This window comes from Jaculus jaculus, chromosome 5, assembly GCF_020740685.1.
Source record: "Jaculus jaculus isolate mJacJac1 chromosome 5, mJacJac1.mat.Y.cur, whole genome shotgun sequence".
Lineage (NCBI taxonomy): Eukaryota > Metazoa > Chordata > Mammalia > Rodentia > Dipodidae > Jaculus > Jaculus jaculus.
This window is the reverse complement of record NC_059106.1, coordinates 155,786,912-155,930,368: the sequence shown is the minus strand read 5'-3', so window position 1 is coordinate 155,930,368 and position 143,457 is coordinate 155,786,912. Positions and strand designations below refer to the sequence as shown.

Below are 143,457 nucleotides of genomic sequence, written 5' to 3'. Positions count from 1 at the left end.
TATGAATGACCTTGAATTTAAAATACATTATTTAAAACTGAGCGTGATGGTGCATGCCATTAATCCCAGCACTCAGGAGGCAGAGGTAGGAGGATCACTGAAAGTTCGAGGCCACCCTGAGACTACATAGTGAATTCCAGGTCAGTCTGTGCTAGGGTGAGATCCTATTTCAAAAAACAAAAATATATTAGTTAGTTAGTTAAGAGAAATAATGGGCACATCAGAGCCTTTAGCCACTGCAAACAAACTCCAGACACATGTGCAACCTTGTTCTTCCAGCTTACGTGGGTGCTGGGGAATTGAACCTGGGTCCTTTGGCTTTGGCAGCAAGTACCTTAACCGCTAAGCCATCCCTCCAGCCCAGCCTTGAACTTCTTATCTTTCTACTTCCACCTCCCTCCAAATTCTGGGATTGCAGGCATGTGCCACTACCCCCAGTTGATGTCATGCTGGGAATCTGGCTCAGAGCCTCAGGCACATGAGGTAGGCGCTTGGCCAAGTGAACCACATCCCCAGCCCCCACCTTGACCTTCTCTATGCGAAAGCTGCGCGCACCCAAGATGAACCAAACAGATTCTCTGTTCCCAAGACACAGACGAGGCTAAAAATGTTTGTTCCAAAGGTGTTACCCTGGAAACAGCAGCTTCCTGGCACCTGATATGCCTTGCTTTTTGTTCTGCCTGAGACCACATGGCTCAGCTTGCGTTTTATTTTATAATAAACCATCATTTCCATCCAATACATTTCATTCGTGTATTTTGTGCTTAAGTGTCCCAAATTTCATTTCTATTGCAGATCCCATTTCAGAAAATAAGATATTAAAGCAAGTTTTCTTGCTTTGTCTTTTGAAGTATGATCTTGCTCCAGCCCAGGCTGACCTGGAATTCACTATGTAGTCTCAGGCTGGCCTCGAACTCACAGGACTCTGCCCACCTCTGCTTCCCTGTGCTGTGATTAAGGCATGTGACACCACGCTTGACATTAAAGCAAGTCCCCCCCCCCCATATAATGGGAATCTGTTTTCCTGTCATTTCATTATAAACTTGTAGAAATTTTCCTGTGAGAGGGGGAAAAAGCGTTCAATAAGGTAAATTAGAAATGGAATTTTTAAAATATTTTTTGTTTATTTATTTATTTGAGAGCGACAGATAGAGAAAGAGGCAGATAGAGAGAGGGAGAGAACAACAGATAGAGAAAGAGGCAGATAGAGAGAGGGAGAGAGAGAATGGGTGTGCCAAGGTCTCCAGCCACTGCAAACGAACTCCAGACACATGCGTCCCCTTGTGCATCTGGCTAACGTGGGTCCTGAGGAATCAAGCCTTGAACTGGGATCCTTAGGCTTCATAGGCAAGCATTTAACTACTAAGCCATCTCTCCAGCCCAAAAAATGGGATTTTTTTTTTTTAATGAAAGAAAGGCAGTGTTGTTGTGGGGAGGGGGAACCTCATTTTGTGTATTGGTATAAGGAAAGTGTGGTGATTTGATTCAGGTGTCCCCTATAAATTTAGGTGATCTGAATGCTAGGTTCCCAGCTGATGGCAATTGGAAATTAAAGCCTCCTGGAGGTGGTGTATTGTTGGGGGTGGGCTTATGGGTGTTATAGCCAGCTTCCCCTTGCCAGTGGTTCGCACCTTATGTTGGCCAGGGGGTGATGTCCACCCTCTGCTCATGCCATTGTTTTCCCCTGTCATCATGGAGCTTCCCCCTCGAGTCTGTAAGCCAAAATAAACCTCTTTTCCCCTACAAGCTGCTCTTGGTTGGGTGATTTCTACCAGCAATGTGAACCTGACTGCAACAGAAGGGTTTGAATCAGGCATAGCAGAGAGGCTAAACGTTTGTGTTGCTAGCCACACCGAATGTTTTGTGTTCATTGATTTTTTATTTTATTTTATATTTTGGTTTTTCAAGGTAGGGTCTCACTCTAGCCCAAGTTGACCTGGAATTCACTATGTAGTCTCAGGGTGGCCTCGAACTCACAGCGATCCTCCTACCTCTGCCTCCTGAGTGCTGGAATTAAAGGTGTGTGCCACCACACCCGGCTTGTGTTCATTTATTTAATGTAGCTTCCTCCTTCGAGTCCCCGTAGATTATGTGGTTGAGAACATGTTGTTTTATGAGACTAGATATCATGTATCCCAAGTTGGCCTCAAACTTACTATGTAGTCAAGGCTGGCCTTGAACCCCACCTCCTGGTCCTACTGTACGGCCATGTCCAACTAGAATGTGCTTTTTTGTTTTTGTTTTTTTTTTTTTTTTTGGTTTCTCGAGGTAGGGTCTCACTCTGGTCCAGGCTGACCTGGAATTAACTCTGTCATCTCAGGGTGACCTTGAACTCATGGCAATCCTCCTACCTCTGCCTCCCAAGTGCTGGGATTAAAGGCGTGCGCCACCACGCCCGGCTCTTGTTTTGTTTTTTTGAGGTAGGGTCTCACTGGTCCAGGCTGGCCTGGAATTAACTATGTAGTCTCAGTGGTGTGGCCTCAAACTCGCGGAGATTCTCCTTCCTCTGCCTCCAGAATGCTGGAATTAAAGGCGTGTGTCATCATGCCCAGATCTGATTTTTTTATTTGTTTTGAGGTAGGGTTAGGGTTAGGCTGGCCGGAGGGTCTCATTAAAATGCAGTCTGCAGCCAGGTGTGGTGGAGCCTGCCTTTAATCCCAGCACTTGGGAGTACTTGCAAGCAGAGGTAGGAGGATCACTGTGAGTTTGAGGCCAGCCTGAGACTACAGAGTGAATTCCAGGTCAGCCTGGGCCAGAGTGAGACCTTACCTCTGGAAAAAAAAAAAAAAAGAAAAGAAAAAAAATCAGCCTGAACCTGTATTTTCAGCAAGATCCCAGTCATACACCAGCTTCTGGGCCCAAGGATCACAGTTGGAGTAGTAAAACCCCAGGTCAGGATTTCTTTCCAGCCTCAGTTGTTACTGCCGCTGTTGTCATCATTATTATCACCATCATCATTTATTAATTTGTGTGAGACCGCACAGGTGCCGCAGTGCGCTTGTGCAGGTCAGAGGACAACTTCAGTGCGTCTGTCCTCACCTTCCACCTTTGTAGGCACCTTGGGACCACAGACATACAAACCGCTTTACACACAGCTTTGTGTGGAGAGGATGGGACTTGAACTTGCCTTGTCAGGTTTGCAAGCAAGTGCTGAGCTATTTTCCTCCTTTCTCCTAGAGAGGGCTTCCAGACTGCATGTCACATCCCTGCCATACCACGTCAGGCCAGCAGGTGGCACTAGTGCACTCTGGCAGTCCCCAGCAGGGCCGGTTCTTCACAGAGGGAGGCTTCTAATGGCTTCATCTACAGCAGGTACAACTCATGGTACCCGGCTGTGGTTTGACCTCCCCAGGCACAGTGACTACCAAGGGCAGGGGGCGGAAGTTCTCATGAAGAATTTTCTTTTTTTGTTTGTTTGTTTGTTTTTCGAGGTAGGGTCTCACTCTAGCTCAGGCTGACCTGGAATTCACTATGGAGTCTCAGGGCGGCCTTGAACTCACAGCGATCCTCCTACGTCTGCCTCCCGAGTGCTGGGATTAAAGGCCTGCGCCACCACGCCCGGCATGAAGTATTTTCTTAACTTTGTGTTCCTTCCGATTTTGAAATCATCTGTCTAAGTCTCCCCGTGGAAAATTGACTCTTTACATATGCTTTTGTTTGGTTATTTGTTTTGAGTTTTTTGTTTTGTTTTGTTTTGTTTTTTGTTGGTTGGTTTGATTTGGTTTTGGCTTTTTTCTTCATAGAGCCCAGGCTGGCTTCAAACCTGCTATGTAGCTAAAAATGACTTTGGATTCCCCAGTCCTTCTGCCTCTACCTTCCAACTGCTGAGATCACAGGTATGAGCCACCATGCCTGCTCGGCCCGTCACACTTTCTGCTCGGTAAGAGGTCAGCTAGCCATGGATCAGTGTTCAGGCAACTTTCATATATATTTTACTGCTGGAGAAATATATATATATATATACACATACATACATATATATACATACAAATTTATGTACATATATATAATTTTTAAAACTATTTTTAACATTAATTTTTATTTATTATTAGAGAGGGAAAGAGAGAGATAGAGAGTGAGAATGGGTGCGCCAAGGCCTCTAGCCACTGAAAGCAAACTCCAGATGCAGGAGCCACCATGTGGGACCTGGAGAATTGAACCTGGGTCCTTGGGCTTCACAAGCATGTGCCTTAACCTCTTAGCCATCTCTCTAGCTATATATGTATGTGTGTGTGTGTATGTGTGTGTGTGTGTATATATACAAAACATATATTATTATATATTTTATATGTGCTTTATATACCTATGTGAGGGTTTTTTTGAGGCAAGGTGTTACTCTAGCCCAGGCTGGCCTCAAATTCATGATGTTCCTCCAACCTCAGCCTCTCAGGTGCTGGGATTAAAGGCATGTGCTCCCACACCGGAATGCTTTACTTGTATTATTACTGTCATTTACAGATGAGAACACAAAGCCGTAGAGAAGGGACACAGTGATCAGTTCAAAAAGACAGTAAGAGATGGACAGGAGACTCACCTCTGGGAATTTGAGCAGAATCCCTCACTCTTACTCTGCTACTTATATTTAGTGTGCTTTTCTAGCTTACAGGAAACTCGGGCTTGGTCCCCAGCCCCTCATAAACTGTATTGGGGCACACCTTTGCAGTTCCAGCACTCAGGAGGTGAAGGCAAAAGGATCCCAAGTTCAAGGCCATCCTCAGCTACATAGTGAGCTCAAGGCCAGCCTGAGTTATGTAAGACCCTATCAAAGAAAGAAAACAAGGAAAGAAGGGAAGAAAGAAAGGAAAGGAGGGGGGAGGAAGGGAGGGAGGGAAGAAGGAAGGAAGGAAGGAAGGAAGGAAGGAAGGAAGGAAGGAAGGAAGGAAGGAAGGAAGGAAGGAAGCAAGCAAGCTTGGTTGAGGAAATGGCTCAGCCAGTAAGAGCACCACTAAGAGCCGTACAAGCATGAGGGCCCTGAGAGGGACTGAGTTCAACCCCAACACCCACAAAAAAGGTCACACAGGGGCTGGAGGGATGGCTTAGCAGTTAAGTTGCTTGCCTGCAAAGCCAAAGGACCCAGGTTCGATTCCCCAGGGTGCATGCATCTGGAACTTGTTTGCATTGGCTGAAAACCCCGGAGCACCCATTCTTTTCCTCTCTCTCAAGTAAATAAAATAAATTTTTAAAAAACTTTAAAATTTTTTTGAGAAAATATTAAAAAAAAAAAAAAAGAAAGGAGAGAAAAGGAAGAAAGTTACTGCTTCCAATTGTCTCTTGCATGGAACCAGGTTACATATGAACTAAGATCCTGTTAGGGACTCCTGGCTCCTCCTCAAGCTGCAGTGGTTGCTGTGACTGTGATGCGGGAATGAAGTGTGTGTGTGCTAGATACAGTTGCCGAGCTGTGAGATGTGTTTACTTGCCGTCACCAAAGAGTCCTTGTCAAAGCCCCCTTTCAGCATTGTCTGGACAGGTTAGAGGTGGAAACATTTTGAGTGTATTTAGGTAGGACAGAGACGTGTCTATGTCCAGATGAGTGCATCACTTTGCCCATCTGGCTTTGAATTGAACCCTGGGTCACTAGGCATGTGCCTTAACCACTGAGCCATCTCTCCTGTGGGGAGATGTCCAGAGGACCTAAGTATCATATCTTTAAGAGTCTCCCAAGGCCGGGCATGGTGGCGCACGCCTTTAATCCCAGCACTGGGGAGGCAGAGGGAGGAGGATCGCTGTGAGTTTGAGGCCACCCTGAGACTGACTACACAGTGAATTCCAGGTCAGCCTGAGCTAGAGTGAGACCCTACCTCAAAAACCCAAAAAAACCAAAAAAAAAAAAAAGAAAAAAAGAAAAAGAAAAAGAATCGCCCAAATTGTGCGGTCACAGCAATCTCCACAGTCTCCAGCCACTCCTGGCTCCCTAACAATCCCCTCCCCCAGCCCCTGTCGACTCTGGCACAAAGAGGTCACTGTCACCATCAAGGCCAAGCAGAGCATCGGGTTCAGGGCCTGCATGGGGGACTGCTAGAGGTGATGGCTAACTCCTCTTCCTATGCTCAAAACTTGAAAACTTTCTGCTTGAAGTATTTGTGCACAGTGGGTTCTGTGGGATGTTGATATGGGGAATTAGATAAAACAAAAAAAAAGTTGCTGTGGCCAAATAAATTTGAGAAACACTGGTTTCAATGAAGTGACACACATTTCTTTCTTTTCAGTGAGGCTCCCTGGAGCTGCCCATGAGTCTTCAAGGACGGGTCCGGGAACATGTTCTGCCTCCCAGTTCTAAGATTCAGGAACCTTCCATTCCTGGAACAGCTGATGCTTCCAGAGCCTCCTTGGAAAGTCCTGATTCAGCACATCTTCCCGTGTAGACAGGGCCAGCCTCATGTGACCTGAGCAGTTGCACAGGGTCCCACAGCCCCACAACTTGGTTTAATACGTTACTGTCGCCACCTTGAATTTTTGTGGGTATCATTTTAATTCAGAAACATGGTCTCACTATGGTTGCAGGTGGGGCAGGTTTCAGGGGTCCATGTGATGTCACCCGAACCCCATTCCCTGCCTCTTCTTCTTCTTCATTTATTATTATTTTATTTTATGTTTTTGGTTTTTCAAGGTAGGGTCTCACTTTAGCTCAGGCTGACCTGGAATTCACTATGTAACCCACACTAGCCTGATTCTCCTGCCTTAGCCTCCCTAGCGCTGGGGTCACAGGTGTGTACCACCATACTAGGGACTGATATATTGAAATTTCTGATAAAGTTTGAACAATGGGGGGCCTATCCCACATTTTGATTTTGTACTGGGCTGTGCAAATTTCTCAACTGTCCCTGCTCGTAGATGCTACACAGGAAGAAATGGAGGCCCAGAGAGTGGAAAAGCCCAGGTCTATGCATTTCTGTGCTTGTCTGCCCTGTTCTTTTTATCTTTATGCTCCTCCCTTTAACTCCACTTACGTTTTTCTCCCACTGATTCCCTTCTTGTATAATTTCTCTTTCTACTGTGCCTGGACATACTAATCCCAGGAAGGATTTACCTGTCTGAATAAGGCAAATGTCCCTGCCTGGCCACAGTGTCCTTAGAGGCCACCCATCCCGTCTCTCTTCCACCTTTGTCCTGTAACTTCTGTCTTTGTTAGGGTTCCTCTTGTTAGGACTGACATACAGTCATGTCAAGCCACCATAGGGGAAAAGAGGAGAAAGGTTAGCTCTTCCTAACTGGGCAGCGTAAGGAGCGGGTGACAATGGTTGCAGGTGGGGCAGGTTTCAGGGGTCCGTGTGATGTCACCTGAACCCCATTCCCTGCCTCTTCTTCTTTATTTATTATTATTACTTTATTTTATTTTTTTTGGTTTTTCGAGATAGGGTCTCACTCTAGCCCAGGCTGACCTGGAATTCACTATGTAGTCTCAGGATGGCCTCGAACTCACGGTGACCCTCCTACCTCTGCCTCCCGAGTGTTGGGATTAAAGGCGTGCACCACCATGCCTGGTTTATTTATTTATTTTTATTTATTTATTTGAGAGAGAGAGAGCGCCAGATGAAGCAGAAAGAGAAAGAGAGAGAGAGAGAGAGGCAGATAGAGAGAGAATGGGTGCTCCAGGGCCTACAGTCGCTGCAAATGAACTCTAGACGCGTGCACCCCTTTGTGCGTCTGGCTTTCTGTAGGTCCTGGGGAATGGATCCTGGGTCCTTTAGCTTTGCAGGCAAATGCCTTAACCATTAAGCCATCCCTCTAGCCCGCAACTCTTTTTTCTTTTTTCTTTTTTTTTTGGTTTTTCGAGGTAGGGTCTTACTCTAGCTCGGGCTGACCTGGACTTTACTATGTAGTCTCAGGGAGGCCTTGAACTCATAGCAATCCTCCTACCTCTTCTGCCTTCTGAGTGCTGGGATTAAAGGTATGCACAACCATGCCCGGCTATGGCTTTTTTTTAAAAAGTGTTTTATTTTATTTATTTGACAGAGAGAAAGAGGGAGAGAGAGAGAAAGAGAGAATGAGTACACCAGGGCCTCTAGCCACTGCAAATGAACTCCAGGCTCATGTGCCACCTTGTGCATCTGGCTTATGATGTGGGTCCTGGAGAATCGAACCTGGGTCCTTTGGCTTTGCAGGCAAATGCCTTAACTGCCAGCCCAAGGCCAACTCTGCTGACTCTGCCTTATCTATTGTGCTCTTAGGAGCCTGCCCACTCCCACATCCTGCTTACATTAGTTACCTCTGGGCTTTTGTATACCCCTCATTACCCTCCTTCTTCCCCTTCCTTGAGTCTAACCAGGCTTTCATGGCTGAACCCTGAACCCACTGTGAGCTCATGAAGGACTTCATGGAACCTCTGGGGGCTGCTGAGTACTGAAGAGGTTTTTATGAGGAAGGCAGACCGTTTGATGAAGAGAGTTAGCTGCTGGTTTACACTGTTCTTAGTTGAGGCTCTGTTAGTCAAGGCTTTCTAGTTGAAAGAACCAGATAGGGCTGGAGAGATGGCTTAGTGGTTAAGCCGTGTTGCAGTCAGGTTCGCATTGCTGGTAGAAGTCACCCAACCAAGAGCAGCTTGTGGGCAAAAGAGGTTTATTTTGGCTTACAGGCTCTAAGGGAAGCTTCATGATGGCAGGGAAAGTGATGGCATGAGCAGAGGGTGGACATCACCCCCTGGCTAACATCAGATGGACAATAGCAACAGAAGAGTGTGCCAAACACTGGCAAGGGGAAACTGGCTATAACACCCATAAGCCCACCCCAAACAATACACCGCCTCCTGGAGGTGTTAATTTCCAATTGCTATCAGCTGGGGAACCTAGCAACCAGAACACTTAAGTTTATGGGGGACACCTTCATCAAACCACCACAAGGTGCTTGCCTGAAAAGCGTAAGAACCCACATTCGATTCTCCAGGCCCCACATAAGCCAGATGCACATGGTGGTGCATGAGTCTAGAGTTTGTTTGCAGTGGCTAGAGGCCCTAGCATGCCCATTCTCTCTCTCTCTCTTTCCCTTTCTCTCCATCCCTCTGTCTCTAATAAATAAATAAATATGTCTTTAAAGAATAAAAAAAGAACCAGACAAAGATATAGACTGAAAGGATTCAAGGTTGTCTCATAGGGCCAAGGAACAGGTGAGTCTCAGGGGATCTGGAAGCAGTCAGGGATCTAGAAGAGATGTGGATCCTGAATGGTCTCCTGTCCTTGCCCATGTCTGTCTGACTGTTTTCCCTGCTTTCTCACAGTCTGTAGTCTGATGATTCATTGTTGTGGTCTATGGGAAGCTGGCTGTCTTGCTTGGTAACATTACCTCTTATTTTGTTGATTTTTATTTTTATTTTTTGAGGCATAGTCTTACTCTAGCTCAGGCTGATCTGGAACCCACTCGTAGCATAGGTTGGCCTTGAATTTATAGCAATCCTTGTACATCACCCTCACTCTCAAACACTGGAATTCATGAACCACACCCAGCTTTTTTCTTTTATTCCCCTTAGTTCCTGGGCTCATCTTCAGAAGACACACTCTTGGGTCTCTTTGTCCAGGTTTTTATGAAATAATCCCCAAGGTCACTGACCAGTCAAGATATTAGCTCTCCAAGGGCATTCCTCATTAAGCAAACAGGCTCTCGGTCGGGATCCCACAGCACACCTATGCTTGCCTGGGCCACGCGAGGGGCGTTCTTTGAGGAAGACGTGCATGCTGGCACAGGCGCGCCTGCTGTGGATTCACGCCGTAGCTGTTTCCCGGCTTGCATCCGTCCCTTTCTCATGGCTGGTACAAAAGACCTGACCAGAAAGAAGCAGGTTAGGGTTTACAGTTTCGAGGGAAAGTCTGTCCATTATGTCAGGGAAAGCATGGCAGGCCTGAACTGGAAGGCTGCTTTGCATTTTCGCATGAGCAGGAAGGAGGTAGAGAGAGCAAGCAGGAATGGGATGTACCACCTCACGGTCCACCCTCAATGACACACTCTTCCAGCGCCTTCTAAAGGTTCCACTGCCTTCCTGAACAGTGCCACTGACTGGGGATTAAGTGTTCAAATATAAGTCTTCAAGGACAGGGGTGGCATTTCACGTTCAGACCATGACGCAGGTTAATAAAGCAATACTCAGAGACACTCAGTGACTCACACAAGGCCTCCCCTCCCGGCTTGTGTTTAGAATCACTTAGGGAACACACCTCTGGATATGCCCAGTATGTTTCTAGAGGTGTTGAACTCTGGAAGGAAGTTTTCTGAAGGTGGGAAGGCCTGTCCTTATCCCATGGGTTGGAGTCCAGACCTAAATAAAAAGGAGAAAATGTATGTACTGAATACCAGTAGCCATCTATCTCTCCCTGCTTCTTGACTGCAGACACAACGTGGAAGAGAGGAAGGGAGTGGTCCGTACACCGCAGATACAATGTGCAACTTGCACCCCCACCACCATGTCTTCCCCACTGTGGTGGCCTCTGCCCCCTCAAACTGTGAGCCACAATCAACGCTGCCTCCCTTTTTGCTTTTGGTCAGGTATTTTCATCGCAGTCACAAGAAGAGTAACTAATACAAGTCATATGTCAACACAAATCACCAGGGAATGCATTAATACTCCTGTTGTGACTTGCCTTCAGTAGTTTGCAGATACAGTTCTCTCTAGCAAAAAGAGTAATTATTTTAAAATGACATTTCTTTCCACTGGTTCACATTAAAGACCTCCCTCCATAGCCAAACATGCAATTACTTTGTAACATGTCATAAGGATCACTGAGGTTCGTTTCTTTATGAATGAAGGAGTTACTCATAGCCCAGCACCAATTACACAGTGGTTGTGCTGGACGAGGCATGCCGTGGTGGATTTGATTTCCTCTCTCATTTTCAAGTTCCTGTTTACTATAAAATATGTGTGATTGAGAGATTAGCTAATTTGGGGTTGAATAAAAGTCTACCTGATTTGTTGACACTAAAAACAAAGGAGACAACTTAGAAGCCAGGTTCACAGAACTGAATGTTGTTAAAATAAAACAAACATGGGGCAGGGGGCTGGAGGGATGCCTCAGTGGTTAAGGCGCTTGCCTGCAAAACCTAACGACCTGAGTTCGATTCCCCAGTACCCATGTAAAACCAGATGCACAAAAGGAGGCAAATGCATCTGGAGCTTGTTTGCAGTGGCTAGAGAACCTGCTATGCCCATTATCATTCATTCTCTCTCTCTCTCTCTCTCTCTCTCTCTCTCTCTGTGTGTGTGTGTGTGTGTGTCTGAATCTCACTACTTGCAGTAAGTAAACTAAACAAACATGGGAGATGGCTCAGTGGGGAAGAGGCAAACATGAGGACCTGGTTCACCCTGAGTGTGATGCCCCAGCATCCATATAAGCAGCCGAGCATGGCCCCACGTACCTGTAAACCCAGCTCTGCGGGGAGCAAAGACCACAGGAGAACTGCTCGGGTCTGCTGATGAGCCCGTCTGACCTAAAGAAACAAACAAGCGAAGGAACTCTGGGTTCCGTGAGAGACTCCATCACAAGGAAATATGTGGCTGGGTGGGAGGGGACACCCAACCTTTCACTTTAGCTTTTGCATGTCGGCTCCTTGGTGCATGCAACTGTGCATGTATGTGCGCACATACAACACACCAAGCACCGCACCACACGAAAGCTACACATTAAAAAAAAAAAAAAAAAAGTGCCATGTTGGGCTTGTGCTGTGTCTGATGGCCATGACTTTGAAGGGACTTAGGCTGAGTGTGGCTGTTTGACATTTTTTTTTTTACCCTCACCCACTGCCCGCCCATGCCCAGATTGACATTTTAAAAATTAATGTAATCATTTAAGAGAGAGAGAGACAGAGACAGAGAGTTGGGTGTGGTGGCACATGCCTTCAATCCCAGCACCTGGGAAGCATAGGTAGTAGGAGGATATCCGAGAGTTCAAGGCCACCCTGAGACTACATGGTGAATTCCAGGTCAGCCTGGGCTAGAGTGAGACCCTACCTCACAAGACCAAAAAAAAAAAAAAAAAAAAAGAGAGAGAGAGAGAGAGAGAGAGAGACAGGGAGAGAATGGGTGCACCAGGACCTCCAACCACTGCAAATCAACTCAAGACGCATGTGCCACCTTGCACATCTGGCTTACATGGTTACTGGGGAAATGAACCTTGAGTCCTTGGGCTTCCCAGGCAAGTGCCAGATTGACATTTTTCAAGAGAAACCAGAAATCTGGACTTTCATGGGAAGTACCCAAGCTTCTCCAGTATTGGTAACAAAGTGTCCACATTCTAAACCCCTGAGCGCCTGATTCAGGCAGGCAGCGTCCACTGTTCAAGCTCCACAGCAGCCCCTGGGCTGAGACGGTGAGATGAGGGGGGGCCAGAGGCCGGTCAGAAGCAGGAATGGTTACTGGGGGGAGGGGGGCCTCCATGGCGGTTGTGGCCTGTGGACCTGGGAAGGTTGTTTGCTGACAACTTTCAGCCCCTCCTCCAGTAAGTGCCTCACCAACAGGGCACCTCACCCAAAGACACAGCCTTTGGTCAGAAGCATGAAACCCCAGAGGACCCCTCTTCTGAAGGAGGAAGCCCCGCTGTAAAGCTCCCCTTAGGCCTTTGCTGAGACTGTGTTGCGCTGCGACTTCTCCCCGTGCCCTTTGTCCCCACACCTCGCTTCTGTCTGGGACGTCATTGTGACCATGTCCTCCAGAGGTTCCTGTGCGGGAAGCTTGCTCCCACAGTGGCGACATTGAGGGGTCGAGGGGTGGTGGGAGCTTTAAGAGGTGGGGTCCAGTTGGGGAGGGGCCAGGTCACTGGGAGTACTGACCCTATCAAGGACTAATAGAGTTCTCATGGAAACAAGTTGAGCTCTCACAGTATCGGGTTGTTGAAAGCAATGCTAACCTTTTGAACTTGGTCCCTTCTGCACACAGCTGCCCTTTCTGTCTCTTTGCAGAGTCGTGATGTGTCCAGAGTGCCATCGCTGGAAGCTGAGTAGGTGGGACCCCTTGATCTTAGAAATTCAGCCTCAAAACAGGGAGCTAAAGGCAGGAGTGGTGGCTCACACCTTCAAGTCCAGCACTCAGGAGACTTAGGTAGAAGGCTTGTCATGAGTTCTAGGTCAGCCTGGACTACAAAACAAAACACCCCAGTAAGCTAAATAAACCTCTTTCTTTTTAAATATTATTTATTTATTTATTTGAGAAAGAGGCAGTGAGCGAGAGAGTGAGCGAGCGAGCAAATGGGTGCGCCAGGGCCTCTAGCCATTGCAAATGAACTCCAGACACATGCACTACCTTGGGCATCCAGCTTTACATGGGTACTGGGGAATAGAGCCTGAGTCCTTTGGTTTTACTGACAAGCATCTTAACTGCTAAGCCATCTCTCTCTCGAGCCCTAAACCTTTTTCCTTTATGATCTGCCCAGTCTCAGGTATCTTATAACTATAGAAAATGGAGTAAATCTATTTGTATACCCTGCCTGCTAATCGTTTTTTTAAAAAAAATTTTATTTTTATTTATTTGAGTGAGAGAAAGAGAGAGAGAATATGTACATCAGGGCATCCAGCCACTGCAAACAAACTCCAGATGGATGTGCCATCTTGTGCATCCAGCTTCTTACATGGGTCCTGGGGAATTGAACCTGGGTCTTTTGGCTTTGCAGGCAAGTGCCTTAATTGCTAAGCCATCTCTGCAGCCCCCTGCATACTAATCTTTACCTGGGCTTCTGCCTCCCTTGGAATTTGGTGTATGACACTTGGTTTCTCTCTCTGCCTTCTTCCTATGGCTCCCTTAAGAGTGTCTTAATGAGCAAGGCTGAGCTCATATAAGTACTTGACAGGGACATTTTCCTCTTCATGTCAAAGAAGATTGTCACCAAGAGATATTACCTGGGGCCGGGGATGTACCTCAGTTGGTAGAGTGCTCACCTAACATTCACGAAGCCTTGGGTTTGATTCTCAGCACCACATAAACCTAGCACAGTAGTACATGCCCGTAATCCCAGCACTCAGCAGGAAGATCAGAAGTTCAAGGTTAACCTGGGCTCCCTACAGAATGGTTTGAAACCATTCTGGCCTACATGAGACCCTGTCTCTAAATAAATAAATAAATACATACATAAATAAATGGCATTATTTAAAAAAAAAACTATTAAAAATTTACACATGAAGAGATCACAGAAGCAGGCAGAAGCGGAGCCAACAGCAGTGGCATCAGGTCCCCGCGGCTGCGGCCACAAGGCTCGGCCTGAGCCACAGGAAAAGCCAGGTGAGGGGATTTTCCACTCACACCAGAGCGTCTTGCAAACTCAAGAAAGGTTAAAGGGAGGACAACAGGGACCAACAGAGAGGTTCCTGAGGAGGAGGACCACGAGGACCAGCAAGAGAACTTCAGCCACCATCCACAGCCTCCCCTCCCCCCACCGCCAGGGCAAGTGCCAGTGAGCAGAAGGGAACTCACCTATATAGCACCCAACACAGGCGATCAGAGCAGTGACCCACCACGGCCATGTAGCAGGGTACAAAATAAACACACAGAAATCAGTAGCCTTCCTATATGCTAACAACAAACACACAGAGGATGAAATCTGAGAATCACTCCCGTCCATAATTCCATACACAAAATTAAGTATCTTGGAATAAACCTAACCAGGGAAGTGATGGATTTCTACAATGAAAACTTTAAACCACTCAAGCGAGAAATTGCAGAAGACTAGGAAATGGAAAGGCATCCCTGGTTCTTGGATTGGAAGAATCAATGTTGTGAAAATGCACTCCTACCAAATGCAATCCCCATCAAAATTTCAATGGCATTCTTCATGGAAATAGAGAAAACAATCAAAAAATTCATTTGGAAGCACAAAAACCCTCGAATATCTAAAACAATTTCGGGCAACAAAAATAAGGCTGGTGGTATCACCATACCTGATTTTAACCTATATTACAAAGCCATAGTAACAAAAACAGCATGGTACTGGCACCAAAACAGACATGTAGATCAATGGAACAGAATAGAGGATCCAGATGTAAGTCCAGGTAGCTAGAGCCACCTGATCTTTGACAAAAATGCCAAAAATATTCATTCTAGCAAATGGTGCTGGGAAAACTGGATATGTATTTGTAGAAGGATGAAAATAGATCCTTATCTCTCTCCATGCACAAGAATTAAGACCTTAATATCAAACCTATAACACTGAAACTGCTAGAGGAGTAGGGGAAACCCTTCAACATATTTATCTTGGCAAAGACTTTCTGAATATAACCCCAGTTGCTCAGGATATAAAACTACAGATCAAGCACTGGGAACTCATGAAATTACAAAGCTTTTGTACAGCAAAGGACACTGTGAATAGAGCAAAGAGGCAACCTACAGAATGGGAGAAAATCTTTGCCAGCTATACGTCTGACAGAGGATTAATATCTTGGATATACAAAGAACTCAAAAAACTAAATAATAAGAAATCAAACAACCCAGTTAAAAAATGGGCTATGGAACTAAATAGAGAGTCCCCAAAAGAAAAAAATATGGATGGCATATAAACATCTGACAAAATGTTCTACATCCCTAGTCATCAGGGAAATGCAGATTAAAACTACATTGAGATTCCATCTCACTCCTTTCAAGATTGGCCACCATCATGAAAACAAATGATCATAAATGCTGGCAAGGATGTGGAAAAAGAGGAACCCTTCTACACTGTTGGTGGAAATGCAATCTGGTCCAGCCATTATGGAAATCAGTGTAGTGGTTCCTAAAACAGCTAAAGATGGATCTACCATATGACCCAGCTATAGCACTCCTAGGCATATTCCCTTTATTTTAGGGAATAAAGGACTCATCTCACTACCTTAGAGATACTTGCTCAACCATGTTTATTGATGCTTTATTCACAATAGCTAGGAAATGGAACCAGCCCAGATGTCCTTCAACTGATGAATGGATAATGAAGATATGGCACATTTACACAATGGAGTTCTTCTACACAGTGGAAAAGAAAAACAAAGTTATGAAATTTGCAGGAAAATGGATGGATCTGGAAAGGATCATACTTAGTGAGGTAACCCAGGCCCAGAAAGCCAAATATCATATGTTCTCTGTCATATGTGGATCCTAGCTACAAATGGTTGGACTCAATAGCAGAGGCCAGTAAGCTAGAAAGGGGATGTAAAGGGAATAGGAAGTGGTGGTGGGGGCTTAATAGGATGGTATTGTATATATGTAAGTAGAAGAACAGGTTAATGGGGGTGAAAGGCCTAAGTGAAGCCAGGGGAAGAGCTTGAGTAAAGGAAAGGTGGAGGGAGGGCTAATCAAAATCTAAGAGGATATAAATAAATGATATGGAATCCTACTTTTTTGGACAATGGAACACTCAGGAGCTGAAGATTGTTGATAGAAAATTTTCCGTGCCAGGGATGGGATACCTTCCAGTGAGTTGCTGGCCAGGGAGGTTCCCGATGCCCCTAAAACATTACAGGTCATTGCCGAGGCCCTTGGTTTCCCACCAGGAATAGATGGTAAGACCCTATTGCTGAAGACTCCACATACTTGGGCTGCAAGGCCACTGAGAAATCCATCTGGAACTGAGCTGATAACCTCCTCCACGTAGACCAGCTGACAGAAAGCTGGAAGAAGCCATTCTGCATGCAGTTCAATGGGAGAAATAGAAATCACCAGTGAAGATACTCAACAGTGGACACTGCAAGCCTTATATTTGGCCTGCCAGGCCAAATGAGCCAATGGGTGCAATAGTGGCATGTCTGTTATGGGGAAACCAACTGCCTTCTAATTGGACTGGAGGCCCGCTCCATGGGAGGGAATGCATCCCTGATACTGAAAACTTAAAACAGGGGTAGTCCATGAACCCTAGGGGTGTAACATCTGCTGTTGTCTGGCTAAATGTATATACTATGCTTATCAAACTGCCCAGAAAGCACTTCTCTTAATGTTCATACCCTTATATTAATGATACTATAACTTTTGGTAGAGAATCTTCTCTTTTCAGATGGCAGTGACCTTAGGACGACTCAGAAGGTATTATGGTGATGGAAAGAAATGACCACAGAGTTCAGTACTGCAATATCCGTATCACACCTTCCAAGGCTCAAGGCCTAATGCGGAAGAGGTGGCGGAAAGAATGTAAGAGCCAAAGGAAGGGGAGGACTCCATACAACATGCTCCCTCCAGACACAAAATGGCCTGGATATCCACGACCTCATAGTGCCTAACACTACCTGCACAAGACCATCATAAGAGGAGGAAAAGATCATGACATCAAAATTAAAAGAGAGACTGATTGAGATGGGGAGGGGGTATGATGGACAATGGAGTTTCAAAGGGGAAAGTGGGGGGAGAGAGGGTATTACCATGGGGTATTTTTTATAATCATGGAAGTTGTTAATAAAAATTTGGAAGAAAAAAATCTAACAAGATATAAATAAGTCATATGGAAACCTACTTTTTTGGACAATGGAACACTCAGAAGCCATGGATTGTTACTAGAATATTTTCAGTGCCAGGGGTGGGATACCTTCCAGTGAGCTGTTGGCCAGGGAGGTCCCTGATGCCCCCAAAACATTACAGGCCATTGCCAAGGCTCTGGCTTCCCACCAGGAATAGTTGGTAAGACCCTATTGCTGAAGACTCCACATACTTGGGCTGCAAGGCCACTGAGAAATACTGCTGGAACTGAGCTGAAAACCTCCTCCCTGTAGACCAGCTGATAGAAAGCTGGAAAAAGCTATACTGCAGGCAGTTCATTGAGAGAGAGAGAAGTCACCAGTGGAGATAAACAAGAGTGGTCACTGCAAGCCTTAAATTTGGCTAGTCAGGCCAAATGAGCCAATGGGTGTGATAGTGGCATGTCTGTTATGGGAGAAGTCAACTGCTCTCTTATTGGATTGGAGGCCTGCTTCTTGGGAAGGAATATGTTCCTAATACTGAAAACCTACAACAGGGGCAGTCATTAGCCCTAGGGGTGTAACGTCTGCTGCTGTCTGGTTAATGTATATGCTGTGCTCACCAAACTGCCCAGTAAGCACTTCTCTTAATGTTCATACCCTTATATTAATGCTACTCTCACTTTTAGTTAGAGAAGCTTCTCTTTTCAGGTGGCAGTGACCCTGGGATGACTCAGAAAGCACCATGACGCTGAAAAGAAGTGACAGAGGAGTGCTCAGCACTGAAATATCTGTATCACACCTTCCAAGGCTCAGGCTACATTGCAGAGGAGGTGGCAGAAAGAATGTAAGAGCCAAAGGAAGGGTAGGACTCCTTACAATGTGTTCCTCCAGACACAAAGTGGCCTGGATATCCATGACCTCACAGTGCCTGACACTACCTACACAAGACCCTTTTTAACAGGAGGAAAAGATCATGACATCAAAATAAAAGAGAGACTGATTTAGATGGGAGGGGATATGATGGAGAGTGGAGTTTCAAAGGGGAAAGTGGGGGGAGGGAGGGAATTACCATGTGTTATTGTCTACAATTATGGAAGTTGGCAATCAAAAAAAAAGGCTGGAGAGATGGCTTAGTGGTTAAGGCATTTGCCTGCAAAGCTAAAGGACTTTGGTTCAATTCTCCAGTACCCATGTAAGCCAGGTGCACAAGGTGGCACATACATCTGGAGTGTGTTTGCAGTGGCTGGAGGCCCTGGCGTGCCCATTCTCTCTCTCTCTCTCTGTCTGCCTCTCTCTGTCTCACACTCTCTCAAATAAATAAACAAAATTAAAAATTTTAAAAACTTAAAAAAATAATAAATTTAAAAAAATTTACACATGATGGCCAGGCGTGGTGACATATGCCTTTAATTCCAGAGAGGGAGGCAGAAGTAGGAGGATTACTGTGAGTTTGAGGCTACCCTGAGACTATATAGTGAATTTCAGGTCAGCCTGAGCTAGAATGAAACCCTACTTTGAAAAACAAAAAACAAGAAATAAAAAAACAAACAAACAAAATTTACACATGATGGGTGGGGCAATGACTCAGTGGTTAAAGGTGCTTGCTTGCAAAGCCCAGGTTGAATGCCCCAGTACCCACGTAAACCCAAATGTAGAAAGTGGTATATGCATCTGGAGTTCATTTATAATGGCAAAAGGCCCTGTTGTACCCATTTTCTCTCCACCCCTCCTTTATCTCCTCTCTATTTCTCCTCACGCAAATAAATAAATAAATAAATAAATAAATAAATAAATAAAAACATTTTTTAAAGTGCTGGGGCTACAACTCAGTGTAGAATATTTTCCTATCTAATCTGGGGTTCCAGCAGTTCAAGAAAATAAATAAATATATAAATAAATAAATAAAAGCACCTGTTAGTCCTGTTTTCAATTTTTTTGTTTTAACATATTTTCTTTTCTTTTAAAAACTTAGTTTTGTACTCAGTGTATACAGTTGTTAGCCTCCTTCCTGTCCTCCCCCCTCCGCAGGGACCCTCCTTGTTGGGGAATATGGATCGCATATTGTGCAGTAATATATTTTCTTTTAGGATTAGCACCAGTGTTTATTACATTAAATGGATTTTTCCCAATGGAATGATTATTTTGTCCCTATTATTTATGAGCTAGTGATTAAAAATGAATTATAATGACGTCCAACCACTTTATCTCTAGTCTGGAATTATCTCGAAGTGGTGAATGAGGAGGGAAAAAAACCAGTGGCTAACGTTTTAGATTTCTACCAGCTGGTCAGGGAACTTACACTGGAGAGACAAGCGGAGGAGGACACACCGGGGCAGCTGTGCTTGACTACGATTTTTAGTCCCCAGATTTCATGTTTCAAAATTGGAGTCTATGAAAGTATGGAGGGGGCCAGTCGGAGGGGCTGAGAGAGGTTAGTAGGGGGTGAATTTGACCAAAATATGCCATATGCATGTATGAAGTTGTCAAACATAAAAGAAAAAAGAATTTAAAAGAAGAAAAAGAATTTTTTAAAATTTATTTATTTATTTATTTGAGAGTGACAGACACAGAGAGAAAGACAAATAGAGGGAGAGAGAGAGAATGGGCGCGCCAGGGCTTCCAGCCTCTGCAAACGAACTCCAGACGCGTGCGCCCCCTTGTGCATCTGGCTAACGTGGGACCTGGGGAACTGAGCCTCGAACCGGGTTCCTTAGGCTTCACAGGCAAGCGCTTAACCGCTAAGCCATCTCTCCAGCCCAGAAAAAGAATTTTTAAAAATCATCAAACTATTGAGGGGCTGGAAGGATGGCTCAGTAGTTAAGTCACTTGCCTGAAAAGCCTAATGACTTGGGTTTGATTCCCCAGTATTCACATATAGCCAGATGCCTGAAGAGTTACATGCACCTGGAGTTCATTTGCAGTGACTGGAGGCCCTGGCACACTCATTCTCATTCTCTCTCTCTTTCTGTTTTCAAATAAATAAATGAATAAAATATTGAAAAAAATGGGGCTGGAGAGATGGTTTCGTGGTTAAGGCGCTTGCCTGCAAAGCCTAAGGGACCCAGGTTTGACTCCCCAGAACCCACAGAAGCCAGATGCACAAGATGGCGCACATATCTGGAGTTCAGTGACGGTGGCTAAAGGCCCTGGTGTGCCAATTCTTGCTCTCCCTATCTCTCTCATAAATAAATAAAAAGATTAAAAATAAATAAATAAGATAAATAAAAACATAAAGAAGATGAAAACTGGAGTGTGGTTTATCAGGGGAAATCCACGAGCACTGTAAGACCTGGAATGTGCTTCTATGAAATTTGTAGAGGAAAAAAGCAATTGCTTTAGTGAGAGGAGAAAACAATAACTTAAACTACGAAATGAATGAATAATGCAGTTCGTGAAAGGCACCTCTAGAAGGGAGCTGAGTCCTGGGCTCAGAGTCACGTGAAGCGCGCGGAGGACAGGGAGAAAGGGCCGCTTTCCCGCGCTCAGAGGTGCTGACCTTGAGGCTGTGGGCAAGCGCTCCCGTGTCCTCCCCCAGCTGGCCTGCTGCCTCTCTCCAAGGAGAACAGCATCCAGATTTATTCACATGCACATGTGCGTCAAAGTCATATACAAAATATGAAACTTCACCTTTTTTTTTTGGTTTTTCGAGGTAGGGTTTCACTCCTGCCCAGGCTAACCTTGAATTCACAGGGTGGTCTCGAACTCATAGCGATCCTCCTACCTCTGCTTCCTGAGTGCTAGGATTAAAGGCGTGTGTCACAATGTCTGGGGAAGCTTCACTTTTTAGTGTATTTATAGATTTTTTTTTTTTTTTTTTGTACCTGGGATGGGGCCTTTCTCACCACTGAGTTATATCCCCAGCCCTCTTTTCACTTTTTTTTTTAAGTTTTTTTTTTTTTTTTTTTTTTTGGTTTTCTAAGGTAGGGTCTCGCTCTAGCTCAGGCTGACCTGGAATTCACTAAGTAGTCTCAGGGTGGCCTCGAACTCACGGCAATCCTCCTACCTCTGCCTCCTGAGTGCTGGGATTAAAGGCATGCGCCACCACGCCCGGCTCCCCGGCTCACTTTTTATTTTGAGACAGTCTCACTACATTGCCAGATTGGCCTTCAACACACTCAGTAGTCCAGGTAGCCTTTGAACTAGCGATTCTCCTGACTCAGCTACCCATGTAGCTGGGGATGCAGGCCTATACCACCAGGCCCATTTTACTCAAAGGCTTTTAAAAAGGAAACACTTACACATTGCAAGGATTCATTCTTTCCCCATCTCTTCAAAAGGACGAGAAAATGTGCTTCTGAGGAGATGTGCTAATGACCAAAGAATTAATTGAGCTCAGCAAACAGTTACCTAAGAAAACGGACACAGACACACCAGGGAAAAGATGCCTGCACTGTTTCAGCACTCAGTCATTGTGTTCTTTTTTGTTGTTGTTTTAAAAGAATATTATTTTATTTTTATTTATTTATTTGAGAGAGAAAGAGATAGAGAAAGAGAAAGAGAGAATGGGTGCACCAGAGCCTCTAGCCACTGCAAAGGAACTCCAGACACATGCACCACGTTGTGCATCTGGCTTATGTGGGTACTGGGGAATCAAACCTGAGTCCTTAGGCTTTGCAGGGAAGTGCCTTAACCATTAAGCCATCTCTCCAGCCCTCACTGTGCTCTTTACACAGGGTAGGCCGCATGATGAAGTGCTGGGTATTTGTTATTGGGTGACCTCAAAATTCCGATGTTGAAACCGTAATGCCCAGTACCTTAGAATCTGGCCGTCTTCAGCGATTGAGGTGGCTAGGTTAAGGCGGGCTCAAGCACGTCCTGACCTGTATCCTTCCAAGGAGAGGAAGCTGGATGCTTAGAGATGGTGGATGGTGTGAAGGACTGGACAGCCAGAGGAGGAGAGCTGACTCAGGAGAAATCCAGTCTGCTGACTCCCTGGTCTTCCAGCCTCTGAGGCTCTGAAGAGAAAAGAAGTTTCCAGTGCTTATGCTGCCCAGTCTGTGACATTGTGCCCTGGCAAAAAATAATGCAGTACTTAGAAGGTCAAACTGCTTTCTGGGCGTGGTAGCAGCTGCCTGTAATCCCAGCACTGGGGAGGTGGAAGCGAGAGGACCAGGAGCTCAAAGTGTTCCATAGTAAGTGAGGGGCTAACCTGGGGGTGGGAGTTTGAATGGATGTTCCCCAACAGACGAAGGGATTTTATTAAAGCTTGTATTTCCAGCCACCTGGCTGGAAGAGGTGTCACTGGGGGCGGGGTGGGGGTGGGCCTGAATCCCAGACTAAAGGTATGCAGAGAGGTTTGGAGCTCTGCCTGTGTTTGCTTGTGGCACTGGCTGTTTGATGATGTCTCTCTATTTGGATTTATGAATGGGATCCAGTTTCTTCCTCCATTCAGTGGAACTTCCCATGGATCTGTAAGCTTGAAATAAATCTCGTCCTCTCATAAAGTGTGTCTGGTTTGGATGTTCAATCCAGCGATGTGAAGCTGTCTACAATACTGGGATACATTAAAAAAAAAAAAAAAAAAAAAAAAGTCTTGCCATGGTTGGGATGTGGCTCCATAGAGAATCCCTGACCAGCACGCGTAACACCCTGGTTTCATCGTCAGCAGTGAGGAAAAAAAAAGTACAAAATAAAATAGGTCAAACTCAATCCTTAATAAACCCTTCAGGACAAAATTGTTGGGACGGTCTTTCCTCTGTTGCCCTTCTGGGGATCCCCAGGGCGCTGCACGTGGGGATGAACTCTTCCACTAACCTCGGGGCTGCTGCTGCGATTATAAAACTCTCCGAGGACGTTGCTGGTCTGGAAAGTTGAGCAGCTCTTCCTGGCGTAAGGGCCCAGGCTCCGCACTGCCCTTTCTCAGCTGTCAGTGTTTCTAGTCTTTCTTGCCCTGTTGATCTTTAACCTTTGTCTGCTACTGTGTGTGTGTGTGTGTGTGTGTGTGTGTGTGTGTGTGTGTGTGTGTATTTGGAGCCTGGTGAAGCTGGGGGTTTCATCTTTACTTTTCTCCCTTTAGTCTCAGTGCCTAGAGCAGTTTTCCACGCTTCCTAAATCAGAATACCTCTGAAATTACAGGACATGTGTTGGTCAGCCTTTCATCATTGTAACAAATGCCAGAGATAACGAACTTAAGAAAAGAAAAGGTTTGGCAGTTCCAGTCCTTGATGGGCTGACCCCACTCCCTCTGAGCTCACGGGAGGCAACACACCTTGACTGGAGGTCATGGTAGGGCAGAATGGCTCCTCTTGAAGCAAAAGAAGCAAAAGGGAGGAAAGGGGAAGACTGGAGTGGGCCTGGGGAGATGGCTTAGCAGTTACAGGCACTTGCTTGCAAAGCCTGCCGGCATGGGTTCAGTTCCCCAGACCCCATGTAAAACCAGATGCCCATGCATCTGTTTGCAGTGGCAGAAGGCCCCAGCATGCCTGTATTCTTCTCTCTCACTGCTTACACATAAATAAATATATTTTAAAAAGCCTTAAGGAAGAAAAGATTAGGGTCACAATCCCTCCAAGGACATACCACCAATAAACTAAATACGGCACATGGGACCCTGTCTTCTCAAGTCTACCACCTGTGGGTGCTGGCTCTGAAAAGAAAGGAACAGCTTCCGTCCCGGAGGCTAGAGAAACAAGGGCTAGGGAAAGAAAAGTGGTCATACAGTCTTAGAAGTTTTCTGCCTTTGAACAAGCTGCCTGGCCTCAGGCAAGTGTTTATGTTTCACGGACAGTATTGAGTGTATCTTGGAAAGCTGGTATGCCCATGCCATTAACAGTTGAACTTGAAAAATAAAAAGTTGAACTTGGGGGCCTGGAGAGATGGTTTAGTGGATAAGGTGCTTGCCTGCAAAGGCAGAGGACCCATGACAGATTCTCTAGGACCAATGTAAGCCACATGTACAAGGTGGCACATGCATCCGGAGATCGTTTGCAGGGCTGGAGGCCCTGGCATGCCCATTCTCTCTCTCTCTCTACCTGCCTCTCTCTCTCTCTCAAAAATAAATAAAAGGGCTGGAGAGATGGCTTAGCGGTTAAGCGCTTGCCTGTGAAGCCTAAGGACCCCTTTCCCCAGGACCCACTTTAGCCAGATGCACAAGGGGGCCCACACGTCTGGAGTTCGTTTGCAGTGGCTGGAGGCCCTGGCCTGCCTCTTCTCATTCTCTCTCTCTCTCTCTCTCTCTCTCTCTCTCTGTCGGCCTTTTTCTCTCTCTCTGTCACTCTCAGATAAATGAAATAAAAATAAATAAATAAAAATAGTCTGGGTGTGGTGGTATATGCCTTAAAAAAAAAGTTGAATTGAAAACTGCATAGCCAGGCTTGGTGGTGTATGCCTGTAATTCCAGAACTGGGGGGGTGGGGGGCAGAGGACGGGGTGATGCTGGACAGTTCAAAGTCAATGTGGTTTATATAGCAAGTTCCAGGTCAGCCAGGACTACTTTGGAAGACGTTGCCTCAAAACAAAATGCCCTAAAACCAAAACCAAACAAATATGATGTGAGGCACCCCTGGGATGTCATAGGTGATCCGTAGCGAGAGGGGAAGACGGCTCTTCAGAGGAGGCAGTGGTCTGCGCCGGCTGGAGGATGAGCAGGGTCCCAGCAGAGAACCCAGGTGGAAAGCGGTGCCCAGGCAGAAGGCCACTGGAAGAAATGGCATGGTCTGGGGAACCCCTGGGTCACGCCACGGAGATAGGGGAGGGGGATGTGTTTGGAAGCATTTTGGGCAATTAGGCAAGTAGGATGGGTCAGTCCTAGGTAAATGTCATGGTCTTTATTACCATGTATCATGTGAATTTCATGGCTGTTACCATGTATCAAGGGAGTGAGCGGTCAGAGAGGGAGTGGGTGGAAAGAGGGGGGACCATCTGAAGAACCACCGTCCTCTCCCCAAGATGGGTGTGAAGGCTGGGCCAGAGCAAGGCAGGGTCCAGAGACATCTAGAAGTTACCGATACACTTGGGCCTGTCTTGGATGGGGGATAAGTGGAGGCAAATCTAAGCTGCCTGCCACTTTTTCTAACTGCATTCACAGTCATTGTTTTAGACTCCCAACTTTTCCTCTTAAAATCCATTTTCCGGTGGGGCATGGTGGCACATGCCTTTAATCACAGCACTTGGGAGACAGAGGTGGGAGGATTGTTGTGAGTTTGAGGCCACCCTGAGACTACATAGTGAATTCCAGGTCAGCCTGGGCTAGAGCGAGACCCTGCCTCGATAACCTCTACTCCCGCCCCAAAATTCAGGTGGTGCATGCCTTTAATCCCAGCATTTGGGAGGCAGAAGTAGGAAGACTGCTGTGAGTTCAAGGCCTCCCTGGGTTTACAAAGTGAATTTCAGGTCAGCCTAGGTTTGAGGGAGACCTTACCCCAAAAAAACAAAGCAAAGCAAAACAAAAGAAACAAAAAACCAAAAATGGGCAGAAGAGATGGTTAGCTGTTAAGGCACTTGCCTGGGAAGCCCAAGTACCCAGGTTTGGGCATTGCTCTTAATCCTCCTGCCTCTGTCTCCCAAGTGCTGGGATTATACTTGACACCACTGTGTTTGGCCTGAGCACTTATTTATTTAAAAAATATATATTTTAAATTTTTTGGTTTACTTTATTTAGTTATTGGAGAGTGACAGACAGAGAGACAGATATATATATATATATATATATATATATATATATATATATATATATATATGTGTATATATATAGACAGAGAGAGAGAGAGAATGGGAACTTCAGGGCCTCTAGCTACTGCAAATGAACTCTCCAGATGCATGCGCAACTTTATGCATCTGCCTTTACATGGGTTGTAGTAAATTGAACCCTGATCATTAGGCTTTGCAAGCAAAGGCATTGGACTGCGGATCCATCTTTCCAGCTCAGAGAATTTTTTGTTTTTATTTTTAGGGAGTGCACAAGCATGCGTGAGAGGGAATTGGAGAGCCAGGGCCTCAGCCACTGAAATCAAACGCCAGATGCTTGCGCTGCCTTAGTGGGCATGTACGACCTTGAACTTGCCTCACTTTTGTGTGGCTAGTTTAGGTGGAATCTGGAGATGGAACATGGGTCCTTAGACTTCGCAGGCAAGTCCCTTAACTGCTAAGCCATTTCTTCAACCCTCTTGTTTGATTTTTTGTTTTTTGAGCTAGGGTCTGCTCTAATCCAAGGTGACCTAGAATTCACTATGTAGTCTCAGGCTGGCCTCAAACTCACTGCAATGCTCCTCCCTCTGCCTCTCAAGGGCGGGGATTAGTGGTGTGCGCCACCATGCCCGGCTTTCTTGTTGTTTTTGACACTGGGCCTCATGTAGCTAGCCTAAGCTGATTTCAAACACCTTGTATAGATGAGGGTGAGTCTGAACTCCTGATCCTCCTGCTTCTCCCTCCCAAGAGCTGCCCTTACCAGCACATGCACCACTTCCCCTGGCCCTAGTGTTAATTTTTTTGTTTTTTGTATTTATTTATTTGCAAGGAGAGGGAGAATGGGCACACCAGGGCACTCTAGATGCATAGTCACCTTGTGCATCTGGCTTTATGTGGGGTACTGGGGAATCAAACCCAGGTCACTAGACTTTGCAGGCAAGCACCTTAACTGCTGAGCAATCTCCCCAGTTGTATTTACCATTTTTTTTTTTTTTTTTTGCGGCAAGCCCAACAGACTGGTCTTTTTTTTTTTATTATTATTATTCTATGAGAGGGAGAGAGACAGAGGGATTAGGAGACAGTGAGATAGGGAGAGAGAGAGAGAGAGAGAGAGGGAGGGAGGGAGGGAGGGAGGGAGGAGAGGTGCGGGGGAGAGAACTCGTGCACCAGGGCCTCCAGCCACTGCAATTGGACTCCAGATGTGTGAGCCACTTGTGCTCTTGTGACATTGAGCACTTGTGTCACCATGTGTCTGGCTTACGTGGGTCCTGGAGAGTAAAACATGAGTCCTTAGGCTTTGTAGGCAGGCATCTTTAACCACTAAGCCCTCTCTCCAGCCTGCACGTTCATTTTTTAAAAATTTTATTTTATTTTTTAAAGCACAATTCTTTTTTTGTTGTTTATTTTTTATTTATTGATTTGAGAGCAACAGACAGAGAGAGAGAAAGAAGCAGATAGATAGAGAGAATGGGCATGCCAGGGCCTCCAGCCGCTGCAAACGAACTCCAGATGTGTGCGCCCCCTTGTGCATCTGGCTTATGTGGGTCCTGGGAAATCTAGCCTCGAACCAGAGTCCTTACTTAGGCTTCACAGGCAAGTGCTTAACTGCTAAGCCATCTCTTTAGCCCTAAATTTTATTTTATTTTTATTGACAACTTCTATAATCATAAACAATATCCCATGGTAATTTCCTCCCTCCCCCCACTTTCCCCTTTGAAACTCTACTCTCCATCATATCCCCTCCCCTTCTCAAATCAGTCTCTCTTTATTTTGATGTCATGATCTTTTCCTCCTATTATGATGGTCTTGTGTAGGTAGTGTCAGGCACTGTGAGGTCATGGATATCCAGGCCATTTTGTGTGTGGAGGAGCACATTGTAAGGAGTCCTACCCTTCCTTTGGCTCTTACATTCTTTCTGCCACCTCTTCTGCAATGTAGCCTGAGCCTTGGAATGTGTGATAGAGATGTTTCAGTGCTGGACACTCCTCTGTCACTTCTCAGCATCATAGTGCCTTATAAGTCATCTCAAGGTCACTGCCACCTGAAAAGAGAAGCTTCTTTAACCAAAAGTGAGAGTAGCATTCTTATATGGGTACGAACATTATGAGAAGAGCATACCGGGCAGTTTGGTGAACGTAGTATGTATGTTTAGAACGCCACCAGCAGATGTTATCCTCCCTAAGGCTCATGACTTCCATTGTTATAGGTTTGCAGTATCAGGCATGTATTCCCTCCTATGGAGCAGACCTCTAGTCCAATTAGAGAGCATTTGGTTCCCCCCATAGCAGACATGCCACTATTGCACCCAATGGCTCATCTGGCCTGGCTGGCCAAATTTAATGCTTGCAGTGGCCACTCTTGTTTATCTCCACTAGTGACTTCTCTCTCCTGTGGAGCTTCATGCAGCATAGCTTTTTTCCAGCTTTCTGTCAGCTGGTCTACATGGAGGAGGTTTTCAGCTCAGTTTCAGCAAGGTTTCTCAGTGACCTTGCAGCCCAAGTATGTAGTCTTGAGCAAAAGGGTCTTGCTACCTATTCCTTTTGGGAAGCCAAGAGCTTTGACAATGGCCTGTAATATTTTAAGGGGGCATCAGCTGTGTTTATTTTTTAAATATTTTGGGGGGGGCTGGAGAGATGGCTTAGTGGTTAAGGCACTTGCCTGCAAAGCCAAAGGACCCAGGTTTGATTCCCCAGGACCCATGTAAGCCAGATGCACAAGGTGGCGCATGGATCTGTGGTTCATTTGCAGTGGCTGGAGGCCCTGGCAAGCCCATTCTGTCTCTCTATCTGCCTCTTTCTCCCTCTCTTTCAAATAAGTAAATAATTAAAAAATAATAATAATTTTTATTTTTATTAATTGTGGAGTTTACTGTGTGAACAAATCACCTATTGGTCACATTTCCCTCTTTTAGCCCTTCTTCCCCAGCCCTAGTGAACGGAGGGCCCTCCGTGGGTTTACATTTTCAGAGGAGATGTGTTTATCACCTTTCATAAGCAGATGGATCAGCGAAGGCCTTGCGGAGATGTGGATTCAGGCTCGCGGTGTCTTGGAGGTGGTATCTCTGATACCATAGTTCACGGAGGAGGTGTGAGTGACGAGCTGAGAAGTACTGGGATGTGTCAAGGTTCTCTAGAGAAGGAACCAACGGGAACTATTCTGAGGAAGTAGCTTGTGTGACTGTGGAAGCTGAGAACCAAGACCTGAAGTTGTCAGGCTGGGCGCCCGGGAGAGCGAACGGTGCCATCCTAGCCTCTGAAGGCCCGAGGACTCGGAGAAGAAGCGTTCTTCCTCAGTGTAGGCCTTGTGCTGGTTGGATAAGGCCCACCCTTATTAGGAGAGCCATCTGCTGTCAAAAACCACACAGACACATCCGCAATAATGTGTGACAAATGTCTGACCACCCTGAGACCTAGTCAAGTTGATATATTAAATGGACCATCGCAGGATGGGGAGGTTTCTCCTCTTCTGGAATATTCATGGCCTTGGGGCCGACCTTGCTTGTCCTATATTCCAGCTCAGAACAGAGGTGAGGCTGGCTGCCCTGTGGGATTCATCTTCTTGTTGGGGGGGGGGTTCCCATATTAAAGGAAAGCAGTTACTGTGACTTAGCTGCAGCCATATGTAGCGAGCATTCCAGTAAGTGGTGGGCAAGGAAATGCTGACTCGTACTTAAGGTTGGGGGTCACGCACTAGCAATGCGATGTCTGCTTTTTCTCCCACCCCAGACCAACCCTTAATTCTGCTTTGACTACTCTATTTTTTCTGTTCCTGTCAATTCCATGATCTCTTTAGATGTCAACTGTGCCCTCAGGAGACAAGATGGCCGAATATTCTGCCAGATGGCATTTGTCTGTGTTTTAATCAAAATGCCCTGTTCTCTCCCCACACACAGTGTGAAACAGCGACACACTGCTCGGGGCTGACACGAGACACAACGCAGAAGCCCACAGTAGCTTTTTAAGTTTTTTTTTTTTTTTTTTTTTTGAGGTCAATAAACAGACCCGAAGGCGGCATCGTTTCCATTCTTTCCAGCCCAGCGGTGACCGCAGTCAGCCATGGGCCGGCCTGACAGGCAAAGGCGTGACGTGTGACATGAATGTGACGCAGTGAGGCGGAGGGAAGGCGCCTCTATGGAGAATTTCCTTGTGCCCACCTTCCCGTTGGGGTCGTGGGCGAGGAGTTTGCACATTGGTTCATTTAGGTGTTTCAACCACTGACTGAAAGGTTCTCTCTCTTTCAGACATACTTATTTGCACATGCATGTGTGTGCATGGTCACACCAGTGTCTTCCTGCTTCACACATGAGCTCATCCTGGCTTTAGATGGGTGGCTGGGGAATTGAACCCAGGCCAGTAGGCTTTGGAAGAAAGTGCCTTTAACCATCAAGCCATCTCCCCAGCCCCTTTTACTCTTTTTATTATTATTATTATTTTTTTTGTTTTTCAGAGTAGGGTCTCACTCTAGCCCAGGCTGACCTGCAATTCACTATGTAATCTCAGGGTGGCCTTGAACTCATGGCAATCTTCCCAAGTGCTGGGATTAAAGGCGTATGACACCACGCCTGGCTTTTCCCCCCTCCGACCCCCAGCCTCATTCAAAGATGATGAACCTATAAGTAAATTTTTATTGTAGCTAAATCCAATGACTTTTTATGAGTTTGTACTCTGGGCTACCTGTGACTTTATTTATTTTTAGTTTTTCAACGTAGGGTTTCACTCTAGCCCAGGCTGGCTTGGAATTCATTATGTAGTCTCAAGGTGGCCTTGAACACGTGGAAATCCTCCTACCTCTGCCTTCCAAATGCTGGGATTAAAGTCGTGCACCATCATGCCCGGCTTACCTGTACCTTCTTAATGCCTTCAGCATACTTGTGGGTTAGTTGTGATGATCCTGGTTTAGACAGTGAGGTTTAAGAAGGGTTAAGATGGGCTGGAGAGATGGCTTAGCGGTTAAGCGCTTGCCTATGAAGCCTAAGGACCCCGGTTCGAGGCTCGGTTCCCCAGGTCCCACGTTAGCCAGATGCACAAGGGGGCGCACGTGTCTGGAGTTCGTTTGCAGAGGTTGGAAGCCCTGGCGCGCCCATCTTCTCTCTCTCCCTCTATCTGTCTTTCTCCCTGTGTCTGTCACTCTCAAATAAATAAATAAAAAATGAACAAAAAATATATTTGAAAAAAGAAAAAAGGGTTACGATTACAGAGCTTGTAGGAGATAGGCTTGAATTCAGCCATTTGCCCAACTCTAGAATTCTGTAAGGCCAGTATGGCTCCCATTTCTTAGTAGCAAGGCACCGAGTGGAAGGAAGTTCATCTGGCAACAATGTATCCTCCTGGCCCAGCAGGCTCCAGGGCAGCGGCCCTCAAGGGGCCCAAGGAAGAGTCCACTGTGGGGACCTCTTGGTTTTTGTTGGAGGTTGGAACTTGGACTTTCTGGATACCCAAATCATCAGATGCTCAAGTGTCTTTATTTTATTTTATTTGAGAGAGGCGGCGGGGGATGGGTGTACCAAGGCCCTGTCACTGCAAATGAACTACAGACGGATGCAATACTTTGTGCATTTATGTGGCTTTATGTGGGCACTAGGGATTTGAGCAGCAGGCTTGGGAAGTAAATGCCATCCATGCCATCTCCCCAGCCCTCAAGTCTCTTTTACGGAGTGCATTAAACTATGCACATCTTCCTTATCCTTCAAACCATCTCTAGATTCCTTATGATGCTTGATACGGCATAAACCTTGTTTACACAGTAGCAACAGCGTAGTGTTTGGGCAACAATGATGAGAAAAGTCTGAATGCTCAGTAAAAACACTCTCTTTTTTTTTTCCCGGCTATTTTTCATCTTTGGCTGACTCTGAGGATGTGGATGGAATTTGCACAGGTGGTGGGTTCGATGTAAGTCATATCCAGATAAGCCTCTCATATCTTACCAAGCACCAAAGGGCTCTCTGGGCCCCCAGTGCTCATGTCTCCAGTGGAAGAGCTTGAGAAACATTATTTTTTTAATGTATAATTTTATTATTGACAACTTCTATACTTAAAGACCAACCATGATAATTCCCTCCCCTTCCCCATTTGCCTCTTTACAACTCCACTCTCTATCATATCCCCTCCCTCTCTGTCGTCCGCCTGGACCAGCAAGGAAGACACAACCACCAGTTCTTCTTACAGCAGTTTATTCAGGCAACTTCAAGCTTCATCTCCCCCGAGCCTCGCGCGGGGCTTCCTTATAAGCGCTCTCACTCCGCCCAATCACCCCAGGCAACGCAACCTCTCCAGTAAACAAGCATCAGAAGCCAATGAGCAGCGGTGAGGGCGAGTTCCTCCAAATATGGACTTGTTTGTCCCAAGCATAGAACTTTCCGTCAGGCGCCATCTTTAGGGCTTGGCCCGAGGGGCTCTCCACACCTCTCCTTGTTAGTCTTTTATTTCGATGTCATTGTCTTTTTCTCCCATTATGAGGGTCTTGTGAAGGTACTGCTAGGCACTGTGAGGTCGTGGGTGTCAAGGCCAATTTCTGTCTGGACAGTTTCATTATAAGGAGTGGTACCCTTTGGCTCTTACATTCTTTCCGCCAGCTCTTCCGCAATGGACCCTGAGCTTTAGAGGGTGTGATAGAGATGTTTCAGTGCTGGACACTCCTCCGTCACTTTTTCTCAGCACTATATTGCCTTTTGGGTCATCCCAGTTTGGTGAGCATAATATATGCATTTAGCCAGACAAGAGCAGGCTTTATACCACTAAGGCTCATGACCTCCCCTGTCATAGGCTTTTGATTAGGTTTTCAGCAGCAGGCATGTATTCCCTCCCATAGACCGGGCCTCTAGTCCACTTAGAGAGCAGCTGGTTTCCTCTAGAGCAGACATGCCACTATTGCACCCTCAATATCTTCTACAACTCAAGTTTTAGAAGCACTTCAATTTTTTCTTAATTACAACTCATTAATTGTTTTGAGCACCCAAAATGTGCCAAGTACTGTGTTAGGCCTTGGGCTACAGCAGTGAAGTTGCCGGGTGCTTTGCTGGTGGGGTAGGTTACCTGGCCTGTAAGGTAGGCCACGAGGTAGGCACAGAAGTAGTGTACAGAGTACATATTGTATAGAAGCTCACTAAATGCCAGCCAAGCTGGGCTCTGAAGAACGGGTAGCAATTAGTCAAGTGCGGAGAGGATGGATAGGTTTTGGGCAAAGAAAAGAGAAGAGGGCAAGATGTGATTTTCTTGTTTCTTGTTGAAGGATCATTCTGTAAAGGCTTGGGACAGGGCCCTCGGAGGACTCTGATGAAGTCCAGGGGAGAGAGGATGGGAGGAGTGAATGAAAACAGGTGGAAAAGGACGGAAGGGAAGTAATCAAGGGTTTCTTTCTTTTTATAGTATTTATATGTGTGCATGAGCGCATGTGCGTCATGTATGCACCACTTTACATCTGGCTTGATGTGGGTGCTGGGGAATCAAACCTGGGCCAACAGGCTCTACAAGCAAGTGCTTTTAACTGTTGAGTGGTCAGTCTCTCCAGTCCCTCCTTTTTTGAATCTCTTTACATAGCTCAGGCTGGCCTCAAACTCGCCATCCTCCTGCTTCAGCCTCTGAAGTGCTGGGATTACAGGAATGTACCAAGGATGATTTTTTTTCCCCTTCAAGGTAGGGTTTCACCATAGGCTGACTTGGAATTCAGTCTGGATTCTCAGGGTGGCCTCAAACTCATGGAGATCCTCCTATCTCTGCCTGCCCAGTGCGTGCGCCACCACGCCCGGTTCCAAGGATGATTTTTGAATGTTCCTGTTGAGGGTTAGCCTAGACAAACCCTTTTATGGTTTCAGATTTTTAAAACAACTGTTTATTTATTTATTTACTTGAGAGAGAAGGAAGCAGACAGAGACAATGGGCACCCCAGGGCCTCTAGCCACTGCAAGCGAACTCCAGATCCATGTGCCACCTTGTGCACAAGGGGAATCGAACCTGGGTGTTCAGGCTTTGCAGGAAAGCACCTTAACGCTAAGCCATCGATCCAGCCTGCCATTCCTGATTTTTAACAATATAATTCCCCTATGGCCATACCACACTGAACTGAACTCTCCGGTTCTCCCAACCTCTTCAAACAAGATCACTTCATGGGCCTCGGACCTTTGAAACCCCTGGGGCAAACGAGTCCGTAGGGTGTGATGGCCCACCCAGCCTTGCAGCATGTAATGAACTGGAAACCTCTCATGCAGAGGGGAAGGCCTGCACTGGGGGAGCCGTTTCGCCAGAGGCTATTTCTGACTCATCACAAGAAGGGTAACCTGCAACTGAGGTCCAGATTTTAGAAGCTAGGAGGCATGCGGGAACCATGGAGTCACATATGGTGCCCGGGTCAACGTAAGGCCCAAGTTCCACACCGTGATTCTAAGTTCACTTGCTGGAAAGGCGCCTAGCGTGTCCCGGAGGCTTCAGGATTTGGCCCAGGCCCCTGAGCCTCCTACCTGGACCCTGTTTAGTGTCTGACATCCTCGGCATCCACAGGCGAGGGGTTGCTCTAGGATTTTCTCTCTCTCCTAAAAAAGTTCCGGTTTCCCCGTAGAGCCAGCCACTCGCTTCCCAAACCAGACCACGTGTCGCAGGTACAATTTTTTTTTTTTTTTTCCTTCGCTTTCCTGGTTCAGTTACCCCTTCCTCTGCGCTTTAGGTGGCAGGAAAATCTTTTACCTCCGACCAATCCCACCAAGGCCGAGCCCCGCGCGCGCGCCAACCCCCCCCCCTCCAGCGCACACCATTGGCCACCTGCACCTATGCGCGGGTGACAGGCAGCTTGGCGGACCTATGAGAGGAGGAGGCGGAGGCCACCCGGCCTTCCCAAAGCTGCTTTGTTAGGGGGCTCTCTCGCCGTGGTACGACCCGCCGTGCCTGCGCGGCCTCTCCTCGCTCTTCCCCGGGCTGCGGCGCGGGAGCGTGGTCGCGGAGCACTCGGGCGAGGGCGCCACGCTAGCATCCGTGCAGCCGCAGGTTCGGGTCCCGGGGCTGGTGGTGTGTGTGTGTGTGTGCGTGTGTGTGTGTGTGTGTGTGTAGGGGGGGCCGCGGGAATGGAGCGCGGGTATGCAGCGTGCGCCTGTTGTCACTCTCCAGCGCAACTCTGAACGCCCCGCTCCTGTCTCTACCCCCGCTGATTGGCTGGCTGGAGGCGGAGCGATTGTCAGGAGGCCCAATTGGAGCTCGGTTTCCCACGGGCTCCCGAGGCCCCGCCCCCGAGGCCGGCGGCGGAGGCGCCCTGACAGCTCTGATTGGCAGACGGCGAGCGGGCCTGAACCGGAGGCTCCCGGGCCGAGCAGCGCCGCCGCCGTCGGGCGCGCAGCTCTGCAGCGCCCAGAACCGCTTGGGTGCCCGCAGCCTCCGGGGCCCAGAGCGGTTCCCGCATTGTGCCCGGCGGGGTCACCGATTTCCGGGACGATCGTCGTCGCTGGTGAGTATCGCAGGCTTGAGGAGAGGGGGGGCGCGCAAAAAAAAGGGGGGACGATTGGCTCATCGCTTCCTCTCTTCCCCCCACCACCGAGGATCGCCGAGAGGATGCCCCGAGCCGGTGCCCGTGACGGGCACGTCCTGACTCCCCCATCTCTCGTACACTGGGGCTCCCGGTGGGTCCTAGCTCCCCCAGATCGGGCTTGACTCGTATTGTTTCCGCGTGCATGCACTTGGGGAGGTGGGGTGACCAGGGCAGGAAGGCAAGAGGAGACATCTCTGGCGCCTAGGAGCGTCCGGGAGGGAGGCGAGACCGCGGAGCCCCGGTGCCTCGGCGCCCGGGTGGTGGAAGTGACACGGCGTCCAGGCGTTGGCGTTTCCCCCTCCGTGGCTGCTGGGAGGTCTGCGCTGACCTGCGGCGGCAGCATCCCCTATGTATTTATCGGCCGATTTTTAATCAACTTCAGGGAGGGCGCGCGTGAGTGTGCGCCCGTGTCTGCCCCACCGTGCGCCTCGGTCTCTCTCCGACTTGGGCATTGACGGGGCCTGGCTTGTCGCCAACGCCTCCGGGGCGCTCACCTTGGCCATCCGTGCCGCGCTTCGGGCCGGGCGCACGGGTTCGAGAGCCTCTGGGGTGGACACCCCAGGACAGGGGACCCGGGGCGAACCAGGGATGGAGGGGATGCGGGGGGTGGGGGGTCTTCAGAGCGGAATCCTGTGGATGGGTAGACAATGAGTCGTCCGGGCGGCGGGGGGGAGGGAAAGGGGGAGGTCTTGTGGGAGGGGGCCCTGTACGTTGGCTCCCCGCTTCGGATCCCCCAGCCCTGACCTGCCTCCCCTTCTCTCCGGCTCTTTCGCTCCCAGGTCGCCGCGCCGCGCGTCGATCGCCACCGGGATGGTGGGGGGGGGGCGCGAACCCGCGTGGGGACCCGCTTTTGTTTACAGACCTCGCCATTGGGCGAGAGGTGCGCTCTGGGGTCCGGCCTCTGCCTCGGGTCCCCCTCGGAGAGAGGGGAAGTTGGGAGAGCTGTCAGGTGACGCCCCTTCCCCGGCCTCCTGGCCTGATGCTTCCAGGAAAAGATGTACGCTGGGCTCCTTCGCGCCAGTCCCGCCACGCCCCGCGCGCTCAGGTCCACTGCACCCAACCCAGCCGAAGGCGCTGGTGTCTCGGCTCGGGTCCCCGTGGGTAGCGGCGGTCGGGGAGCTGACCTGGCCACGCGCGTCCCTTTCCCAGTCACATCCTCTGCCCCTTTTCCTGTCCTGGCGGCTGGCAGGTTTTGAAGGACGCGCGCGAGCCCTTGGGGACACTGCAATTCGTGTCTGCTTCTGTGCTGCCCACGAGGTCCCCGCCTAGCAGCTGTGCGGCATCTTGGGAGTCTCGAGAGTCGGAGCGCGCGTCAGGGCATCGGGTGTCCGGTGCATGCTGACTTGGCTCACACTTTGAAAGCTGGAGTAGTCGCTAAGAGCCTGGGGTCGAAGGTCACACAAACATCTACCCCCCTCCCGGGTGGGAGAGTGTCGGGCTTCCTATTGCGTGCCACTCAGAACCTGGGTGATCCTGGCTGGGCAACTTTATTTCTCCGAGCCTCAGTTTGTGTGTCTGTAAAGTGGGAATGCGCATCCCCTGGGGAGGATTAAGTGACGGTCTAAACCACTGCCTGGCTCAACGAGGGACCACTTGGGAAACTCTGGAGTGATGATGGTTGCTGGAGGAGATCTGTTGCAGGAAGCCCTGCCTCTCTTCTCCTTTGTAGATTCTCACTTTCTATTTTAAGACCCATGAAGGGCTGCTGTTTTCAGATTTAAGCTGGGCTTGTTTTACTTGGCCTTGTATTTAATTATTCTTATCTAATCGCTGGCGGCACCTTTTTAATGTGTGTGAATTTCCACTAGGTTCTTTTTTTTTTTTTTTTCCTTTTTTCCAAGGCTGTGTGCTGGAAGCCTAGACTTGGGTTTGGAGGAGTAAAAACCCATCCAGGTGGGTGGGAATCTATCTGTTGGTGGTGAACCAATGGCAGCTTGCAAAGTGATCAGGGCTGGGAAGGAGGGAGGTTTGAACAGAGCTATCCGGATGGAGGCTGGGAGGAACACATCTTGTAGGAGAAAAGAGTTTGGTGCATCAGGGGGCTCCAGGTTAGGGTCTTTTGTTAGAGCTTAGAATGGGGGAGACTTTGAGTGGTAAACACTGAAGTTGCTAGGTAATTATCCTTGAATAGAAGGGAAATAAATTTACTGAGAAGGTTGTCAACTATGGAGAGAAGATGAAAGAGAGAATTGATTTCTCTGAATATCTTCAAAATGCTATCATTTTGTTTTGATTTGGCTTTTCTGTTCTCCTGGCTTTACATGGACAATTTTCTTGAGGCAAAACGAGCAGCTAGTTTTTATTGAAAACACACAAACCAAACAAGAACAACAACAAAAACCTCCAAAACAATCAGTAATCAGATAAAGAGCTAAAGAAAAAGAAAACAAAACAAAACAAAACAAAACAAAACAAAAACAACTCAGATTTGTAGACAGACTTAAGATGTTCCTGAAGAAATGCTTTCTGTTTTAACACCGTCTGCCTGTTAGGGAAAATTTACTGAGCTGGGTGCTTTGACAGTAGACCTCTGGGACCCTTTCCAGCCAAAACAAACAAACAGATACTAGGTGAGAGACTCAGTCTGCCCAGTGGTTGCTCGGGGACTGCCCCCCTTCCCATCCCCTTCATTCTCTAGCCCTTCCTTAAGTCACCCTGAGTAGAAGGTTGGCTGCTGCAGCCTCCATGGAGGAACAGGGCTGGTGGCAGGACTGCTCGGTAGCAGTTAATTAATGCAATAACCTGCTTAAAAGTTCCACTTCCGGAAATGATTCCAATCCTTCTGCATGCGTTCTGGGAATCCTCTTGGGGGTGTTGAAGGCCTCTCCCACCCCACAGCTGCAGTTCTGGGGATCAAATCAGTTGGGGGTCCCAACTTGAAAGGGAGATGTGGTTCGGAAATCTCATTAGCTGACAATTTAACTACACTCTAAGGTTCATTCAAAGAGCTCGGACCAAGACTTCCTCTCCAGGCTCTCTTGAAGTCAGTTCTCTTCCCCTCCCCTCTAAGCCTGAAAGAAAATGCCGCATTAGACCCATTTCTGCACTCCAAAATTCCTGCTGTTGCTGAGTCTCCACACCTAGCCAGGAATTGCTCCCCCCAGAAAGTTTGTTTGGTTGACGGCCTGCTGTGTGCGTGTCAACACTTCCCCACTCCTTTCTGCAAGGAGCCCACTGATTGGGGGAGCATGGTTTTGGAGAGGATGCTTTTAAAAGTGGGCATGGTGAGGCTGTCATTGCCCAAATGAAGAATGCAGGCGAGAGCGTAGGCTGGGTGGCTCAGGGCTCTGCCTGTTTCAGGAGTGCAGAGCGCTGAGGATGAGAAGTGAGGAAGAGTTTAGTTCCAGCTGACAGTGTTCAGAGGCCTTTGGCATTCTTGGACACTGTACACTTTGCTGTTGAAAAAAACAACAACAAAAAACCAACTTCTTTTCATTGTCTGCAGTCATCTGGGGTCCTGTATCAAAATTTGTGTGTATGTACATGCGTTTTCAAAGGATCAAACCCAACAATTTAGTTTAATCATCTTAATTGGCTTTATTTTCAATTGTAGGATCAGCCAGTGCTTATTCCATGAACGAAAATAAGTGTCTTGATGGTCCAAAAACAGAAGCTGGTTTTATAGACAGAGAAGGGTTTGAAGAACATTGAAACAACCCCAAAGCTGTTCAGTCATACGTAATTTTTAAAAATTTATTTCTGAGGAGAGAGAGAATATCCCAGGGCTTCTTTCCACTGCAAATGAACTCTAGATGCACACGCCACTTAGTGCATCTGGCTTTACCTGGGTACCGGGGAATTGAACCTGTACTTTGTAAGCAAATGCCTTTAACTGCAGAGTTAGCCCTATACTTTCTTTTCTAAACTGAAGAATCAGGTAGAGGTTATGTATCTCTTTCTCCTTCTATTTTTATCCCATTCCTTTCCTTTCCCCCCCCTTTTTCAGTAAAACATCAGAAAAGGCCTGGCTGGTAGCACATGCCTTTAGTCCCAGCCCTCTGGAGGATGAGGTAGGAGGATTGCTGTGAGTTTGAGGCCTGGAGCTATAGAATGAGTTCCAGGTCAGCCTGGGCTGGAGTGAGACCTTAGTAAACTTTTTCATTTTTCCTCCCAATTTCAAACTTAAGGTTTATTCTTCTGCACTTATTATATTTTACGCAACTTTGAAATCGAAGGGAAAAAGAAATTAGTATCATTGTAGTCCAGATTACTTATTTGAGACTATTAAAGAAAAATAGGGCTGGAGAGATGGCTTAGCCATTAAGACTCTTGCTAGGGAAAGGACCCAGGTTCGATTCCCCAGGACCCACGTAAGCCAGATGCACAAGGTCACGCACGCATCTGGAGTTCATTTGCGGTGGTTGGAGGCCCTGGCATGCCCATTCACTCTCTCATCTGCCTCTGTCTTGCAATAAATTAAAATATTAATGACAACAACAAAAAGAAAAAAAAAAAGAAAGAGAAAGGTGGCACTGAGAAATAAAGCTTTCCTCAGTACTAAACAGATTGCTTGAGAAGTCCAGCAGGGTTCTAGTATAAAGGGGCACAAGATATTATGGGGCACAGTTACCCTTCCATCCCTTCCTCAACCTCTGGCACCTTCTTCCACATGCCTCTGGTCAGTAAGTGTAAGACTTTTTCTGTCTTCCTGGTCTCCAGGGACCTAATTAAGAAATTCACAAGGGCCTGCACTGTAAGTATGGGGAGCAGGGGATTCCTCCAGCACTGGTTGGAGAACCTTTTCTAGAAGATTTCACAGCTCTAACAAAGTTAGCTGAAAAGGCTTCTTTCTCAGCTGGGCTGAGGCATTGCCCATGGCATGGTATTGCATTCTGTCAGCAGTAAAAGAGGGTGGGTGAGTGTCTCAGTTCACTGCAGCTGTAGCAGAGGTGGAGGGGGGAAGGCCCAGCCCAGCCCTGTCAGGTGTGGGCCTCTGGACGACGTTAAACAGAGCGGTGGTTCATGAGAACTGTGGGAGGCAGGTCCTCTTAGCTGAGCTCCACCTCCGCTTCAGAAAGGGCCAAGGTCCTTTTGGGCTGGGTTCTGTCCTAAGCCTTTGTTTCCATGGAGGGAGAATTGGGTGTTCTTGAGGTGGGGGGGGGGGAGGGAGTGTCCTAGCAGTTTTGGAGCCTTGGGGAAACTGAAGTATAATATGAAAAATGCTTTGTTTTCTGCTGGGACCACTTTGGAAGAAAAAGTAGAAATAAAAGAGATGCATGCGTCTTTGTTATTTTATTTTTTTAACATTTACATGGGCTAGAGAGATGACTTAGTGGTTAAGGTGCTTGCCTGCCAAGCCTAAGTACCTAAGTTCGATTCTCCAGTGCCCACATAAAGCCAGATGCACAGGGTGGCACATGCATCTGGAGTTCTGCTGGAGGCAGAAGTAGGAGGATTGTCTTGAGTTTGAGGCCAGCCTGAGACTATGTAGTGAATTGTAGGTCAGCTTGGGCTAGAATGAAACCCTACTTTGAAAAAAAAAAAAAAAAAGCAAATGGTTATAAATGCTGTGTTGTATTTATTTGCATTTAAAGTTGGGTTCAAACTCAGGGCCTTACTTACATATGCTAAGCTCTACCTTGGATCCATACCTCCAGCCCTGTATTATTAGTTATTTGAATATCTTTCTTTTTTAAAAATTTAAAAACTTATTTTATTTGAGAGAGAGAGAGGCAGATAGAGAATAGGTACTCTAGGGCCTTCAGCCACTGCAAACCAACTCCAGATGCACGTGCCACTTTAGGCATCTGGGTTATGTGGGTCCTTTGGGTTTGCAGGCAAGCTCCTTAACTGCTAAGCCATCTCTCCAGCTCCATTGTGAATTTCTCAACATACCTGTCTACAAATTAAAGTTAGGATAAGTCTGTGTATATAGAGACAAACATAGTACACACACACACACACACACATATACACACTCGCGCACGCGCACACCAGGTTTGAGACTGTCCTTGGACATGGGGTCTTACAACTAACTCTTCCTCTGTCTCAGATAAGGGTGCCTGCTGGGCATAGGTTATAAGAGAGAACTGTGTAATTGGGGGGCAGTTTACTTGAGCTCGTGTTGCCTTGGAATCAAATAGAGGGGAGATTTAGCTTTGGATATTCAGTTAGTTTTCCTTAAAAGCCCCGACACACTTGTGTGACCATGGGGGAGACAGGATATCCTGCAGAAACAGGCTGCCTTTGTGAAGCCTCCGCTGGGGACCTCTCCCACCTCCTCACCACTTTCCCTTCTCCTTCCAGCTTTGGTCCTTGTAAACAAAGACCAAGTCCACCTCCAGCTCCAGGTTTCCTATGCCCGCTCTGCAGAGGTGATGATGGGCCCAGACAGCTGGCAGGACAGCCCCCAGGGGGGGAGGAGGGTCTGTCAGGATGAGGCCTGGGACTGGAAATGCTCCCTGAGGGCTCCTGGGGACCTTGGAAGTGCAGTGGATGGGAAAGTGGACTGGAGGCAGTGGTGGAAGTGAGCTGGTCTGTGAGAGGCCTGGAGGGAACAGTTGCCTCACAGAGTGACTCCTTTCTTCTTGCCCGACTGGGTGCCTCCAGGGTCCTTGGGGTGGGATTGCGGGCTGGGACCTGACCCTCCAAGGGCTTCCTCAGATATCTCCCCTCTTCCTGCCTTTTTCTTTTCCTCCCCTCCCTCTCTCCCTTCTTCCCTCTCTTCCTTCCTCCTCTCCTTCTCTCTTTTCCCTCCGTCTCTGGCCCTCCCTCTTTTTTCCCTTCCCTTCCCTTCTCTTCTAAAGGCTGAGCTCCAGCCTCAGCCCTTGTGTCCTCTGAGACAGGAAATAGGATCTTGCTATGTAGCTAAGGCTAGCCTCCCATTCACTAGGCAGTTGAGGCTGGTCTTGATCTCTGCTATCCTCCCTCCTTAGCCTCCCAAGTATTACAGGCCAGCACCACCTAGGCTGGGCTGGGTTCCAGGGAAGTGATGAGTTCCAGCGGGAACATGCGCTTTTCAGAGGTACACACCAGAGGCTCTAATTCTTGTTCTGGTCTTGGTTTGTGAGTTTCGACTCCTTTGGGATTTGATGGGAGCCTGACCCAACCAACTGAAAGTAACGCGCGTGTTCTGTACTTGCCAGATATGCGCCTCCACTTCCTCGCCAGGCCATAAGGACGTCCTGGGAAACCGATTTCTTGGGGCAAGTTCTGTAGTGTAGTCTGGGCTCCTGGATCTGATCTCCAAGCCCCACGGGCCCATTTCCACCTGGTAAGGCCAGGAGCTCTCTTGTTTCCTGTTGCAATTATTTTTACCAACCTGTCATTCTCATAAGTGCCCCATATTGGCCTCTAGGAGTCCCAGGTATCCCTGCTGTAACCCTGATTATTTTTTTAAATATGTATTGGAGAGAGAAAAAGAGGCATATATATAGAGAGAGAATGAGCGCCCTAGGGCCTCAGCTATTGCAAATGAACTCTAGACTCATGCGCAACCTTGTGCATCTATCTGGCTTACGTGGAAACTTGGGAATCGAACCTGGGTTCTTAGATTTCATAGGCAAACACCTTAACCACTAAGTCATCTCTCTAGCCCCCAATTATTTTTTGAATAAATATGTGCAGTGAGTTCTCGGTAGTAAAACCTACTGTGCCCTGGTGGCTTGTACTCTGTAGCTTCACCCGCAGTTTTTTCCAAGTTGCTTATTGTGTTGTATGAGAATGCCTCATACTTTACTTTTTCTTCTACATTGTTTTTCTGATTCTAAAATTATTATAACTTTTGAATGTTGGTTCTTGCCATGGAGAAGTTTTGGGTTTCTTCTTCTTCTTTTCTTTCTTTATTTCTTTTTGGTTTTTCATGGTAGGGTTTCATTCTAGTCCAGGCTGACCTGGAATTCACTATGTAGTCTCAGTCTTGAAGTCACGGTGGTCCTCCTACCTCTGCCTCTCGAGTGCTGGAATTAAAGGTGTGCGCCACCAGGCCTGGCTTCTTCTTCTTCCTTTTTTAATTTTTTATTTATTTGAAAGCAAGAGAGAGAGAGAGAGAGAGAGAGAGAGAGAAAGCGAGAGACAGAATGGGTGCTTCAGGCCAGCCACTGCAAATGAACTCCAGACGTGTGCGCCCCCTTGTGCATCTGGCTAACGTGGGACCTGGGGAATCGAGCCTCCAACCGGGGTCCTTAGGCTTCACAGGCAAGCGCGTAACCGTTAAGCCATCTCTCTAGCCCCCCCCTTTTTTTTAGTCAGTGTCTCACTGTAGCTCAGGCTGACCTGGAATTCACTCTGTAGTCTCAGGGTGGCCTTGAATTTACAGCGGTCCTCCTACCTCTGCCTGCCGAGTGCTGGGATTAAAGGCATGCATCACCATGCCCAGCTGGCTCTTTTCTTTTTTAATATATATATTTTAAATGTCTTATTTATTCATTTGAGAGAGAGAGAGAAGGAAGGAGGCAGATAGAGAAAATCAGTGCGTCAGGGCCTCTAGCCACTGCAAATGGACTCCAGTTGCATGCACCACCTTGTGCATCTAGCTTACGTGGAAGCTTGGGAATCAAACTTGGGTCCTTAAGTTTCTCTGGCAAGCGCCTTAACCACTAAGCCGTTTCTCCAGCCCTATACAGCTTTCTTGTTCCTTTGAATGTCTAACATTGCACTCTGCCTTCTTAGTAGGGATGTGCTCTTTAAAAAAAAAATTTTTTTTTATTAACAACTTCCATGATTGTAAACAATATCCCATGGTAATGTCCTCCTTCCCCCTACTTTCCCCTTTGAAACTCCATTCTCCATCATATCCCCTCCCCCTCTCAATCAGTCTCTCTTTTATTTTGATGTCATGATCTTTTCCTCCTGCCAGTTTTACTCAAATACACTTACATCATCCTTTCTTTCAGTAGTGATGATGCAGTTTATTTTCTGACATAAAGACATTCCTATTTTATGCAGGTTCTTCAACTTAGTGCCGAATCTGATTGAATCTAAAAACAGTGTGCAAAGTAGTAATTCCGTATAGATCAAGACGTTCATAGAAGTCGTGGGGTTTTCATGAAAAGCATCTTCCCTCCTCACCATGTGTTAATCCCACCCAGCCCGCTGACCTCCACAGACATGGTCACTTTGGTTCAGTTTGTTTTTGAGTTCCACTTTTTCTTTTTCCCATGATGACAGATGGCAATTTAGCTCACTTACTATGTCTCACCTACTTCGTGCTCTGTAGTGTTGATAATACACACGGCTCTGACAGTTCCGTTTCTTTTTTCTTTTTCTTTTTTTGGTTTTTCAAGGTAAGGTCTCACTCTAGCCCAGGCTGAGTGGGAATTCACTATGTAGTCTCAGGGTGGTCTTGAACTCACGGCGATCCTCCTACCTCTGCCTCCCGAGGGCTGGGATTAAAGGCGTGCGCCACCACGCCCGGCGACAGTTGCATTTGCAGTCACCGTAACAAACTACTGAAGACTTGGAAATTGATGAGGAGAAGTTTGTGAAGCTCACAGAGCTGGGTGCTTGAGAAGCGTGAGCGCATGGTGGCCGGGCTTTCTCACCGCATCGTGAGGGGACGGCAGGCGTCATGACAGAGTGGTGTGCATCGCTCGCTTCTGCTTATGAAGCAGTGATGCCACATCTAGTCCTCCTCGTCTCCTGAAGGCCTCGTCTCCAGCTATCACCGACATGCGTTTAGTGGTTCAGTTCCCAGTGCAGGAACATTTTGGGGGGCACACGTTCAGACCATAGCAGGAAGTCAGTCTTGATGGCTCCTGCACAGCATCGGTGTGGCTGCGGTAACTGAAGACAGGAACCTTCCCCCCTCGCCTCTTGAAAGAAGGCCGCCGGTTTTCTCAGTCTTTCTTCGCTTTCCTCGGAGTCAGGACCCAGCCCTGCCTGTCAGAGGTGCCAGTTGGCAATCTTGTGTCGTTACATTGTGTTTCTGTAAATCTTGATGGAATCTTCTGGGCCTTGGCTATAGACGGTTTTATTTTTATAACAGCCTTATTAAGATATTAACATCCCATACAACTCAGCACTCGCTTACGTTATGCTGAAAATTCAGTTGTTTTTGGAATATTTGCCTGGAGGTACAAGTATGAAGATTAATATTAGATATTTTCATCACCCTGCAAGAATCCCTGTACATTAGCAGCCACCCCTTCCTCTTTCTTCTACCCCCCAGCCTCTGGTAATTACCGCTTTGGACTTTGCATGTGAATGGAACCATATACGGTGTGGACTTGTTTTTTGAATGGCTTTTTCATTTACCATATTTTTTCCCTCCTCTTTTAAATTAAGTAGGTTTTTCCTTTTCTTTTGTTTTCTTTTCTCTTCTTTCTTTTCTTTTTCCTTTTAAATTAAGTAGGTTTTTCCTTTTCTTTTGTTTTCTTTTCTCTTCTTTTTCCTTTTTTTTGAGGTAGGGTCTCACTGTAGTCCAGGCTGCCCTCGAATTCATCATGTAGTCTCAGGCTGGCCTAGAACTCTTGGTGATCCTCTTACCTCTGCCTCCCAAGTGTTGTGGTTAAAGGCATGTGCCACCAAAGCCTGGCTAATCTATTTTTTTTTTTAATTTTTGTTCATTTTTTATTTACTTATTTGAGAGCAACAGACATAGAGAGAAAGACAGATGGAGGCAGAGAGAGAGAATGGGCGCGCCAGGGCTTCCAGCCTCTGCAAACGAACTCCAGACACGTGCGCCCCCTTGTGCATCTGGCTAACGTGGGACCTGGGGAACCGAGCCTCGAACCGGGGTCCTTAGGCTTCACAGGCAAGCGCTTAACCGCTAAGCCATCTCTCCAGCCCTAATCTATTTTTTTTAAAGGACTTGGTAAAAAAATATTTTATTTTCACTTATTTATTTGACAGAAAGAAAGAGGGAGGGAGAGAGAGAGAGAATGGGTGCTCCAAGGCCTCCAGCCATTGTAAACGAACTCCTGATGTGTGTGCCCCTTGTGCATCTGGCTAACTTGGGCCCTGGAGAATTGAACCTGGGTCCTTTGGCTTTGCAGGCAAACGCCTTAACCTCTAAGCCATCCCTCCAGCCCCCCTTTTTTGGACAGGGTCTTGCTGCATAGCGCAGGTTGCCTTGAGCTTTAGATCGTCCAGCCTCAACTTCTCAAGTGTTGGCATTACAGATGTGTACCAACCCCCTCTGGCTTAGCATGTTTTTAAGCATAGTTATGTAGTAGCATGTATTAGTAATCCACTTACCCCCTTTTTAAGAAATTATTTGTAAGCTGAGAGAGGAGAGAGAGAGACAGACAGAGAGTGGGCTTGCCAGGTCCTCAGGCAGCTGCAAATGAAACCCCAGATGTATGTGCTACTTTGTGCATCTGGCTTCTGTGGGCATGGGGAATTGAACCTGGGATTTTAGGCGGAGCTATCTTTTTAGCCCCTCCATTCCTTTTCATGAACAAATCATGTTCCACTATTAGGATATGATATGACACATTTTGCTTATATAGTTGACAGCTGGTTGACATTTGGGTTATTTCAAACTTGTGAATAGTTGCAGCTATGCCACCAATATTTGTTTGATAATCTGGTTTTAAATTCTTCTGGGCAAGAGTCTGAGAGTGGAGTTGTTAAGTCAAATGATAATTCTTTTAACCTTTAGTAGAATAGCCAAGTAATTTCCATTCCCATCAGAAGTGTATGAGAATTCCAGTTTCTCCACATTCTTTTTTAAAACTTGGTGTTTTCTTTTTATTTACAAGGAAAGAGAGAGAGAGAGAGAGAGAGAGAGAGAGAGAGAGAGAGAGATAAAGAAAGAGAATATGAATGGGCACACCAGGGCCTCTTGCCACTGATAGTGAACTCTAGATGCTTGTACCACTTTGTGCATCTGGCTTTATGTGGAAACTGGGGAATCAAACCCAGGCCAACAGACTTTGTAAACAGCACCATTAACCACTGAGCCATCTCTCCAGCTCATATTCTTGAGAACACTTTTTTTTTTTTTTTTTTTTTTGCATGTGTATATGTGGTAACAGTTTTCTCATGTTGCTGGAATAAAACCCCTTACCATAATCAGCTTAAGGAACAAAGAGTTTATTTCAGTTTACCGTCTAGAGGGGAAGTTCTCTCACGGCAGGGAAGGCATGACAGGGCAGAGGCCAGGCATCACATTTTGTCATAGCGGCTGGGCGGGAGCAGGAAGACCGAGCTGGCTCTGAACACCCGGTAGGCTGGACTGCTAAACCTCAAGGTCTGCTCCTCCAGCAAGGTTCCACCTCTCAAATGTTCCACCAGCTGGGGACTGAGTATGAGGCTTAGTCACAAATATACCAGGCGGTGGGGGACATTTTATATTCAAACCATCACAGTGTGTTTGGTATGCATGTGTGTTTAGGCTGCTGGTTGACAACAATGGTTTTTCCATTTCTGTTTGTTTTTACTGAGTAGGGTCTTAAAGCTCAGAGCTCACCAATTCAGCTGTCCAGCTTGCCCTGGGATTCCCTGTCTCCACTTCCTGCCTACTGGGGTTACAGGAAGCGTGGTGTGGCATTTATGTGAATGCTGAGATCTAAACTCAGGTTGTCAAGCTTGTGTGCCAAGGTCTGCACCTTCTGAACCATCTTTCTGGCTCAACAACACTGTGTGTCTTGTTTATTGTCACTGTTCTAGAAGTGACATCTCCTTGGATATGCATTCCTCTGATAGTAATGGTGAGCTTCTTTTCATGAACCCATTGGGTAATTGTGTATTTTCTTTCATACATGTTTTTTCAGACCCTTGGTACATTTTTATTTTATTTAAAATTTATCTACTGGCAAGCAGAGGGAGATAGAAGACAGACAGACAGACAGAATGGGCACACCAGTGCTTCTAGCCATTGCAAATAGACTCTGGACTCCATATGCATGTGCCACTTTGTGCATCTGGCTTTATGTGGGTCTTGGGGAATCGAACTCAGGTCCTTAGGCTTTGCAGGCAAGTGCCTTAACTGCTGAGTCATCTCTCCAGCCCCACTTTTTGTCCATTTTTAAATTGGATTTTTGTGTTTTTATTCATTGTAGGAACTCCTTCCTTCTCTCTCTTTCCCTCCTCTCTCTTTCCTGTTAGTGCTGGGACTGAATTCAAGGCCTTGTGCATGCTGGGCAAGCTCTGCACCATTGAATCATATCTGAAGCCTGTCTTTATGTATTTTACATACAAGTATCTTGTCCAACAAATATATGAGTTGCAAGTATTTTCTCCATTCTGTGGGCTTTGATGATGATGATGATGATTTTTTTGGGGGGGGGGTTTCAAAGTAGGGTCTCACTCTAGCTCAGGCTGACCTGGAATTCACTACGTAGTCTCAGGCTGGCCTTGAACTCATGGCGATCCTCCTACTTCTGCCTCCTGAGTCCTGGGATTAAAGGCGTGCACCACCACGTCCCCGGCTTGATGATGTTTTGTTGTATATTGTTCTTTTGAGGCTGAAAATAGTAAAGTTATTATTCTGCCAGTGCTATTTTCCCCACTACCATGGTCTATTAGACTTGTATTTTCTTTTCTGTAGTTCTACTTGTGTGATGAAGTTGTAGGTTGAGTAAAGGAGCATGGGAAACATCTTAGTTAACACCAATTTCACACTTTACCAAAAACAAACAAACAAAAACAAAAAACAGGGCTGGGCATGGTAGCTCATGCCTTTAATGAGTTCAAGAGCAGCCTGAGACTACATAGTGAATTCCAGGTCAATGTGGGTTAGAAACACACACAAAACAAACAAACAAGCAAAGAACAGTACTTTGTTTATTTGAATGACTATTAGTGGCTTAGTTATTTACCAAAAGTAATTGAAGAAAGTATTTGCAGCATAATTTGGAAATAGCTGTTTATGACTATCAGCTTTGAAGTATTAATATTTTGTGTGTTTTATACTAGACTGAGGTTTCCAACCATAACCAATTTTGCTTCCAGGGAACATTTGGCAATGGTGACATTTTTGGTTGTCGCCACTGGGAGGATCTAGTGGCGTCTATAGTGATTAGAACCCAAGGGTTGCTTCCAAGTATCATGTGCAGTGAACAGCCCAGCAGAACAAGAAATTCTATGGCCCAGGGACAACAGTCCTGAGTTAAAAACTCTGCAATCGAGCCGAGCCCTTTCCCAGCCCCACAAATATTATCAAAAGTCACAAGCTTAAAACTTAAATTATATATGAAAAGAGCTTTTTTTTTTTTTTGGTATTGGCAATTTGGCACTCACATTAGCTTTGGGTTATTATCTTAGCTGAAATTAAATGGATAAGGTGTATTGCTTTTTTAGCATGGAAAGTTCTTACAAACTAGGCTTAACACTTTTTTTTTCTTTTGGTTTCTGTTATTTATCTATTTCTGCCATGAATAAGGGCCAGTATGCATGCCATGAGAGGCTTGTCTTGAGCCCTCGGGTCTCTTACGGTGAATATTGTAGAGGAGAAATACTGTCTTTAGCTCATTACCACCTAACTCTTCTGTAAGCATTTCACTGAGCATTGGAAATATTTTCAGAGAAATGTTCTGGGTGCCATTCAAGGTCTAGTCTGACGTTTTAGAAAAGTTTTTGAATATTAGAGTAATTATCTCATCTGGAAATCTGTGATTAGAAATTATAATTCGAATTCTATAATTATATCAACTGAACTTTAACATTTCAGTGTAATTAAAAAAATTAAGGCTGCTTAACTATGGATTTTACTTAACTAAGCAATTTAACAAACACATTAAATAGATTTAAAAAAAATTCACCTTGTGAGCTGGAGATGTAGCTCAGCTATTGCAGTCAGCTCTGCGTTGCTGGACAAAAACCTGACCCGAAATAACTTATGGGAGGAAAGAGTTTATTTCAGTCTTACAGGTTCTCGGAGAATACCATCAATGGCACAAGAAACTGGCTCACTTTCATTGATTCAACCAGAGAGACACCATCAAGAGCCAGCAAGCACCTTAGGGCGGACCTCAAGATCCATGCCCCCACCAACATCCCTTAGGGCTGAACTCTGGGATCTGCCCCCAGTGACACATCCTCCAGTGGGCTGCTAGGGACTCAAGTTACCAGGTCAGTGTGAGTCTGTGGGGCCGTCAAACAAACACAGCAGTTAAAAGCACTTGCTTGCGAAGCCTGAAGGTCTGGGTTCAATTCCCCAGTATCCACATACAGCCAAGATGCACAACGTGGTGCATGCATCCATCTGGAGTTTATTTGTAGCAGCAAGAGGCCCTGGGATGCCCATTCTCTATCTGTCTGTCTCTCAAGTAAATTAAAATATTTTTAAAAAATGACCTTACTTTCCCCCTCCCCCACAGTTAAATGCTTTAATTTCTCGTTTTCAGTCTTCCTGCAGCCGTATCTGTGAATCTTCACTGCTTGTGTTTTTAACAATTCAGGTAGCCCTAAAGGCTTGTGACTGCCTGCCTGTTGCCACAGTTTGAGCTTACTTCAAGGGAGAACTTTGACAGATGGAATTCATTTGTAGAAGTTGCTGGTTAGTGTTAGGAACCTCGAGTCTTCGTGCCAAAGATTTTAGAGATCCCGGCTAATGGCCCATTCTGAACACCAGGATCAGTTAATGTAGCCTGTAAGAGCGAGAGGGGCCGGAATGACTCCTTACGGACAGCCTCTGGATTTCGAGGGCGGTAATCCGTGTCTTCCCCACCCATGATCCAGCAGTTTTGACTCCCATCCAAGTCAGCAGAAGAGAATGTCCAGGCTCCCAGCAGCCAGCCAGAGTGCCTGGCTCTTCTCTCCGTTTCAGCACAGGAGCCAGGAGTCTAGGGCTTAGCCCCACAGTTGCCATGTGGGCGTTACAGGGCTTGCGGAGCCCGGGCTTCATTGCTGTGTCCTGGTTGCCAGGAAAATCATTTTTTAAAAAAATATTTTATATTTATTTATTTATTTGGCAGAGGAAGAGGGAGAGAGAGATGTGGGGGGAGATAGAGAATGAATGGGTGTGCCAGGGCCTCCAGCCACTGCACATGAACTGCAGACGCATGCGCCCCCTTGTGCATCTGGCTAACGTGGGTCCTGGGAATCGAACCTGGGTCCTTTGGCTTTGTAGGCAAACGCCTTAACCGCTAAGCTATCCCTCCAGCTCAGGAAAATTTTTTTTTGAGGCATGGTCCTCTAGTGTAGCCTAGGCTGATAAAGAAAAAGAGAGAGATAGAAGAAAGACAGAGAGAGAATGGGCTTGTCAGGGCCTCTAGCTACTGCAGACGAACTCCAGACATATACGTCCCCTTATGCATCTGGCTTACGTGGGTCCTGGAGAATTGAACCTGCATCCTTTGGCTTCATAGGCAAACACCTTAAATGCCAAGCTATCTCTCCAGCCCTCAATTCTTCATGCCAAAGATTTGAGAGATTCCATTTAATGACCTCATGAACTTTTGCCTCTGCTTCCCAAGTGTTGAGATCACAAGTGTGCACTATCAGGTCTGGCAACTTTAATTAAGAGGAAATTAAATCTTTCAAGGAATAGGTAAGTCTGGTTTTTGTAGCTTTGAGAAGGCTCTTTGTGGAATTCTGACAGGTCACTCCATTAGGACATTACTTAGTTCCCTCACCTCTAGGTTCAGCTGGGATGCCTGTCTTCGAGTTTGCTCCTTGGATGGAAAGCCTCTCTGCTTGTTAGCAGTGTTAAATGGTGGATGGCTGTTGGTTACCTGGACTCACTTTTCTCCTTCATGTTAGGTTTTATTCGTTTGTTTGTTTTTCATTTTTTCCTGTTGTCTGGGAGATTGTTCAGGGAAATTCCATCAAGGCTTACTATTGTTATTATTTTAATATTTTTATTTATTTATTTGTAAGGAGACAGAGGGAGAGAATGGGTCCACTAGGGCTTCTAGTTGCTGTTCCAGACACATGTGACACTTTGTGCATCTGGCTTTACATGGGCACTAGGGAATCAAACCTGGGGTTAGGCTTTGTAGGCAAGTGCCTTAACCACTGAGCAATCTTTCCATCCCTAGGTTTATTATTATTATTAGTTAAAAAATATTTTATTTATTTATTTGAGAGAGAGACACAGAGAGAGACAGGAATATAGAGAGAGAATGGGTATGCCAGGGTCTCTAGCCACTGCAAATGAACTCCAAACGCATGTGCCACCTTGTGCATCTGGCTTACATGGGTACTGGGGAATTGAAGCTGGATCCTTAGGCTTTGCAGGCAAGTACCTTAACTTCTAAGCCATCTCTCCAGCCCTATTATTATGTTTAATTATTACAATTTCTCTTCATTATATGAGGGAGGCCAAGATACTGTATATGTATGTATGTATGTATGTGTACATACATTTGTTTTTGGTTTTCTTTTTTAAATTTTTTTAATTTGAAAGTGACAGAGAAAGAGGCAGACAGAGAGGGCGGGGAGGGAGGGAGGGAGAGAATGGGCATGCCATGGCCTCCAGCCACTGCAAATGAACTCCAGATGCGTTCACCCCCTTCTGCATCTGGCTAACATGGGTCCTGGGGAATCGAGCCTCAAACCGTGGTCCTTAGACTTCACAGGCAAGAGCTTAACCGCTAAGCCATCTCTCCAGCCCTGTTTTTGGTTTTCCAAGGTAGGGTGTTGCTTTAGCTCAGGCTGACCTGGAATTCATTATTCTTAAGATGGCTTCAGACTCACACCGATCCTCCTACCTCTGCCTCCCAAGTGCTGGGATTAAAAGCATGTGCCATTACACCCGGCTTACTGTTAATATATATATATTTTTTAACTGTTAATATTTTTAAAGTGATTTCAAAGTGTTGAAGTGTGGTTCTTATTTTTTTCTGAATATGTATATATATATTCATAAAAAAATGTGTGTGTATACATGTTAATGTGTGTCTGGTGCATATGTGTGTATGTGGGTGCATGTGTATGCATGTGTCTGTGTATAATGTAAGACAGAGGTCAATGTTGGGTGTCTTCCCCAATTTCTCTCCACCTTATTCTTTTGAAACTGGGTCTAGTCTCTCATGAAACCAGGAGCTCACTGACTCAACTGGTCAGTTTAATCATTATGTCCTTGGAATCATTCTGTTTTTACCTCTCCAGAGCTGGGATAGCACATGCTATCATGCCCAGCCTGTACATGGGTTCTGGAAATGCAAACTGAGGTCCTCTTGCTTGCATGGGAAGCAGTTTATCAACTAAGCCACCTCCCCAGCCTTTTATCTGGTTTTGTTTTGGATTTTTTTTTTTTTTTTTTTTGAGGTAGGGTCTCACTGTAGCCCAGGCTGACCTGGAATTCACTCTGAATTATCAGGGTGGCCTTGAACACAGCAAGTCTCCTACCTCAACCTCTTGAGTGATGGGATTAAAGGTGTGCACCACCATGCCCAGCTTTGTTTTGGATAGTTTTATGATGACTAAAATGGGTACAACTTTTTTTTGGTTCATCTTTATTTATTTATTTGAGAGTAACGGGGGGGGGGGGAGGGAGGCAGATAAATAGAGAGAGAATAGGCACGCCTGGGCCTCCAGCCACTCCAAATGAACTCCAAATGTGTGCGCTACCGTGTGCATCTGGCTTATGTGGGTCCTGGGGAATCGAGCCTCAAGCAGGGTCCTTAGGCTTCACAGGCAAGCACTTAACTGCTAAGCCACCTCTCCAGCCTGGGTACAACTTTTTTTTTACAAATTTATTTGAGAGTGACAGACAGAGAAAGGCAGAGAGCGAGAGAGAGACAGAGAGAGGGAGAGAATGGGTGCACCAGGGCCTCCAGCCGCTGCAAATGAACTCCAGATGCGTGCGCCCCCATGTGCATCTGGCTAGTGTGGGTCCTGGGAAATAGAACCTCGAACCGGGGTCCTTAGGCTTCACAGGCAAGTGCTTAACGGCTAAGCCATCTCTCCAGTTCCCAAAACTTTTACAGTTAGAAAAAATACCTTTATCTTCCAGTTCGATGGAAACTATTGGAAACATAAAGCTCTGAGGCCATATTTTCTCATCTTGTAATCCACTTACACATGGGGATTAATGACCAAGTTCTCCTCTCAACAATAAGGGCCTCAGGGAGAAGAGAGGACATTCACAGGCGCTCTGAAGAGAACAAAGATGAGAACACGCATGGGGGCCGTACCAGAGCCAGTGATTAAATCTCAATGGCAGGATTAGCCCCATGGATGGGTCCATTCAGACCAGGTTTGAGCCGAGGCCCTCAGCCATTAAATGTGTTGACCTTGGAGGATTGTGGGGCCTCCCTTTCTTCTTCCCTCTTTCTTTAGCGGTGATCTTGTGTCCACCTTTCCAATCACACTTGTGCCTCATGACCTCCACGTTTCTCTAGGATTGCCTTCTGATTCACGAGCTGCTCTCCCCTCCCGAAGTCTTTAGGCATTGATGATTTTTAAGCCAAACTTAATCCAGGCCTCTTTCAGAGGCTAGAAGTCTGAAAGCACAGTATAGCTTCTTCTTCTTCTTCTTTTTTTCTTTTTTCGAGGTAGGGTCTCACTCTAGCCTAGGCTGACCTGGAATTCACTATGGAGTCTCAGGGTGGCCTTGAACTCATGGCGATCTCCTACCTCTGCCTCCCGAGTGCTGGGATTAAAGGCGCAAAAGGCGTGTGCACCACCACACCCTGCTCCAGAGAGATTCTTTTCTTGCCTCTTTGAACTTCTGGCTGCCAGCAGTTCCTTGGCTCATGGTGGCTTCTTCACATGGCCATCTTGTATGTGTCCCTTGCCAAACCTTTCTCTAGATACACTAGCCCCTGGCTGTAGAGGACACTTCATCTTGACATGAGTCTGTGAAGACCCAAGGCTCAGGTGTATTATATTCATATATAAAGGTGTTGTAATGAAATTAGTTCTTTTCTGCAATTTTATGTCAATAAAACAAGATAAAAAAGCCAATTTCCTGGACTGGAGAGGTGGCTTAGTGGCTGAGGCGCTTGCCTGCAAAGCCAAAGGACCCTGGTTCAACTCCCCAGAACCCACGTAAGCCAGCTGCACAAGGTGGCATATGCGTCTGGAGTTTGTTTGCAGGGCTAGAGGCCCTGGTGCACCCATTCTCTCTTTCTGTCTGCTTCTGTCTCCCTCTCATAAATACATCAATAATATAAATTATATTTATTTTTTAAAAAGCCAATTTCCAAAGAAGTTCATTCATAGGTACCAGGGGTTAGAATTTCAGCATAAGATTTTGGGAGGGGACGCAGCCAGCAGAAGAAGTTTTAAGTTGAAGCTCCGCCGACACGGACACCTAGGCGCCCATGCCGAGGGCTTGAGGATGGCGCCTGCCCCCTTGTGCTGAGCTCTCTGCCAGGTAAGGATGCAGCCTGGAAGCCCAGGCAGATTCTAGTGCCTCGTTCCTCAGCTTCCCAGAGCCCCCGTGTACGTGTGTATGAATGCATGTCTGGTGTGTGTGGTTGCACCTGTGTGTGCAAGTGCATATGCACGTGTGTGGAGGCCAGAGGTTAACACCCAATGTCTTCTTCATTCATTCTCCATTTGACTCCTTGAGTCGTTTACTGAACCCAAATCTCACTGACTGCTAATGTAGCTAGCTAGCAAGCCCCAGGGAGGCTTCTGTCTGCCTCCCCAGTGCTGGGATCCCAGAGGTGCACCGCAATGCCTGACTTTTTTTTTTTTTTCTCCACAAGGCAGGGTCTCACCGCAACCCAGGTTGACCTGGAACTCACACTGTAGCTCCAGTGTGGCCTCAAACTCATGGTGATCCTCCTGCCTCAGCCGCTTTAAAAAAATTATTATTTTTTATTTTTGTTTTTTATTTATTTATTTGAGAGCAATAGACACAGAGAGAAAGAGGCAGATAGTGAGAGAGAATGGGTGTGCCAGCCACTACGAACGAACTCCAGATGCGTGTGCCCCTTGTGCATCTGGCTAACGTGGGTCCTGGGGAATTGAGCCTCGAACCAGGGTCCTTAGGCTTCACAGGCAAGCGCTTAACCACTAAGCCATTTCTCCAGCCCCTGCCTCAGGCTCTTAAGTACTGGGGTTAAAGGTGTACACCCTATGCCCCAGCATTCCTGGCTATTGTTTTTTCAAGGTAGGGTCTCACTCTAGCCCAGATTGACCTGGAACTCTGTAGTCTCAGGCTGGCCTCGAACTCACATGGATTCTCTTCCCACTGCGTCTCAAGTGCTGGGTTTAAAGGCGTGCACCACCACACCCAGGTCATGCTTGACTATTTTTTGTTGTTGTTGTTGTTTTTCGAGGTATAGTCTCACTGTAGCCCAGGCTGACCTGGAATTCAGTATGTAGTCTCAGGGTGGCCTTAAATCATAGCTATCCTCCTACTTCTGCCTCCCAAGAAGTGCCTGACTTTTTATGTGAATGTTGGCTATCTGAACTTAGATCCTTTCAAAAATATTAATTAATTTGCATGCATGTGTGATCTCTGTGTGTGTGTGTGTGTGTGTGCATGCATGTACGCCAGGCTCTCTTGCCACCTGCAAACGAACACCAAAGGCTTGTACCACTTATTATGTCTGTCTTTATGTGGGTGGCTGAGGAATTGAACCTGGGCCTGCAGGCTTTGCAAGCCAGCACCTTTAACCACTGAGCAGTCTCCCTAGCCCTAAATTTCTGTTGTTTAGAAATGATCCAATCTGTAGGATCCTGATATAGCCACATAAAAGACCCTCCTGCCACCTGTCTGCTGAATCATCATGTGTTCTAACCTTCCCACACCTCTACCTGGTCTTCAGTTAGCAACCGGCTTGCTTTCACGATAGCCAGCCGTCACCATGTGCTCTCGTAGGGGTGTCTCACACTGTAGCTTGTGTTTCAGGCGCTCCCCAAAGCCCTCGACAGCAGACCCCAGCTGGATCTCTGAGGCTTTGCCCCTGGCCAGGTGAGAGCAGCTGGACATCTGTTTGCACTGACCTGCTGCCATCTTGGAACCTTAACAATCAGGCCGTGGGAACAGGGCGTGGCTCACCGTCGAGGGGCCGAACTGTGAAAATCAGCATTTCAGGGTTGAGAAACCCAAGGTGAAAACAGCCCTTAATCAGTGAAGATTAGAGACAGGGGAGTCCCTGTGGACCTCCTGGCCAAGGGAACGTTCCTCTTAGCGGCTGGTGAGCATTCTCCAGTCACGGTCAATCAGGTGCCGTAGCAGGAGCTAAAATCAGACAGCCTGCATCTCTGGGGCTGGGGGCGGGGCATGGTTGGGGTGGACAAGCAGCCAGGCCAGCGATCAATAGAAGAAGAATCCCGAGGGCATTGTACCACCTTCTCTCTAACTCTGAGGTCAGCCTTTCTGTGCCTGGGCTTTCTTCAAGGCTATAGGTATTGCGGTCTTGAGCCCAGTACCAACCTGAAGATGGCTGTGGAAGACTTGGGATACTGACTGTGTACGGATGGAAAATAATGGGGGCCCTTGAGAGCAGCCGTGGTTGGGTGGACAGGTAGAAATAGAGGCTGAGTTTCCAACCTGGAGGAGAACAGACTAAGCAGACTTTGCTAGGAGGTAGGGTTATTCCACAGCACCTGTCCCAGGCAGATAGAAGGTTCCTGAAACTCTTCATGGTCCAGACATGCATGTGCTTGAGCAGAGTGATTTTTTTTTTTTTTTTTAGATTTAAAAATATATTTGATAGCAACAGAGAGAGACAGAGAAAGAGAATGGGCACATCAGGGCCTCCAGCCACTGTAAACAAACTCCAGATGCATGTGCTACCTTGTGCATCTGGCTTACGTGGGTCCTGGGGAATTGATCGAACCGGGGTCCTTAGGCTTCACAGGCAAGCCCTTAACCACCAAGCTATCTCTCCAGCCCCCAAAGTATTTTTTTTTAATATGTATTTAATTTATTTGTGAGAGAGAGAGAGGGAGAGAATGTGCATGCCAGGGCCTCTAGCCCTGCAAACGAATTTGAGATGCATGCACCATCTTGTACATATGGCTTCTGTGGGTTCTGGGGATCAAACCTGGGTCCTTTGGCTTTGCAGATAGGCACCTTAACTGCTAAGCCATCTCTCCCGCACAGGTAAAGTGTTTTTGATACGTAGCCGTCACTGCATATGACCACCAAGGCAGGAATGAAGGTGACTGGCTGTAGGGAAAGTGAGGAAATTGCAAACTGAGATCTCCTAAGAGTTCATCTCTTCTGACATTTGCGATCCATTCTGCTGGACACAGGTTGCAGGCTTACAGGATAGACTCTTGTTTCTAAGGGGTTTTTGAGCTATAGAAGGGTCAAACTGCGTTTTTGGCAATTGTGTGGTTTTATAAGAACAATAACGCCATGTGAGAGGGCATTCTTTCATGTTCTCACCGTAGGAGTACAGAGACTGCGTCCAGATTTCTTTGTTCTTTCTTATGTTTATTTTTCATGGACTTCATACTTATTTGTAACCTTTGCACAGATACAGCCTTGTCTTTTTTTTATGTAACACTGCATCAAATGTAGATTATAGCTGCTTTTTTTCCCCCTTCTGCATCTCTTTTTAAATTTATTTTTTTATTTTGGTTTTCTTCAAGGTAGGCTCTCACTCTAGCCCAGGCTGACCTGGAATTCACTATGTTTTCTCAGGGTGTCTTGTATTCTCTGGGTGGCCTTGAACTCATGGCTATCCTCCTACCTGTGCCTCTCAAGTGCCGGGATTAAAGGCATGTGCCACCACACCCAGATTATTTATTTACTTATTTAATGAGAAAGAGAGAGCGAGCGAGCGAGAGAGAGAGAGAGAGAGAATGAGAGAGAATTGGCATGCTAGGGCCTCAGCCATTGCAATTGAATGCCAGACAATTGTGCCACCTAGTGGGCGTGTGCAACCTTGCACTTGTCTCACCTTTCTGGTACATACATTCTTTTCCTCCCTCTTTCTCTCTCTCTCTTTAAAAGTATTTATTTATTTGCAAGCAGAGAGAGAGAGAAGAGAGACAGATAGAGAGAGAATGGGCATGCCAGGGCCTCTAACTGCTGCAAACAAACTCCAGACACATGTGTCCCTTGTGTATCTGGCATATGTGTGTCCTGGGGAATTGAACCTGGGTCCTTTTAGCTTCGCAGGCAAACACCATAACTGCTAAGCCATCTCTCCAGCCCCTCTCCCTCTTTTTCTTCTGGCAAATAAATAAATAAAATATTTTATTTCCCCCTCAGGGTCAATTTCCCAGCATGTGCAGCTGTCTGTATTAAATATGACATTTGAAAAAAATATGGCACCTTTTCTTCTGCAAGGATGGGACTTGAACTCACATCCTCATGCACGGAACAGAGCTGGTCACATTGCAGCCAGCCAGGAAGAAAGAGTAAACAGGAAGTGGGACCAGTCTACCAAACCTCAAGGTCCACCTCTAGTAACCAACTTCCCCTGGCCAGGCTCCCCCTCCTAAGGGTTCCGTGTTCTTTTTCAGACAGCACTACCCATTGGAGACCAAGTGTTCAGCCCCATGCTGCCTTGTTTTATACTTTCTTCTGGGCAAAGCATGTGGAATCATCTCTTCAGGGAAATAATGAATGTGTTAATTAGTGCTGTGCATGACTGTGACCTTCATAATGGCTGTCTTTTCTCCACTGGATATTTCCCTCGTGTCTCCTTTTGGATACTTCAGATATACCATTATTTACAATCCCCAAGCTGAGCGTGGGGGTGCAGGCCTTTAATCCCAGCACTTGGGAGGCAGAGGTAGGAGGATCACTGTGAGTTCGAGGCCACCCTGAGACTGCATAGTGTATTCCAGGTTAGCCTGAGCTAGAGTGAGACCCTACCTCGAAAAACAACAACAACAAAAAAATAAAAACAAAAACTCTCAAGAGGTGGTACTGTCCATTTCTCAGAAGAGGAAGTAGAGAAACAGAGATCTGATGGCATGAGGAAGGCCGCACCCTGGATGGGATCAAATCCACGGGGCTGGGCTCGACTGTCACCCTGCCCTCTTCCCTTCTGTCTCTGTCAAGGCCACTTCATTCAATCACCCTTTCTCATTTAGTTCTTGTCCCTCTGCTGGGGAGTCCTACATTGCCATGCAATACCACTCCATGGATTAGACTGTTTATTGTAGAATAATGGACTCATTCTCTTTTCTTCTCATTTAATACAATCTAGTAGTTCAGAGTGCTCTGTCAAAGGTATTTTATTTAGGCAAGACCACTTAAGAATGGAAGAAATTTCCTGTTGAGAGGTTTTATATATGAGGTGTGTGTGCGTGCTTGCGGAGGCCGGTGGATGTTTAAGTGTGTGTGAGGCGAAGCCCGGCAGACTCCGGAAGTCTGGGGACCACTTAGGTCTGCAACCCTTACTCTCACACCAGCTGTCCAGCTTAACAAGCCTTCTGGGTTTTCCATTTACGAGGCCCTTTGCTGTTCTAACACCTGTTTAAATCTGGTGTTTCCATGACAGGACAGCAGAGTAGGTGGCTGGAACAAGTGTCCATGTGGAGTGGACCTGGGCAAGCTGCCCCTGTCTTGACAGGCTGCCCCTCCTCCCACCACAGCTTGTGGAAAAGTAATTTTTGGCATTTTGTTTCACTGAGAAACATGGAAAGATGTTTCTAGTGACATCTCCCCTGCCTGTGGCTGAGAATTCTTTTTTTTTTTTTTTAAATTTAAATTTTAATTTATTTGAGAGCAACAGAGAGACAGAAAGAGGCAGAGAGCGAGAGAGAATGGGCGCGCCAGGGCCTGCAGCCACTGCAACGGAACTCCAGATGTGTGTGGCCCCTTGTGCATCTGGCTAGCGTGGGTCCTGGGGAATTGAGCCTCGAACCGGGGTCCTTAGGCTTCAAAGGCAAGTGCTTAACTGCTCTGCCATCTCTGTAGCTCTTGTTGCTGTTTTTTTGAGATAGGGTCTTGCTGTAGCCCAAGCTGACCTGGAGTTCACTATTGGAGTCCCATGGTGGCCTTGAACTCATGGCACTCCTAACTACTTCTGTCTCCCAAATGCTGGGATTAAAGGTATGAACCACCATGCCTGGCAGAGATTTCAACTTTTTTTTTTTTTTTTTGAGGTAGTGTCTCACTTTAGCCCAGGCTGACCTAGAATTAGTCTCAGGTAGCCTCGAACTCACAACGATCCTCCTATCTCTGTCTCCCAAGTGCTGAGATTAAAGGTGTGTACCACCCTGCCTGGCTCCGAACTTTTTAAAAAAATATTTTTATTTAAGAGAGAGAGAAGGAGAAAGAGGTAGATAGAGAATGGGCGCTCAGGGCCTCCAGTCACTGCAAATGAACTCCAGACACATGTGTCGCCTTGTGCATCTAGCTTACATGGGTCCTGGGGAGTTGAACCTAGGTCCTTTGACTTTGCAGGCAAAAGCCTTAAAGGCTAAGTCATTTTTGCAGCCCAGATTTCAACTTTTAAAAAATATTTATTTTATTATTTATCAGAGAGAGAGAGAGAGAGAGAAAGAGAGAGAGAGAAAATGAGGCACACCAGGGCCTCTAGTCACTGCAAACAAATTCCAGATGCATTGCCACCATGTATTATCTGGCTTACATGGGTTCTAGGAAATTGAACCTTGGTTCTTAGGCCTTAACCAGTAAGCCATCTCTTCAGCCCTCTCATTCTTGATATTGCTCTCCGTGATATACTTGCCAGGCTAGCTGGCCTGGGAGCTGCTAGGAATTTTCCTGTCTCCAGCCTTTCTTCTTGCCATGGGTGTGCCAGGATTACAGGACTCTGTGGCTTTTATACAGGCTCTGGGGATCCAATTCAGGCACTCAGGCACGTAGCAAGTGTTTTATCCAGAGAGCCATCTCTACAGCCCTTGTTTCTTCCCCCTCTTTCCTTCTTCCCTCCCTCCCTCCCTCCCTCCCTCCCTCCCTCCCTCCCTCCCTTCCTTCCTTCCTTCCTTCCTTTTTTTTTGTTTTTTTTGCTGTTGGGTCTCACTCTGGTCCAGGCTGACCTGGAATTCACTATGGAGTCTCAGGGTGGCCTTGAACTCACGGCGATCCTTCTACCTCTGCCTCCTGAGTGCTGGGATTAAAGGCGTGCGCCACCACGCCCAGCTTTCTTTTTTTTTTTTTTTTTGAGACAAGGTATTACTGCGTAGCCCAGGCTGGCCTCAAACTTGTCCTCCTGCCTCCAGTGCTGGCACCACAGGCGTGTATGACCATGCTCAGCTCTTGCTGCTGCTTTAAGTCACCCATGTTGTGGTGGCTTGCATGGTAGCTCCAGGAAATGGATTCTGTGTGCTTGTCTTCACCGCTAGACTTACACAGCGTCCTCCTTCCTGCCGCCTTGTCTTGACCGTCCAGGGCGACTTCCATGTGGTCGTGCCACCCGTGGTTGATTGCTCACCAGAGCTTCCCCATTGCTTACGGGAGGGTGTGTCAGCTGTGTGGCCCGGTGGCCTCCGTGCCCTGCCCTCTTCCTCCCATCCGTCCTTCCTGCTCAGCTGCAGAGTGGACACACACTGGCAGCTGCTGGCGACTGTGCCTGGACTGAGGAGCGCTGGGCAGGACTTAGATGCTGCGGCAGTCGTCCCTGTCTTTACCTTCTTGCGTGTGGGTGACTCTGACCTTCAGAGCGGGCCAGCGTACAGCATTTGCTTGTCCTTCACAAACACTACAGGCCGGCACGGTCCCATGCCATGGCCAAGGGCGGCCGTTGCACCGAGGGAAGGGAGAAGTCGGAGCTGGGATCCCAGCACCCCGGTGTCTCCCCTCAGCCTCCTGGCCCGCTCTCCCCCATCTGTGGCTTTGCTTTGCTGGTTTCGGTTACCTGTGGTCAGCCACGGGCCAAGGTTAATAGCTGACTTGATTCTGAAAAGAAACAGAGACCGCATTCATACGACCTTTATTACCAGTGTATATTATATTTGTTCTATTTTATTATTGCTGTTGCCTACATTAGAAATTAAACTTTATTGTTGGTTTGTATGTGTAGGCAAAAGCGTTCTGTTTCGAGTTTGGGATTAACTGAGGTTTTGGGGGTGTGGGGGTCTTAAAAATGTGCCCTCCATGGATAAGGGAGAATGACTTTGAACTATTTGTTACCTTTTCCCGGTGCCTCAGTTTCCTTATCTGTTAAATGGGGATAATAAGAACAGACCCGTCCAGGGAAATGAGTTAACGCCCTGTAGATGCTCTAACCAGTCCTGGTGTGTGGGAAGGGCTGAAGCTGACCAGCCCCTAAGTTCTGCGTTTGCTCCCTGGGTAGTCCATCCTTGCTTACTTGGTAAGTTAAGACTCTGCACTGATGCCAGCATCTTTAGAAAATCTTCAGGAACATCCCCTGTTGTCAAAACCACCTTGTCTTCCTCTGGCCTGTGTGCCTGAGGGCAGCCTGTTCATTCCTTGCCTGCGTGTGCAGCGTGTGCTCTGGAGCCCGCAGGCGGGAGGAGCCACTGGCCGGAGAACCCCGGGGTCCTTGTCCCAAAGCTCCTGGCGTCACAGTCCTTCTGGTGGGACCATCGTCCCAGAGCATCCGGAAGCCTGTGCCCACTGTGTCTTTTGGAGTTGGAACTCACCTGTACGTGCTTCTGCTTTAAGATGAGTTGAGAGACACGGGTGTGTGTGTGTGTGTGTGTGTGTGTGTGTTTGTGTGTAGAACTTTCCAGACCAATTGATCGGGACAAGGATGCTGAGGAAATCTACTGTAGGCGCTGGGGAGCTGGCTCAGCCGGTCGCGGCGCTAGCTGACCACTGCCTCCTGTGGACCCTTCTGTGATTTTGTGGCAAAACATGGAACAGGCCAGGCTGTTAATCCAGGGAGCTCTGTTTTCTGTTAAGTACGGTTGCTATCTCAGTAAAAGCAGCAGATTTGAGGACATGTTAATAAGGTGTGAAGATACCTTAAAAGAAACCAACTCCCGGCCAATGACTTAGGTGTCGGTGGTGAGCCTGATGTTATGGTATATCAGTGCCCAGTGTGGTGGCCGGGATCATGGATCTGAAACCCAGCTTTGGAGATTTCCAATGTCTTTCCTAGTGGCTGGTGAAAAGAAGACCCAATGCTTCTTTTTTTTTTTTTTTTATCCCAAATATTTTATTTTTCTTTATTTATTTGAGAGAGAGAGAGAGAAATAGGCAGGGAAAGGGGTGGGGGGAGAGAGAAAGAGAGGGCACAATAGGACCTCCAGCCACTGCAAACGAACTCCAGACACATGTGCCCTCTTGTGCATCTGGCTTATGTGGGTCCTGGGGAATTGAATCTGGGTCCTTTGGCTTTGCAGGCAAGTGCCTTAACCGCTAAGCCGTCTCTCCAGCCCCACTTCTTGTAACAGAACTCTTATGAAATGTGAGGAAATTCTCTCTCTCTCTCTTTTTTTCTGAAGTAGGATCTCACTCTAGCCAAGGCTGACCCTGAATTCACTATGTAGTCTCAGGATGGCCTCAAACTCTTGGTGATCCTCCTACCTCTGCTGGGATTAACGGCATGCGCCACCATGCCCAACTCTTAGGAAATTCTTTCTCTAACCCTGGATCCTCCCGGCCAAACGTCACAATCTGAGGGTTTGCGGGTCTCCTGCCTGCATGCTGTGTGTGACGGCCCATCTGAGCTAGACTGTCCAGTGCACACAAACTTTAGCCCCATTTCAGAGATTTAATAAGAACAAGGTGAGAACTGTCATTGCTGACTTTTATTATTATTGTTATTATTATTATTTTGGTTTTTCGAGGTAGGATCTCACTTTGACCCAGGCTGACCTGAAATTCACTATGGAGTCTCAGTGTAGCCTTAAACTCGCAGTGATCCTCCTACCTCTGCCTCCCGAGTGCTGGGATTAAAGGCGTGCACCACCATGCCCAGCTTTATTATTGATTATATGTTGGAGTGATAATATTTATGACATATCAGGTTGAAAAGAATAGATTATTAAATTCCATCTAACTTCAACATTTTTTGCATGTGTGTATGTCTTGTGCATGTGTTTATGTATGTTCACATATGTGTGTGCCTGCACATAAAAGACAGGTAGATGTCAGTGTCATCCTTTCTTGCCTTCCACCTTATTTGTTGGGACAGGATCTCTCACTGAACTCCGAGCTCACTGATGTGGTCAACCTCGATAGCCAGTGTCCTTGGGGTACCTGCCTGTCTCTTATCTCCCAAATGCAGGGTACTGGGGATCTGAAGTGGGTCTTCATGCTTGGGTAGCAAATGCTGTACTGAATGAGCCAGTCCCTCTTTTAACTTTGTGTGGTCTCTAAATGATTAAACATTATATTTTTATTGGACAGCCATGGCCTAAGAAAGTCTTTCCTGGGGATGGCCTGCTAGGCTATTGCTGTAGTCTGGATATTAGATGTCCCTCAAAGGCCCATATGATGGGCTGGAGAGATGGCTTAGTGGTTAAGGCACTTGCTTGTGAAACCCAAGGACCCAGGTTTAATTCCCCTGCACCCATGTCAACCAGATTCACAAGGTAGTGCATGTGTCTGGAGTTCATTTGCAGGGCTAGAGGCCCTGGTGGGCATTTTTTCACTCTCCCTCTCTCAAATACATAAATAAATAAACTATTTAAAATATTTTTAAGTAGTTTATTTACATGTTTGAGAGAGAGAAAGAGAGAGAGAGAGAGAGAGAGAATGGTGTGCCAGGGCCTCCAGCTACTGCAAAAGAACTCCAGATGCATGCACCCCTTTGTGCATCTGGTTTACTCGGGTCCTGGAGAACTGAACTGGGATCCTTTGGCTTTGTAGGCAAATGCTTTAATTGTTAAGCCATCTCTCCAGCCCCAAAATATATATTTTTAAGCCAGGCATGGTGACGCATGCCTTTAATCCCAGCACTCGGGAGGCAGAGGTAGGAGGATAGCTGTGAGTTCTAGGCCACCCCGAGAATACAGAGTGAATTTACAGGTCGTTCCTGAGCTAGAGTGAGACCCGTACTTTGAAAAGCCAAGAATAAAAGGGAAAAAAAAATATTAAAAAAGACCTATATGCTAAAGGCTTGGTGCTCAGGGCGTCACTGAGCAGTTTTGGAACCTTTCCTAAGCGGGCTTAGTGGGACTTGCTCAGGCGGAGGGAGAGGCCCTTGGAGGGCGTCATGAGATGTCCCGCGCCGTGGCTCTCATTGTCTTCTTGGCGTCCTGGCCATGAGGTGAGCGGCTTTGCCCAGCCACACGTGCTCTTATCATGATGGGAGGCCTGGCGCAGGCCCCAGACAGTAGGGCTGGTTGGTCATGTGATCCCAAATAAGCCTCTCTCCACTCCCCTTTTGAGACGCGACCCTTCCACGTAGCCCCGTATTGCAGTCAGGTTCGCATTGCTGGTGGAAATCACCCAACCAAAGAGCACTTGTGGGAAAGAGGTTTATTTTGGCTTATAGCCTTGAGGGCGAAGCTCCACGATGGCGGGGGAAAACGATGGCATGAGCAGAGGGTGAACGTCACCCCCTGGCCAACATCAGGTGGACAATAGTAACAGGAGAGTGTGCCAAACACTGGCATGGGGAAACTGGCTGTAATACCCAAAAGCCCACCTCCAACAATAACACTCACTCTAGAAGGCGTTAATTCCCAAATTTCCATCAGCTGGGAACCCAGCATTCAGAACACCTAAGTTTATGGGGGACACCTGAATCAAACCACCACATTCTGCCCCTGGCCCCCATAAGCTGATAACCATCCATGATGTAAAATGCAATGCATTCAGTCCGACTTTAAAAGTCCCCATATTTTTATCAATCCCAGTGATGTTCATACATCCCCATAATCCAAGGTCTTTTTACTGAGCCATAGTACCAAAAACTAACCTCAAACAACCCATAATGGCACAAAATAAACACTCATACTGCAAAAGATGACATTGGGCATAGGAAAGAAATATTCAACTAATACAAGATTTTAAAAATATTTTATTTTTATTTATTTGACGGAGAGAGAGAGGAGAGAGAGAGAGAGAATAGAGAATATGGGTGTACCAGGGCCTCTAGCCATTGCAGATGAACTCCAGACGTGTGTGCTCCCTTGTGCATCTGGTTAACGTGGGTCTTGGGGAATCAAACCTGGGTCCTTTGGCTTTGCAGGCAAACGCCTTAACCGCTAAGCCATCCCTCCAGCCCCCAATACAAGATTTAAAAGAACCAGAGCAAACACTAAACTCTATACCTCCAAGTCCAACAACTCTAGCCAGTGAGAAATCCAATTCCAATAATTCTAACCAGCAATAAGTCTCTGGAACTCCAATTCCGCCCCTCCAGCTAGGCTACTCACAGAATGAACTCCAGACACATGCACCACTTTGTGCATCTGGCTTTATGTGGTTACTGGGAAATCAAACCCAGACTTTATAAGCAAGTGCCTTTAACTGCTGAACCATCTCTCAAACCCAATCTTGTATTTCTTTTTCTTTTTCTTTTTTTCCAATCTTGTATTTCTTAAACTCCTGGATTGTGGAACATAACTTGGATATTCAATCATAGTTTTAGTTAATACACTTAGTGGCTAGTAAAATAGCAGATAATTTTTTCCTTTCTCCTGACCCTTCCTTCTCGGGTTCCTTTTGTCCCATTTATTTTAGTCTGTCTCTTCCTCATCTATTTTATTCCATGCTGTTTTACCCCTCTTCTGTTTTTGGCTTTTTGAGGTAGGATCTCATTGTAGCTCAGACTGACCTGGAATTCACCATTAGTCTCAGGGTGGTCTTGAAATCATAGTGATCCTCCTACCTCTGCCTCCCCTCCTGAGTGCTGGGAATAAAGGTGTGAGGCACCATACCTGGCTTTTCTGCTTTTTTTTTTTTTTTAATAATGTATGAACCACATGGAGACTTCCTGACAATTTTGGTCATCTGTTTTGTCCTCTATTCCTTTACTTGTAAAGTCTACAGTTACTGTATGTGTGTGTGTGTGTGTGTGTGATTTCACTTTTCAGTTGCCTGTCTCTCTCCTGCACACACAGTCTCCTCTCACCAAAGCAGCTTCCTGTGGTTGGCGCGCTCACATGGTGCCCAGGACTGGCTCCCTGTGCTGACCTGCCTTGGCCCAGGACCAACGCCCCAGCGGGAGCTGGACAAACAATCTTTTCTACTGGGAAGAGAGCTGATTGGACAGCGGTGAAGGGTGGAGTCCCCATAGGCACCTTGGAAGCCTGATTTTACTTCAGGTCTTCCAAACTGGGAAGGAGGCAGTAAATACTCAGCTAATGAAATTGGTAGGTGGCATTGAACTTGGAGGTTTTGCACAGCCCTGTGTGTAGAGAGAGGACGCTGGGAAAACACAAAGAGCTGGAGGAAGGTGAGGCTTGGGGAGATGACATGCTGCCTGGAAAAATACAAACTGCCATCTGGAGAGAAACCAGCCCTGTGGGGTGCAAGTCAGTGGCGCTGTGATTGACTTGGAGCCAGAGCTGTGAAGCCCTGCTTCTTGTTCCTGAGAATCAATAGGAATCATTTATTATTTTAACCACTAAGTTCATTACTTGGGGATAGAGCCAGCCCTCATGTAACTTGTGTGTGTAAGCCTCAGCCTTCTAGGTGGAGAGAGGAGGCCTCCTTTGGTCTGTATGTATTTCTAGGTCAGGGGCCCCCAGCTCTGGAGGTTGGTTCTAGGGACCCAGAAGTGGGCTGACCAGCTGGTGGGGACAGCTGAATGCTCAGTGTGGACCAGAAGGTGCCTGGTGTCTATTCCCCAGCAGGCCTTGGTGCTATTTCTTTTAGGAGCGTCATTGTTACCCAGTGTGCCTGAGGACATGGTGCTAGCTCCCATTGTCCAGTTTGAAAACCTACCTCTTGTGATGGGAGACAGAGCAGCCACTGAGGGTGAAGAGTGGGCATTCTGGAGTCAGAGCTCTGGTCAGGCCAGTGGGACTTTTTGGCCAAGTTGTCCAATTTGTCCTTATCTGTACAGTGGCTGCATGTTGGCCATGCTAAAGCCTTTTCTAAATGAGTCTCTAGGAGATGATACTGGATGAGATTGTCCTGAGAGATGACGTTGACAGTATTTATTGCCTTTTTCATTATGAGGTAGGGTCTTGCTTTGAAGCCCAGACTACACTTGGACTCATTTGTGATCCTCCTGTCACAGCCTCCTGTGTGCTGAGAGTCCTGGTGCATGCCCCACGGTAGGCAGAACTGGGAGAACAGTGGTGGCATCAGGTCCCAAGAAAGCAGAGTGTACCCCCGAGTTTCCTGCTCTGGTGACGGTTGACACGATGCCACGTTGTCGTCTTGCAACACGTGAGTGCAGGTGAACCTTCACACTGGTCTACACTGGCTGCAGTAAGCTCTTGCTCAGGCACAGCGTGCCAGGTAAATGATGACTGTCCCCTGTAGCCCCCCGGAGCTGAAGAAAGATGCCTGTGCAAGGTGGGTTCCCCGCTGTGCCTGTCTCTTTCCCATATTCCTCTGAGCCAGCGGAAGGAGCGGGGAGGGCGCTGGGAAAGTGGCTGAGCTGTTAAAGGCACTTGTTTGCAGGCGAGAAAGGAGAGAAATGTTCCGAGGAGTCCGTGGAGGCAAGGTGACAAGGTGACATGCGGTTGGAAGGTTGGCCTTTTAAGTTTACAAACACATGTCAGGACAGCCGTCTTGGGATGACCGTCTCTCTGCATTTCAGGAGGATGTGTTTGAGGAAGAATGATGACCTAATTTGTGTCCTTTTATTTCCTCCTGGCCTGAGCGGGGCAGGCAGCCCTGACCCTCAAGGTCTTCAACTCACTCTAAGGAAGGTGCATTTCTGAGATAGCCAGGAGAAAGGTGTGTTTACTGCGCCCTTTGGTGCCCACTCTGGGCCTGTTCTGGGAACTCAGCTGCCAGCTGCTGCCTCTGGAACCTTTAAACTAGACCGTATCCACAGTGGCTACTTCTGTGGGTTGTTCTGATCGCATCCGTTTTCTCTCCTCACCCCGCCGAGGGCTTCCTAAGGACAGGTTTCATTGCTGCCTTTCCCCTTTTCACCATGACTGGACTTAGGCTTCTGTTTGGAAGATTAATGAGGGATTCCATATCTGTGTTTTATAATCTTCTTGTTTTATTTTCTTCTTATTAATTTATTAATTTATTTAAAATTTTTATTTATATATTTACTTGACAGAAAGAAGGAGAGGGAGAGAGAGAGAGAGAGAGAGAGAGAGAATAGGCACACCAGGGCCTCCAATCACTGCAAACAAACTCCAGATGCATGTGCCCCCTTGTGCATCTTGCTAACATGGGTCCCGGGGAATCAAACTTGGGTCCTTTGGCTTTGCAGGCAAGTGCCTTCACCACTAAGCCATCCCTCCAGCCCTTATTTTTGTTTTTTTTTTTGAGATAGGGTCTCACTCTAGCCCAGGCTGACCTGGAATTCACTGTGTAGTCATAGGGTGGCCTTGAACTCACAATGATCCTCCTACCTCTGCCTCCCAAGTGCTGGGATTTAAGGCATGTACCACCACATCCAGCTCTGAGAGACATTTTTGAAAAAACATTTTTTAAATATTTTATTTTTATTTATTTGAGAGAGAGAGAGAGAGAGAGAGAGAGAGAGAGAGAGAGCCTCCAGCCACTGCAAATGAACTCAGGATGCATGTGTTGTCTTGTGCATCTGGCTTACATGGGTCCTGGGGAATCGAAACTAGGTCCTTTGGCTTTGCACACAAGCACCTTAACTGCTAAGCCATTTCCCCAGCTCCCTTGAGGGACATTTTTAAGTGGAGGTCATTGCACATTGATCCCTCTGCCTCGTCCCTGGCAGAAATACCTGGTTTGATTGCTCCTTCCTCCCTTTCCTTCTCAGACTTCCTCCTCCCCTGTTTTTCTCTATGAGTGGATGTTGATGTTTAAATGTTGAGGTCTCACCTACCTCCTTGGGAGCTGGAAAGCTTAGAATGGCTACTTTGGACTTCCTGTTTCGAATGCATCCACCCTGATGCTTGTATCAGCCATAGCCTGCCTTGGTCAGTTGGACTCAACATTCATGGTGTCCCCCTCTCGTCTTGTTTGCAAGGGAAAACCTCCTTTGGGGGAGAAAATTGACCTCCAAAGAGCAATGGCCTGATCTCGGAGAGACTCATTGGCTGGGAGGGTGGAGACAGGGTGATGAAAGGAGAGCCCAGTGTTGGATTGGGTTTGGTGATCTCTAAGATCCTCTCTGTGGTAGCGCAGTGGATGCGTGATGGGCATAGATGATTCCCTTTGTATCTTAGCATTTTGTGACATGAGTACGTGGGGACAGGCGGCAGTTGGTGGGGTGATTTTAGCACCATCCTTTCTTTTTTACACTTTTTATTTATTTATTTGACAGTGACAGACAGAGAGAGAAAGAGAGAGAGAGAGAGAGAGAGAGAGAGAAAGAGAGAGAGAGAGAGAGAGAGAGAGAGAGAGAGAGAGAGAGGGAGAGAGAATGGGCGCACTAGGGCCTCCAGCCTCTGCAAACGAACTCCAGATGCGTGCGCCCCCTTGTGCATCTGGCTAACGTGGGTGCTGGGGAAGCAAGCCTTGAACCGGGGTCCTTAGGCTTCACAGGCAAGTGCTTATCCGCTAAGCTGTCTCTCCAGCCCAGCATCCTTTCTCTTGTTAGTGCCGTAACGCTTGCCCAGGAGGAGGTGGTTAAGCTAGGGAGTCTGCGCTGAGCGTAGCCATCGTCAGAGCAGATGCTTGTCTGCACACATCCCGGATGTCACACTCATCTTTGTTTCCATCTTAGCAGATAACCAGTAAGTGCTTATTGTTTCGAGAATAGATTATCTGTAGTCCCGCTCACCTCTGTCTGAAGTCAAGACCCTTTGTTTAGACCGACTGTTCTAGGAGGCACTGCCAGTGTACTAGGACCGAGGGCTGCTCAGTGTGTTTGAGTGTTGCTAAGCCTCCTTAAAGATCCCGATAACCTGCTTTTCCTCTATTTTCCCTCCACCAGAACCTGCTGTCTAGAGTGACTGTGTCAGCAAGAGGAAGTCCCTGTGGGTGTGGCCAACAGTTTCAGTTACAGGAGGAAGGTGCCCCCAAATGCTTGAGTTAGCAGAGCCTGAGCTATGAGGGGGTTCCTGGAGGAGCTATATGGCGTGCCCAGCTTCTAGCCTCCAGCTGTTGCCTGGTAACTGTTTTCAAGCAGGGATGTGTTTAATTGATTTCATCATGTTGGTGGCCAGCCTGTTCGGTGTGTGTTCCTGGGTGGATGGCCTTGACATCTTTGGGAGTTCTTAGAAGCTTGACAAAACATGATGGGATAGGGCCCCTCAGGCCCCTGAGCTTCCTGTACGGAGGTCCTTCATGGGATTCTTTATTTCTAATTTATATATATAAATATAATTTATTTATTTATTTATGAGAGTTGGGTGGGGAGAGGGAGGAGGAGAGAGAGAAGTCTGTGCCACTCTGTGCATCTGGCTTATGTGGGTACTGGGGAATAGAACTCAGGTCATCCAGTCCTTCAAGCAGGTGCTTTAAGCCGCTGAGTCATCCATCTCTCCAGCCCAAGGCATTCTTATCCATGGGATTGGTTAGGCAGTTCCTTTTCTTTCCTCTCCTCCTTCTCTTCCTTCTCCTCCTCCTCCTCCTTCTTTTTAAGGAGTTCTTTTTATTTGAGACAGAGAGGAGAGAGAGAGAGAGAGAGAGAGAGAGAGGGAGAGAAAGAGAGAGAATGGGCCATGCCAGGGCCTCTAGCCACTGCATACAAACTCCAGATGTATGAGCCACCATGTGCATCTGGCTTACATGGAACCTGGAGAATCGAACCTGGGTCCTTAGGCTTTGTAGGCATGTGCCTTATCCTCTAAGCCATCTCTCCAGCCTGGCAATTCCTTTTCTGTTCAGATTTTCCTTGGAAGTTGATGAGGTCAGTAATTTATTAAATGGACTCATCCTAATGATCCCCTGACAGCAGACAGAAGGGTATTGGAAACCATCAACCTCCCCCCCCCCCACATTCTTCAGTCAGCAGATACAGGTGGTTACACCTTTGGCCTCCTTTGTGCAGCCTGTCCCTTCCCTAGTCACTGGCTTGGCACCCATCTCTCCTTAGTCTCAAGCTTGGATGACCCAGATCTGATGCAGTGTGGTTCCTCCTGTGCTCGGGGGCCCCGGGCTGCTCTGTGGTCAGCACCTCTGCCCACCAGGACGAAATGCATAGCCTGGTCGGGATGCCCAGTCGATGGCCCCAGGCAGGTCAGTCAACAAAGTAAGCTGTGTTCACTCAGGTGAAGCGCTGACATCCGGCGGTCAGGGTGCTTGGTGTAGAGGTTAACAGCGTGCGCTCTGGCACCAGAGCTCTCTGGAGCACTGAGTTCTGGCCCACCACAGCTAGCTGTCTATCTTTCGACCAATCACTTGGTTCTGTCCCTCAGTCACCTGGTCTGTAAAATGAGGATGTCATTACAGGTTGAGTACCCCTTTATCCCTTAACTCAAATGTTTGGGGTCAGAAGTTATTTGGGATTTTGGGGGCTTGTCCTGGTTTGGCATATTTGTGTAGGCTTTCTTCTTAAGTTCAGCATCTCTAGCCAAAGATCAGAAATCTGCCATGCTCTGAAATCCAAGCTCAGGAAATTTTGGACTTTGGAACATTTCTCATATCAGATTTTTAGATTAGAGGTGCTTAACTTCAGAGCCTATCTCACTGACATACCGGAGGAGCAGGTGACTTAAAATATAGTGGAAGCAGAGCATATGCAAAACACCCACAAAATGCCACAATGCTCCGATGGTCCAGCTAAAAAAAATCATTCGTGATAAGGTGGATATCAAACGCGTGAGCGTCGCGTTGTCCCAGCACAGGGAGGGTGGCTCTTCTGCTTAATAGCCGTGGCGGACATCAACTCTGATGTGTCCTCCTGATTCCCCTTTTTCCTTTCAAAGCTCTCTGGATCAAAGCTCTCACCTGCAGGGCTTATCTTCCCTTTCTAGCAGGAAGGCAGCCTTTTGAGTCCGGCTTCTGGGGTTCACTGGAGTGCGGCTGAATCCTGAGCTTTGTACTTCCCTCAGCCTTGGGGATTAGGGTGTCTGCAGGATGAGCCACGTCTGCGATATTCTCTGCACCCGACTGACGAGCGAAGTGAGATTCAGGGGTAAGAGATGCGCGCGCGGGCACAGTGCTCAACCGCAGCTGCTGGGCTCCGAAGCGCCTGGCACTGCGTTCAGGATTGTCGCTGAAGCCTGTGCTGGGGTTTCTTTTCTTTTCTTTTTCTTTTTGGCATGTGTGTGTGATGTGTTGCACGCGTGTAGGCATGGGTATATGTGTGAGGGGGACACATGTATGTAGGCATAGGTATGTGTTTAAGGAGACATGTGTATGCGGTGGCTAGAGGTTGATATCAGGTGTCTTCCTTGTTTTTTTCCCACAGTATTATTTATTATTATTATTATTAATTATTTTTTTTTGTTATTTTTGTTTATTTGTTTGAGAGAGACAGAGAGGGACAGAAAGAGGCAGATAGAGAGAGGGAGAGAGAATGGGCACGCCAGGGCCTCCAGCCACTGAAACGAACTCCAGACTCATGTGCCCCCTTATGCATCTGGCTAACGTGGGTCTTGGGGAGTCGAGCCTCAAACTGGGGTCCTTAGGCTTCACAGGCAAGCGCTTAACCGCTAAGCCATCTCTCCAGCCCTGTTATTATTATTTTGAGACAGGGTCTCTGACTGCATCTGAAGGTCACCAGTTTGGCCCCAGGGATCTTCCTGTCTCTGCTCCCCCAGGAGTGGGAGCACGGGTACTCACCCCGTGGCTGACATTCAGGCTGGAGCTGGGGTCAGCACTCAGATTCTTGTGCTTGTGTGACTAGCAGGCGCTTTACCAGCGAAGCCATCACCATGGTTGCAGCGCTGCTATTCTGTGACAACAATCCTCCTTCCTCACGTGCAGAGTCCGGTTATCTTTCTTCTCAGTCTTCTCCCATGCCTGCGTGTTTAAAGCATACATTCTCGTAGTGCTGTCTCTCTCTGTTTTTTTTTTTTTTTTTGGTGAGGTAGGGTCTCACTCTAGCCCAGGCTGACCTGGAATTCACCATGTATTCTCAGGGTGGCCTCGAACTCACAGCGATCCTCTTATCTCTGCCTCCGGAGTGCTGCGATTAAAGGCGTGCGCCACCACGCCCGGCTTGTACCTCTCTCTTAATTGTGCTGCTAGGGACAGTTTCTGTTAAAGCGCCTAAGTATTTAACAATTCAGTTCATTAGGCTGTAGTTAGTGCAAACTGCCCCTAGGAAAGGTTCCTGCTTGTAGATGTCATTTGTACTTAATGGTATTTGCTTCCTTTTTCCCCTCTTGGCTGTGGTTCCCTTAGGTTGTAAAAAGTTGCAAAGAAGCCGGGCGTGGTGGCACTCACCTTTAATCCCAGCACTCGGGAGGCAGAGGTAGGAGGATCACTGTGAGTTCAAGGCCATCCTGAGACTACATAGTGAATTCCAGGCCAGCCTGGGCTAAAGTGAAACCCTACCTCGAAAAACCCAAAAGAAAAAAAAAAGTTGCAAAGAGAAGTCTTGCTTTCCAAGGAGTTAAAAACATAATGTTGGAACCTGCATGGTAGCTCACAGATGTGACCCCAACACTTGGGAGGCTGAGGCAGAAGAACTGTCACGAGTTCAAGGCCAGTGTGTCTTATAAATCTGAAACCAAAAGCCAAACCAAAACAAATGTATATCTGACTGTGGTAGTTTGAGTGGGTGCCCCCCAATGCATTCAGGAATTTATTAAAGCTTGTAATTTAGATCTCCAGCCGTGTGGTTGGAGGAGTTGTCACTGTGGGTGGATCCCAGGGTCCAGCTAGCTCTAAGGGTGTGGGGGTGGGTCTAGAATTTCCCGCCAAAGCTATGCAAAGGGCCGAAGCTGTGTCTGGAGTTCCTGGAGTGTGCTGCTGCTGGTGGATGCCGGTGTCCCTCTGCTTGGACCTGGGAAAGCAGGACCAGCTTCTTCTGCTGTTAGGGAACATCCCTTCAATCTGTAAGCTTCAATAAATCCCTTCCTTCCATAACTGTGCCTGGTTTGGAAGTTCATACCAACAACACATGTCTGTCTACTAAACCAACCGAAACCTGCAACCAGCTACTTATCCTTCCCAACAAAATGAAACAAAATGAGGGGCTCGGAGATCAGTTAGTGGGCAGAGTGCTTTTCCAGCCAGTGTGAGGTCCTGAATTCTGGTTCCCAGAATCCATGCAAAAGCTGGATGCAGGAATGTCTGTCTTAAACTCAGTGCTACAGAGAGATGCAAGGCAGAGACAGGAAAATCCCTGGAAGCTCCTGGGCCAGCTTAACATGGTGTACCCAGTGACAAGCAAGATACCCTGCTGCAACCACAGTGGGACCAACACCTGAGGTTATCCTCTGACCTTCACACACGTGGATAAGGACACATGCATGTCCCGCCATACACACATCACCTATACAGAGATTAACCCCCACCTCCAAAAAAAAAAAAAAAAAAAAAAAAAGAAATCTATCTATCAGTTATTTACTCCTGGCTGGGACAAAGTGATCAGAAGCAGTTTAAGGAGGGAAAGGGTTGGAAGTATTAATCATGGTGGGGAAGCATGGCAGGAACAAGGAGCATGCTTCACTCCATCACAGTGGCAGGGAGGGAGGAAAAAGCCAACCCTGGGCTGTCCTCCTGAAGCCCCCCCCCCTTCCTGTAGCGAGGCTTTGCCTCTTAAAGGTTGCACATCTTTTTAGAACATATGCCACCAACTGGTAATCAGGAATTCAGACATATGAGGCTGTGGTGGACATTTTTACATTCAGAGCACTGCAGACCACAATGAACCAAAGCCCCCTTCCCGCTAACGAAACAAAACACAGTGTCGGGTGCCATGACAAGTGTTTGAAACCCCTGATTTGTGACTATCCATTGAGATTGTGCTAAAACTTGTTTGACTGCTGATGGCTGACTTAATAGCTTTTGGTCCTTATTTATGATTATTATTATATTATTAATTTATTTATTTGAGAGTGACAGAGAGAGAGAGAGAGAGAGAGACAGAGAGAGAGAGAGAGCTAGAGAGAATGGGCATGCCAGGGCCTCCAGCTACTGCAAACGAACTCCAAATGCGTGTGCCCCCTTGTGCATCTGGCTAATGTGGGTCCTAGGGTGTTGAGCCTCAAACTGGGGACCTTAGGCTTCACAGGTAAGCGCTTAACCATTAAGCCATCCCTCCAGCCCTCCTTATTTATTTATTTTTGAGGCAGGCTCTCACTCTAGCCCAGGCTGACCTGGAACTCACTCTGTAGCCTAGGCTGGCCTCAAACTCATGGTAATCCTTTTGCCTTAAGCCTCTCAAGTGCTGGAAGTAAGGGCATGAGCCTCCATGACTGGCTTTTTCTCCTATAAAATGACAGAATTTGTCACCTGGATGATTCTGGGCCATGCTACTAGGATGGGAAAGCAACAACATTTTGGTTTTGTTATTGAAATTGGTGAAATCAGAAGAAAGTTCCTAGTTATCATTTTGGTCAACTTCAAATATATATAAATTTGCAAACAGAGAGAGAGTATGAAGAGACAGGCAGAGAGAATGGGTGCATCAGGGCCTTCAGCTGCTGCAAATAAACTCCAGATGCATATGCCACTTTGTGCATCTGGCTTTACTTGGGGAGTGGAGTATTGAACCTAGGTCCTTAAGATTTGCAGGCATGTGACTTAACTGCTGAGTCATCTCCCAGCCCTTGGTCAACTTTTGATGTGTTATTGCTCATCATCTCATTTGGATCAAACTCTGCTATAACCCCACTTCATTGCGGGGGTGGGGGGGGGAAGCTGAGTCTTACAAATGCTCTGTAGCATTTGTTCTAGAAGCATTCTTTTTTTCTTTTTTTTTTTAATTTCTTTTTATTTATTTATTTGAGAGTGACAGACACAGAGAGAAAGACAGATAGAGGGAGAGAGAGAGAATGGGCGCGCAAGGGCTTCCAGCCTCTGCAAACGAACTCCAGACGCGTGCGCCCCCTTGTGCATCTGGCTAACGTGGGACCTGGGGAACCGAGCCTCGAACCGGGGTCCTTAGGCTTCACAGGCAAGCGCTTTACCGCTAAGCCATCTCTCCAGCCCTAGAAGCATTCTTTTAGAGAACTCTGGTCCCAGTCACTCTCTCTTGAGGGGAATTCTGCTGCCCAGCTCCCAGACAAGGGCTTCTCTACAGCATAGACAAGCATGTTTAATACTTTCCTGGTGGAGGTACACTTATTAGTTTCTTTTCTTTTCTTTCTTTTTCTTCTTTTTTTTTGAGGTAGGGTCTCACTCTCACTCTAGCCCAGGCTGACCTGAAATTCACTCTGTAGTCTCAGGGCAGCCTGGAACTCATGGCGATCCTCCTAACCTCTGCCTCCTGAGTGCTGGGATTAAAGGCGTGCGCCGCCACGCCTGGCTTCACTTAGTGATTTCTCAACATTGAGAGTCCTTGTTGTCTTCAGACACTGGGTTTTGCGTATCTATTTCACCTCATAGTTTGGGGTGTGAAAAATGAAGGTTCAGAGAGGTTAAGTCATTTGCCCAAGGTCATGTACCTAGTGAGTACTGGAGCTTAGGTTCTTGCAACTCTAGGATGTGATTAGTAAGAGAATCTAGAAAAACCTTTAATTTTTTTTCTGTTTGTTTGTTTTTGTTTTTTGAGGCAGGGTCTCGCGGTAGCCCAGGCTGACCTAGACTAGACTATGTTGACTGTGTAGTCTCAGGCTAGCCTTGAATTCAGAGCCGTCCCCCTACCTCTGCCTCCCTAATGCTGCCGTTAAAGGCATGCACCACCATGCCTGGCTATTTAATTTTACCAAGTCTTTAGTCATTTCTAGTTACATCAGACCATCAAGTAGAAAGCCATCTTCCTTAAGGATTTTAACAGGAGAGTTTCACTTTTAGGGAAGGTGGCAGAGTTAAGGTAATTCAGGGTAAGTCCAGGGCTGGGGGTGGAGCTTGGTTGGTAGAATGCTTGCCTTGTGTGCAGGGGCCCCGGGTTCTGTTTCCAACCCTGTGGGGCGGGGGTGGGGGCAGGGGGGATGCTTAGCAGTGCACCCCTTCTTAGGCAACGTGGACTGTGCAAACACAAACCAGTTGATGTATGAGTGTGTGCAATGGGCCGGAAGGAAGCAAGCCGCGATCATTTAGTGTGCACCTGCTTGGGGCAGACTGTTTTTTTTTTTTTTCCACACTCGCTGTGCCCAAGCCACTGGCACGTGTGAGGCCTGGGCCTTTTGCAGGATTTATCACTGCTTACAAAGCAGGCGTTTCTTCAGCATCCAGATGAGGCGGCAGAAGCCCAGGGAAGTTTTAATTGGTTTGGTGATGGGAATTGCAAAGAGAAGGCGGGCTTGAATCGAGAGTGTGATTCTTACGCTCCTAGCTTCCAGCTTGAGTTGCATAATGCGTCCTTGTGCTTATAAGCGATATAAATCTCCAGGTGGACGGTGGGGAAGCGCTCTTGGCCGCCTCTGTTGCTTCAGCTGTCCGAGAGGAATGGCTTTCACAAATACGGAGAGGGAATTGGATTTTCACTTTGCGATAATTCATATCACAGGAGTGGCGAAGGTCATTACCACGGGAATTGCAAAAATCCCTGAAGTGGTGGGTCCTGAATGAGCTGGCTTGCTCCTGGACAGGCATACTTTTGGGACATAAAAACACAAGTGCTTGTTAAAATTTTCCTTTAAAAGAGACATTTTATGAATGGAAAATTATTATTATTATTAATTAATTTGAGGTAAGGTCTCACTGTAGCCCCGGTTGACCTAGAACTCACAGCAGTCCTCCTACCTCAGCCTCCTTAGTAATTTAATCTTGGGATTAAAGGTGCGCACCGCCACAAGTGGCATGGGGGGAAATTTAGATCAAGTTTATTTTGTTCTTTTTTGTCTTCTGGTGCTGGGATCCCACCCAGTGTATGAAATAAAATGTATTATTTTAGCCACTTTTACATGTCCAGATCAATGTTATTCAATGCTTTCACAGAGCCACCATCATCATCATCCAACTCCAGAATGATCTTTCTTCCCAAACTGAGGCTCTCCATCCACTAAGTATCAAGTCTCCGTTCCTCTCCCCACCACCCAGCCCCTGGAAGCTATCATTCTCTCGGTCTCTGGAGCTGGCCACTTTAGGTCACTTGTGTGGGTGGACTTGACCTTTCGCGCCTGGCTCCTTTCACTCAGTGCAGGGTCTTCACGGTTCCTCTCTGTTGTCGTATGGGTGTCAATCTCCTGCTTTAAGGGTCAGAAACTCCGTTGTGTGAGCACGTGTGCATGCGCATGCGTTTGTATGTGTGTAGCATGCGTGGCGTGCTGTATGTATAGTGTATGCACACGTGTGTGCTGCAGATATAAACATACCCCATGAGCGCATGTGCAGAGGCTAGAGGAGAATGTTGGGTGGACTCTTCTAGTGATCGTCTGTGTCCTTGAAACATAAACGTGTTCCTTGAAGCAGTCTCTCACTGAACCTGGGCTGCTGTTCATTAATTCATCTGTGAGGAGGGGGAGAGAGAGAGAGAGAATAGACGCACTGCAAATGAACTCCAGACACATGCGCCACTTTGTGCATCATTACATGGGTAGTGGGGGAATTAAACCCGGGCTGGGGGCTGGAGAGATGGCTTAGCGGTTAAGCGCTTGCCTGTGAAGCCTAAGGACCCGGGTTCGAGGCTCAGTTCCCCAGGTCCCACGTTAGCCAGATGCACAAGGGGGCGCACGCGTCTGGAGTTCGTTTGCAGAGGCTGGAAGCCCTGGCGCGCCCATTCTCTCTCTCTCCCTCTATCTGTCTTTCTCTCTGTGTCTCTTGCTCTCAAATAAATAAATAAAAAATGAACAACAACAAAAAAAAATAAACCCGGGCTGGAAGGCTTTACAAACAAGTGTCTTTCATTGCTGAGCCATCTCCCCAGTCTATGGGCTGCTTTTTTTGTTTCCTTCTTCTTTTCTTTCAGACTGGCTGAGCAGCGAGCCTCAGCGATTCTCCTGCTCACCTCCTCGCCCCTGACTGGACTGGGGTTCTGTGTGTGGTCACACCTGGCTTCTTATGTGGGTGCCAGAGATGGAACTCAGGCTTTCGTGGCAAGTTCTCGTGTCCGTGGAACCCTCCCTCTGGTCCCCGCATCCAATTTCTTGAGGAACCACTCTTCCGATTTCCACCGTGGCACTCCCTCACCATGTTACTCCACGTCTCTGCCTCACATGTTATTCCTGCGTTTTGATAGTGGCCGTCCCAATGGGTGTGAAGTGACTCTGTGGGTTTGATTTGTATTCCTCTAGTGGTCAGGGATGTCGAGTATCATTTTACACGCTATTGTCAGCATTTTACTTTATTTTTATTATTATTGTGTTTTGTTTTTCGAGGAAGGGTCTCACTCTGGTCCAGGCTGACCTGGAATTCAATATGTAGTCTCAATATTGTCAGTGTTTTACATGCTAGTATATCCTTACGGTATTTGCCCCACCCCCCCCCCATGACTAGAACCATGGTCTCTACACACATATGTTCTGTAGGGGGCATTTCATATTTCCCACCCATCACCATTGGTAGGGTTAGTGTTACAGCAGTGTCAAGGTTTGTTTTAAACTCCCTTGAATGGTGACATATTTAGTGAGAATTCCCAGTGTACATTGACATGTTTGCACATGCGTGAACACACGTGTACTCTCATGTTTATACACTGTGGACATGTGTGCACATATGCCCACTTGTGGACATATGTACATATTGGTGTGTTTGCACACCTATAAACAGACACACTGACATGCTCATGCACTGGTGGACATGTTTGCACACTCACATGTTTGCATGTGCGTGAATGCATGTGCACATCAGCATGCTTTGTACACGGGCACATGCTGTCATGTTTACATATTCCATGTTTGCACACTCACACGTTTGCAGTTGTGGACATGTTGGTACGTGTGTGGACACACGCACATAGGCATGATTACACACTCACATATTGCAGCTTCCCCTTTTCTGTAGGTGGCTGCATTCATTACTCTTCTTGCTGTGATCAGATGCCAGAGGAAGGAAGGAGAGATGTACCTTGGCTCACAGTTTAGGGGACGCAGAACACGGTGGTGGTGAAGGTGGGGTGGCAGGCAGCTCCCTGACCATTGGAGCTTTACAGAGGCTGCTTGCTCAAATCTCAGCAGACTGGCAAGCAGACTGGAAACGGGATCTGGCTATAACCCACAAGACCTTGCCTCCTGCCCAGGGACCCACTTCCTTCAAGTAGGCCCTACCCCAAGGATTCCACACCTTCCCCAAACAGTGCCCCCAAATGACAACCCAACACATTAACCCAGGGCAGTTTACATTTACACTGTTATAGTATGGACTGGGGAGATAGCTCAGTGGTTAAAAGTCTGCAGGCCATGTAAAGTCAGATGCACAAAATAGAGTTTCATTTGCAGTGGTGGGAGGCAGGGCCACACCTATTTGTGCTTGCTTTCCTTGCAAATAAATCAGGAAAATGTTTAAAAAAATCCATTACCGGCCTGGAGAGATGGCTTAGTGGTTAAGCACTTGCCTATGAAGCCTAAAGACAATGGCTCAAGGCTTGATTCCCCAGGACCCATGTAAGCCAGATGCACAAGGTGGTGCACGCGTCTGGAGTCCGTTTGCAGTGGTGGGAGGCAGGGGTACAACGTATTTGTGCTTTCTTTCCTTGCAAATAAATCAGTAAAATGTTAAAAAAAAAAATCCATTACTGGCCTGGAGAGATGGCTTAGCAGTTAAGTGCTTGCCAGCGAAGCCTAAGGATCCCAATTTGAGGCTTGATTTCCCCAGGTCCCATATAAGCCAGATGCACAAGGTGGCACATGCATCTGGGGTTCGTTTGTAGTGGCTGGAGGCCCTGGCGTGCCACACCCATTCTCTCTCTCTCCCTCTCCCTCTCCCTCTCTCTGTCTGTTACTCTCAAATAAATAAATAATAATAAACAAAAAAAATCCATTACCATAGTGATGTCTAAGAGAAGGTGGGGAGAGACTATCTGTGACAGAAGACAGTGTAACTTGGAACCCTCAAATGAATAGTTCTGTTATGTGGCTTTGAACTCTACCTGGGAAAACAGCATTGTTTGATTGATCTCACCCTCACTTCTACCATTGGTGGTATTCTGAAATTACTTTTTTTTTTTAACTGGGCTTGGAGTCCATTTTCCATTGAAATGGTGCTACTAGGGTGATTGTTTCCCAGGTTATCCCTGAAGGCCAAGCAGCCCACATGCCAGTTCATTGAAGCCAGTCAGGCAATTTGAGAAGATTAGGTGGCTGTGGTCACACCTGGCTGTGCCCTGTGCCTGTGGCTGTGAGCCTGTCCCTCCCCCTCTCCCAGGTCTGGCATTCCTTGTCCCCACCATGGCCATAATACTGGCTCGTGTATGTCGCTATTGAGAAAAGTAAGGGGAGTGATTAATGACGGTATTAGTTTCCTAGACCACAAATTTGGTGGTCAAAAACAGTACTAACCTTCTTTCCCAGTTCTGAGGCCAGATGTCCAAATCAAGGTGTTGGCAAGAATGTGTACTTCCCCCAGGCTCTAGGCAGGAATTCATTCTTCAGCTTAGCAGATGCCTGGTGTAAGAGTCAAAAATCCTGTTCCCCCTATCTCTCTTAGGATTTCTTCTGATGCCCTATAAAGTTGATTGCCAAAAGACAGGTTGACAAGAGGCGAGGAGAACAATCTTATTTGCTAAATTTTACGTGAATATGAGAGCCCTTATGAAAAACAATGAAGACTTAAAGAAGCAGTGGGGACTGATAGTTTAGATAGTCATGTACGACTTCATGAACAGATGTATTCTTTTTTTTTTGTTGTTATTTGCAGTTCTGGGGATCAAACCAAGACCTTGAGCATGCTAGGCACATACGTACTCTACCGCTGAGCTACACTCCCAACTGGAAGGGGATTCATTCTGAGAAGTGTGTTGTGAGGTGAGTTCATGCATGCAAGCATCATAGTCACTGGTGTAGACCCAGGTGGCACAGCTTGCCACGCCTAGGCTCGTGTTTCTGGGCTACAAACCTGTAAGTACGTACTGAATGCTGTAGGCAATGATAACACCATGGTATTTGTGTGTCTGAGCTCTGTAAACTTAGGAAAGCTACAGTGAAAACATAGGTGAGGGCTGGAGAGATGGCTTAGCGGTTAAGGCACATGCCTGCAAATCCTAAGGACACAGGTTCGATTCTCCAGGTCCCACGTAAGCCAGATGCACATGGTGGCGCATGCATCTAGAGTTCGTTTGCAGTGGCTAGAGAGGCCTTGCGTGCCCATTCTCACTCTCTCTATCTCTAATAAAAAAAAATCTAAAGAAAAGGAAAACATTATGTGATAGGAATTTTTCAGCACCATTATAATCTTTAAAAATTTTTTAATATTTTATTTATTTACTATTTATGAGAGAGAGAGAGAGAAAGAGGCAGACACAGAGTGCGCGCGTGTGTGTGTGTGTGTGTGTGTATGAGAGAGAGAGAGAGAGAGAGAGAGAGAGAGAGAGAGAGAGAGAGAGAGAAAATGGGCGTTTCAGGGCCTTTAGCCAATGCAAATGAACTCCAGACACATGCGCCACCTTGTGCATCTGGCTTCCGTGGGTACTGGAGAATTGAACCTGGGTCCTTAAGCTTCACAGGCAAGTGTCTTAACCACTGAGCCATCTCTCCAGCCCCAATATTTTTACATTTTTAAAAATTTTTTTTATTATTATTTATTTATTTATTTGAGAGCGACAGACACAGAGAGAAAGACAGGTAGAGGGAGGGAGAGAGAATGGGCGTGCCAGGGCTTCCAGCCTCTGCAAACGAACTCCAGACGCGTGCGCCCCCTTGTGCATCTGGCTAACGTGGGACCTGCGGAACCGAGCCTCGAACCGGGGTCCTTAGGCTTCACAGGCAAGCGCTTAACCGCTAAGCCATCTCTCCAGCCCTATTTTTACATTTTTAATCTCTGTGTGTGGATGAGGGCATACACATGCATGGCCCACGTGTGGCGTCAGAGGAGGACCATCTTGAATTCAGTTTTCACCTTCCACCTTGTTTTGAGGCAGGCTCTATTTTCTTGTTTTCAGCTGCCAGGTAGGTAGCTGGCAAGCTTTGGGATTCTCCTGTCTCTGTCTTCCTTTTTTCTGTGGGTACCCTGGGATTACAGATGCTCGGATCAAAGATGTTTGTGGTGCATGTCCGGTTTTTATGTGGGCTCTGGAGTTCCCGACTTGGGTTGTCAGGCTTGCACAGGAAGTCCCTTACCCACTGAGCCATCTTCCCAACCCCCCCATTTTATCTTATGGGCCTGTCACATATCAACTTAAATGTTGATATATCGCACATATTCAGGTATAGTAAACTAAAAAACAAGACAAGACAAAGGGGATTGGGCCAGGGCAGTTGAAAGTGGTACCTTGACCATGAATATAAGGGTTCATTTACCAAGGTTTGTTTGTAGGGAGTTTTCCTAGCCTCAGCTTCCTCTCTCTCTGCTGTGTGTATTTCCTTTGTCCTGTTAAGGAGGGGCACATACCTTGGGGCAGTTTCATTTCTTTTGGGAAGGATCTGTGTGTGTGTGTGTGTGTGTGTGTGTGTGTGTGCGCGCGTGCGCACGCATATGTAACGTTTGCTGTTTAGCTATCTCTTAATTCAGTCCTTATGCCAAGGTGGCATGCCTTGGGCAGTGCATTCTCCTGCCCACCTCAGCTTTCCTTCGCTGTGGCCACACTGTTCCACCCCTGCCTCTCTGGTCACCTTACTTCCTCATCTTCTGTGTGTCTTTCTCTTCTTGTGTCTCTGTGAAGCCTCTGTCTGGCTCCTTCTTCAGGTCCTAGGGACATTTTGAGGGGATTTATTTTGGCTTTTCACAGTGGTTAGTAATAGCATGATCATTCCTTCTCAGCCACAGGGGACTGGTTCCGGGACGCCTCGCCACCACCAATGCCAGAATCACAGATGTTCAAGTTCCTTATGGAAAATGGCATAGGGGTTGCATGTAGCCTATGGATGTCCTCCTGTGAATTGTACCATGTCTGGATTTGGATTTCTTCTGATATGTAATTCACTATCAATGCCACATGAAGAGTTGCTATGTCAATAGTATAGTTTGAGGAATGATGACAAAAAAGGTCTGGGGCTGGAGGGGTGGCTTAGCGGTTAAGGCATTTGCTTGCAAAGACAAAGGACCCAGGTTCCATTCTCCGGGACCCACATAAGCCAGTGGCACATGTGTCTGGAGTTTGTTTGCAGCAGCTAGAGGCCCTGGCACTCCCATTCTCTCTCTCTCTGTCTCTGTCAAATAAATAAATAAAAATAAAATATATTAAAAAATACGTTTAAAAGAAAGGTTTGTGTGTGATGCAGTTTCTTCCACTTTTTTTAAGTGTACTCTTTTTCTTTTGTTTTTGTTTATTTTTATTTATTTATTTGAGAGTGACAGACAGAGAGAAAGAGAAAGAATGGGCACGCCAGGGCTTCCAGCCACTTCAAATGAACTCCAGACATGTGCGCCCCCTTGTGCATCTGGCTAACGTGGGTCCTGGGGAATTGAGCCTCGAACCGGAGTCCTTAGGCTTCACAGGCAAGCGCATAACCGCTAAGCCATCTCTCTAGCCCCACATTTATTTTTTGTTTTTCAAAGTAGGGTCTTGCTGTAGCCCAGGGTGACCTAACATTCACTCTGTAGTCTCAGGCTGTCCTTGAACTCCTGGTGCTCCTTCCACTTCAGCCTTCTGAGTGCTGGGATTAGAGGTATGCACTATCATGCCCAGTTCCACACTATTATTATTTTTGGTTTTTTGAGGTAGGGTCTTACAGTAGCTCAGGCTGACCTAGAATTCACTAGGGAGTCTTAGGGTGGCTGTGAAGTCGCAGTGGTGCTCCTATCTCTGCCTTCCTAGTGCCGGGGTTAAAGGCGTGTAGACCCTGGCGTGCCCATTTCTCATTCTTTCTCCCTCCCTCTTTCTCTCAAATAAATAAGTGCTCACAACCACCCTGGCTTCCACCTGTTTTAGAGCCATACTCACTGAATCCATGAACGTAGAAGCTGCAGAAACTGAGGCAGTATTGAGTGTCTGCTCTTAACCTTTGTCTATGATGGCTGGTTTTACAGGTCTTCACTCAGACCCCGGAGCTCTTGGGGTGGAGTCTGGCATTGGATTTACAGTCATTTCACTGCTGCACTGTGGTTCTGTGGGACCCTGGCAGAAGGCCTGGCCAAAAGAGAAGCCTGGTAATTTTAGTTGTTGGCATGGTTCATCTGAAGTCCTCTAGGAGATAAATCTTTGGGCATGTGGAAGTTTCTAGATTACATTAAGGGCAGTGGGAAGACCCATCCTAAGGGTGGGTGACACCGTGCCATAGGCTGTGGTCCCAGGTTGATTACAAAGGGGAACACAAGTTGAGCACTGGCATGCTTACTCTCTGCTTCCTGACTGCGGATGTGATGTGACCAGCTTTCTCTTCCTGCTCCAGCTGCCGTGATGAGCTGTCTCCTCTCTAATCCTACGTCCACATGACCTCTTACGCTGATTCTTGTCAGGTATTTGGTCACAGCAGTGAGAAACAGTACCCAATATTTTACCTTCTCTTTCTTTTTATTTATTTATTTTTATTTCTTACTTATTTATTTGAGAGAAAGAGGGAAGGAGAAAGAATGAGAAATGGGCACGCCAGGGTCTCCCAGCCACTGCAAATGAACTCCAGATGCATGCGCCCCTTATGCGTATGGCTTACGTGGATGTTGGAGAATAGAACTGGGATCCCTTGGCTTTGCAGGCAAATGCCTTAACCTCAAAGCCATCCCACCAGTCCCTACCTTTTCTTTCTTAAATTTTTTTGTTTATTTATTTTTAAAAATTATTTATTTATTTATTTATTTATTTGAGAGTGACAGACAAAGAGAGAAAGACAGATAGAGGGAGAGAGAGGGAATGGGCACGCCAGGGCTTCCAACCTCTGCAAACGAACTCCAGACGCGTGCGCCCCCTTGTGCATCTGGCTAACGTGGGACCTGGGGAACCCAGCCTCGAACCGGGGTCCTTAGGCTTCACAGGCAAGCGCCTAACCACTAAGCCATCTCTCCAGCCCTATTTTTATTTATTTATTTGAGAGCGACAGAGAGAGAAAGAGGGAGAGAGAGAGGAGAGTGGGCGTGCCAGGGCTTCCAGCCATTGCAAACGAACTCGATGCTTACGCCCCCCCCCCCTTGTGCATCTGGCTAACGTGGGTCCTGGGGAATTGAGCCTTGAACTGGGGTCCTTAGGCTTCACAGCCAAGTTCTTAACCACTAAGCCATCCCTCCTGCCCTGCCTTCTCTTTCTAAAAATGCTGTGCTATGCCACTTGGCTCATTCCACTTTTATTCCTACGCCCTTTTGTCCATCTGTTCTGTGACGGGTCTGTGTACTAATAGTGAGTTGAGTTTTGCAGGGTGGGGATTTGTGATCAGTGGCTCTCCTGAGGCAAGAGGCTATCACACCAGATGTTTGGGTTAATTGCACGAAGGGAGTTTCCTTCCTTTGGGAGTCCTCAGGAATGGTTTAACTGTACTGTCCCCGTGGACCCAGCTAAGACACCAACCAGTGTCATTTTTGACACATTCTCGGTGTGTTGGAATTACTTCAGCCCCCGGAACTGCACATTTGTTTTTATTTGGACTAATGCCAGTCTCATTCTGCATAATTCACAGGCGTTGCCCCGCTGCATGCTGGGACATGGCAGTGGAGGCAGGTGGGCTGCGAACTTGCTGACTTCACACTCCTGTTCAGGTCCACAGCAGATTCAGCGGATCGGTGTTGTGAGCACGTCATTCACAGCAGAGCTCCTAGGGTCACTGGGGTTCAAGTACTGAGTATGGCTAATGCAGGCCTTACCAGAATTGCCTCTTTTTTGAGTAATTGGGAGACAAAAGTTGATGAATACAAATAGGTTTGTTCAAAGATAGCCCTGGAGAGGACTTTGTAACTGGGTATTAGGAGCCCAAGAAAAACCTTGAACCCCAAACTGTAGATAATGTTTCTATTTTAATTGAAGAATTGAATAAAAAAAGATTGAGAAGGATAATTACTAAATTATTATATTTATTGAGAGAAATACAGAGCCAAGGAATGGCACCCACATGGCTAGAGATCCCACGTGGAGGGCCTCAAAAAACCGTGAAAAGAAAGGAGAGAAAAGAGAACTGGAAGGGATAAGGAACTCATGTGGTAAGTAAGGGCTAGGGCACTGTCCCCTTGGCTTGTCCTGGCCTGGCCCAGGCCCAGCTGGGGGCAAAGCTCACCCACAGCTAGAAGTTCCCAAGTGGTCTGAGAGCCTACCTTTCTCCTTCAAAGGTATTTTTAAAAATATATTTTTTGGTCTATTTTATTTATTTATTTATTTATTTATTTATTTACTTACTTACTTACTTATTTATCTATCTATCTATCTATTTGAGAGAGAGAGAGAGAGAGAGAGAGAGAATGAATGTGTGTGCCAGGGCCTTCAGCCACTGCAAACGAACTCCAGATGCATCCAGACGCGTGTACCCCTTGTGCATCTGGCTAACGTGGGTCCTGGGGAATCGAGACTTGAACTAGGGTCCCTAGGCTTCACAGGCAAGTGCTTAACCACTAAGCCATCTCTCCAGCCCAATATTTTATTATTATTATTTTTATTTCTTTATTTGAGGGAGAAAGAGGAAGATAGAATGTGCATCCCAGGGCCTGCAGCCACTGCAAACGAACCCCAGACATGTGTGCCACCTTGTGCATCTGGCTTACATGGGTCCTGAGAAAACGAACCTGGGTCCTTTAGCTTTGCAGGCCAACATCTTAATGGCTAAGCCATCTCTCCAGCCTTTTGGCTCAGGTGAACCAGAGGGACAGCTGGTCAGGTAGGGTTAGGGGCTTTCTCAGGAACCGGGGGCTGAACTTGACCAACCACAATGATTAAATCCTATGAAAAACCTCCCTCCCAGGAGGGGCCCTGGTTGTTTGTGGCAAAACAGGTCTAAGGAACTAGGCAAGAGATATGAAGTCAGATCATCTCTGATTTCTAGCAAGTTCAAACTTTCTTGCTTCTAGGGGTTCAATCACCCTAACTGTACCCCACTCTCAACTTTATTTCAACGGTGTATCTCAGGAAGTTTTAGGGTGAGAAGAGGTTTTATACATGTTCTTACACATGGAGGCACACACACATGCACGTGTGTGGAGGTGTGGGGGTGTGAAGGCCAAAGGTTGATATCAAGTGTCTTTTTCAATCATTTTTCACAGGTTCTCTCATGGAACTTGGAGCTCAGGGGTTTGGCTGGACCAGGTAGCTGGCAAGCCCAGGGTATTCTGTATACGCCTCCCAGCTCTGGGATTACCGACGTGCATCATTTGCACCCAGCTTTTCTGTGGGTGCTAGCGATCTGACCTGAGGCTATCATGCTTACATGAAGAGTGCTTTGCGGACTGAGCCATCTCCCTACCCTGAGATGAGGTTTGATAAGAGAGAAGGGGGTTACAGTGAGACGCTGGGCGGGAAGAGCAGGCCCTGGGGTCTGACTCATCCAGATGTGTGTCTTTCTTTTTCTCAGGCAGGAACATTGCAGAGGACTTTTCCCTCTGAAGTTGGTTAAGCAGAACCTGAGGAAGGGCTTTTATTCAGCAGGAATATTAGGGAGAAGACAGAAGCAGAAGGAAGGATAGGGGGAGCAGGGGACCATTTGAACTGAACCCCGGTTCTGCAGTGGTTGTCAAGCCTGGGTAGCTTGCTAAAGCACAGGCTGCCAGTCACTCCCAGTGCCCCATCTACTCGGTGTGTGTTGGCGGTGGGGTGGCATGAGGCTTTTGATATTGATACTGCTGGTCCAGGAACCCCACTTTGAGAACCAATGTACGCTGGGGTCCCAGAAACTAGAAAAGGTGATTCAAACTAGAGGTTAGGAAGGTGGCTTTCTTAGCTGTTTCAGAGGATGTCTGGGGTCCTCCTAGCTAGGCAAAAGAACAGGGGCATTCCAGGCAAATGGTGTGTGTGATATTGATGCCATGATTTTGGAGAGCTGCTCTGCAGTTAGATAGTGAGGAATGCAAAAAGGTGGGGTACATAGCTTCACGGGGAGCTTTGGTCTAGGGTCCAGCGTTGGTGAACATTTCGGTGAAACTGTTCCAAGGGCAGTTCTGAGTCTGGGGCCACTGCTGAGATGCCAGGTTCTTGGGTATGGGGACATAGATGCTCACCAGCCACACATGGCTTGTGATAGAAACAGAGGCAGCTTAGTAAGAAAGACCCTCCGGGGAATGGGAGGGAGTCGGTGAGCTGGGTGCAGGCATACACGCCAGAGCACGGGGCTAGAGCTTGTAGAGGCCATTCCCACGGCGCACCCCATTCTCTGTTTCATACCCACGGTGTTGGCAGATGCTCTGATGTTCCGTGAGCCTGTAGCTGCGAAGGTTTCAGGGGTTCCGCCGCCGTCCCCTTCTTCCCTGCGCTGGTCTGAGCACTCTCCTCCACCCTCTTTTACATTCGCCTACCTCACTCTGCAGCCTCGCTTGGCAGAGTGGCTGAACCAGGTCTCCCTCTCCCCTCCACTTCTGTGTCCAGAGCTCAGAAGTGGGTTTGGCAGCGGCTGCATTCCTGTGTGGGCAGGGTTGGAAGCAAGCAACGGTGACCGTGTGCTCTCACTTCCCAGCTCCCCACCTGGTAATGGGCGTGTCCTTCTGGAACACAGAGGACCTTGTGTGTCCCAAAGCAGGAGACACCTAGAGGGAGCAGTCCTCAGGCCCGCAGGCGGCTCCAGGAGCCCTGGGGAATTTAAGCACTGAGGAATCAAAATGCAAACAGTGTGAATTGTTGCTTTCTCTCTGCCTTCTGACATTTTCCTCAGCTGTATTCTTGGCCCCAGGAGTTGGTGGTTCACCTTTAGAACCAGCAGCAGAAACCTAGAGTTTGCAAGTTCTCTCGTTAAACCAGTTTGGTCACATAGTTGCCTGGTCAGTTGGAAAAGAGTTCTGACTTTCTGAAGTCCTGGATTTGCATTATGTTTTGGGGCAGAATTTTTCGTTGCAAATTCTTTTTTTTTTTTTTTAAATTTTTTATTCATTTATTTATTTATTTGAGAGCGACAGACACAGAGAGAAAGACAGATAGAGAGAGAGAGAGAATGGGCGCGCCAGGGCTTCCAGCCTCTGCAAACGAACTCCAGACACGTGCGCCCCCTTGTGCATCTGGCTAACGTGGGACCTGGGGAACCGAGCCTCGAACCACCGGGGTCCTTAGGCTTCACAGGCAAGCGCTTAACCGCTAAGCCATCTCTCCAGCCCCTCCTTGCAAATTCTTGAATCTGTTCTCTAAGTCACCTGTTAGATCATGAAGTGGAACAGATGGAGAGGGAAGGGAAACTTTGTTTAGGCAGGGTATAATTGCTGAACATGCAGGTCCTTAAATAAATGTAGATATTAATTGCATTCTTTTTTTAAAGGGCCAACTTCTATTTTTCCCTAAAATTTATTTATTTTTGAGATAGGATTTCATGTAGGCCAGGTTAGCCTTGAACTCCCCCTATAGCCATTGATGGCCTTCAACTCTTGATCCCCTTCTCTTACCTCCTAAGGGCTGGGATTGTACGTGTTCAACACTATTCCTGTCTGTTTTCTTTTCTTTTCTTTTTTAATATATTTTATTTAGTTATTTGAGAGAGAGAAAGAGGGAGGGGGGAGAGGGAGAGAAATAGAATTGGTTTGCCAGGGCCTCCAGCCACTGCACATGAACTTCAGATGAATGCGCCCCCTTGTGCATCTGGCTTCTGTGAATTCTGGAGAATTAAATTGGGATCCTTTGGCTTTGCAGGCAAATGCCTTAAACGCTAAGCCATCTCTCCAGACCTATATTTTTTCTTTTCTTTCTTTCTTTTTTTTTTCTTCAAGGTAGGGTCTCACTTTAGCTCAGGCTTACCTGGAATTCACTGTAGTCTGAGGGTAGCCTTGAACTCACGGCGATCCTCCTACCTCTGCCTCCCAAGTACTGGGATTCAAGGTATGCACCACCATGACCGACATTATTTTCTTAAATTTTATTTTTACTTTAAAAAAGTTTTGCTGTTTCTTTTGTGTGTGTGTGTGTGCTTGTGTGTAATGTGATGTGTGCATGTCTATGTGTGTATGTATATGTGTGTAATGTGGCATATGCATGTATATATGTCTCTCTGGCTCACCATATGCTTGCCTATGGTGAGGGTTGCTTACCGGCGGTGGCTTGGAGCGGAACTTCAAGCGTCCTACTCCACTAGTCTTCCGGCTTGTTTGGAGCCAGAGTTTCCCTTTTCTGACTCTGTAGCTTGCAGGGTTCTAAAGACTATCAGGGCTCTGCACCCCGGTGGGACTGGGGTTAGTGGGGTATGGTGGCCACATCCAGCTATTGAACATGGGATCTGGAGGTTCGAACTGAGGGACTGTCAGTCTCCCTCAGGGCCTCATCAAGTACAGGTTGCATACTTAACTACTGAGCCATCTCTCCAGCCCTCAGTTTTGTTTTTTTTTTTCCCATGGTAGGGTCTCACTGTAGCTCAGGCTGGCCTGGAATTTACTATGTAGTCTCAAAGTAGCCTCGAATTTATGGCGATCCTCCTACCTCTGCCTCCCAAGTGCTGGGATTAAAGGCGTGCGCCACCACACCCTGCCAGCCCTCAGGTTTTTAAAGGCGTGGTGTGCGTGTGTGTGTGCATGAGTGTACACACTCCCTGTGTGACTGCAGGTGGGCTTATGTCATGCTGAACGTGTAGAGTCAGAGGTGTCTGTCCTGTCCTTGTACTTTGTTTGAGACCGGCTGTCTTTGCTGTTCACTGCTGCCCATGCCAGGAGGACTGGGTAGTGAGGTTTTGGAGCTTCCCATGCTGCCATATGAGTGCTGGCATCTCTCTCTCTCTCTCTCTCTCTCTCTCTCTCTCACACACACACACACACACACACACACACATAATTGCATCACCAACTCAGGTCCTCGTGCCTGAATGGCAAGCACTTTACTCAATGAACCATTATCTCCCCAACCCCTTTCTCATAGTTTCTGTTGTCTAGTCTTTGTACCTCATTCTAGAACATTCTAGTCACCTCTGTGTTTAGAGGAGACTATCTTTTCTTAATAAGATTCTGTGCCTTTTCTCCAACATTGAGCTTGAGTTAAACATTTTGGAAACATAAACCAGGAAGGGTCTCGTAGAGAAAAACTGTCCATGCTTTACAAGGTGGGGCCCCTGGACACTTGTTGTCTTATTTTGTGTTATTCAGACAGTGGTAAAGACCTGAGGTTGGCCTGGTGTGATAGCACACACCTGTCATCCCAGCACTTGGGAGGTGACAGTACGCAGGTCTGGAGCTCCAGGCCAGCCTGGGCTACATAGTGATATCAAAACAAATAACAGAATGCCAAAACAAAAACCCAGCACAAATGACAAAAAAAAAAAAAAAAAAAATCCAAACTGTGGCAGAATAAATAAATTCTCTTATATACCCTATATAATAACAGTGTCTTGTAAAACATCTTGTTTGTTGCATACTCCAGAGTTTGGACAGCAGGTTGCCATGGGCAGTGGCCATCACCGACCTTAACTACTGCCCTTTGATGTCGCCTGGCTGGGATGGAGCCTCGCTGGTCTGTTTCTGTCTGTTGGTTCCAACTATCTCTTCAGTTAGATTCTCAAAATAGATTTCCTTAAAAAATATTTCTCCCTTGCCCTAGCAACCAGGTGGAAGCTTGGTTTTAATAATTTAAGAACATTTCCTTGGTGTTATTAAATTTCTCTTTGGCACCTTGCTTATTTCGCAGTTGCGGATGACCAGTCCAGGATTAGGGAGCACTGGCCCAGGATTTGGAGAGGAGGCTGGAGATGACTCCGCTGTGCAGGTGTGAGGACACGAGGTTTTTCTTTCTTTTTTTTTTTTTTAATTTTTGTTTGCTTTGTTTTCAAGGCAGGGTCTAGCTCTAGCCCAGGCTGACCTGGAATTCACTATGGAGTCTCAGGGTGGCCTCAAACTCACAGCGATCCTCCTACCTCTGCCTCCTGAGTGCTGGGATTAAAGGCATGTGCCACCACGCCTGGCTTCTGAGTTTGTTTTTAAATATATATTTAAATTTTATTTGTTTGAGAGGGAGAGGGGGAGAGAGAGAGAAAGAAAGAAAGACAGGGAGAGAATGGGTGCTTCAGGGCCTCTAGCCACTGCAAACGAACTCCAGATGCATGCGCCACCTTGTGCATCTGGCTTACATGGGTCCTTGCCTGGATCCTTAGGCTTCGCAGGCAAGCTCCTTAAACTTCTGTCCAGTCCAAGGACCAGAGTTTGATCCCAGGCACCCATGGAAAAAGCTAAGTGTCTACACAAGCCTGTAACCTCACCTGGAAGGCAGCGTGGAGGCAGGAGAATCATTGGTCAGCCAGTTTGACTGAAAAATGGAAGCTACAGGTTTAAAGCAAGACTTTGCCTTAACAAAATGAGGTGGAAGAGTGATCAGAGCACACATGGTATTCTCCTGTGGTCTCCACACACATGAACATGGGGCACATGATTTGCATACACACATATCACACATTCACATACCACCTACTCACATACCACACACACACACACACACGCACACGCACACCCCACACATAAACACACAGAAAAAGAAACATGGAAACAAAAAGATGGCGTGAGTCTGGGTTAGGACTAAATAAATCTTTTCTTCCCCCCTAGCTTGGGGTGTATGTCAGGCATGTGGTCTTTAAAAATGCTTGTCACCTCATACAGCTTTCATAAGATACCCTTTTTACAGAGGTGGAAAATTGAGGCATTGAGGACGTGATTTGGTCCAAGTGAGGTGGATCATAGGCGGAGGAGACAATTCTCTTGGTCCCTAGCCCTCAGACTTCCAGCTTCCACGAACTGTGAAGAACATTTCCGTTTTTCAGACTACTTTATGTTGGATGCCACTGGTCACATTCACAGGTTCCATGGGTTAGGACTTCAGTATATCTTTGTGTGTACGCGGGAAGGGACACACTTCAGCCTACAGCCACAGGTGTGATGTTGCCTTTCAGGGAGATCTTTGGTGACTGAACCTTGGGAGGATGCCGGACCTGGGGAAGAAGGGTTGCTTTTCCCTGCTTCCTGACTGGGTACTGCGTGCTTGGAATACATAAGCAAAAAAAAAAAAAAAAAATTGGGGCCTCAGATTTCAGGGAGAGTGGCGTCAAGGCGACAATAGGCTGACTCACCCCCGGAGGTTTCGCAGGCTTCTGCCAGCACCTGGGAACTCGCTGATGGAGGGAACCGGAGGGATTGGAACACAGAGCGCTGGCTTCCTGCAGGGCTAGGGACTCTGACTTCGTCTCTGCCTGTGACCGCATGGGCCAAGTACCAGATTGACCTGCCGCCCACTGCTTGTCCCTTCCCTGCTCTCTGTCCCCACAGGTGCCTCAAGGGCGCGGCGGCCTAGGGAGGGACCTGAAACGTGCTCTGAAGCGCTGGTTATTTTTTGCTTCCTGCCTGGGTGTGGGTGTTTGTGTTGACAGCAGCGGGGGAGGCCGTGATGGGCGCTGGAACACTTGGGTGCCCGTGGAGCGGGTGGGAGGTGGCGCCTGTGCCAGGCGGGTGACTTGTTGCTCACGTGTCCCTTACGTGGGCCCTGGGGGGGGGGGGGGCTTCACAATGCCCAGGGAGAACAGGGTTTTCTCCTCTGTGCCAGGCAGGCGCTGCCCCCTTCTGTCCTCTCTGGGACATATTCTGGGCTTTCAGCACCCAAGGGGGCAGCAAACTCACCTGTGATGGCCATTCTGCAAGTGGGTGATTCTGGTTGGAGTGACCCCCCAGTTCAGCTACCCAGGCTTCGTGACAGTCCTCATGACATGTATTCTTTTTATTTTTCTGGGTTTTCGAGGTAGGGTCTCACTCTAGCCCAGGCTGACCTGGAATTCACTATATAGTGTCAGGGTGGCCTCGAACTCATGGCGATCCTCCTACCTCTGCCTTCCGAGGGCTGGGCCACCATGCCCGGCTTGAAAGGTGTTCTTCACCTTTTCTGGGCTCTGTCACAGAGGCTGAGGTATTTTTTCCAGATGTCTTCAGACATACATCTCAAGGAGTATCGCTGTGAGCCCCAAGGAGAACAGACACCAGCACCTTCAGCCATGATTGCTTTTCCCTGCTACTTAACCCACGAGTTGGTGTTCAGTAATTAGGTGCATACAAAAGAAAGCTTCCTTTTTTTATTGTAGTCATGGAGAAGTGTGACACACTCTCACTTTCTTATTCATGTTGTCCTGCCGGCAATTGAAGCCAGGGCTTCATGTCTGCTGCGCATTTTACCACTAGGCTACATTGCCAACCATATTATTTTTTAAAACTTACATCTACCTTATACATTAAGAATATGATCTAGAGCTAGAGAGATGGCTTAGCTATTAAGGTGCTTGCCTGAGAAGCCGAAAGAACTAGGACTGACTCCTCGGGACCCACGTAAGCCAGATGCACAAGGTGGCACATGCATCTGGAGTTCTGTTTGCCGTGGCTAGAGACCCTGCGTGCCCGTTCTCTCTCTATCTGTCTCTTTCTCTCTCAAAATAAATAAATAAGTAGAAATTCAAAACAGAATTTGATCTACCAATTCAATTTCTGGCATATGCCCCAAAGAAATGAGAGCATAGGTTTGGAGATTGCACACCATGCCCATAAACAATATTATTCCTGAAATATTGCTGAAGTGTGGAAGCAAGCCAAGTGTCCACGGATGGATGAGTTCATCAACAAAACATGGCACCGGCATGCAATGACATGTTATTCTGCCTTAAAAAGAGGACAGGGATCTGACAACGTTGCAACATGGAAAACCTTGAAGACATTATACTGAGTGAAATATGCTAGGCACAGAAAGAGAAAGGCTGTGTTTCTACTTATATGAGGCCTAGAGTGGTCATACTCAAGGGAATTAGTGTTTATTGAGATGATGGTGATGTTTGCACAAAAATGTAAATATATTTTGTCCCATTGAACTTTGTTGTGGCTGTTTGCGTATGAGATAGGGTTATGCTCTGCAGTCTAGGCTGGTCTTGACTTTGTGGTAACTGTTCTGCCTCAGCCTCTGGTGCTGGAGCGACAGAGCTGCATTACCGTGACTGGCTTGAGCTGTATATTTGAAAAAGCCTTAAGATTGTCAATTTTATGCTATGTGTATTGTACCATAATTTTTTTTTTTGAAAAGTCTGAAAAAAGAAACAAAGATGTCCACATGTGAAGTCTCTCTCTCTTTCTCTCTGGGGTGTGGACAGAGAGGGAGGAGGGAGATTATTTAGAGTATCTTAGAGGAAAGGAAGGAAACGCTGACCAGTGGGCTGGTGCCTGCTGCGAAGGGAAGAGGTTGGTCAGGGCAGGCAACTGAGAGGGAGGCCTTGGGTAGTGCCTGGGCTGTAACCAGAGCTCTGTCTGCAGCAAGCTGCGGGCCGAGAAGATATCAGTCATTTTCCACTGTGGGCACTGGCTCTGCAAATGAGCTGCAGCAGTGACCTCTGATGATCTGCCCAGCTCCGGAAGCCTGAGAAGTTTGAATCTCTAACAGCATAGATGACGGTTCATGGATTGCCATTTTCTTTGTTCTCTATTCTTTATACAATCTACACCCAGTAGGTGCTTTCCTAATTCCAAGGACTCAGGAATGGGTTTTGTTGAAGTAATCATGTTTGGTCATGAAGTCCCCATGTTTGTGAATGGTGTCAGTTAGCTTGTCCTTAGAATATATATGATCTCATTTTACACTTTCAGTTATCCAACTGCAAATAATTCCAGTTTTAAAATATAGTTGGTCCTTTCCTCTCTCTCTCTGTCCCACCTTCCCTTCTCTGTCCCCTCCCCCCTTCCACTCCCCTCTCCCTTCTTTCCTTCCTTCCTTCCTTTCTCCCTCCCTCCTTCTTTCCCTCCCTTCTTCTCTTCCCTTCCATCCCTTTCCCTCCTTCTCCTTCTCCCCCCACTCTTTCTGTTTCTTTTTCTTTCCCTCCCTCTCTCTTTCTCCACTTACGTTTGGTCTTGGATCTAACTACGCATGCTAATAATACTCCTGGTCTGTGGCTAAGCATTTGTGTAGGGTTATAATGTTGCACCTTATGTTAACACTGGGATGTGCGTTCATGATTTCCGTTTTACAGACAGGGAAATTCCGTTGTTACCTGTGCTGCGGATGTAACCAGGGTCCCATTCATGCTAGTCAGGCACGCCACCACTGAGCCAGGTTTGCATATGCAGACAAGACATACTGACCCGTTAGGTGGCTTCATTTGGTGCTCATCCACTAGTGAGTGGCTGAGTTGTGCTTGGACTTGGTTTGTTCTCAGGGTGCGGTTCTGTGCCTCTGTACTTTTTATCCCTTTTGCCTCCCAACTTTCTCTTTGATGATGATCCTGTCTTTCTTTTTTTAAAATTTTTTTAAATTTTATTTTTACTTATTTGAGTAGCCAGGCATGGTGGTGCCCACTTTAATTTCGGCACACCAGAGGCAGAAATAGGATGATCACCTGTCAGTTCGAGGCCACCCTGAGAATACATAGTGAATTCCAGGACCGCCTGGGCTAGAGTGAGAACCTGCCTCAAAAGAGAGAGAGAGAGAAGAGAGAGAGAACGGCCGTGCCACCACCTTTGGCTATAGCAAATGAACTCCATATGCATGTGCTACCGTGTGCATCTATCTGGCTTATGTGGATTCTTGGGAGTTGAACCTGGGTCCTTAGGCTTCATAGGCAAGTACCTTAACTGCTAAAAAATATTTTATTTATTTATTTGCAACCAGAGAGAAATAGAGAAGAGAGACAGAAAGAATAGGCATACCAGGGCCTCCAGCCATTGCAAACAAACCCCAGGTGCATGAACTACTTTGTGCACCTGGCTTTATATGGTTACTGGCAAATTGAATTTGGGTTGTTAGGTTTAGGTTTTGTGGGCAAGTGCCTTAACCGATGATTCATCTCTCCAGCCTTTCTTCCTTTTTTTTTTTTGTTTTTCCTGAGGCAAGCCCAACAGACTGGCCCTTTTTTTTTTTTTAATGTGTGTGTGTGTGAGAGAGTGTTTGTGTGGGGCAGAGTGAACTGGCACACCACTGTAATCAAACTCCAAATGCGTGTGCCATCTAGTGTGCATGTGTAACCTTGTGCACTGCGTCACCTTGCATCTGGCTTATGTGGGACCTGGAGAGCCGAACATGGGTCCTTAGGCTTCACAGCAAGTGCTTTAACTGCCAAGCCATCTCTCCAGCCCTAACAAAAATTTTTGTAGAAGGTGCTTGCTAATTTCTTTTAAAAAGCTCATTCTAGCCTCACCGCGTAAAAGAAGGAATAGCCATTGTACCAAGAAGACTACAGCAGTCAGGACCTTACAAGCCAGGTTCTTCTAAGACCTCCACCTTCCAAGATGAAACTCATCAACAAATACGGTACTTGGCAAAAAAATGAAGGCCAGGGCTGGAGAGATGGCTTAGCGGTTAAGCGCTTGCCTGTGAAGCCTAAGGACCCCGGTTCGAGGCTCGGTTCCCCAGGTCCCACGTTAGCCAGATGCACAAGGGGGCGCACGTGTCTGGAGTTCGTTTGCAGAGGCTGGAAGCCCTGGCGTGCCCATTCTCTCTCTCTCCCTCTATCTGTCTTTCTCTCTGTGTCTGTCGCTCTCAAATAAATACATAAAAAATTAAAAAAAAAATGAAGGCCAAAGAAGGCGACTTTTACCTCCAGAGACAAAAGAGAAGAGCTGGCATTGGAACATAGAAAACCTACATTGGCGGCTTGCATCGTCTCCCCCTCACACCCATGGAGCTCACCCGTCCCCTGTCCACCCAGGGACACTCCTCTGGGGAACTTGCCTTAGCGTCGCTGTTTGGGCCAGCTGGGGAGCGGGAGGCCTTGCAGTTGTGAAAGTCTTCCTGTTAACAGTCTCCTCAAGTTGTAAGTCAAGAGGGCAGCATAGAGGAGGACCTTCAGTGCCAGCTTTCGTGTTTCAAACTGGGGATTTTGGACAGGGAGCGTGCCTTCTGAAACGGACAGGCTGAGCGCTGAAGCCCTGTGCGCCTCCTCTGGGAAAGCGTAACAGTGGAGTATCCATTGAATCCATACGGTTGGATTCAGTGGCCCTCGGTGGTCATGCCCACTTTTCCCACTTGGCTCTTGAGCCTCTGGGAAGAGGCATCAGACCTCCTCCTTTGGCATCTCAGGGTGGGCTGTTGTTCGCCGCAGCCTCAGTTGCCCCACTGTGTATTTGTAGGCAAGAAGGAACCTGTCATTCCTGGCACATCAGGACAGGTGATGCACCAGCCGTCAGCCTGCACAGTCCTGTCTGGAAGAGGCGTCACAGTAGATTGGGCAGGGACGGGGAGAGCAGAGAGCTAGTCTTTCTTCTGCCTCGCTGGCTGAAAAACAGTAGAGGTCTGCTCCGGAAGGGTGCCTGGGCCCATGCCAGCTCCTTTACCACGATACCTGGGATCCTTAGCCTGGTGCATCATTCTCAGAATTTGGGAGTTGGAAAGGGCCATAGCTCAGCTTCATGTTTGATTGTTGAAAAAAAAAAAAACCAAAAAACAACAAAACAAAACAAATAAGAAACCACCCACCTGTCTGGTACTTTGGACCAAATAAGTTCTTCCAGGGAGTGGTCTGGGACTTTGCCTGTGTACTTCAAGGGTTGTACGTCAGATCTTGACTGGGCTTACTTTTCTTTTCTTTTTCTTTTTTCTTTTTCAAGATAAGGTTTCACTCTAGCCCAGGCTGACCTGGAATTCACTATGTAGTCCCAGGGTGGCCTTGAACTCACAGTGATCCTCCTACTTTTGTGTCTTGAGTGCTGAGTTCTGGGATTAAAGGTGTATGCCACCATGCCTGGCATTACCTTTCTTTTTCTTTTTAAATATTTTTTGGTTCATTTTTGTTTATTTAAGAGTGACAGAGAGAGAGAGAAAGAAAGAGAAAGAGGCAGATAGATAGAGAATGGGCGCAACAGGGCTTCCAGCTACTGCAAACGAACTCCAGACATGTGCGCCCCCTTGTGCATCTGGCTAATGTGGGTCCTGGAGAATTGAGCCTTGAACCAGAGTCCTTAGCCTTCACAGGCAAGTGCTTAACAGCTAAGCCATCTCTCCAGCCCTACTTTTCTTTTTAAAAATATATTTATTCATGAGAGAGAGCAGCAGATAGAGAGATTGGGTGTGCCAGGGCCTACAGCCTCTGCAAACGAACTTCAGATACATGTACCACCTTGCATCTGGCTTGACATGGGCATTAGGGGCATTAAACCTGGGTCCTTAGGCTTTGTAGGCAAGCGCCTTAACCACTAAGTCATCTATGGTGGTTTTATTCAGATGTCCCCCATAAACTTAGGTGTTCTGAATGCTAGGTTGGGAATTAATGCCTCCTGGAGGCAGTGTATTGTTGGGGGCGGGCTTATGGGTGTTATAGCCAGTGTCCCCTTGCCAGTGTTTGGCACACTCTCCTGTTGCTATTGTCCACCTGATGTTTACCTGGGGGTGATGTCCACCCTCGGCCCATGCCATCGTTCCCCCTGCCATGATGGAGCTTCCTCTCGAGCCTGTAAGCCAAAATAAACCCTTTTTCCTCAAAAGCTGCTCTTGGTCAGGTGATTTCTGCCAGCGATGCGAACCTGACTGCAATATCATTTCTTACTTTTCTATACCAGCAGTATCTCTGAGTCTCTGTGTGCGTATCGTATATGCATGTATGTGCAGATGTGGAGGCCAGAGGAGAATGTCAAGTGTCTTCCTCTATTTCTCTTCCACTTCATTTCTTTGAGAGTGTCTCTCTGAACTTGGAGCTGCTGGTTTTCAGTCAGACTGGCTGACTAGTGAGCCCCAACAATTCTCTTGTCTTCTTCTTCCCCACCACTGGGGTTACAGGCCTGCATGGCCACATCCAGCTTTCTAAGAATTTTTTTTTGAGACAAGCCCAAAAGACTGCCCCCCCCCTTTTTGAGGTAGGTTCTCACTGTAGCTCAGGATGACCTGGAATTCACTATGTAATCTCAGGGTGGCCTCAAACTCACTATGATCCTCCTACCTCTGCCTCTCAAGTGCTGAGATTCGTGTGCCACCATGCCTGGCGTGCCTTTTTTTACAGTGTGAGAATAGGGAGGGGGAGAGAGGGAGAGAGAGAGAGAGAATTGGCATGCTAGGGTCTCTAGCCACTGCAACTGCGTTCCAGATATATGCATCCCCTTGTGTGCATGTGCGACCTTGTGCACTTGTGTCCCTGCGTCTGGCTTATGTGGGACCTGGAGAGTCAAACATGAGTCCTTAGGCTTTGCAGGCAAGTGCCTTAACCACTGGGCCATCTCTCCAGCCCCTATTTTTATTTTCTATGAGAGAGAGGGAGAGAGGGGGAATTGGTATGCCAGAGCCTCCAGCCACTGCAGTCAGACTCCAGATGTGTGCGCCACCTTGTGACATCTGTCACCTCGTGTGTCTGGCTTTACATGGGTTTTGGGGAGTTGAACCTGTGTCCTTAGGCCTGTGGGCAAGCGCCTTAACTGCTATGCCATCTCTCCAGCCTACACACCTATCTTCTTCTTCTTTTTTTTTTCTCTGAGGTAAGGTTTCACTCTAGCTCAGACTGACCTGGAATTCACTATGTAGTCTCAGGGTGGACTAGAACCTGTGGCGATCCTCCTACCTCTGCCTCCCGAGTGCTGGGATTAAAGGCATGCACCACCGACCCAGCTTGCACACCCATCTTTTTAAAAAAGATTTTATTTTTATTTATTTATTTATTAGAGACAGGGGGACGGGGAGAGTGAGAATAGGCACGCCAGGGCCTCTAGCCATTGACGCATGAGAGCCCTTGTGCATCTGGCTAACGTGGGACCTGGAGAATCAAACCGGGGTCCTTAGGCTTCGCAGGCATGCGCTTTAACTGATGAGCCACCTCTCCCGCTCACACACCCATCTTTTCACATGGTTCTGAGGCGTGAACTCAGAGCCTCATGCTTGTGCAGCAAGCACTCTTACTCCCTGAACCGTCTCCCCAGCCTCACTGGTGGCACTTCAATGATGACCTTTAAGAAACTTGGGGGGACGCCGGGCGTGGTGGCACATGCCTTTAATCCTAGCACTTGGGAGGCAGAGGTAGGAGGATCGCCATGAGTTCAAGGCCACCCTGAGACTCCATAGTGAATTCCAGCTCAGCCTGAGCTCGAGTGAGACCCTACCTTGAAATGAAAAACAAAAACAAACAGAAAAAAAGAAACTTGGGGGGATTAAGGGGAACAAGGAAGAGTCATGTTCATAACATTCAAACTCTGTGGGAAATGCTAAACCAAAAGTCCTATATGGTGGGGCCCTTGGGATACCAGCAAGTAGACAACGCTTGCTTCCAGCTCAGCAGACTTTGCTTTCTCTTGGGTAGAACCTGGGGTCAGCTCTTTTAGGGTAACACACAGACTGTTGATTTGGTCCTTCAGATGGCGTTTTTATCCTACCTAAATTCAGCTGCTGTGGCAGGGGTACCTGCATTCTGGGGTGAACACTGGGGAATGGGGTTCATCTCTCTGGAGGAAGGTAGGATCAGGCACATTCCAGCTTTGAAAGCTAAGCATTAACACTTTCCACATCTTTTATTCTGTTTTTGAAAAAAATGTATTTATTATTTATTTGCATGGAGAAAAGTGGGGGAGAGAAAGAATATGAATGTCAGGGCCTCTGGCCACTGCAAATGAACTGCAGATACGTGTACCATTTCGTGTGTCTGGCTTGATGTATTGGGGAATTGAACCCAAGGTGGCTGGCTTTGCAAGCAAGTGCCTTCACTGCTGAGCCACTCCTCCAGCCCCTCAGCATGCTGTGTTTTTCGGCTGTCTCCTCACTGAAGGCATGTGCAGAAGACCTCACTGTTACAGCAGTGTGGGTCACAGCGAGCAAGGTCTCCCTCACTGTTTACTTTGTCTCTAAAGACTCAGCTTGCAGAAGGCCGGGGCGGTGGCTCAGTGGGTAAAGTGGCAAGTGTGAGACCTGAGGACGGCTCCCCAGCGTACGCGTGAAAACTGGAGTGTGGCAGTGGGCACCTGTAGTGCCCACACTGGGGAGTCAGACAAAGGATCCCTGGGCCTTACTGGCAGCGAGTTTAGGTGAATCAGTGCTCCACATTCAGTGACAGACCCTGTTTCAGAAAACGAGATGGAGAGTGATTGAGGTGGGTCAACCTCTGGCTTCTACATGCACCCCCAGACACGCATGCACGTTTGCCCCCACCCCATTCAACTTGCATGGATGGGCTTGTTATCAGCTTATAACCAGCCTTTCTTCTGTACAACTTGTTCATCGTGGCACATGGGGGCAGTGTAAGGAGTGGACAGAAAGATGGGGACTGGTTTTGTGATTCTGGGTCACTTTCATTGTCCTGGTTTCTTGTCTGTCTATAAAACGATCCGAAAACCCAAGTGACCTTCACAGAGGCACCTTCTGTGATTTCTGGTCTCTCTTCTGTGACAGCTTTTCCCTTCAGCCCTCTCCCCGGCTCGATTTGACTCCAATTCAAGTCAAGTTCATCATCGGAACTCAGCTAAGAGACTCGAATGACTGATTGCCCTTCTTTTTGCGCTCCCCCCAACTGGAGACGCACCCCAGCAAGAGAGATGGCAGGCAGCCAAGGTTGTAGAGTTCCACAGCCTGGATGAGCAATCCTCGAATCATTAGGATTTGAGTAGAAAGGGAAACTATGGGACGTGCTCCAGGATCAACCTGAAGCTGAATGGATGATCTGGGCCCAGACGTCCTGAGACAGTGAGGCAGACGCTTCTGTCGCCTCGTCGCTTATCTCGCACCGTGGTTTATTTCTAGTGGAAACCCTGCCCCGAGTCTGCCGTTCTCATGCGAGGAGCTGCTCCGGGTTTGGGTGTGGGAGGTGGTGGGGCTGGGTTCGTGGACAGGTGGGGGATGCGGTGGTCACAGTCCCTGAGATGTCATGCCTTCTTAGAGCCCTCTGTCAGCAAAGGCTGTGATTCTCCTGTGGTTGTTTTCCCAGGTAGGTCGCCTGGCAGACTGGTTTGGTCACTTTTTTAGAACTGGGGCTATTTGAGTCATCCATTCCACAGTCGAATTCCTTAACACTGGAACTTTCCTCTGAGCCCAGCTGGGTGAAACCAGAACAGCTGGTGGCAAGGGGGTGGGTGTCAACCAAGATGGCAGCTGCGCCTTGCGTCTCCCAGCCCTCTGTCATACTCTGCTTGCTTGGTGGTGGCCAGCCTGTCGGACCCACATGGCCGAGTTAGTGGCCTCACAAGTGCACAGGGTTGTCATGGATTTGGTCGCTTCCAACGTCCTACAAGTTTTGTGTTGAGGGGATCCCAGGTTGAGATGAGAGATCAAGGGAAGACACGGGGCTTGGGTGACTTCTGTTGAGTGACGGCACACCCTAGAGTCCCTTCTTTTCCTTCAGGCGGTTCAGGCACCTGGAGCAGGTGGTTTCCTGCTTCGATTGACTCTCCCTTCTCCTTTCCCTCCCAGCTGACCTCTGCTTCGCCCAGGGGACCATGAAGAAACCCAGCCTCGGGGACCTTGCTTGGTGGTTACAGCACTTGCTGTAGGAACCCGAGGCTCAGAGTTCCCATCCACCCACATAGATGCTGGGTGGTGTGGTGGCCCAGGAGGAGCGTGGTGGGACAAGATAACTCGACGTCATCCTCCGGCCTCCACACACTATACATGGGAACATGCATGCACACCACACAGTAAAAATGTTTAACATATATTAAAATATGTACATATTAAGTGTAGTTTTTATTTTTATTTATTTATTTGAGAGAGAGAGGGGGATAGAGAGAGAAAAAGAGAGAGAGAGAGAGAGAGACTGGACACACCAGGGCCTCCAGCTACTGTAAAAAACTCCATATGTATGTACCACCTTGTGCATCTGGCTTATGTGAATCCTGGGAAATCAAACCTTGGTCCTTTGACTTTGTAGGCAAGTACCTTAACCACTAAGCAATCTCTCTAGCCCTTAAATGTATTTTATATAAACTTACGTTATGTATTATATATGTATTTTTTAATATCCTATTTTTCCTTATTTAAGAGAGAGAGAGAGAAAGAGAGAGAGAGTGGGCATGCTAGGGCATGTAGTCACTGCAAATGAACTCCAGATGCATGCAACCCCATTGTGCATCTGGCTTTTGTGGGTCCTGGGGAATCGAACCTGGATCCTTTGGTTTGCAAGCAAGTGGCCTTAACCACTAAGCCATCTCTCCATCTCATTATGTGTTTAATATATAACAACTACTAAACATGTAAGATATTAAGCGAGCCCCGAGGAACTATTTGTCTCGGCTTCCCCAGTGCTGGCTTTGAGCGAGTGCCGTCATACCGGCCATTCTTTCGTGGGTTCTGAGGACCAGCCTCAGGTTCTCATGCGTGCCCTGCAAGCATTCCACCTGCTGAGCCTTCTCCCCAGCGCTTACCTTTGACTTTCCAAAGCCAGGTATGAATATTTCCATTTTATAGTTGAGAAACTGACCGAGCCACGGGGGCTGAGTCACGGGCTCAGTTCCACAGAGAGCTGGGCCGGAGTCCTGGTTTCTGACACTTGTGAGTCAGTCCTTCCCCTTCCGTTGCTGCTCCCCGTCTTTATTCACACGTGTGCTCCACGTGCCCCCCTCACTGGCACGGGTCTCCTTGAGCTTGCAGAGTCGTGTGAGGGCGACTGTCTCCGTTACTGATGTTTGTGCCCCTCTGTGGGGCCAGTCTTGGGCTTCGCTGTCTGACGGACACAGGCGGGCAGTGCATTTTGCTGCCTCGTCGGAGTATCTGAAGTTCTTAGGGGAGACCGACCCTCTTCTGGGCCTGTGGTTGGTGTTCTCACTGTGCTCCTGCTGTTTTCAAATACATCCACCAACAACTTTCTGAGGCCACGTTTGTGCCTCAGAGGGGCAGGGAACACTGTAATCTAGGGGGATGGAACTGAGATGGGAGCCCTGAGAGAAGCTGTGGGCTTCCTTGAGGGAGAGAAACTTTTGGGGGGCCCCCTGCCTGGTCCTCCTGCAGCCTCTCTACCTCTCAATCTGATTCTCCTGCAGCAGCATCCTGTCATCTTTTTTTTGTTTGTTTGTTTTTGGTGGGGGAGGCTTTGCGGTGCTGGGGACAGAACCTGGTGCCTTGCCTGTATTCGACAAAGACTCTGCATCTCCAGCTCTTCCTGTGTTTCTGTTGTCGCCTGGCATCTTGTCCCACTCATGAAACTGGACCCATAGAGACAGGCAAGGCAGGTAGGAAGTTCATTTCTAATGAACTGCTGGTTGTTGGAATCATCCATGATTCCTTTGGGAGATTCTTCAAAATACTGCACAGAATCAAGATCCTCACTCCTGTGGGGACTCTCTCTCTCTCTCTCTCTCTCTGTCTTTCTCTCTCTTTCTCCAGAGCCTCATGTGCCTGTGGGTTCATCAGTCTCTTCAAGGAGTGCCACTGAGTGTGACTGGATGCTGTTGAGATCCAAGCATGGGGTTTCCAGCATCCCCCAGGCTGTTTGAGCAGCAAGAAGCAGGTGTGGCGGTCAGATAGAGGACAGAGGTACCCACGTGGCATGTTGTGAAGTCTTGGAGCAGAATCTGCTTGGGGAACAGGCCTATGGGGAATTGTTTGTTGTAAGGAAATTACATAATTTATTTGATGAGAAAATTCTATCCAATTATGCTGAAACTTGATAGACAAGCCCTTTCAAGCCTCCAGCTTTACTTGTCAGGAACTGACTCTTTCTAGACATTCAGCTCTCCAGGCTCGGTGTCCTATGGGATCTAGTCTAAGCCACTGTATACTGGCTGCTTGCTATGTTATTTCCCTTGAACATTTTTTCAAAGTAATTTTATTTTGTTTATTTATACTTTGAATAGGCAATATAGTCACATGGTTCAAAACTGAAAATACCGAGTTTGTAATGGAAAGTCTCGCTGTCACTCATCTGCTTTTTTTTTTTAGATAGTGCCCTTTTCTCATGTGTCATTAGATGTGAGACTTACAAGTCACGGCATCTGTTTGTCTCGTATATCTCTGCCCCCTGTGACACAAATTGTAACAGTCCACGTGACGGTTTGAATCAGGTGTCCCCCATAAACTCATGTCTTCTGAATGCTAGATCCCCAGCTGGTAGCAATTTGGGAATAGGAGCCTTACTGGAGGAGGTGTGTTGCTGAGGGTGGACCTTCATGGTTTTTGTTCCCTAGCTTGGCAGTGTTCGTCAGCCAGTGTTGGCCAGGAGGTGATGCCCAGCCTCTGCTTATGCCATCCTTTCTCCTGCCATCACAGAGCTTCTCTTTGAGGCTGTAAGCCAAAATAGACAAGTTTCCTCCCATCAACTGCTTTTGGTTGGGAGCTTTGTGCCAGCAATATTACATTCTACTGTGTGTAAAAGTTTTATTTGTTTATGTAATGTATAGATCTCTGTAGCACAGGCTCTCCTGGGAATCGTTATGTAGCTGTTGTCATCACCTTTGCATTGTGGGATAAAACACCCAGCCAAAAGCAGCTGATGGGAGAAAAGGTTTTTGTTTTGGCTTACGGTCTTGTGAGCAAGCTTCATGATGGCATGAGCAGAGGCTGGCCATCACCTCTGCCACTGCAAATGGAAAACAGCAAGCAAGTGAGCTGAGCTCTGGCAACGGGGAAACTGGCTACAACACCATGAAGCCTGTCCCCCCAAAACACACCTCCTCCAGCAAGGCTTCATCTCTCAAATACCACCAGCTGGGGACCAAGCATTCAGAACATGTGAGTTCATGGGGCATATCTGATTCAAACCACTACAGTATCTTAGGTTGGCCTTGCAGTCAAACTAACCCTCCTGAGTGCTGGGATTACAAGTGTGGGCCATATATATTGTCCAGTTAAATTCTTAGTGCTTGGGCTGGAGAGATGGCTTATTGGTTAAGGTACCTGCCTGCAAAACCTGAGGACTCATGTTCAACTCTCCAGGTCCCACATAAGCCAGACGCAGTGATGCAAGGACACAGGGTCACACATGTGCACAAGAGGGCGCTCCCATCTGGAGTTTGATTGAAATAGCTGGAGGCCCTGGCATGCCAATTCTCTCTCCCACTCTCTCATTTAATAGAAAAGGCACTCTGTTAGGCTTGCCCCAGAAATTTTTTTTGTAATGTTTTCTTTTTTACTGATAATTTATATACATATATAGTGTCTTTTAATCATTGCCTTTTCTTGATCCTCTCTCTGTCCCCCTTCTGCTGAACCCCTTCTTCACAACCTACATCATTTTTTTCCACTTAAAAGGGTTTTAAAAATATTTTTATTTATTTCATTGAGAGAGAGAAACAGAGAGAAAGAGTCAGATGGAGAGTAAGTATGGGAGCACCAGGGCCGCTACCAGTGCAAATGAGCTCCAGATGTATGTGCACATCTGGTTTAACGTGGGTTTGGGGGAATAAAACCCCTTTTTTGAGTTTTTTTTTTAAAAATTTTTTATTAACAACTTCCGTGATTAAAAAAAATACCCCATGGTAATACCCTCCCTCCCCCACTTACCCCTTTGAAACTCCACTCTCCATCATACTCCCTCCCCATCTCAATTAGTCTCTCTTTTACTTTTGATGTCTTGATCTTTTCCTTTTCTTATGATGGTCTTATACAGGTAGTGTCAGGCACTGTGAGGTCATGGATATCCAGGCCATTTTGTGTCTGGAGGGAGCATGTTGTATGGAGTCCTGCCCTTCCTTTGGCTCTTACATTCTTTCTGCCACCTCTTCCGCATTAGACCCTGAGCCTTGGAAGGTGTGATACAGATATTGCAGTACTGAGCACTGCAGTCATTTCTTTCCATCACCATGATAACTTCTGAGTCATCCCAAGGTCACTGCCATCTGAAAAGAGAAGATTTTCTAACAAAAGTGAGAGTAGCATTAACATAAGGGTGTGAACATTAACAGAAGTACTTACTGGGCAGTTTGATAAGCATAATATATACATTTGGCCAGACAACAGCAGATGTTACACCTCTAGGGCTCATGACTACCCCTGTTTTAAGTTTTCAGTATCAGGGATGTATTCCCTTCCCATGGAGCAGACCTCCAGTCCAATTAGAGGGCAGTTGGTTTCCCCCATAACAGACATGCCACTATTGCACCCGTTGGCTCATTTGGCCTGGCTGGCCAATTATAAGGATTGCAGTATCCACTGTTGAATATCTTCACTGGTGATTTCTTTTTCTCCCATTGAACTGCATGCAAAACGGCTTTTTCCAGCTTTCTGTCAGCTGGTCTACATGGAGGAGGTTATAAGCTCAGATCCAGCAAGATTTCTCAGTGGCCTTGCAGCCCAAGTATATGGAGTCTTCAGCAATAGGGTCTTACCATCTATTCCTGGTGGGAAACCAAGGGCCTTGGCAATGGTCTATAATGTTTTGGGGGCATCAGGGATCTCCCTGGCCAACAACTCACTGGAAGATATCCCATCCTTGGCACTGAAAATTTTCTAGCAACAATCTATGGCTCCTGAGTGTTCCATTGTCAAAGAAAAGTAGGATTACATATGCTTTATTTATATACTCTTAGATTTTGATTAGCTGTCCCTCCACCTTTCCTTTACTCAATCTCTTCCCCAGACTTCATTTTGGGCCTTTTCACCCCCATTAATCTATTCTTCACATATATATATATAATACCATCCTATTAAATACCCCCCTCCTTTCCTTTCTCTTCCCTTTCTATGTCTGTTCTAGCTTACTGGCCTCTGCTACTGAGTTTTTTCCTTCTCACACAAAAGCCCAGTCATCTGTAGCTAGGATCCACATATGAGAGTGAACATGTGACTCTTGGCTTTCTGGGCCCGGGATACTTCACTTAGTATAATCCTTTCCAGTTCCATCCATTTTCCTGCAAATTTCATAACTTCATTTTTCTTTACCACTGAGTAGAACTCCATTGTATAAATGTACCATATCTTCATTATCCACTCATCAGTTGAGGGACATCTAGGCTGGTTCTATTTCTCATCTATTGTGAATTGAGCAGCAATAAACATGGTAGAGCATGTACTTCTAAGGAAATGAGATGAGTTCTTAGGATATATGCCTAGGAGTGGTCATAGCTGGGTCATATGGTAGATCAATCTTTAGCTGTTTTAGGAACCTCCACATTGATTTCCACAATGGCTGGACCAGATTGCATTCCCACCAACAGTGTAGAAGGGTTCTTCTTTTTCCACATCCTTGCCAGCTTTATGGTCATTTGTTTTCATGATGGTAGCCAATCTGATAGGAGTGAGATGGAATCTCAATGTAGTTTTAATCTGCATTTCCCTGATGACTAGTGACGTAGAACATTTTTTAGATGCTTATACGCCATTCGTATTTCTTTTTTTGAGAACTCTCTATTTAGTTCCATAGCCCATTTTTTAATTGGGTTGTTTGATTTCTTATTATTTAGTTTTTTGAGTTCTTTGTGTATCCTAGATATTAATCCTCTATCAGATATACAGCTGGCAAAGATTTTTTCCCATTTTGTAGGTTGCCTTTTTGATTTATTCACAGTGTCCTTTGCAGTACAAAATCTTTGTTATTTAATGAAGTCCCAGCAGTCAATCTGTGGCTTTATTGCCTAAGCAATTGGGGTTATATTCAGAAAGTCTTTGCCAAGACCAATATGTTGAAGGTTTTCCCCTACTCTTTCCTCTAGCAGTTTCAAAGTTTCAGGTCTGATGTTATTTATTTATTTATTTTTTTTGGTTTTCAAGGTAGGATCTCATTCTAGCTCTGGCTGACCTAGAATTAACTCTGTATTATCAGGGTGGCCTCGAACTCACGGCAATCCTCTTACCTCTGCCTGCTGAGTGCTGGGATTAAAGGTGTGCGCCACCACGCCTGGCTTTCTACCTTATTTTTTGTAACAGGGTCTCTCACTAAACTTGAAACCCACCAATTTGGCTAGACTAGTGTATCTGTTACTTTCTCATTGCTATAAACAAAAACCTGAGTATAAGTAGGTTATGGGAGGAAAAGGGCTTAATTCTGATTAGTTTCAAGGGGCAGTACCATCACGGCAGGGAAGACTGCATCCCACCTCACCACAGAATCAGAAGAAAGAACTGCTAGCAATTCAGACCATGCCTCAAGGCCTGCCCTAGTGACACACTTCCTCCAGCAAGGCTCCACTTCCTAAAGAAAGGGCTCACCATCTTCCCGAGCAGTGCCACCAGCTGGGAATCACGTATTAAAAGCACGGGAGCTTAAGGTGGGCATTTTACATCCAAATCACCGTAACTAGCCAGCCAGCAAGCCTCGGGAAGTGCCCCAGGGCAGGATATCCAAACTCAGAGCCTTGTGGTTGGGTGCCACGTGTCTACCCACTGAGCAGTCTTCCCCATCCTCTTGTGCATTTACTTTGCTGATGGATTTGCAGGCCACATTCTTGACTTGAACTAATTTTTTTCAGTCTTAGGTTTTTTGGATTTGCTTGGCTTGGTTTCTGGGGTTTGTCTATTTGTTTTCCAGGTGGCTGTAGGCACAGTGCAGCCTCTGAGTCCCCTCCCTTAACCAAAGTGTGTGGGGTCTTCATTAAACTAAACTTAAACGGCTAAGAAAACTCATTCTGTGGTAAGTCAGCAGGCATCTCTAGAAGATCACTTAGTGGCAGGCAATGCACAGTCAAATACGATACAAAAAAAAAGACAGGTATAGCAGTGTTTTTATTTTTATTTTTTGTTTGTTTAAAAGACCCTTTTCCTTTGGGATCTGATTTTTTAAAAAATATTTTTTGTTCATTTTTATTTATTTATTTGAGAGTGACAGACAGAGAGAAAGAGAGAACGGGCACGCCAGGGCCTCCAGCCACTGCAAGTGAACTCCAGACACATGCACACCCTTGTGCATCTGGCTTTTTAAAAGAGTTTGTTTATTTATTTATTTGAAGGAGGGGGAGAGAGAGGATGGGCACGCCAGGCATCAATGAACTCCAGATGCATGCACCACCCTGTACATCTGGCTTACGTGGGGAGAATTGAACCTGGGTCCATAGGCTTTGCAGGCAAGTGCCTTAACAGCTAATCCATCTCTCCAGCCCTGGGATCTGGTTTTACAGTACCCTTTGTTCTTCTGTGAGTTCAGAATTGTTGTGCTGAGCCTGGGCCTCCTTTTGTAGCTGTCTCGCTAATATCTGATACTATCGCCTCCACCAGCTGGCCCCAGGAGTCAAGTCGGCGCCTCTCCTACAACTGGCGCCCCAGTGCTGCAGCAGACTCCGGGTCACCTCCAACATGGCCAGTCCCCACCCTGTCCCCCTCCCGCCCCGACCCCAGTGAGACCGGGCTGGAGGGCGCCATCCTTCCGGGGCCTGGCCCCGACATGAACAGGGCCAGGGTAGGAACCGCTAGGAGCCGCCCAAGCCCATTTGCCGCCACAGCAAAACTTTGCGGCTCTGCAGTGGGCCGTCCCCCCACCTCTGCCAAGGCTACGCCCCCTCCCGAGGTAGTTTTTTTTAATTTAAAAGTTTTTTTTTGGTTTATTTTTTATTTATTCATTTGACAGTGACAGACAGAGAAAGAGTCAGAGAGAGAGAGAATGGGCACGCCAGGGCTTCCAGCCACTGTAGATGAATTCCAGATGCATGTGCCCCCTTGTGCATCTGGCTAACGTGGGCCCTGGGGAATCGAGCCTCGAACCGGGGTCCTTGGGCTTCACAGGCAAGCGCTTAACCGCTAAGCCATCTCTGCAGCCTGGTATTTTTTTTTTCCACCTATACATTCTCCAGGTTAGTTGGCCTGTGAAGTTCTGGAGGTCTCTGCCTCCACGTTGCTGTAGATGCTGGAATTAGACACCGGCGATCCAAAATCCGGCCCTCACGCTTGTGGAGAAAGCCCTTTGTCCCCGGAGCCCTCTCCGCAGCCCCCACTTACACTATTGCCACGCTCTCCCCAACGCATACACCAGTGTACTGCCAAGCTCTCACCAACACATAAACAGATGCCTTCTTCTACCCATCACTGTCTGATCTGATACTTCAGACTTACAGAAAAGTTGCAAGAGTAGTTTACAAAATTTCACACACCGCGGTGGTTTCCGTATGGCAGTGTCCAGCTGTTGTCGCTGTGACATATGTGGTTTTCACGGGGCGAGGAGCTCAGAATGGAGCTAACGAATGGAGTCAAGGTCAAAGCTGCCTGCCCACTTGCCCTGCATTCCCTCGATGGGGACAGCATTCCTTCCCTCCGATGGCTCCAGCACCAGGGCGCCACCTCTCAGCGACACTGGATCTCTTGACTCCTTGATTTTGGACTTCTCGGTGGTCTCCGGAATAAGAGAAGATAAACTACTCTTTATAACTTACTCCAGCTCTGGTTATTTTATTGTAGCTTTTCAGGAACATAATGGACCAAGGCAAGTTCTTTTTTTTTTTTTTTTTTTTTGCTCAAGTTTACCAGTGGTTTGAGTTTTCTGTTTAATAACTTTTCTCTACATGTATATAAATATCTACCCCTACACATTTGCACCTGACACATTTGTCCTCACACATTTATATATCTATACACACACACCCTTAAACACATCCACACACGTCCTACTTCTGAGTCCGCTGGAAGCTTCGGGTTCCTTGGCTGCCTGAGGGCTTCTTTGTGTCCTCCCTGAGAGCAAGGGTGTCTTTGCCTACACTTGGAGACCCTCTGCTCACGCGGCACTTTGATGGCACTATTCTCCAAGTCTCATTCTGTGTTTTATAAGGGTAGATGTTTGTGTTACGTTTAGGGTTAATCTAGTGAATTCTCTCCCCCCCCACCCCCGCTGGCAGGATCAGAAGGGAGAAGTAGTTTAGCTTTCCTAATCAGGTGTTCTTTCTTGGCTTCCCTTCCTGGAGTGCGCTTTCCTGGGCTTGGCTTTGGGGACGGAACACCCTTCAGTGGGAATGACAGATTTTCTTGCTCCTTGGAGTCTCATCTCTCTGCTCCTTGAACAGGTCACTTCTAGAAGAAGAGGAGGCCAGTATGTTAGTGCCTGATTGTTCAGAGCCTGAAGTGGCTACAGAAATGAATTGGATTCCGTTCTTGCCCACAAAGAACCTAATGATATGTAACAAACAAATGCCCATGGTGCCTCCCTCGTACGCTGTGCCAGCTTTGCCACTGGCCCTGGGCAAACACTCTGTCATCTGCCCTGAGTTAGCACAGGCCCCTTTTCCAGAGCGTTTCGCCCACGCTGCGGGGCGCATTTTTAAAAAAAACATATTTTTATTTATTTATTTGAAAGAGACAAAATGAGAGAGAGGGAGACAAAGAGGAAGGGAGGGAGTGGGAGTGTGGGGGGGAGGAATGGGCACCCCAGGCCCTCCATCCACTGCAAACGAACTCCAGATGCATGCACCCCCTTGTGCATCTGGCTTTACATGGGTCCTGGGCACTTGAACTTGGGCCCTCAGGCCTTATTTTTTCAAGCAAGAGTCTTCTCTTTAACCATTGAGCCGTCTTCCCAGCCCCTCATTTGTTTGTTTTTTGAGATACACTCTCACTGTGTAGCTCATACTGGCTTTGAACTGGTAATCTCCCTTTTTCCTGAGAGTTGGGATTATAGGTGTGTACCACCATTTTTTTTTTCTTTTCAAATTAAAGAAAAAGTCTAACTAAGTTGCTGAGGCTGGCCTTGAACTCGAGATCTTTCTGCCTTAGTCTCCCAATGCTAGGATTGTAGGCATAAGCCAGCATGGCTGACTAAGAAGTTTACTTCTTGAATAAACGTGCAGGCACATAGTAATTTTCTACCCAGTCCAACGTCGCTGTCATTTGTTTATGTCAGTGTTCTGAGAATAGAGTCTTGAATGAATTTCCTGTGCCTAGCACAGTGATGAATACACTGACTTCTCTTTTTCTTATCCTCCCCACCTATCTTCATTGATTGGAAAACTGGCCTCTGTGGGTTTTCTTCTCCAGAGTCTCATAGACCCATCAACTCAGTTTCAAGTCTAAGTTTGGGGATGATCTTTAGCAGTTGGCAGTTGATGAAGCGCTCAGGGGAAGCTGCTTTAGAACCAGGTTCCCTCTCCACTCTGCTCTCTAGAGGCCGCAGCAACACCCACCCTCTCCTTCCTTCAGTTGCTTAGCCTGCTTCTGGAGCGAGTCATAGTCCGGCGTTGGGGAGGGAGTGTTGGGAAACAGACTGGTATTGGGGGGAAGTCACTGTGAATGGGGCTGGGGCGATAGCTTGATGGGTAAATGTGTTTGCTGTGTAAGCTTTAGGATTTGAGTTCTACCCCTAGGGCAAGGAAAGAGTGCATTCGTGTAACCCCAGCACTGAGGAGGGTCGTGCAGGCAGGAGAATCACTGGCGCTCCCTGGTCAGCCAGCCAGTCTAACTGGAAAAACAAGGTGCAGTTCAATGAGAGACTGTGTCTCAGGGAAAGAAGGTGGAAGAGGGGACCCGCTGTCCTCTGATCTCTGCACACGCGCACAGGGTGGCATTTGCATATACGTGTGCATACACTACAAATACATACACACACACTTTTCTCAACTGCCTCACCTATCTCTTATCTTGATCTATGGGTTGCAGCCAGGTAGACTTAAATAATAATGGAGTGCTCCCATTGGCTTACTCTGGACCTCATTAGGCAGGTGGTTAGAAGAGGTTTCTTGAGAAAGGCTCACCAACTCAAAACATAGCTTAGGATGACCTTGAACCTGCCATCCTCTTGACTCCACGTGCCAAGTGCTGTGATTACAGATATACAATACCACACATGATCTATGTGGTGTTGAGGGTAAAATACAAGGCGTTGCATTTATTTATTTACTTATTTATGGGTGGATAGAGAATGGGCATATACCAGGGCCTCTTGCCACTGTAGATAAACTCCAGGCACATGTGCCACTTTGTGCATCTGGTTATATGTGGGCACTAGGAAATTGAACCGAGGCTGGCAGGTTTTGCAAGCAAACACCTTAATCCTGAGCCATCTCCCCAGCCCCATGAATCTGCATTTTCACCTTAGAATTTTTCTTTTTTTTTTAAAGTGGGGCTTTACCCCCTCCTGCCTTCTTTTTTTATTTTCACAATTTTTATTAACATTTTTCATGATTATAAAAAATATCCCATGGTAATACCCTCCCTCCCCCCCACTTTCCCCTTTGAAATTCCATTCTCCATCATATTACCTCCCCATCTCAATCATTGTACTTACATATATACAATACCAACCTATTAAGTACCCTCCTCCCTTCCTTTCTCTTCCCTTTATATCTCTGTTCTAGCTTACTGGCCTCTGCTACTAAGTATTTTCCTTCTCACACAGAAGCCCAGTCATCTGTAGCTAGGATCCACATATGAGGAAGAACATGTGGCGCTTGGCTTTCTGGGCCTGAGTTACCTCGCTTAGTATAATCCTTTCCAGATCCATCCATTTTTCTGCAAATTTCATAACTTCATTTTTCTTTACCGCTGAGTAGAACTCCATTGTATAAATGTGCCACATCTTCATTATCCACTCATCAGTTGAGGGACATCTAGGCTGGTTTCTGCAATTTGGGATATCTGCAATAATTTTTTATGACTTTGAAACTACTTAATCATTTCATATAAGGTGGAGTAAAATGGGCCTCAAACATGACCCCAGATCAAGAGGAAGACAGTGGGCTTTTCTCTTAGTGAATTTAAGAACAGAAAAGACTTACCAGATGAGACACCTCTGCAAAGTGTAGGCTGTTGCTGTGGGAGGAGACTTGAAGCTGAGAATGTAAGATATCACAAACATAAATTCTTTGGGCAAAAAAAAAAAAAAAAAAAAAAAAAAAATTGGAAAGGCAAACTTTCCAGGGAATTCTAGAATTCTATTCCCTTTTTCTCCTAAAATAAATGCTCACTTTAGGCTTGGTGTGAAAAAGTCCTTTTTTAAAATTTTTTTTTTTTCTTTTCGCTACTTACTGCCAGTTAATAAAACTGTTGAGATAAAGTTTTAATGATCCGGAAATCTGATTTTTCTGAAGTTGTCTTGTACTGGGAGCCAGCATTCCTGGGAGGCCCGGGGTTGGCCTCCCCGTGCCCACGGCACTCCTGTCTGGTGTCTGTCTGCCGGAGACACACGCAGGACGGTGTCTTCGCTCAAGAGCCTGTAGGTATGCTGCGAGGAAATCCTCTTGGGGATGGCTTTCTGAACCTGCTGTCACCAGAGCAGTGAAGGCCTTATGACCCAGGGTGTCCCTTCCCATCTGCCAAGCTCCCGTGGGCGGGGGGGGGGGGGAGCCTTTTCAGGAGCATGGTTTTTATTACCGGGGCTTGCTTTATTATTTCTTTCTGGTTAAGACAAGTTTTTTACTAGAGTGACTGTAGAAAATGCAGAAAGGCACAGAGAAGAAAGAAGATAAGTTACCTATTGATTTCATACTTGTAAGTCTCTGCTGTTAACATGTTTTCTTCCATCCCCTCCTCCCTCCCTCCTCCTTTCACCTCCTTCTCTCCCTGTGTCCTTCCTTCTATCCCGTGAAGCCCAGACAAGCCTTGAACTCCTTGCTATGGACTGCTGATGACTTTGAGCTCCTGATTCTCTTGCCTCCACCTCAACGTCCTAGAAGTGTTATCTTTTGAAAAGTTTTTATTTATTTATTTATTTGAGAGAGAGAATGAGGGAGGGAGGGAGAGAGAGAGAGAGAGAGAATGGGTGCGCCAGGGCCTCCAACCACTGCAAACGAACTCTAGATGTATGCGCCCCTCCCCCTTCTGCATCTGGCTTACGTGGGTCTTGGAGAGTCGAGCTGGGATCCTTTGACTTTGCAGGCAAATGCCTTAACCACTAAGTGATCTCTCCAGCCCTACTATCTTTTTTTTTTTTTTTTTTTGAGTTAAAAAAATGTATACTTACTTATTTGTGAGGAAGAAGGGGGTGGATATGAGCGAATGAATGGATGAAGAGAATGAGCCAACCGGAGCCCTAGTGCAGCTGCACCTGAACTCCAGACACACGTGCCACTTTGTGCATCTGTGTACTGGGGACTCGAACCCAGGCCATCAAGCTTTGCAGCCAAGCGCCTTTAAACCACTGACCTGTTTCTCCAGCCCAAGATAATTATCTTTCTGTTGTCTTTTCTTTTGTCCATACACATCTCTGTCCTTCCCTCGCTGACCTTTTCCTCTCTTTTCTCTTGGACATGCTAGGCAACACTCCAGACGAGGCTCACACAGTATAGATATCAGTTTGTTTTTTTCCTCTTGTGAACCTGTGGCACTGTGCCTGCAGGTTTGAATGTCCCTTCGCAAACAGTATGTTTAGTTACATGGGTGATATTAAGAGATGCAACATTTGTGCTGGGTGTGGTGGTGCACGCCTTTAATCCCAGCCCTTGGAAGGCAGTGGTAGGAGGATCGCCGTGAGTTCTAAGCCACTGTGAGATTACCTAGTGAATTCCAGGCCAGCCTGGACTAGAGTGAAACCTTATCTCGGAAAAAAAAAAAAAAAAATGGTGTGACGAGTAAGAGATGATGAGGTCACAAGGGTTCTACCACCATCATGAGTGGATTCAGGCCACTATGGAGGGAGTCACAGTGGTGGCCAGTGAGTTTGGCTACCTGGACTGTCTCTGTCTCCTGCCCTCGGCATCCTCCTGCCTTCTGCATCCTGGGCTGTGATGCAGCATGAAAACCCTCGTGTAGCCCAGTGAGTTTCTCTTTGTAAATTGTCTGCAGTACTCTGGCTGAGCACCATGAAACACGCCAGGCAGCCAGAGCCACTGCTGACTCTGTGTCCTGTCTCCTGGGGCCTCAGTGAGGAATCTGGCGAGGGGCCACTAAACCAAGTACCCTCAGGGCCACTGCCCATTGCATTTGAATGGCTGAGCATTGCTGTGTCTCTCTTTAGACTAAGAAGCAAAGTGCTTTTCTTCGAGACTTCCCAGAGTCAGAGATCACTGGGCTTTCATGGTCCATGTGCCTTCAGGCAGGGTGGCCCAGCATGTTCACTCCCAGTAGAAGTAAGATGTCTTTCCTCATGGAAAGGGCCGATTGGGTCGTGACCACTGAGGGGCAGTCGAATGTCACCCAGAAGTGTGAGGAACACAGCTGAGCACAGGCCGGACCCCAGGACCTGAATATCCCTCTGCCCATCACAGATGAAGACCTTCAGAAACGGTGCTGCCTGGGTTGGCGGGTGTTGAGCTGCTGATGTTTCTTGGACCTTCTTGTTCTGATCTCTGAGAATTCCTGGAACAGCACGATGGTCATCCCTCCTTGTGGCTCTGAGTGCCAGCCTCACAAAAAGTGCAAGGTGATGGTGGCACCGCCAGCTCCCAGGTGGCAGTAGATTTCCTTGGAGGCCACTGACCACTGAAGGACAAGGATTTCCATTCTTTCCCAGAATGATTTGGAGTGGAAAGTGATTGTGTGGCAATGCTGGACAGCTGAGGTGCTCATCCTCCTGGGGGAACACCAGACGAACAGTACCCCTGGTGCCTGTCTCCACACAGTGCCCATTCGACAGTGGGTGAGAATCGCTGCGCATCATGAGTCAGCAAGTGGCGCAGGGATGGGCTGTGTTGGTTTCCTTCACTACCGGGCGCAAGGTTGTGTTGGGAAGACAGTCTCCTGGGATCAAAGCATCAGCGAGTCAGGCACCGCCAACCTCTATGTGGTCAGGTGGCAGCACAGAGCTAAGAGGATGGGCTCTGCAGCTGGGCTGTGATTGCACAAGGGCCTCACCTTCCCCATCTGCAGGATTAGATGTACTAATTTACTTGGACACTCAGACCAGAACTGGTCTCATTCTAGTCCAGGAGCTGACCTGGAATTCACTATGTAGTCTCAGGGTGGCCTCAAAGTCACGGCGATCCTCCTACCTCTGCCTCCCCAGTGCTAGGATTAAAGGTGTGCGCCACCATGCCCGGCTTGAACCTTCTTTCTTTATAAATTAGCTTGATTCAAGTTGGTTGTCATAGTAACCTAAAGCTGAGTGATGCACCCTCCTAAAGATGATGCTGTTACCACTCTGTGGGTTAGAGTTTCAACATCTGAATTTTAGGGGGATGTGAACACTCCAGAGTATAGCATGAAGTCATACCAGGGGAGCCTTAGAATGAGAAGATGGTCAGAGCTGTGAACAGGGGTCCTAGATAGCCCGTAGGCTCTTTTTCTTGTCGGAGTAGGAAACGGAGATTTCAGGAGATGCCATGCTGTGGACCTTGAGGTATGATGTAATTGCTGAGCCTCCTGCAGGTTCAACTAGAAAGCAATGGCTGAAGGATTTGAAACCCACAGCATTTCTGCTCTTTCAGACTTCCTCAAATTTTTGGTTTCTGTTCCTCTTTCTTGTTGTTACATTGCTTAAGAGACCCTGTAATTTTGATAACGGCCCCTTTCTAGGAGGAGAGCTGGATTTGGTGTCTACCCATAGTGCTGGCTCTGTGGTTAATTTGGCCAACAGGTACTGACACGTTGGTGTGTTGAGGTCACCTGTGGGCACGGGGCACCGTCTGCCCTCGCAGCCCCTCCATGGAGTCCAGTGGGGAAGACGGAGAGGGATGGGCATGCGGGCGTGTCAGTCTGTTCAGCTGTTAAGTAACTTCGTTGCTGTGAATAGGGCAGATTTGTTTTAGCTCACCTTTGCCGAGGTTTCTATCTGTAGTCATCTGGCCGCGTTTACTTTTAAGCCAGGGCCAGAAGGGTGTGACAGAAGAAAAGCTGTCATCTCCTGGAAGCCAGGAGGCAGAGAGACATAGAGCATGGGTGTGGACAAGATGTGCCCTTCAAAGTCGAACCCTGGTGGCTTCCCGCCTCCTAATAGTCCTTTCAATTTGAAACCCATCGGTGGTCTTTTGTGATCTAATCATGTCTGCCACCACCAGCTCGGGATTCAAGCCTTCCACACTGGCACCGTTGTCTGTGTGTGTGATCTAGAATCAGGGAGGGACGCTTCCTACTGAAGCCATAGAGGCTGATGGGAACAGAAGAGACCGTAGACCAGGTAGCTTATACATAACACAGTTCTAGAGCCAGCAAGTACAAGACTGGGATGGCAGCTGGTTTGTGTCTGGTCAGAGCCTGTCTCCTGGCTCAGAGGTACTCAACATCTGTGTTCTCACATGGGGAGGGGAAGGCCATTCTCTGGGGTATCTCTCCTGCATACTTTAGTTTCATCCATAAAGTCTCCACTTTGTGTCCAAAGGTTTCACCTTGGAAGGAATGTTTCCTAGAACTTTGTGAGTACACCAGTCCATGGAAGGGGCTTTTCTGATTAGTTAGTTTGTTTATTATCTATTTATTTGTAGCCATGGTCAGGTCTGTAATACCCTTATTCTTACCCTTTTCCCAAGGCTGCCTTGGGTAGGACCAGGAGTTCTCACCCTGAGCTGTGTGCTTTTCTCCCTGGTGGCCCAAGGATCGCCTCCCTGGTCCTACATGGAGATTTCTCAGCTTGCTCTTCAGCTGGTCACGCAGACTCCCGAGTGCTTGTTGCCCTGGTCTGCTGGCTTTACAGTAGCCTCTCCTTGTCTTGCAGTTCTGTCTCGTTCCTCCTGCCCTGGGTGAAAACACATCTTTACTCCTTTGAGAGTCCGAGTTGTCCCCGCGCGAACGGGAGAGACCGTTCCTAGAAGCCGCTGCCTCTGCTTTTGGAAAGCCTCGGAGCAAGACACGAGTCTCACCATGTCGAAACTGTGACATGTGTTTTGAAAATAAAGTTTTAATTAGAAGGAGCATTTCACAGCCTCAACCTGGTGCTGGCTGTCTTAACACTGAGACTAAAATAAACTGGCTTCGCCTCCTTGGCACAGGACCCACTCTGCCTTTTATACACTGAGCCTTGTGGGTGGAAGCGTGGGGTGTATGCGTGTGTGGCCTTTCAGGACCTTTGGCTGTGAACACAAAGGACAGTGAGAGTGGTTGATCTCAGTGCATGTGTATTGTGTGTGTGTGTGTGTGTGTGTGTGTGTGTGTGTGTGTGTGCCTGTGTGGGAGCTGCTCTACCTCTTACTTTGGGACTTTTTGGTTGTGACCTGCTTGAGTTCATGTTTATAAAGAGAAGTCACGTGGCACTGTGTGATCTGAGACCCTGGGTTGTGTCCTGGTTCATTGGCCAGCTGTGTGGCCTGAAGCAGGTCCCTTAGTGTTTCTGCTTGACCATGATTCTAGATCACACGTGCACCGTGGCCGGCATAGGCACTGCTCAGTAAGTGACCCTCGTCATTACTATCATTGAATGGGGAGTGCAAGTCCTTGGGCTGCTCTGGGTCCCTGCCAAGGTCTCCCACGATGTTTTCAGCGGAGGGTGGCCTTGACTGGAGATGCTTCTGCTTAACTGAGGACTGGCAAGACTACAGTTGCCATCACCAGATGCACATGGGTGGTGGGTGGGTGTGTCTCAGGATGTCAGCTTGTGTATTGCACCACCCTTCTGCTGGGCTTATGCTCCCCCCTTGGCACCCCTCCCACCAGCAGCCGTTGCCACACACTAGCAAAACAAACAGGCACAGCCCCCAGGAACCGAAGCATAGGCCCTGTCTTGATTTCCTCATGCTAGGCTGGTTTGTCCAGGCGATGAGAAGGTCAGATCTTTAGGTTCAGTGTGCAAACACGATTTCTCAACATGTATGTGATAAGAAGTACAGATTCGGGGTTAGAGAGATAGCTTAGTGGTTAAGGCACTTGCCTGCAAAGCCAAAGGTCCCAGGTTCAATTCCCCCATACACGCGTAAAGCCAGATGCATGAGGTGGCACATGCAGCTGGAGTTCATTTGCAGTGGCTGGAGGCCCTGGTATGCCCATTCTCTCCCTCTTCCTCTTCCCTCCCTCCCTCTCTCTCTCCCTCTCTCTGCCTCCTTTCTTTTTCTCTCAAGTAAATAAATAACTAAAATATGTTTTTTTAAAACAAGGGCTGGAGAGATGGCTTAGCAGTTGAGGTGCTTGCCTGAAAAGCCAAAGGACCCAGGTCTGATTCCCCAGGATGCATGTAAGCCTGATGCCCAAGGTGGTGCATGCAGTGGCTGGAGGCCCTGGAGTGCTCATTCTCTCTCTCTCTCTCTCCTCTCAATCTCTCTGTCTCTCTGCTTGCAAATAAAAAACAAAACATTTAAAAAAAGGAGAAAGATTTGGTTTTTGGGTCCTGGCATGGCATTGCTAGATTGTCTTTGTTTTGTGTGCTAATGAGATGGCTGGCCTCCTTGGCTTTAGTATGGGGGCTGGTCTCCTGAAAGACCAAACAAACCATGTGTTCAGACCTTGAAACTCTTAGCTCCATCTTCTCCTCCTGGAAGGGGAGAGAGGCAGGAAATTGAGGTCACCACAGTAGCCAAGGGCCTATTTATAATGGAACCTCCCAAAGGCCATTGAACAATGGGGGTCAGGAAGTTATGGGCTGGTGCACTTGTGTTGGGTTGGGGGTGGTGTGCCTGGAGAAAGCATGGCAGTTCAGGACCCCTTCTCCATTCCTGGGAGAGATCCTTTGTAAGAAACCCAGAACTGGGCTGGCAGGATGGCTTAGCGGTTAAGTTGTTTGCCTGCAAAGCCAAAGGATCCCAGTTCGATTCCCCAGGACCCACGTTAACCAGATGCACAAGGGGGCCCAGGCGTCTGGAGTTCATTTGTAGTGGCTGGAGGCCCTGGCACGCCCATTCTCTCTCTCCCTCTTTCTTTGTCAAAAAATAAGTAAATAAAAATAAAATATTTAAAAAAATGAAAAAGAAACTCAGAACTGTAAGTAGAAATGGTTTTGTTGACTTCTGTGCATGTTCCAGCACGTTACTATACCTAAGGAAGGGGACATGAAAAACCCTGAATTTGTGGTTGGATAGACAGACACCCAGAGTGTTTCCTTTGTAGCTTGTGTCTAAGGTGAGGACAGTCTTATAGACCTGAGCTCTGGACCTACGAGGTCTGCATCCTTCCTGCGCAGTTCAGACCTCCCCACCCCACCCATCCTCAAGCACCTCGGAGCTGGGGCCAGAATTGGATTGAATGTCGGGACATCCATTCATTTGGTGTTCAGGGTTGGACAATTAGTGGCTACAAAGAAAATTCTCCCCCTTTTTTGGGGGGGGGGTTTCGAGGTAGGGTCTCACTCTATCCCAGGCTGACCTGGAATTCACTATGTTGGATTGAATGTTGGGACATCCATCCATTTGGTGTTCAGAGTTGGACAATTAGTGGCTACAAAGAAAATTCTCCCCCTTCTTTTTGGGGGGGGTTGAGGTAGGGTCTCACTCTATCCCAGGCTGACCTGGAATTCACTATGTAGTCTCAGGGTGGCCTTGAACTCTTGGTGATCCTCCTACCTCTGCATCCCCAATGCTGGGATTAAAGGTGTGTTGCCCTCATGCCCAGCATTTCCCCTCATTAAAAAAAATTATTATTTAGTTATGAGAGAGAGATAGGCAGATAGAGAGAGATTGGGTGCACTAGAGCCTCCAGCCACTGCAAACGAACTCCAGACACATGCGCCACTTTGTGCATCTGGTTTTACGTGGTTCCTGGGGAATCGAACCTGGGTCCTTAGACTTTTCAGGCAAATGCCTTAACGACTGAGCGATGTCTCCAGCCCAAATTGCCCCCCCCCCCCCCGCAATTTGGTATCAGTGGTGTTATGAGTAAAACCAGCTCACAGTGTGTGATTAGGAGCAGGTCTCTCATGAAGGACAAGCTCAATGAGAAGGTCTAGATTTTTTTTAAAGATGCCTGCCTTGCCTCTCTCCCTTCCTTCCTCTCTTGCTTTCTTTGTTTCTTCCTTTTGTATACATGTATGATGTGCATGTGCAAGTGTGTTCATATGTGCGGATGTACAGGTGGGATGCATGTGTGTGTACATGTATGTGCAGGCCAGAGGTCGGTGTTGGGGGGGGGTCTCCCTTGGCTTCTCTTCACCCTGTTTGTTGAGCCTGAGCTCACTGATGTGGCCCATCTAGCTTGCCAGTTTCCTCAGGGAGCTCCTGCCTCTGCCCCTACTCCTCCCAGCGCAGTAGGTGCCTGCGTGTCACCAGGACGCCTGGCACTTTTACATGGGTGCTGGGGATCCAAACTCAGAGCCTCACACTTACACTCTGACCACTTTACCAGTGGACCGCTGCTCGGGCCCCCGAGTTAGATTTTAACTGTTGAGCTAAAGGCATGATGGCCTCCCCGTTCCTTCTTGGTGCAAGAATTCCCTTGATGACATCTTTGCTTCTTGGGTCTCTATGTGGAGTCTCTTCTTGCGTGCATTGGGGGAATCAAAATTCTGTCACCCCGTAGTTGCTTTTCATCTCTGAGGTCACCTTCCAGTGACGTCACCGGTTGTCTCCAGCCCCCCCACCGTCTTCAGATCGCTGCTTTCTTCTCTTTCTCTCAGTGCCCCCTAAACTTTGCCCTTTCTTCAACTCTCGTTTCTTGGACTTTGTTTTTAGATCACCTAGGATTGTTGTAACTTTTTTTCCCCCCCTCTGGATTGTTCTCCAGGTTGTCAACGATCTTTTTGAAATAAGTTGGCTTTCCTCTAATTGATCCCATAATGCCAGGTGGGAGTTGACTGTTGACCTCCCTTCCTGAGATCCATGCATTTTCTTGGCTTTTATGATGATGGTGGGGGTGATTATTATTTTGCAGTCAAATGGCGCTAGTGGTCCTTATTTTTATTTATTTATGGGCAAGCAGAAAGAGATAGAAGAGAGGCAGACAGACAGAATGGGCACGCCAGGGCCTCCAGCCACTGCCAACAAACTCCAGATACATGCGCCACTTTGTGTATCTGGCTTTTACGTCGGTACTGGGAATGGAACCCTGATCGTAAGGCTTTGCAGACAAGCACCTTAACTGCTGAGCCATCTCTCCAGCCCCACTATTGGTTGCTCTGTTTCAGTGTTAGACAGTCACTGAGTTAGTTTTGAAGTGGGTTTGTAGCAGTCTTCCCAGCCCGCCTATGGGTTGCGGGCCGTATTCAAGTGTGTGTGAAGCTCTGTGATCCGTTCTGTTGCCAGTGTTTCTGATCCCCCCTTGCCTCTCCCAGGTGAGTTCATGACTCATCATCTGTCCCTGTGTCCTGGAGCTTGAGGTTAGGACTCTTAAGAGGCTGCTCATGTCAAAGAATTGCCACCTCTTTAGCTCTGAAGTCACATGGTGCTTGATAGTGGCCAGCAGGGCTAGATGATTAGCAGGTACAGGTAATAAGAGAAGAGTGGGGGAGGGGAAGGCGTCTGTAGTGGTGAGTGGTTTCTTCTCATCAATCTTTTTTAAAAGATTTTTTTTGTTCATTTTATTTATTTATTTATTTATTTAAGAGCAAGAGAGAGAGAGAGAGAGAGAGAGAGAGAGAGAGAGAGAGAGGGAGAGAGAATGGGTGCGCCAGGGCTTCCAGCCACTGCAAACGAACTCCAGACGCGTGCGCCCCCCTTATGCATCTGGCTAACGTGGGCCCTGGGGAATTGAGCCTTGAACCAGGGTTCTTAGGCTTCATAGGCAAGCGCTTAACCGCTAAGCCATCTCTCCAGCCCTTATCAATTTTTAAAAAATTATTTGTTTATTTGAGAGAGAGAATGGGCATGCCAGGGCCTCCAGCCACTGCAAAGAAACTCCAGACTTATGCGCCACCTAGTGTGTCTGGCTTACATGGGTTCTGGAGAATTGAACTTGGGTCTTTAGTCTTTGCAGGAAAGCGCCTTAACCACTATGCCATCTCTCCAGCCCACAGAATCCATTTCTAACCCCATTGACATACGGATCTGAGGATTGAGTTTCCAGTATTTGAAACCTTGGGAACACATTTACACCATAGCATCTAGAGGCAAATGTTTCCCATATGTGGAGGTCAGCGGGCTGTTGTGGTCGAATCAAGGCCACTGCAGGGGCTTGCGTGGTGATAATGAATCGCCTCCATCTCCTCCCAGAGTTTAGAGCCAAGTGACGAATTTAACATGGAATTCAGACAGATGGAGGTCAAAATATCTGTATTATTCCACAGAAAGCTAGCTGGAGAACAGGCGTAGAGGTGAGGACCAGGTGGGCATGTCTCCCAACCACCTTACTTGTAGGCCCATCAGGACAGAGAAGTAAGGCCTGAGGCAGGTCTATGCCCAAAGGACGGTGCCTGCAAGGTGTTGGGGTGGGCAGTGCATGTTTTCTATCTTCTCCCAGCTCTGCCCACCAGGAAAGTCCTCTCTTGGGAGACATGAAATAGGAAATGTTTCAAGGGAGGTTTATTTGTTTGCCAGGGTTTCCATAGCAAAGCAATACCACCTTCATGGAATACAAAACAAGCAAACAGGAATTTAAAAAATATTTTATGAGAGAGGGAAGAGAGAGAGAGAGAGAGAGATTGAGAGAGAGAATGAGAATGGATACACCAGGGCCTCTAGCTACTGAAAATGAACTCAAGGTGCATGTGCCATTTTGTGTATCTGGCTGTATGTGGGTACTGGGGAATCGAATCCAGGTCTTCATGTTTTGCAGGCAGGCGCCTTAATTGCTGAGCCATCTCTCGAGCTCCAAACAGGACTTTTGTGACTACTATTTGTGGAGTCCCAATGTCCTAGGTCATGACATGAGCAGGCCAGGGTTGGTTCTTTCTGAGAGCTGCATTGGAGAATCTGTTCCGTGCCTTTCTAGAAGCTTCTGGTACTTTGCTGGCAACCCTGGGGTTCCTTGGCTTACAGTTGCATCATGAATCTCTGGCTTCATCTTTTTGTGGTCTCCTCCCCGTGTCATACGAGGATACGAGTCATATTGAACTGGGGACCCACCCTCCTCCAGTATGATGTCATCTTAACTATAAGTGCAGTAACCCTGTGTCCACGTAGGGTCACAGCGTGAGGTGAGCTGGGGATTAGGTCTCTAACACGAGTTTGAGGGACATGATTCATCATGTGACTGAGTTCTAGTGTTTTGCCCTCTCAGGCATTGCCTTTCAGGATTGTGAAGACAAATTCTTTTCTTCCTTAGGAGTTAGGTGTTAGCACCCAGTGGTGCTCAGTGGATTCCCTCTGTCATAGACTGAACTGTGTCCTTCTCCCTTCCTCCACCCCCATCCATATGTTGCTACTTCTGAGGGAGTATCACTTTAAGATGATAGTTCAGGTTTGTTTAGGTCATGAAGACGGGGCTCAGTCCGGTTGGGCTGGTGTTCCTGTAACGAGAGGAAAGCACACCTAAACACATGCGAACCAAGGCCCACGTGGGGATGGGTGCAGAAGGTGGAGGTCTGCAAGCCAAGAAGAAAAGCTCCTGGAGCAGGGCTGTGCCGCATGCCATTCAGCAGTGACTGAAGGCACCCCAAATCTGTCAACAGGATAAGCATCACTGACTCCCTGGCAGGAGATGAAGCCCCCCCCTGCCCAGCAGCCAGGCCCAGGAGAAAGCCCAGGGAGGAACCGCCTAGTGGAACAGGAGTGCTGCTTCCACAGCGAGCCTGACTACCGGCGCCAGGGTGATGGAGCCACAGAGACAGACGCCGAGGATACCCCAAAACACTCCAAAGCAGAAGTCCAGAAGCTGCTGAGAGCTCAACACTAATGTAGACTTAAAGCGCACCCACCAAGACTCAGAGAATTTCTTTTTGGGAGGGGCAAAAAGAATGTAGGAGCCACAGGATGGGTGGGAATATCCAGAGGCATTGTCCCCCCCTCCCAGTGACCGCTGCCCTCACAACTCAACACCCACACCCTCATGGTGATACTAGCAGCCCCACAGAGGAGCCTCCTCAGTGGAGTACGGACAGGAAGGAGGGAGATGATGGTACCAGCACATGATGTACCCATGCAAAATTTCTACTTCATAGAAAAAAAAAAAAGAAAAGAAGAAAGCTCTCTCTGGAAATCAGTCTTATCAGGGCTTCCGGCTTCCAGGGCTGGTTGAGAATGAGTTCATTCTGCTCGGTGTTATTTTGTGATGGAGACTTGGGGAGGCTGAAGATGCCTTCCGTGTGTGGCTCCATGGGGGCAGCACTGGGGTGGGCAGCCAGTGGCAGTCAGTGCTCCTCCTCTGCGGTCACAGAGGACCGGGGAGTTAAGGATGAAGAAGATACGCAGTTTGCCCAGGACCACTTTAGTGGATTAGGCGGTAGAACCTGGGGGAGGCGGGGTGAATCCTAATGCTTTCAGAGCTCACTTGGGTAAGTAAATTCAGGGCAAATATACTTAATTCCTTTGTTAAAAATGCAATTCGTCGTGACATGTGAATGTCATTGACTAGCAAAGGAACGAGGCAAAGTGGGTCAGTGACACACTGCACTGTTTTGTGACAAATGTAGGTTAACTGACTTAATGGAAAACTGTAATCTAGGGCTAAGTGGACTTGACAAGCTGGAGCTGGAGAACCCTCCTCCGAGGGGATGTTCAGGACAGGCCACAAGTAACTCTTTGGGGCTCCTGTGCCTTTTATGAGCCATGTTTTTGGCTTTGCCTTGAAGTTAAAAACTTCATTCTACTGATTGAGTGGCACCAGAGTACTTATCTTTGTTCTGAACATCTGAGCTCAATTGAATAGGTGCTGTTCGGAATTACCTGGCAAGTTAGTGGGTTGGCTGAGTGTACAGTGGCCACGTGGACTGGTAGCCATTACTTAAGAAGGCTCCAGGAGGTAATGACCACATGCACCCGGGGCGCCTCCTGCAAAAGGAGGGCGAGGTCACCCGTGCCTTACCTGAAGGAGTCCCGGTGGAGAATGGCGTTTCAGGCGGAGAGCAAACATAAGGAAGTTTGAGGACACAGCCTGCTTGGGAGACTCCTTACTTGCACGTGCTGCACCCTTGGCTTCTTTCTTCCCTTCCTATTTTTCTTCCATTGGTGATTTTATAATAAGCTGGCACTCTTGGGTTAAGAATAAAAAGGCCCGATTTGTAGTATCTGTGATTTCCATGTTGTAAAAGTTACCATCATGGCTGATCTTAAGCCATCACATGGTATCAACTGGCCTACGTAATTCCTACAACTGTAATAGTTGATCACAAGCCCGTGCCAGCCTACACCGGTAGACCACTGCCCCTCACTCTCCAGCGTCCACCTGTCTGTCCATGTACTCATCCATCCATCCATCTGTCCATCCACCTCCCTCCCTCCCTCCCTCCCTCCCTCCCTCCCTCCCTCCCTCCCTCCCTCCCTCCCTCCCTCCCTTCCTCCGTCCATTTTTTCCCCATCCCTCCTTCTATCTCTGCATCCCTCGGTCCATTCCCTATAGCTTTTGGTTTTTTGAGGTAGGGTTTCTCTCTGGTCCAGGCTGACTTGGAATTAACTATGTAGTTTCAGGGTGCCTTGAACTCACGGAGATCCTCCTACCTCTGCCTCCCGAGTGCTGGGATTAAAGGCGTGCACCACCACGCCTGGATTTTCCCTATAGTTTTAATCAAATGGAATCAAAGGATTAAGGTATGTTACAGACTTTTGAATTTTTTTTTTTTTTTTTGAGGTAGGGTATCACTCTGGCCCAGGCTGACCTGGAATTCCATTTGTAGTCTCAAGGTGGCCTTGAACTCACAGTGATCCTCCTGCCTCCGCCTCCTGACTGCTGGGAATAAAGGCATGCACCACGACGCCCAGCTAGAACTTCTTTATAGATAATAAACTGTTCTTCTTTTCCCCTCCTCTCTTCTTTTTGCTTTTATTTGGGTGGTACTGGGGATGGAACCCAGGATCTCTAGGCAAGCACTCTACACTGAGCCACAACCCCCTATCTTCTGGTGTATTTGTTGACCTTTGATTGTGCATTCTCTAAGATTCAAGTCAGAGGCCATTTCTCTCACCCAGGACTCTCTGGCTCTGAAGTGGCGCAGTAGTTCCTAAGGTGGAGCGACTTCCACACAGTTTGGCTCCGTGCTCTCCTTGGTTCCCTTGTTCCTTGTCTCAGCAGGTACAACTTCCCGGCAGGTGCTCACAGTGTCCGAGTTGAAGTCACATTCTCCTCTCAGCTTGCAGCAGGGTGCTTCAGAATCTGATGTAGCAGTTGGCTCTTGATATTTTGTGTGTGTGTGTGTGTGTGTATGTGTGTGTGAGAGAGAGAGAGAGAGAGAGAGAGAAGAGAAAGAGCAAGTAAGTTCTCCTGTGGGAGTTCAGTGTAAGCCCCCCATTATGGTGCTCATCACCAGCTTTTAAAAATATTATTATTTTTCAACGTTTTATTATTATTTCTTATTTATTTATATGAGAGAGAGAATGGGCACATCAGGACCTCTAGTCATTGCAAAGAAACTCCAGATGCATGCACCGCTGTGTGTGCATCTGGCTTACGTGGACGCTGGGAAATTGAACCTAGGTCATAGGCTTTGAGGCAAGCACCTTAATGGCTAAGCCATCTCTCCAGCCCTAAAAATATTATTTTTATTTATTTGAAAGAGAGAGAGGGAGAGAGAAAGAGAGAGAGAAAGAAGCACACCAGGGCCTTCACTCACTGCAAATGAGCTCCAGATGCATGTGCCACCTTGTGCATCTGCCTTTACATGGGTGTAGGGGAACCAAACTTGGGTCCTTTTGCTAAGCCATCTCTCCAGCCCCCACCAGCTTTTTAAAAGTACATGGTTTTGCATTGGGTTCCATTTCTTTGAACATACCCTTGAGTCAAAAAGCTTATTTGCTCTATCTTTTTTGGCTTCTGCAGTGTTCCTTGGAGCTTTTGGGGGAGATGAATTGCTTTTGGTAACTTTAAGAATTTTTGTAAACTCAGAGAAAGGCAGGATGAATTTATTTGGCTTTATTTATTTGGAACGTTTTCAAATTAGATGTCAAATGTTGAGTGATCTCAAGTCATTTACTCATAAATAGCATTTGGGTTGTAATGTTGAGTGCACAAAGCACATTGCTGGGTTATAAATCAGGATCTTCTTCTAGTAGAAAGTTAGCAGAAAAATTGGGATGACTTCCGGGGAGTACAAATAAGAGAAACTATGAAATGAAGAAGAAAGAACTTTCTCTCCCTCTCTTTTGGTTTTTTGAGGTAAGGTTTCACTCTAGTCCAGGCTGACCTGGAATCCACTATGTAGTCTCAGGGTGGCCTTGAGTTCATGGTGATCCTCCTGCCTCTGCTGGGACTAAAGGCGTGCTCTACCACTCCCGGCTTTTTAAAAAACTCTCTTTTAACTTTATATTGTTCTTTGTTCGTTTTGTTTACTTTTATGTTTCTAATTTTATCTTATTCGTTTAGTTTTTTTGGTGTGTGCATGAATAGTAAATGTGGTGTCTCTCTCTGTGTGTGGTGCATGCACATGCATGTGAGGAGGAGCTTGTCCTGTGCACCCACAGGTGGAGGCCAGGGGAAGGTGGAGGCTGGCCTCCCCTGTCACTCTTCTGCCTTATTTCCCTGTGGTGGCATTTCTTGCTGCACCTGGAGCTGTGTGTGTTTTGGTTAACTGGCTGGCAAAGGAGCCTCAGTGATCCTCCTTTCTTCTCCTCTCTCAGTGCTGGGGTATAAGCATGCGCGGACATGCCTGACTTGGTTGGTTGTTTTGTTTTAGAGGCAGGGTCACACCTTGGAACTCACTGCAATCCTCCGACCTGTGCCTCCCAAGTGCTGGGATTAAAGGCGCATGCCACCACACCTGGCTCATGCCTGGCTTTCTTAAATGGGTGCAGGGGACTGGACACCGGTCCTCAGGTTGGCACAGCAAGTATTCTTTTCCACAGAGCCAGCTCCCTAGCCCATCTTTTTTGGTTTTTCAAGGTGGGGTCTCACTCTAGCCCAGGCTGACCTGGAATTCACTATGGAGTCTCAGGGTGGCCTCGAACTCATGGCGATCCTCCTACCTCTGCCTCCCGAGTGCTGGGATTAAAGGTGTGTGCCACCATGCCCGGCTTCCTAGCCCATCTTTTAAAGCTACAAGTGTGTAATAAAGCAGATCCAGGCATGACAGAAAGCTGGGTTATCTCTTCATAGGATCATCCAGGTGTGGATAATTGCTTTCTTCATATGATTGGTCATTTGCCCAATGTCAAGTTAGCTGTGTCTACTTTGCAAATTGTTACTTCATGATCCTAAGTACTTCTGGTTACTAGGAAGCTATAATTGCATGGGGCTGGAGAGAGAGCTCAGTCAGTAAAGTGCTTGCGGTGATCTGAGCTCAACCTCCCAAATCCACATAAAACCGTTGAGTGTCGTGGTGCATGACTGTAAGTCTAGCACTAGGGCGACAGAGACCGGAGGACCCCTGAGCCGGTGGTCTGGTGTAACTGGTGGTCTCAAAGCTGTTGAGAGAACCTGTCTCCAACAGAGGTGGAGGACGTACCTTTGGCTCAATACCTGAGGTCGTCCTCTGTCCTCCGTGGCATGAGGACTTGCACACACGTGTGCATCCACACACCCTTGAACATGTACACCCACATGCATAAAGAGGGAAAATTATAATTGGGTGGATATCTACACATGTGCAAAGAAGGGCAGGAATCTAAACTTCATTGTGAGTTTTCCTGTCACCTAGTAATTTTTGCCAGCTGTTGCCGTCAGCTTTGCATTGCTATCAGAAAACACCCAACCCAGAGCAGCTTGTGGGAGGAAAGGGTTGATTTTGGCTTACAGACTCGAGGGAAAGCTCCACGATGGCAGGAGAAAATGTGGCATGAGCAGAGGCTGGACATCACCTCCTGGCCAACATCAGGTGATCAATACCAGCAGGAGAGTGTGCCAAACACTGGCAAGAGGAAACTGGCTGTAACACCCATAAGCCTGGCCACAACAATACATTGTCTCCAGGAGGCTCCCATTGTGAAATTGCCACCAGCTGGGGACCTAACATGGAGAACAGTTTATGGGGGACACATGAATAAAACACCTGGCCTCCATTTCCTTGAGGGCCCTCCTCAGTGAGGTCCTTGGTGTTCACAGTGGGGTAATTAGAGCCTTTCGGTCTCTAGGGAGGCCTGTGCCTCAAGATGCTCTTACCTGCCCTGTGGTTCTTACAGTCTTCATGCCCCCCTCTTCTGCAACAGTCGCTGAGCTTTGGCAGGAGTGTTAGCAGTTTGCTTTAGTGCCGAGTTCTCTGTAAACCCTGTGTTTCTGTTAGGATGTGTTTCAGTTCTCCACTGTGTTTGTTACTAGTTCCCTGGAGGTGGTTGTCAGCTAGCATGGGTAGCTGTACTTGTCACTGCTTCCTCTGCAGATTCTTCTGGACGTGGTGAATGTGGTAGAGGCGGCACATCTCATGGTCGGCAGTTGGCTGTCTTTTCTTGTCAAATTGATGGATCTTGGATCTCCCCAGGATTCTGTATCTTCTGTAAAGTAAAGCAGATTATCCAACCAAGGATAAGAACAACTTTGAGTATCAGGATATGTATTTAATTTTGACAGACATTTTGCTGAGGAAACCCATTCAGCGTGTTTTCAGGACCTCCTGGGTCTCCCTTGGCTAACTACTCCCCCCCCCCCTCTCTCTCTCTGTGTGTGTGTGTGTGTGTGTGTGTGTGTGTGTGTTGGGGGTAATCCAGTTCTGGTCCTGGGAGTCACAAGCCAGAGCCAGTGATTTTAGGATTTTAAGCTTTCTCCACTTTCTACTGGGCATGTCATTTACCAATGATTTCTTTTTATTATATATTTATTTATTTGAATATATATATACATATATACACATACATATGTATATATATACACACACACACACACACACACACACACACGAGAGAGAGAAAAAAAAAGAGAGAAAATGGGCACTCTAGGGCCTCTAGCCACTGCAAACAAACTCCATATGCATGTGCCATCTTGTGCATCTGGCTTACGTGGGTCCTGGGGAATTGAACCTGAATCTGGGTCCTTAGTATTTGCGGGTAAGCACCTTAACCGCTAAGCCATCTCTCCAGCCCACCAAGTATTCTAGTCCAGGCTGACCTGGAATTCACTATGTAGTTTCATGGTGATCCTCCTACCTCTACCTCCTGAGTGCTGGGATTAAAGGTGTGTGCCACCATGCCCGGGCACATCAATTATTTCTTTTTCTATTTTTAACTTAGTTGAGATTGACAGGGAGAGAGAAAGAGAGAGAGAGAGAGAGAGAGAGAGAGAGAGAGAGAGAGAGAGAGAGAGAGAGAACGGGTGCACTAGGGCTTTCAGCCACTGCAAATGAACTCCGCATACATGCGCCACCTTGTGCATCTGGCTGACATGAGTACTTGGGAATCCAGCCTCGAACTGGGGTCCTTATGCTCCACTAAGCCATCTCTCCAGCCCTAAACAAAACTCCTTTTTTTGTTTTTTGAGGTGGGGTCTCGCCCTAGCCCAGGCCGACCTAGAATTCACTGTGTAGTCTCAGGGTGGCCTTGAACTCACAGCAATCCTCCTACTTCTGCCTCTCGAGTGCTGGGATCAAAGGCGTGCACCGCCGCGCCTGGCACCGGTTATTTCTTAATGAGACAGTCATCTGTCTGTATGTACTACCTAATCTGCTCCTCATTTAGGATCCAAATCAGATTGCACAGACCTTCTGAAGACGCTGTGTGAAGGAACACAGGGCCATTCTGCATCTGTAGCTCCTGTGCACTGTGGCTGCCTTGCGCTTGGACGCAGAGAGTTGTCGCTTTTCCCTTGACCATGCTCCGTGTGACCAGCCTTCCCACCTGTCGCACCTTCCGAGCTCTTTTCCACTAACTGAGCTTCCTTCGTGCATGTGGCTCTTCCCGCGCTCATCCTCACGACGTCTCCTGGTGTTCCTGGGTTTGCATGAGAAGCAATACATTTCTGCTCTCCGCGGCTCTGCACATTTGAAAAGGCAAATCACCATGTAATATAGTCTATCAGGGGAAAACGAATGTGACTTCTTATTTATGCACTCACATGCAGGTTGGCCTCGCCTAGCTGTTTCTTGTAAAAAGAATTTCAGCACTGTGGACTAGGTAAATGAGATGTTATGGATGCAAAGCACAACTGTGACCGTGTTCAGAGCAGAATTCTTCTCTTTTGTTTGGGCACCTCCCACTTTTGAGTCATTGGGTTGAAACATAGGCATTGCCAGATCGAACTGTAAAAAGGACAGTTCCATCCAGTTCAGCCTAAGCTTATTGGCTCACTTGTAAGGCACGGGAAATGGGTCCACATTAGTATAGAACGTGCCGCGAATGTGCCTTAAGAATGCTGGGTCTCCCTTATTTATTTGGGCCTGTCTGTAGTGCTTAGGGTTTCCTTAAGTTGACATGTGGTTGCTGCCTCACTAGCTTTCAGCAAGTATCTAGAGCAAAATGGGTTGCCTAGCAACATGTTCCAGCACAGGAGGTTGGAGAATGGGTCAGTGATTAGCAATTATGCCCAATCAAGTTTAAAGATGCATGGTGGCCGGCAACATCCATACTTGGACCATCAGCCAGCACCAGGCAGTCCCTGCTTCATGGCTCTCATGAAGGAATTCATTGCAGTTGTAGACTTGGTGTTGCGGCAGCAATCGAAGGAGAACTTTGTTGGGGCATGAGCTAGATTTACGGTGCCGGTCCTTGCATTGGTTCAGTGGGCAGCGGCGTCTGATACCCGTCATTTGGTTGGGCTGCCTGTCTGCGCATTTGTCTCCGTTGGAAAATGAAAAGAGAAAATGAAGTGACTGGGTATGTATGAGAGTTGTCATCTCGACAAATTGGCCCCTATTAGTGACTCTGCAATTTACAAAAGAGCAAGTCACACAAAGTGAGCGACAACAGCCCCTCAGTCAACCCAAGGCATTCTTCTCCAGATTACGCGTGCAGCTTAGACAGTGCCCTCATGCTTCCTCAGATGGCCCCAGCCCTCCTTCACGTCTCTCCTCTCCACTTAAGAGAGAAAGAGCAGGCAAGTTGTGCAGAATCCAGTCCTTACTTAGTCTTTCTGTCAGCACAAATCCCAGCAGTATGACTCCCAAGCTCATCAGTAAGTGGGGAGGCATTTCTTTTTTTTTTTGTAACTCTGGCAAAGCGAGTCATATTCATTGTTGAGAATCATTGAGTTTAATTGGCTAATCAATTTTTAGGCTCTTTCCACTTACATTTTGTTTCATCAACAAAAGTAAATCTCCCTGCCACCCTTTAAAGATCCAAGCTGGAGAACAGTGGCGACTATTTCATTTGTCCTGCCAAAAGAGCTTTTTCGCAGAAGTGTCTTAATTGAAGATGATTTACATTCAGAAGCGCTGAGGTTTTATCCTTCGCTTCAGGAAGGAAACAGCTGTGGAAGCAGGCAGCGGTGCAGTCAGTGCAGCATTGTGGTTGACATTTCCCCTAAACGCGCTTCATCCCTCAGATGCTTATGTTAAAGCGGCCTGCCCAGGTCTTTCTCGCTAACAATTCAGACACCACTGCATGGAACCGCTGTCCAAAAATGCCTGTAACTTATGGGGAAGACTGTATTCTGAGGAGTCCAAATCTCAGGCCTTCCCTTCTCTTTTCTGCTGGATTTTAGTGACTGGCTCCTGCTTGCTGGGTTGTGGGTAGAAAATAGGTAATAGCAGTGTGACCAGACCCTCGACTGTCTTGTTGGTTGGTAGGAAGACATCATTAGTCATGGCTGGCCACTGGCCCCGAGGTACACAGCATCTTTGATCTGGCTGGATGACGTATTTTACTGAGAGTTACAAGCACCCAGCTTTGACCTTCGTGGCTCCCTTTTTCACTTAAGGAAAGCAAAGGCATGCACAATAGTGGCAGTGATTTCATCATGGCCATGAGATGTGTTTTCCCTTCGCACCATTGTCCTGGGATTCGTTGATGAGGAAGATGAGGGTCAGAGACTCCGGTGAAACGGCTCAGGAGGGGCTGGGCGCGTCGTCCGGCGGCGGCAGAGCGCTTGCCTGCGTGGGTCGGTCTTAGCTTTGGTCTCCGGTGCCCAAGGAAAAAGGAGAAATGAGAAGAAGCCCATGTCGCCGTCACCTAGTTCGCTTTCTGTTCCTCTTCACCACTCTTCCCATTTCACTTCTGCAAACTGGAAGAGGGCCCCTCATTGAAACAGGGGTCCCCTGTGTGTAGGGTTTCTCGGGCCCCATCGCTGTAGGATAAGAATGGCCGTGGGTTCCTCACGTGTTTTCTTTCATTCACTGCGTCCTCACTTCCTTCTAGTTGCTGTTGTTCTCGGCTAACTCATAAGGTCACCTGACCAGCTATTAAGAGAATCAAGATGTGAATCCCAGCCCATTATATTTTTGGGGTCTTTCATTGACTGTACCCTTGTTTGTTGAGTACTCCCTAGGCCTCCAGAGCAGTGAGGAAACAGATACAATGACAATGGAAAGGAAAACAGAGACTGAGGCTTCTTATTTCCAATATCCAAATCACTTTAAAATTTGAAACTTTTTGAGTAGTGACATGCAGAAGATTCTATACCATGAACTTCCATTTCATGCACAAAATTGTTAAGAATATTATGTCACTTGTTTTTAGTCTATAAAGTGCATATTTTGTCTTTAGACTTGGTGCCCATTCCCAAGTTACTGACTGTTGCAGATTTTGAGTCATGGTGGCCTTTTTTTGGGTCCAGTTGGGCTTGTTGAGTTGGTGCCAACAACTCCACGGTTAACAGGGCTGCTGTAGACCAGTGGCTCTTGAGTTCATGCTGCATGCCAAAGACAAATTAAGGAATGCAGGAAAGAAGATGAGGAGGGCAAAAGTAGATTTTAGGGAAATGTAAGTAAATACTCTCGAGCCGGGCATGGTGGTGCACGCCTTTAATCCCAGCACTCGGGAGGCAGAGGTAGGAGGATCGCTGTGAGTTCGAGGCCACCCTGATGACTCCATAGTGAATTCCGGGTCAGCCTGGGCTAGAGTGAGACCCTACCTTGAAAAACAAAAACAAGAACAAACAAACAAAAAAAGACTCTCAAGAGAGTGGGAGGAGTCCTCAAAAGAGAGAGAGGTAGGATTGCCAAGTAAGGGCTTGGGGCTGGGGATAATACAAAGGTGAAAACGTCCCAAAGTGTCAGGGTTAGCATGTTTAGGATCTCCATGAACATCCAAAGATGAGGAGGGGCTGGAGAGATGGCTTCGCGGTTAAGGTGCTTGCCTACAAAGCCAAAGGACCCAGGTTCATTTCCCCAGGACCCACATAAGCCAGATGCACAAGGCAGCACATGTGTATGGAATTTGTTTGCAGCTGCTGGAGGCCCTGGTGTGCCCGTTCTCTCTCTCTCTCTCTCTTGCTCTGATTTTTGAATTAGAGCTCAGAAAAGAGAAAATGATCTGCATTGGGGGTCTCTAAGCAGCTACCCAGGGGGAGGGCTTCTTGGGAGATATAGTACATCACCTTATTAAAGGGATAATTATTCACCCTACCTCTTTAGCATGTGAGGGGTGGTCTCTTGACCAGGTGAGTGATTGGCAAGGCTTTGCCTAGGACCAAAAGACTTTTTTTCTCCTTCTGGTCTGGAAGAAGTGGTTCTCCCTTATGGATGGGTGATCCCTTTTCTAATGTCACCAGGGAAACAGCAGGTGGGGTTTATCCCTTCCTAATTTCTGTCTAATGTCTCCCTACCTACGACACTACCACAGAGCTAAATTCCCCAGCCCTTGGAGATACATTTCTTGATACCTTTTCCCCACTTTTTGTAGGCTTCTTCACAAGCCCCTGCTGAGAGTTTAACTTCCATGGAGTCCTCTCAGCTTAGAGGACAACACCTGCTCTCCACCAGAAAGCCAGCCCAGTTATCTGCAAGTAATTCCACGAGCAAAAGAATAACCCGAAATAAACTCAGGATGTGATGCGATGCGACTCAGCAACTCGTCAGCAGTGCTCGGCAAATCACTAGTTCTAGGATGCCAACAGAATGATAATCATTTCGGCAGATGTCTGAAATTTCATCAAGGCCCCCTCTTTTTTATAATGACCAAAAGGCCACTCACTTGGCATCTTTAGTAGAGAGCCTACATCTCTCAGGGGTGAGGAAGACTTTCCACATTTTGTTGAGGGGGTTCAGCTCAGTTCATTATGATGATGGAAATTCCCACACAGAGGCAATTTCTGATGAGTGCTCAAAACTGAGCCTTTTTTCCAGAGTATTTTACATATATTATTATTATTTTTTTGTCCTTCATCAATCCTATTATCCCTATTCAGCAGGTGTAAAGACGTACGGTCAGTTCATTGTCTGATGTAATTTTAGAAATATTAAAATACACAGCACATCTCAGGGTCAAGGACATGGGTATGTTGCTGGCTCATGGGCTGGTGGTGCCAGCGTTTGGCTGCTCTTTGGAGCACAGATGCCTCTTTGTTAAATGGCCCTTAGAAACTAGCTACAATATGCTAGACAGTGTGACAGGCTGCATTTATTATTTCTATACTCTAGACATGACTGTAAGGACCTCGCATCAATTTATTTAATCTTTAGGAAAGGTAGTATGATTATGATTGTGCCTGTTTGACAGATAAGGAAACTAAGTCTCAGGGTGGTGACTTGACTTTGCCCAAGGCCACCCAGCCAAAGAATTGCATATCCAGGGCTCCTGTGTGACATTCTTAGTTGCATTGGCCTTCTGCCTCTCCTGCTAAGAGCCGTGTTAGAGATGGGGGGTCGTGGACCCCTCAGGAGCCATTGCTTACATGGTCAGATGGCTCATTTCTTTTGGCATCAACTTAGTGTAATGGGGAAATTAGGGTTTTGGGGTGCTTCCTAGAACCCCAAATCCTGAGTTCGTATCTGCAAACGAACCAAAGAACTGCCAATTCCAAATTCAAGAGAATGATTCTTAAAGTAGCACATTTTACTCAGATTTTACAAAGGAGTGCAGAAAGAGGAAGGCTGGGAGGTAAGGGGAGATAAAGTGGGGAGAAGAGAGGTACACCACGTGGAGCCCAAAAGCCCATGTGGGCCACGTGGAGAGCAGGAGTCCATGTGATCAGATGAGGATCTGGGGGAAAAAGTGCAGAAAGAAAAGAGAAAAAGAAAGTTCAAGGAGCTCCTGCCATGTGGGGAGCTGGAGGGGATGGGAGGGGCCTCCGGGCTGGGCCTGGGCCTGAACCTGGGCCCAGCCAGCCCAGGCCCAGCCGAGGGAAAAACCCACAATTGGAAGTTTCCAAGTGATCAGAGAGAGAGAGCCCTGCCCTCCCCTTGCAAAGGTATTTATAACCTTAGGGTGGTGGGCTGTCTTTTGGCCCAGGTGAACCCGAGGGCCACCTGGTTGATTACGGCTAAGGGGCTATCTCAGGAAGAGGTTAGCCCTGGTACTAAGTTCCAGGAGGGGTCCTGATTGTGGAAAAACTGGTCTCTAGGAAACTAGGCAAACGATAAGAAGCCAGATGATGCTGGATTTCTGGCAGGTGTAAACTTACCTGCTCTTTTTACCTTCAGGGGTCCAGTCACCCTAACTCTGCCCACCCCCTCATTAGGTGTCAGTTTCATCCATCTTTTGCCACCTTCTGTTGTTCTGCACTGGACCACCCTCATTGTGAAAGACAGAGAAGGGCTGTGATGTAGACATGAAACAAATCCAGGGACTAAAGAAGTGCTTCAGTGGGGAAGGGGGCTGGCATTGCCAACATGAGGGCCTGAGAAGGCCTGGGTTTGATCCCCAGCACCCACATAAAAACCCTGGGATAGGGCAGGAGAGATGGCTTGTTGGTTAAGGTGCTTGCCTTTGAAGCCAGATGGCCCAGGTTCGATTCCCCAGTACCCACG

The 143,457-nt window shown here is 47.3% G+C and overlaps 1 long non-coding RNA gene across 3 annotated transcripts; it reads left to right on the top strand.

Annotated features, from left to right (window-relative positions):
- The first annotated feature begins 35,290 nt into the window (after positions 1-35,290).
- LOC123460909 lies at positions 35,291-141,519 on the top strand. 3 transcript variants are annotated; one of them, XR_006637278.1, is made up of 3 exons: positions 35,291-35,373; positions 83,888-83,994; positions 141,392-141,519. It is a non-coding gene; the product is annotated as an uncharacterized LOC123460909 (long non-coding RNA). The 3 variants fall into 3 exon arrangements; XR_006637277.1 differs by lacking the exon at positions 141,392-141,519 and adding an exon at positions 123,469-123,624; XR_006637276.1 differs by lacking the exon at positions 141,392-141,519 and adding an exon at positions 85,946-86,178.
- The last annotated feature ends 1,938 nt before the right edge of the window (positions 141,520-143,457 follow it).